Source organism: Rhododendron vialii, chromosome 9a (genome assembly GCF_030253575.1).
Source record: "Rhododendron vialii isolate Sample 1 chromosome 9a, ASM3025357v1".
Classification (NCBI taxonomy): Eukaryota; Viridiplantae; Streptophyta; class Magnoliopsida; order Ericales; family Ericaceae; genus Rhododendron; species Rhododendron vialii.
The window spans coordinates 6,769,916-6,914,094 of NC_080565.1; the positions used below are offsets into that span (position 1 = coordinate 6,769,916).

The 144,179-nt window shown below is 39.4% G+C and overlaps 6 protein-coding genes, 2 long non-coding RNA genes and 1 other non-coding gene across 14 annotated transcripts in view; 3 read left to right on the plus strand and 6 right to left on the minus strand.

Moving 5' to 3' along the window:
- LOC131301621 (uncharacterized) overlaps positions 1 to 415 on the plus strand; it is a 7,286-nt gene extending 6,871 nt beyond the window's left edge. Inside the window, exon 6 of the mRNA XM_058327995.1 lies at positions 98 to 415. Within this exon, the coding sequence (XP_058183978.1) occupies positions 98 to 197 (100 nt within the window). The 3' untranslated portion in view covers positions 198 to 415. The remainder of the gene's footprint in view (positions 1 to 97) is intronic.
- Positions 416 to 14,289: 13,874 nt separating this feature from the next.
- LOC131299557 (uncharacterized) lies at positions 14,290 to 15,189 on the minus strand. The gene has a single exon (XM_058325143.1). It carries the CDS (start codon positions 15,187 to 15,189, stop codon positions 14,290 to 14,292), a length of 900 nt encoding a protein of 299 aa, XP_058181126.1.
- A 6,024-nt stretch (positions 15,190 to 21,213) lies between these two features.
- LOC131301458 (prolyl 4-hydroxylase 1) lies at positions 21,214 to 42,201 on the minus strand. 4 transcript variants are annotated; one of them, XM_058327773.1, is made up of 13 exons: positions 41,911 to 42,198; positions 40,454 to 40,652; positions 38,375 to 38,422; positions 33,045 to 33,107; positions 32,317 to 32,369; positions 30,272 to 30,337; positions 25,706 to 25,780; positions 23,820 to 23,894; positions 23,583 to 23,653; positions 23,437 to 23,488; positions 23,195 to 23,284; positions 22,326 to 22,418; positions 21,214 to 21,444 (listed from the first exon to the last, which is right to left on the minus strand). In XM_058327773.1, exons 2-13 carry the CDS (start codon positions 40,482 to 40,484, stop codon positions 21,337 to 21,339), a joined length of 825 nt encoding a protein of 274 aa, XP_058183756.1. In that variant the 5' UTR covers positions 40,485 to 40,652; positions 41,911 to 42,198; the 3' UTR covers positions 21,214 to 21,336. The 4 variants fall into 4 exon arrangements, with proteins under 4 accessions (XP_058183756.1, XP_058183755.1, XP_058183758.1 ...); XM_058327772.1 differs by lacking the exon at positions 40,454 to 40,652 and having other exon boundaries at positions 41,911 to 42,197; XM_058327775.1 differs by lacking the exons at positions 25,706 to 25,780; positions 40,454 to 40,652 and having other exon boundaries at positions 41,911 to 42,201.
- Positions 21,739 to 21,846, minus strand: LOC131302159 (small nucleolar RNA snoR100). Its single transcript, XR_009191633.1, has one exon. It is a non-coding gene; the product is annotated as a small nucleolar RNA snoR100 (small nucleolar RNA).
- A 3,319-nt stretch (positions 42,202 to 45,520) lies between the features above and the next one.
- LOC131300779 (aspartic proteinase 39) lies at positions 45,521 to 66,286 on the minus strand. The gene is made up of 10 exons (XM_058326762.1): positions 65,818 to 66,286; positions 64,167 to 64,296; positions 63,791 to 64,038; positions 63,188 to 63,412; positions 57,159 to 57,321; positions 56,995 to 57,068; positions 54,851 to 54,938; positions 53,110 to 53,185; positions 49,994 to 50,065; positions 45,521 to 45,995 (listed from the first exon to the last, which is right to left on the minus strand). Exons 1-10 carry the CDS (start codon positions 66,117 to 66,119, stop codon positions 45,847 to 45,849), a joined length of 1,527 nt encoding a protein of 508 aa, XP_058182745.1. The 5' UTR covers positions 66,120 to 66,286; the 3' UTR covers positions 45,521 to 45,846.
- Positions 46,002 to 50,873, plus strand: LOC131300781 (uncharacterized). The gene is made up of 2 exons (XR_009191063.1): positions 46,002 to 46,444; positions 47,127 to 50,873. It is a non-coding gene; the product is annotated as an uncharacterized LOC131300781 (long non-coding RNA).
- Positions 64,606 to 65,303, plus strand: LOC131300780 (uncharacterized). Its single transcript, XR_009191062.1, has 2 exons — positions 64,606 to 64,957; positions 65,255 to 65,303. It is a non-coding gene; the product is annotated as an uncharacterized LOC131300780 (long non-coding RNA).
- Positions 66,287 to 78,500: 12,214 nt separating the features above from the next.
- On the minus strand, positions 78,501 to 80,098 carry LOC131300892 (receptor-like protein kinase FERONIA). The gene has a single exon (XM_058326909.1). The coding sequence runs from the start codon at positions 79,931 to 79,933 to the stop codon at positions 78,710 to 78,712; it is 1,224 nt and encodes a 407-aa protein (XP_058182892.1). The 5' UTR covers positions 79,934 to 80,098; the 3' UTR covers positions 78,501 to 78,709.
- Positions 80,099 to 90,998: 10,900 nt separating this feature from the next.
- Positions 90,999 to 144,179, minus strand: part of LOC131301515 (histone-lysine N-methyltransferase ATX2) — a 55,576-nt gene continuing 2,395 nt past the window's right edge. For 2 of the 3 annotated variants that reach the window (XM_058327863.1, XM_058327864.1), the window contains 18 exons: positions 140,619 to 140,742; positions 140,394 to 140,498; positions 139,355 to 139,481; positions 138,354 to 138,497; positions 138,122 to 138,169; positions 135,744 to 135,861; positions 135,531 to 135,596; positions 135,380 to 135,441; positions 131,920 to 131,976; positions 129,763 to 129,831; positions 129,331 to 129,529; positions 128,808 to 129,095; positions 127,408 to 127,469; positions 127,255 to 127,332; positions 125,438 to 125,533; positions 122,380 to 122,483; positions 122,083 to 122,229; positions 119,344 to 119,815 (listed from right to left, as the gene is read on the minus strand). In XM_058327863.1, the coding sequence (XP_058183846.1) occupies positions 122,088 to 122,229; positions 122,380 to 122,483; positions 125,438 to 125,533; positions 127,255 to 127,332; positions 127,408 to 127,469; positions 128,808 to 129,095; positions 129,331 to 129,529; positions 129,763 to 129,831; positions 131,920 to 131,976; positions 135,380 to 135,441; positions 135,531 to 135,596; positions 135,744 to 135,861; positions 138,122 to 138,169; positions 138,354 to 138,497; positions 139,355 to 139,481; positions 140,394 to 140,498; positions 140,619 to 140,742 (1,889 nt within the window). In that variant the 3' untranslated portion in view covers positions 119,344 to 119,815; positions 122,083 to 122,087. Of the gene's footprint in view, positions 91,203 to 91,318; positions 91,446 to 119,343; positions 119,816 to 122,082; positions 122,230 to 122,379; positions 122,484 to 125,437; positions 125,534 to 127,254; positions 127,333 to 127,407; positions 127,470 to 128,807; positions 129,096 to 129,330; positions 129,530 to 129,762; positions 129,832 to 131,919; positions 131,977 to 135,379; positions 135,442 to 135,530; positions 135,597 to 135,743; positions 135,862 to 138,121; positions 138,170 to 138,353; positions 138,498 to 139,354; positions 139,482 to 140,393; positions 140,499 to 140,618; positions 140,743 to 144,179 lie in introns of those variants that run through there. The other variant, XR_009191314.1, reaches the window with a different exon arrangement.

The following is a 144,179-nucleotide window of genomic DNA, read 5'->3' on the forward strand; positions in this document are numbered from 1 at the left end:
ATTCTGCCGTCTGCCTTCTTCCCTTTCTCCAACTTGTGCCTGGTATGGTCATTATGGTTAATATTGTTTCTCATTTACATTTGTATTCACATCGCAGAGATGAATTGTGGGACCTGTATAAGTGCTACTTGCACCCACGGCTGCTTCAAGGTGATCTTCGTATCTGTCTTTATGGCCCCGTACCAATTAGCACTTAGGCAAAGAAAAAGGTTCGCGGTGGCAGTTTGTTCGGGTATGGTGTTCGAGAGCTGACCATCACGTGTAGTGTATTCATTTTTTTATTATTGTAAGAGGGGCTTTGTTTGTTACGGCGCAATACAGCACAAAATAATCCCATGAGTAAAGTGTTTTCTCTCTATAACTATTGAACTGGATAATGATTTTGGAAATTGTTTTTTGTTTTTTGTGCTCAAAACATTGTCTGTAACTCACTTTTTATTCTGGTGCTATAAGAGAATACACCAACAAATCTCGTACACCGCCCCAACTTATAAAAAAAAAAGTGAAAAAAAGAGTGTTTTATTGTTGATGCGTTCAATCAAACATGCGAAGATAAATGAATAGAGTATCAAATTTGGTAAAGGCACGTCTGTTAAAGCTCCAATAAACAAAAGAAATGCAAATTTGATTCGCTCATCTCATCATCGTAAACATTCTTTTTCGCTGAAAATAAGGCACAAGAACTCCAAAAAGCGCGAAAATCATCACAGCAGACGGAAGGTCGTAGTTGATACTTAGAAAAGTTGTAGTCATTGGAAAATGGAAAAGTTGTAGAATACGGAGTATTTACTAGTAAGACCAAATGGATATTATTCAATGGACTCGACCAACTTGGGGCATCTCGATGGTCTATGGCTCTATGCCCTAATTACATTCGCCTGGCTGAAGAATGCATGTACCTGAGAGAACTTAATTTTTTATTTTTTATTTGGCAATCTTTAGAGGGTACTTTTATTGATATGAAAATCATACACTGGGAATGGGCAGCCAAGCAACGGCAAAGGAGGTCTAAACTCATAAAAGAACATCCAGAATTTCACACAGACAAGACTCATCTTCGGCCTCGAAAAGCCATTAAGAAGACGTAGAAAACCCGCCACAACAATATCCACAAGGGGTGAGAAAGTCTCATGCATGGGAGAAAGATCACTACAACAAAAATAGTCTATCGCAACGAAATAAAAAATTCATCGCGAAATGGTACGTTTTGGCAAGGAAATAGTATTTCATCGCCAAATTGGACTTAGGCCCCGTTTTAGAAATCTTAAAAAATAAGCAGCTTATTTCATATTTTTAAACTAAAAAATAATGTAAATGAAAAATAATTTTTCAATTTTTTTACATCGTTTAAAAGATCTCAATGAGATCTATCAAACAAGATCCATATTGATAGGAAAAATATTTGTGTGAGCACATAATTTTTGAGCTTGAAATTGCCTTCTTAAAAAATACTCGGCAATTAATATTTGGGCTGAGCTATTTGCAACCACAAATTTCCTATACGTAACTTGTCACGCCCTCGATTTTCAACATAATTAAGTAATACATTTCAATAAAAGAGAAACCTCGCATATCATATACGTTACCCAAAGGAGTTTCCCACCTGTTTAATTTACAAAGAAGTCCTTAAGTTTTGATAATTTCAACTTTAGTCAAAAGAAAATTCAATAGTAATTATTTACAAAACCATCTTTAACGAATCGAGATCTTCACAAAGATGACGAAATAACCAGTGATGTCAGCTTCCAAAAGTCTTTTACTGTCAAGCACACAATGCATGCAATCTATTGCCCGGCGTCAGAACCTGAAAAGAAAGATTTGGTTGAGCTACACTAGCCCAATAGAGAATTCTAAGCTCAAGCTATATGTAGTTTGAATGAATCATACACCTAGAATGAATGAGCGTGGACAGATACGCCTATAGTACAAGTGACTACCAACCAGCTGCAAATCATCGCCCAAGAGTCCTAGACTTCACATCAATGTCACTCTAGCCATTTACTTCTTTAACTAGTTACATTATTAAGCTCACGTCGTTCCACATTTGTCTATAATCAAATCAAAACATCTTATCATTCTTCGTACGGTAGTACAATCTTTCTCGTGTCCACATTGACCTTCATTAAATCCCTTTGTTGCAAAACCTTTCTTTTCCTTTAATCCGGTATTTCCCATCAATAATCACTAGGGTCACCTCGGGTCCAGTTCCCTCGAGCGTAGGGTCACCCCGAGTCTTTTCCCTTAATAATAATAATCAGTTGGGGTTACCTCGGGTCTAGTTCCCTCGAGCGCAGGGTCACCCCGAGTCTTTTCCCTCAATAACGACCACTTGGGTCACCTTTCACAATCAACATCATTTCATCATCCCTTTGACGGTTATACCACTGAAATTTAATTAATCATTACGTGACTCCACAAATGTACATGTTCATGCCTTTTCACTGGTTTATCCATCCGCATCTAGCATAGCATATCAAGCCTGTACGTATAATCCTACCATACTTTATCCATTGGTTTCTACACTTAAACCTCATAGAGAGAGTGTCAAAAGGATTAAAAGACTTGACGAGTCGTGAGGACACAAGTTATTTTATCATCTCAAACAATTCTTTCTCACATCGATTTTCACTTCAAGCATTCTAAACAATCTACCAATCCACCACGTTGATTACATCTCAAACCGCTCCTAACTGTCATCCATATCAAGACTCTGACTAATTAATTAATACACGCCTTTTCCTTTAAGTGCACCATAATTCCACGCGTCCTTGCCGTACCTCTAAGTACATTTTCCATACCTTCACAAGCCACATATTAACCCACGACCAGACTCTACGATGCCCGATTATCTAGTTTCTATACTCAGAGTCCGTAAAAGCATGTACTAAAGGAATCTAAGAATTTTACGAGTCGAGAGAGAGAACGGATTGCAATACTACCCGTCGAATCCCTAGACATGTTCACTCTAGTCCATTAGATGCCACTCTATGTGAGAAACGAGTAATACTCACCAAAACACTTAGAAAGATGTATAAACAAACTCATTAGAGTCAATGAAAAGCTTCGACATGTGAGTTGAAAAGTATAAGAAAGCAGCTGAAAGATACTGCAGCAGCTCAAAAAAGCAGCTGAAAGCAGCTCAAACTCCTACTCTCCTACCGGTAGGCAGGCAACTCCTACCGGTAGAACTTGACCTACCGCTAGGTAAAAAGTCCCTACATGTTCTACCGCTAGGTAAAAAGTCCCTACCGATAGAAACTAAAAACAGAAAGACCAATACTCCAATTCGTGCCTGACCTACCGGTAGGCAGGCAAGTCCTACCGCTAGGTAAAAAATCCCTACCGGTAGAAACTGAAAACAGAAAGACCAATACTCCAATTCGTGCCTGACCTACCGGTAGGTAAGGAATTCCTACCGGTAGAAACTGAAAACAGAAAGCAGAAAGGCCAACATTCAAGTTCGTGCTTGACCTACCGGTAGGTAAGGACCTACCGCTAGGTAAAAAGTCCCTACAAGTTCTACCGCTAGGTAAAAAGTCCCTACCGGTAGAAACTAAAAACAGAAAGACCAATACTCCAATTCGTGCCTGACCTACCGGTAGGTAGGCAAGTCCTACCGGTAGAACTTGACCTACCGCTAGGTAAAAAGTCCCTACCGGTAGAAACTGAAAACAGAAAGACCAATACTCCAATTCGTGCCTGACCTACCGGTAGGTAAGGAATTCCTACCGGTAGAAACTGAAAACAGAAAGCAGAAAGGCCAACATTCAAGTTCGTGCTTGACCTACCGGTAGGTAAGGACCTACCGCTAGGTAAAAAGTCCCTACAAGTTCTACCGCTAGGTAAAAAGTCCCTACCGGTAGAAACTAAAAACAGAAAGACCAATACTCCAATTCGTGCCTGACCTACCGGTAGGTAGGCAAGTCCTACCGGTAGAACTTGACCTACCGCTAGGTAAAAAGTCCCTACCGGTAGAAACTGAAAACAGAAAGACCAATACTCCAATTCGTGCCTGACCTACCGGTAGGTAAGGAATTCCTACCGGTAGAAACTGAAAACAGAAAGCAGAAAGGCCAACATTCAAGTTCGTGCTTGACCTACCGGTAGAAGTTAGGTACGTAGAGCAGCTTTTGAGCTGCTGCTATACGTTTGAGCTGGTTGACGAAATTTCTCAATCGTTCTACCGGTAGGTGAAAAGTTCCTACCGGTAGGGAATCAATTTTCTGGTAAAATAACAACGTTCTACAGGTAGAAAGGACGGGCCTACCGGTAGGAATCCAGGAAGAACAGACAATTCTGACAGCAACTACAAATTTTCAATCCGAACTTAAACACGACATTACAAGCACGATTCATGCATCAAATCACTCATAAAACATATAAAGAGAGGTAGAATTCCCTACCTCAAGTCGAGAAGCGAAACCCACGCAAGTTGAGCAAGCCCTAGCTCTCCAAACTTTGGAAAACAACTGAATACTCCTCCTCCGAGCAAGACCCACGAGATTCAAGATTGGAGTCGCGTATAGAAGCCAAAATAGAGGTGGTTTTGTATGGGTTTTGCACCAATTTGATGGGCTTTGGTGGAGAGGTCGGGAGAGAGAGATGAAAGCCGAAGAGAGACGAGAAAATTAGAGAGAGAGACAGCCGAGAGAAAAATGAGAAGGGGAAAGTGTTCCCTGGAAATAATAGAGGTGGGGGAAATAATCCCATGCCCTCACACCACACACTCACACATGCACCTCTCATCCATTTATCTTTATATCCTTCCACAAATACGTCATTCCATATATCCATACCGTTTATCTCGACAAGCCGTACAATTATATAAATAAAATAAAATAAAATAAAAATAAAAATAAAAATAAAAATAGGCCTAAAATATGGGTCTCTACATAACTTGTTTTTAAAAAAATCACTTTCGGACAAAAATGCCCTTAAAATTTTTGGCAAAATTACCCCCAATAAAATGACGTCGTTTTGGGTCTAATTTTAGTAACAAAAACATTCCGACACCCTAAAATTATTACATTACTTATCTTCTTCCCCAAAACATTCACACCACCACCACCAAACCCAAACCCTAGGTGCCGCCCCCACCACCACTCATCTCTGGCAACGCCACTCTCCAGTAAAACCCATCTGCGGTGAGGCCCATCTCCGGCAAACCCCATATCTATTAAGGACAAAATCCAATAAATAAAACCCCCAACCATTTCCGGCGAAACCCATCTCTTAAGTCTGAATTTTTGTTTTTTTCCTGAACTCTCATTGTTCGGTGCCTCAAACCCATGTAATTTCACCTAGATTCATACAACCCCCTAGCCATCTCTGAATTTTTGTTTTTTTTCAAGACCCATCTCTTTTTGTTTGGAAAAACGGCCAAGAAGAGAGCAAAAAAGGACCCTTCCATAGTTCACCCAGATTCATCCGTATTTTCTTCAGTCCCATTGCGTATTAGCAAAATGCCTAATGTTAATCGCGCATTTCATGAATGCGTTATACGGAGCATGACGCATTCGGAATTTGCGTTTTTTACATTTTTTTCAGTCCGAATTTGTGTTTTTTAAAAAAAAAAAAAATACATGACGCATCTTCAAGATGCGTTACAAAGGGTTTGGATATTAGAATCTGAATTTTGTGAACATTTTCGGAAGTTAATTTTAGATTTTGGTAGCAATTTTCAGGATTGAATGTCTGATTGGTTTCATCGTTTTTTTCGGGATTGAGAGACCTGGAAATGGCCTTCGTGCCCCTGGGCTTGCCTCGGCCTCCGGTGGTTTTGGCTAGTGCCGCGGAGTTCATGGCGGTATTGGTGATGGAGGTGGTGGTTATGGAGGTGGAGGTGGTGGTGGTGGACCGGTGGTGTGCGTGGTATTGGGGAGAAGAGGAGAAAAAGGGGAGGGAGAGAGAATGGATATTTTGGGAAGTTTATGGATATTTGTTAGGTTTTATATAGGAAATAGTTATAAGATTTGGGGGTTAGATTTATAACAGGCTACATATAGAAAATTTGCAGTTGCAAATAGTTTGGGCCCTTTTTTTTCCCCTCTTCCGTGCACAAGACAGAACAATTATTAACATCTCTCTCGTCAAATCTCAAAATGCAAAAAACCACCTCTGTCTCTCTCTCTCTCTCTCTCTCAATGAATCCACAGCTGTAAAAAACTGATCTCCTGAGAGAGAGAGATCAATATTGTCATCATCACCGTTCGCTTCTCTCTCTGCAACCTCATCGCCTTGGCCTCTCTCCTCCTTTGCCCGCTCCTCTCCAAAACTCTAGATTTCCTCTCCATGGACCTCCTCTTCCCTCTCGACGCCGACGAATGGCCCCGCCCCCCCTCCCTCCTCCCCCCCCCCCCCCCCCCCCGAACGCCCGCCATGAAGAACAACTCTACTTCGTTCCTTACAGGTATACCGCCACCCCATCTCCAGACACTTATTGTTTTCTTTAAATGTCCCAGGCAGTTTACGCGCACCCCTTTATTAATTCTATTGACGGGGACCGTTTAAACTGAGAGATGTGTTGGCCCCAAAGGAGTCTAAAGAGTACGTAATGGACCCAAAGAAGTCGATAGAACTTGAGTGAAGAGAAAACCCTAAGTCATAGGGGCCAATAGGAGTCGATAGCAATTCCTTGGACCAATCTTATCGTCCACCGGCGGCAAAAAGTGGATAACGTGTTGTTTACACTATATAGTCACCGCCTGTTGATGATCGATCGGAAGTGGCGATTATGAGAACGCTTCCTATTTTATTAATTCGTATTAATAATATAACTAGTGTTAGTATTTCTTTTATTTGCATGTATAATGTGCAGGACACTTGGCATGCTATGAATTAAGAACAAAGCAAAGGCTAAAAATAATTACACCAGCCATTAATTCCCGATCCTTCTTTGGAAGGGATGAGTTATTGTTGCAGCCAAATTACGTTGTGGCTAAATTATAGAATGAGAATAACCCCTTTGATGATGAATTTGGGGGCAAAAATTCATCTTTAGAGTCAATTATAAAACTTAAGTGGCTTAAAAGTTTAAAACTCTAGTCGAGAAATAGCCCCCTTTCGATGATGAATTTGGGGGGCAAAAATTCATCTATAGACGAGCCAATTATAAAATTTAAGTGGCTCGAAAGTTTGAAACTCGAAGCGAGGTATGAAGCTACAATGGGTACGATATATTCCATGAGGGCATTGATAAAATCAACTCTTAGGGTTTGTCTTGAGAATAGGACAATCTTGCTGTCGATTTTGAACACCTTCGGTCGATGAGGGACATGCAAGGCTTATGATTTTGGGCACTATTTGTGTTCTTAAAGGCCTTTATTGCTGAATGGTTTTTAACTGTTCGAAAAGTGGCCATTGTTCACCATAGTCTACGGAAAAATTGTGAAATGCTTTACAGGCATCTATATCCCCTTTCATCCAGATTTCAGTTAGGATGAAAAACATGTTTTTGCCAAATTATGAAATAAAAAATTGCCATCTTTTGATATGGAATTTGCATGGGGGCAAACTCTTCTTTAGAAAGTCAAATTATGCAAAGAAAATGGCTTTGGCTTTTAAACTCAAAGCAAGTTGAGTCATGACAATAATTCAACCGGAGTTTTTTCATTGTAGACCATGGATGGTTGAAGTAAAATGATTCTTCCACTCCTCCATACTGGTTAAGAAGATGTAACGGTGAAAACTTAACCATGGAGAATATTTGTAGCCTGATGAAGCGGTTTTTGGTCACCTCCGGAAGAGGGGTACCTCAACCGTCCATCTAGTCCTTCAGCGGATGAAACGGCTTCCTGCATGCTCGATTAACGAGCTGCAATACAAAACAGAAAAGCTATGGGCAATGGTGTGGCTGTCGCCATCACCCCTCCGATGCCTAAGTCAGTCGATCTGCTTTAGAAGAGAGTATGGACTGAGTATGAGTTCTGTAGTTTTTGCATTGCGTACCTTTGTGAGGTGGAGATGTGATCTTTATATAGGCATTTTGGGAGGAATCCCTTGGGACCGGGACTCTTAAGTCTCATCCGCTCGTGGCGGGTATAGATCGGTGTTGGAGTGTCCTCCTTACCTTAGGAATCCCATGATTCTTATCAGGTTTTGAGGAGTCCCTTCACCTTTGGACTCTTGTGCCTGCTTATCAGGTTAAGAGTCCTTACGGTGCTGGGACCTCTTGGGCTTATCCGCACATGACAGAAATAGGTTGGAGTGTCCTCATTACCTAGGACTTCTTAAGTCCTTATCAGGTTTGAGGAGTCCCTTCACCTTTGGACTCTCGTACCTGCTTATCATGTTAAGAGTTCTTACGGTGCTAAGACCTCTTAGGCTTATCCGCACATGACGGAATTAGGTTAGAGTGTCCTCCTTACCTAGGACTTCTTAGGTCCTTATCAGGTTTGAGGAGTCCCTTCACCTTTGGACTCTCGTACCTGCTTATCAGGTTAAGAGTCCTTACGGTGCTCAGACCTCTTGAGCTTATCCGCACATGACGAAACTAGGTTGGAATGTCCTCCTTACCTAGGACTTCTTAGGTCCTTATCAGGTTTGAGGAGTCCCTTCACCTTTGGACTAGTACCTTGTGCTTAAGCTTTTGGGCCGTGTGGTGTGGCCTGTGGATCAAAATCAGGGTACTGGGCCAGTGGTCTGCTCAGGGCGTTACAAGTGGTATCAAAGCCATCCATGTGCACGACCATGTGGGCCTTGGAGTTTGGTTTGATTTGGTTGTTGGTTTGATTTGTATTGGTGATTATAGTGCCCAACCCCTCGCGAGGGCGCGAGACTATAAAGTTGGGGAGATTGTAACACCACGTCCCATATCGAAAGTCTACATGGATGATCTTGGGCATATAACAAATCTTGTGGGCTACTACTAGCACCTTGTGCTTAAGCTTTTGGGCCATGTGGTGTGGTCTGTAGATCAAAATCAGGGTACTGGGCCAGTGGTCTGCTCGGGGCGTTACAAGTTATATGTGAAGGAGATTGTTAGACTCCATGGCACACCTGTATCGATTGTGTCAGACCGTGATCCCCATTTTGTGTCTAAGTTTTGGGGTGCATTGCAGGCGGCGATGGGTACTCAGTTACTTTTTAGCTCTGCCTACCACCCACAAACTGATGGTCAGAGTGAGAGAACTATTCAGACTTTGGAAGATTTATTGAGAGCATGTAGCTTAGAGTGGAAAGGAAATTGGGATGATCAATTACCGTTGATGGAATTTGCGTACAATAACAGTTACCATTCGAGTTTGGGAGTAGCTCCTTATGAGGCTTTGTACGGACGAAAGTGTAGATCCCCTATTTGTTGGTACGAGGTCGGAGAAAAGCGAATTTTAGGACCAGACTTGGTGGAGGATGCGACCCAAAAGATTGCCACTATTCGGGAAAGACTTGTAACATCTCAGAGTAGACAAAAAAGTTATGCGGATAATAGTAGAAGGGACTTGGAGTTTGCAATTGGAGATATGGTGTTTCTTAAGGTGTCCCCATGGAAAGGAGTTATTCGGTTTGGTAAAAAGGGAAAGTTGAGTCCTCGTTATATTGGGCCATTTGAGGTTTTGGAAAGGATTGGAGAGGTGGCTTATCGTTTGGCATTGCCGCCTAATTTGGCTAAGGTTCATAACGTTTTTCATGTGTCGATGTTGAGAAGGTATGTGCATAGTCCGTCCCATGTTATTGATTATGAGCCACTTCATGTTCGGGATGATTTAACCTATGATGAGCAACCCGTTGAGATTCTTGATACAAAGGAGAAAGTGCTTCGCAACAAAACAATTTTATTGGTTAAAGTATTGTGGCGCAATCACGCGGTTGAAGAAGCCACTTGGGAGAGTGATGAGGAGATGCGCGAGAAGTACCCGCATTTGTATGAATGAGGTTAGTATGCAATTTCGAGGACGAAATTTATTTTAAGGAGGGAAGGATGTTACAGCCTAGAATTTTATTTATCTTATTAGTTATTTTGGCCATTATTAATTGGAAGTGTTATGGTGTGGGTTCCAATTAATTATTTTGTGCATGCTATGGGTATTGTTGTCGCAATTGTAATTTTTGGAGTATAGGAATTCATTTAGTTAAGTAAATTTTATTAGTTTGATAATAATACAGTTGGTATTAGACTAGACTTCATAATTAGTATTTAGTTTAATATTAATATTGCGGGGTCTATTATACCGAGTAGCTTATTATCAGGGCCAAGAGAGAACGTGGGTTTAAGGAAGTCATTATATTAGACTAGGGTTGTTTATTTTGAGAGAGAGAAGCAGCAGCAGTCTAAGAGTTTTGTCTGGTTCGGAATTTGCCGCAGGTAAGCGAATCTTCTTCTCTTCATGTCTATTTCTTTTCTCTTCTCTTTTTCACCTTCTCATGCTAGGGCTGAAATTGTGAACATGGCAGTGTGGCGTAAAATATTGGCCAAGTGTGGAGTTGTTGATTTTATAATAACAGTGGTGAAAGGAATCAGATGGCCTTGTGCTTTGATCTTGTGTTGTGCGTACATGTGGCAATACATAGTTTAGGTGTAGACAATTGATTTTTGGAATGGAGAACAGGTGGAATGCTTAGAGCACAAATCACTCGGTTTGGGTGTACGTGGTTGAACAGAAGGTTATAGCAGTGGTAATGAAATTGGGTAATGGTTTTGGTAGGATTAGACTTAAATTATTCTTAGGCTCAAATTAGTATAGTTTTAGGTAGCTTTAAACTATTGTAGGTAATATTATACTTATACAGTTAATGATAATATTACTATATGATGCCTTGTTCAAGTTAGGCTCGTTTTGCGTGGTTCGAGTTTCATACTTTTTGGCTCAGGTGAGTAGTTAAGCATGTTATGTATTTTCGAACTTCCCCGTGTCCCTTAAATTATTGTTTAGAGATTTTATGATTGGAATTGGAAACCCATAATTGTTTATTTGGTTACTTGAATCGGCATGCGGGAAAACGTTTGGTGAAATCTTTTATTGTCTGAATAAATCTTTTGGTGAGAACTTTGTGGATATTGTTGGGAACATATTTTGGAAAGTCCAGGGAAATTAATCCTCTGTGTGCGGGTGACTCTGGCCATTAGAGAAGAGACCGGGTTAGGCCGGTGACTCTAATGCTCAACGACTTTCTTTTGCCGGATCGTTCTTTGGGAAAAGTTCCACGGGCTGCCTACTCGTGGTGACTCTAAGATACGATATTGGATCCAATTATGAGACATTTATTCACTGGCATTTGGTTCTATCGATATTGATTTTGGTTCCCCATTGTTGTTGGAGATTGGTTTGTGATCACCATTGAGATTTATTGGTAAATGATTTATGGCCAAATTTGTTGGTTTGATGCACTCCTTCGTATGCCAAAATATGTTAACGTGATAATCTATTTTTAGCCAAGTTTTAGAACTGTATTATTATACATGCTTTTACTACTCACTGAGCTCGTCAGCTGACGGATTTAATCCAACTTCTTTTTCAGGCAAGTTGGGCAGTTAGGAGGACTCTGGCGGCCTCTCAGGGATTTCGTTTGTTGACCTCCTTAGGGTGTCTCATCCTAGCTCAGAATTTTATTTCATCGCTTCCGCATTGAAACATTTTGTCAGACATCTGGATTCTTTTATTACTGTTGGATCGCTAGATTTTATTTTGTTCATGGGATGTTTATGCCCCATTCTTTTTATGGAATTTATTGGTTGGGGATGTTCTGAATAAAAAAAAAATGGTTGACTGTTTGGTGGATCCTTGCTTGGGAGTTTTTATAAAATTCTTTTTTAGGCTGCATGTTCTACGAGCTTTGGTCTTGTGGTTCATGGCCGGTCACTTCTCATTTTGGGGTGTGACAATTGTGGTATCAGAGCCATCCATGTGCACGACCATGTGGGCCTTGGAGTTTGGTTTGATTTGGTTGTTGGTTTGATTTGTATTGGTGATTATAGTGCTCAACCCCTCGCGAGGGCGCGAGACTATAAAGTTGGGGAGATTGTAACACCACGTCCCACATCGAAAGTCTACATGGATGATCTTGGGCATATAACAAATCTTGTGGGCTACTACTAGTACCTTGTGCTTAAGCTTTTGGGCCATGTGGTGTAGCCTGTGGATCAAAATCAGGGTATTGGGCCAATGGTCTGCTCGGGGCGTTACAAAGTACTTCTGCATTATCTCTTCTTTCACAGTGTATTCTCCTAGGAGTTGTCCTACAACCAACTGTGAATTACTTTTGGCTAACACATGGTTGGCACCAACGGCCTTAGCCAGTTCCAATCCAACGACAAGAGCTTCATATTCTGCCTCATTGTTAGTTGCTTTGAACTCGAACCTAAGCGCGTAGCTCAGGCATTGTCCTTTTGGAGATGTTAAGATCAGACCAGCTCCGCTTGCTTCTCTGGTTATTGATCCATCAACCTGAAGGACCCAAGGTTTTAGTTCCTCTTTGGGTAACTCATCTGGTTCTGGATAAGTGTATTCTGCAAGGACTTGTACTTTGATAGCACTCCTCGATTTGTACTCTATATCAAACTCGCCAAGCTCTATTGGCCATTGAATCAAGTGGCCCGAAGTTTCTGGACAATGGAGAATCTTCCGAAGAGATTGATCTGTTAGCACCTTTATCGAATGAGCTTGAAAATACGGCCGTAGCCGTCTAGCTGCTATTACCATTGCTAAGGCTACCTTTTTAGCTCTGGGATATCTCAGCTCAGCTCCTAGCAATACCCTGCTTGTATAATACACCGGTAGCTGTGTCCCTTGCTCCTCCCTGATTAGAACTGCACTAACAACATGGGGGGAGACAGTAAGGTACAAGTATAGGTCTTCTCCTTCTTGAGTCCTGCTGAGTAATGGCGGGGATGTCAAATACTCCTTGAGCTGGTTGAAAGCGGCTTCCTCCGTGGTAGTCCATTCAAAAGCTTTTTTCAAAACCTTGAAGAATGTTTGGCACTTATCGGTTGCCCGTGAGATGAACTTGCTTAATGCTGCGACACGCCCTATCAGTTTCTGGACCTCCTTAATATTTTGAGGTGATCGCATGGTGAGTATAGCCTGGATTTTTTCTGGGTTTGCTTCAATACCTCTTTGAGATACCATGAAGCCTAGAAATTTGCCTGAGGAGATCCCGAAAGCACATTTTGCTGTGTTGAGCTTCATTCGGTACTTTCTGAGGGCTTGAAAGGTTTCTGCCAAATCTGCTACATGGTCCTGTGCCCTAGTACTTTTAACCAGCATGTCATCCACGTGTACTTCTACGTTGTGCCCAATCTGTTATTTGAACATCTTGTTGACTAGTCTTTGGTATGTAGCCTCTGCTCTTAAGACCAAAGGGCATTACTTTGTAGCAATATAATCCCCTGTCGGTTATGAACGAGGTTTTCTCTTGATCTCCTTCATGCATTCGGATTTGGTTATACCCTGAGAATGCATCCATGAAGCTGAGGAGTTCGTGGCCTACAGTAGAATCTACTAAGGAATCAATCCTTGGTAGAGGAAAGCTATCCTTTAGACATGTTTTATTTAGGTTGGTGAAGTCGACACACATTTTCCATTTGCCATTGGCTTTTTTTACCATCACCACATTAGCCAACCAATCAGGGTAGAGGACTTCACGGATGGATTCCGCTTGTATGAGTTTATCCACCTCTTTGGCTGCAGCTTCGTTTCGTTCTGGAGCAAACGTTCTTTTCTTCTGTTTAACAGGGCGCACTACAGCATCTACGTTTAGTTTATGGGATATGACCCTTGGGTCAATCCCCGGGATGTCCTCATGGGACCATGCAAAGACATCTTTGTTTTTTCTTAGGAATTGCAGCAGCTCTGCTTTTGCTATTGTGCTCAATCCTGTTCCAATCCTTACTGTCTTTCCCTGTTGCCCTGGCTCCAGGAGCTCTTCTACTGGTTCTCCGTGTTGGAGCTTTTCTTCATCTCACGTGTTGAGACTTTCTATGTTCATAGTAATGTTTGCCCCTCTGAGCGAGGTAACATAACATTCCCATGCTGCTTTTTGGTCTCCTCTTATGCATGCGATTCCTTCTGGTGTTGGGAATTTTATCATTAAATGATATGTGGAGATTATTGCCCTGATTTTATTCAGAGTTGTTCTCCCCAGTATTGCATTATATGCTGACGGACAATCGACCACTATGAAGTCCACCATTCATGTAATCTAAGCTCCTGCTTCCCCCATCGTGATTGGCAGGGCTATTTGACCAGCTGGGTTAACATGCGTACCTGCAAATCCAACTAGTGGTGAGGTCATGGGTTTTAGCCTTTCCCGCCCAACTTTTAGTTGATCGTATGCATGGCGGTAGAGGATATCGGCTCAGCTTCCACTGTCTATCAATACCCTTCTTGTGAGGTAATTTGCCACGACAATGGTTATAACCAGGGGGTCATCGTGAGGGATTTGAACTCCCTTGATGTCTTCATCTGAGAAAATAATGGGTATTTCCCCTTTCTTCTGGAATTTGCTTGGACGTCCAACCGTGTTGACTTCCCAGTATTCCTCTGTTCTTACCTTTCTTAGGTGAGCTTTTCTAGCATTGCTAAACTCTCCTCCCCCAGCAAATCCTCCATGGATGACCTTGATCTCTCCAATGGGACCTGAGCGGGGTGCCGTGGCATCCCGACCTTCTTTGTTTGTATCCTCCTTTCTGGATTGTTTCTGATACTTCTTTGTTACGAAACGTTGCAGTCTCCCTCTTTGGATCAGATCCTCGATCTGTTGTTTGAGATCAATGCAGTCTTCTGTGTTATGACCATGGTCTCTTTGGAACCTGCAGTATTTGTCCTTAGCTCTCCTATTAGGGTCGGTTTTTAGCTTTCCGGGCCACTTGAGGTCCGAGTCATCTTGTAGGTTGCTAAGGATTTGCTCTACCGTAGCTATGAGCGGTGTAAACTGCTTGTACCTGCCTTGGGGCGAACCTCCAGCTCCTCCCCACTTAGAGGAAGACCTTGAGTTCACCTTTTTGTTCTTTGGTTCGTCTCTCGTCTTGCGGGTGGATTCCCTTCTTTTTCTGTTTGGTGGAGGGAATTCACCAACTTGTGATGGCCTTGCTTGAGGATCAAAACCATCACGCGAACGCCTTGCGTAAACGGCTTCTTCGGCATTCATATGTTTCTGAGCTCTAGCATAAGTTCTGCCATAGTCTTGGGTGGTTCTTGAGATATGAGATACAAGAATTGTCCTGAATATAGTCCTGTTATGTACGCAGTTATGCATACGTTATCGTCTACTTCGTCTATTTGAACCACCTTCTTGTTGAACCTTGTGGTATAGTCTCTTAATGACTCTCATCTCCCCTGTTTCACCGTCAGGAGATGTGTTGCTGGCTTGCCGTAGCGTTGTCCAACAATAAAATAGCTTACAAAGTTTGTGCTGAGCTCTTTGAAACTACCTATGCTTCCCGGTGGGAGTTCATTGAACCATGCTCAAACACTTCCTTTGAGGGTAACTGGGAATGCCCGACAAATCACTTCGTCTGGTACTGCTTGGAGATGCATCAGCGACTTGTATGTTTCCAAGTGATCTAATGGATCCGTGGAGCCATTAAAAGTCTCTAGCTGGGGCATCTTAAACTTCCTTGGAAGAGGTAGCCCCATGACTCCAGTTGTAAAAGGTGAATCCGTATTCTGCACCAATTCTTCTACCATGGCGGGAGTTTGTGCCTTGATATGCTTCATCAGCCCTTCAATCTGATTTTGCATCTTGAGCAATGTCTCTTGCTCATGAGACGGCCTTTCTAGGGGCGGTTTGCCATACTTCCTTCGATTTTGGCTTTCCTTCTCGCTGGATTCACCTTCTTCCCTGTCGTCCTCCACTTTATGTCAACTATGTCGTAAGTTTAAGATGCTTGACTCCGAGATTTGCTTTTGCAAATTTGCGTTCTCCTGCATTGCTGTTTGTAACCCTTGGGTTAGTATTTTGATCTGTTCTTGCATCTGAGCGAATGCTTCCGGGGTCATTTGATCACCTCCTATTTTGTTTGCCGCGGCGGCCTTGGCCGCTTCTGCCGCCTTGGTTGCTTCTGCCGCCTTGGCGGCTTTTTCTGCAGCGACAGCAGCCTTGGTTGCTTTTGCTGCCTTAGCCGCTTCTGCCGCTTTAGCCACCTTAGTTGCAGTGGCGGCCTTTGTGGCGTCGTCAACACCCAATTGTGGGGGGTCTGAAGCCATCGTTGTTCTGCTTGACCGGGTTTCTACCATACAAAACTGTTCACCGTAAGAGAAAGCTTACTGTTTCCTACAGACGGCGCCAACTGATGAATCAGTTTTGTCTTCAGCTCGAACCTGGTCCTGCAAAACGAAGTAACAACTCGAGTCACCGATGTGGTGGCTTGCCAACCACCCTCCGATGCCTAAGTCAGTAGAGTACTCGCTATATGGTGGGAGAATTGAGATTCTCGGTTGTGAGGTGCGTACCTTTCATTAGAGTTCTACCATTGTATTTATAGGCATTTAGATAGGATGTTGAGTCCTTGTAGGACTATATCTCATAGATTCCGGATTACCTTTTTAAGGAATGTGGAGTCCTGCCTTAGCTAGGAGTCCATGGTCATCCTGCCTTAGCTAGGAATCCTCACCCGTCTTTAATCATGTATATCATCAGGGCTTTTGTGCTTATCTTATCGGCACATCTCCCTTATCCCTTAGGATTCAGGCTTCTAAGTGTGGCGTCTTATTTAGGATAAGTATATTCTATGAATACTACTTGCCTTGCACTAGCTTGGGACCGGAGCTAGCCCTTAGACCTCGTGCCAGCTTCGTCAGAAGGGCAGAGCTGGCGTATTCTAACCTGGTGAAAGGCAGCGTTTCCCCAGGGGGTATGAGCAAGACTAGCTTCTACTCCCCAGATCCGTATCTCTTGCAGTGCTGGTTTCTTCAGGTCTATCCTACTTATCATGGGGCATAAATGTTTACACCGTAAAAGGTTATTACCCGTCAATATCGACAAAGGGGTGATTTAAAACTATTTAAATTATTTACTTGGGTTACGTTAGCCCTTCACTCAAATGAATAAGGGGAGCATTGTCCAAACCATATATTCACCGTTTGTCGATGATCGACCGGAAGGTGACGATTATGAGAATGTTTCCTATTTTATTAATTCGTATTAATAATATAACTAGTGTTAGTATTTCTTTTATTTGCTTGTATAATGTGCAGAACATTTGGCATGCTCCTACACATTTGGAAGTTAAAAGGACACTTGTCATCATTCTACACATCCAAAAGTTGAAGGGAAGTGGAAGTTATTTTGACAAGTGAAAGCAAAGGATTGAATTAAGACTAATGGAAAAGTTAGAAAGTGATTTCCTACGTTTGTTGTTTTCTATAAATAGTCTTTTAAGACTTCATTATAAACCCTCTCCAACAAATCAAAGTCTTTATTTTGTTCTTAATTTTTGGCACTACTAACCCGAATTACTAACCCATTTGGGTTACAATTAGGAGTAAGAGTAGGATTTCATATTCTGAGCTTAACTATCTCCGATGTATCGGCCATGTCGATAAATCGATCATTGAAGAGTGTCGATTTCGTTCTTGAAGATCGATATGCCTTGCACCAATGATTTTCTTTTTTGTGTCTACACGCTTCTCTCATACTACTAATTTCGCATTTGACTCGACTACCATTTTTCTTCCAGTGAAGTCCTGAAATATGGTGTGGAACCATGGATCCGCCTTTGGAGACAAGCCACATTCGCCCTTATTTTTATTGTTGGCATTGTTTCCCGAAATCTCTGTCGATTTCGATCGAGGGAAAAATTGGTAAACTCGTGTAAGAGGTTTCGAAGATCAAACGCTAAGTCGCCGGGCCAACTCCTTAGGTGCAATCTGTCATTAGATTTCTACTTGTGCTGTGTGATTTTATTTTATTTTTTCTTGGTAAAAATGTGGTGTCGAATGGTGTTTTTAGGTGGTGGAGCTAGGCAAGCAAGTGGTTGTTTGGGAACAACAGCACGAGCGAGGAGGCGAAGGGCGTTTTGTATGCGGCGGATTCGTCGTCAGGTGGTGCTTCTTTGTAGCCAATGGTGATTTGGGGATACTATCCGAAGGCGAAAATTGTTCTTAATAGGAAGAGAGTACATGGTTCACCGAATGAATTGCGTTGGGACAGTCCAGAAGGAGGTGATTACGTATTGATTGCGGAATGGATGTTCTTGCGGGCTCTTAAATGGTGCGCAATTGTATTTAAGCACTCATTTGCAAATCTTTGTTGTATCTTTATGGATAGTAATACTTATTGGAACCAACAAGGGCACAGCTGAAAACTGGATTGGGCTCAAACAATATTTTTAGAATCATAAGGGTACTCATAGCTACAACTAGTGTTACTCAGCCAAGGTATCTACCTTAATTAAGAATTGAATTGATTCATCGTCGCCCTAATAAGACACTCATTATGCCAAAACCTGTCATTGAAAGATTTTCAAATTACATTTCCACATTTACCAAAAAGTGCATCAAATGTAGCAATACAAAGCACACAATTCACCTATTAAAAATTGTTCATAGTTCACCATTGTTGAAAACCCATTGTTCATAGTTCACCTCTTACTCACATACTCTAGTCTTTAATTACACATTAACAAATGGGCCAAATGTAAACATCGGCCACTTCAAAAAAGTGGGTAAAGTACCAATCTGGCTCACAATCTTACTTTTAGTTTTAGTGTTAGGGTTTTCGATTCATCTCTGCACACACAAACACAGTAACACATACATTGATTTTTTGGTAGAGAATTTCTCTTAATACCTCGGATCCAATTCGGTCTATAGACAGCCCCTACTTGGATACGGTGTCTTATGAAGAAGCAAAAACGCCAACATACTGTTAACTTACACAAAAAATTTCATCTATAAGTCTGCATGCACATGACTGGAATAGGAGTGGACGGCCGAGTGGTAGTACAGTTAATATTGGACACCCTTTTTAAAAAGTTCTGGAGCCTCACTGCTAGAAATGGAACTATATATTATAAATTGTTCGTCCTAAACATTAATTGTTTGGCATTATCACTACCCTTAATTAATTTGTTACATTATAGACAAAATGATTATCACGCCGTTGTTTCTTAGATTTCATATATGTTCTTATTACAATCCTAATTCACAACATCGGCTATTGATTATCACTCCAAAATTTATTTTTTGACTTTGAGATTGAAACTGATTGTTTTTTTTCTTTTGAACGGCGAAAAAAAAAAATGTGTATAGCATATGTAGTATAGATCAAAAGATGAAATCAATACAATAGAAGAAGCAATTCTTAGATGAGATTATTAATTTGAAAATGAAATGTTAATTGTTTATTATTTTTCATGATGAAATTAATACCATCAATATAGAACGCTTAGGATGATGAAACACGGCAAGACTTTCAAGATCTAAACCTCTTTGTAAATAATATTGTTGTTATTAAATATAGAAGATAAGACCAACAGGTTATAGCATGTATGAATCTTGTGCCACTATATTTTACTTCTGGTGCTTCAATTCAATACTAAATAAAGAGATTATAGGGCCAGGCCTGGAGGTAATTACAAAAGTGATTTTGGCACTCTATTTTTTGTCTTTATCCTGTATGGAATTACCAAATTATCCTTTATTTTGTTAGTGTTCATCCGCTTTAAAGGGAATTGTTGTAATTTCAAATAGGAAAAAAGACAAAAATGATTAAAAATGGAGTGCCAAAATCACAAGCCAGGTAATTTTTCGAACTTAACAAGGGTTGAGTTGGGTTCCGTGGGAATTAGTTGGAAAAACAATGGCATAAAGCAAGGAAAACCCCCAGGAGTTGTAAAAGATCTGGTTCCAAAACTTATTCTGATGACGTGGCACGATAGTATTGGAGGGGCGGAGAACTATGGTTTTCCTCCGCCGGTGGATAGAATTTAATCTCTTTCAAAATACCATGCTCTATAAATCAGCGCACGAGGATAATGAGCAGACACACCTTCCATAAACTTATCAAGTTCTTTTGGTGTTAGCTGTTGTTTGGGTGTTTTTTTAGCCGGTCTTCAGCTTTCGTTTTCGTTTGTGGTGTTTTGGTTGGCATCTTGTTTTCGTTTGGTTTTGGTTCTCTTGTGGCCTATGCCGGTGTGCCAATGATCCTTTTAACCTTTTTAATCCTTTCCAAAGATCAATAAAAGAATTTTGCCGATAAAAAAAAGAAAAAGAAAAAAACGAGTTCCACTTGCAGGGTCTCTCTAAAACTCATCGTGTGCTACGCTTTTTATCTGCTCAAATATATCATTGTCATTCTGAAAATCGACATTGCAACTGGGAAACCATTAATTAGCAGTATCTTTGAAAACACATTTCGCACATCGATGGGAAACAAGAAATGAAACTCGTATATATCAAATCATGAGCAGCTATTGTATAATTCGAGATTAACATTTTGAATCATGTTGTTAAAGATAGGGAATAGCGGGCTGGTATGTGTTCGTATATGTTAGTTGGCATAAAGAATTTAAACATTAATCATCTTTATGCCCATGATACAATGTACATTACCTTTTTGGTGTGCATGTTATGTTATGGTGTTAATATCACAAAAATTGCCGGACCTAAACGTGGGCCTTGGGTGTTATCAATCCAGGTCCATTTAAAATTAGGGAAAATGACGGCTCCGGACGTGTTTTGATAATTAATACCCTCCGAGGACATGCTAAGAACAATTGTTAATGCTGAAAATGTCCTTAGCGGATATTAATTATCAAAATGTCATTGGCCGTCATTTTCCCAATAATGAGAAATGGGTACAATGGCGCAGGTTTGTATAGCTCCGTTTGGATATTTGGGTATGGTGTAGCAAAAGCATACCCTCTCCATACCTGACAGGATATTTCACGATTACCCCCATACCCACTCCTATTGGGTAAGAAATTGGGTAATATCCATCTCCCAATAACCAGATCGAATCGGGCATCCATGGGTATGGATATAATTGCCATCTCTACTAAGACATTTAGGTCTTGCATGGTTAATCAAACGTGTGTCTAAGGATTGGAGTGAGCTCCTTTTCTATTATATTAGGTTTGGATAGGCTCAGCCGGACCCGGCCCATTATTGGCCCATCAATCCATATTGTAGTAAAAGTACTTGTAAAATTTTTATCATCCAGTAGGGCAATACTGGAAATTATATTTTGTAACATAGCTTCAAAATTTGTTCCCATCAACTGGTGTCTCCTTTAATAAGAATTAGATAATCTCCTTCAAGGAGATAGAAAGAAACGACGACAATGGAAACTTAGTTGCTTTATTCTAGCTTTATGGATTTAGTCATTTACATCGACAAAGAGGACAAAGAGAAAATAAAACAAACAATGAAAACTATCTATACATTTAGAAGCTACAGAAAATCAAGAAGTAGCTCTCTGCCTCATCCATTTCGTCGCCGACCACTTTTCCCCGGACAGTACCTCGCATCCTCCATGAATGCTACTAGTGTCCGACTGTCCATCCAGACCCTAAGAGGTAAACAAACAAAGTGTAGCAGTCCATCAATCATATTGCAATTAACAAGCAACCTATTAACCACCGACACCTCTAAAGGTCGAGGTGTTGCTGTGTCTTGACACGGGAACATACATGGGCACGTGTCCGACACGCCACATGGCTTGTTGACAACAACAACAGAACCCACGTGGTCTCCAATCATTGAGGGAATGGGCGGGAGAGAATTGGAGATAGACCTAACCTTTGGCAATATGCACAAAGTGGCTATTCTTAGAATACCACTGAAACAGTGGCCCCCCTATACCTGCTTTGCTGCTGGGCCATGTCCACTTATCAAAGCCAAATAGCAACAGAGAGGACAGACCTAGAGGCCCAATTTAATTTCTGTGTACATTACCATACTTCCTTCATTGATAGTCCAGAACATCGGTATGCACAATAATTTAATTTAATATTTGGAGGGGGACACGGGGTGACACGTATGGGGTACCCTAGGGACACAAATGATGACATTTAACTTAATACATGACGTTTCTTATCTAATATATCATATAAACTATCAAAAATGATGCAAGATGCATCAATCATTAAGAATTTCATAATGAATCACTTGCTGAAATTGGCTATTTTCAAAAATTGAAATATATAAATATATGCATTAACATATATTATATAAATATTTAAATATACACGTGGCGTGTCCAGCAAACAATAGCTCCTACACCGGAGCTGTTTTTCTGCGGCTTTTCTTTGTATTTCGCTTTTCGTTTCTTTTATTTTCTAGACCGGTGAGGCCCCTTGTAGTTTGTTTTGTTTGGTTTATGATATATGTTCCGTTTCCTCAAAATAAAAAGAAAAATACAAGAGTCAACTAGAATTCAAGAAAACAAACCATGCTCCAAAAAAGCAGTGCATCTCCTTTATTAGGTTTTACACACATCCCCTTCATCATTCTTCCACCGCAGCTGCATTCACTGGAACCAGCCTGACAACATTACAACGATAAAAGGTCGCATAGCAGGAGAAAATTTGTTTCTAAGAAAAACATATAGAGATAAACTAAATCATGAACATTAAAGCATTTGACACTCAAGCATGGGATCTCTATTCTCCAACTTGAGGGTGAATGCTAGAATGTTATTGTTCTTATTATTCGTTTTAGTGTCGGCTAGGGTATTCAACTAATTCGCATGTTTCTCTGCAAAATAATATAACTACATGTGCTGGTCACCGCCTCTTGATCTTTTACCTTAACATCTCATCCGCATATTTTCTTCTTCCTCCTACTTCAAACCCTAAATCTATACCTCTCAACTTAACAAACATCATGAGCGAAAATGACCACTTCAACACATTTACTAGATTGCTGGAATCACTCTCTGAAAGGAATGCCTTAAACATCCCCAATATGGAAATTTCCTGTGTCACTTCTGATTTGTTTATAGAAACTATATGTTTCTTGTCCACAGTTCACCTCTGACCCAACAGTTAGCCCAGGAGACTAGGTTGCTCATATTATGACACTGTCCCAATGACCAAGCATCGGACTGAATTAAATTCCAGTTGTTTCCCTTAACTGACCACCTTAGTTTATAATACACACCAATCCAACAAATATTCTGGACAGTGGATAATCAACAAATGCAAATTCAATGAGTTATGGAAATCCTATAGTTAAGCGAATTCCTGGAGTTCAGATGATCTTCTAAATCAGGTTAGGTTAACCAAGGACAAGCCTAGCATCAGTTATTGAAGTCATACCATGGGAAAGTATGTTTCTCCCCCCTCAACATTATCGCTCAAGTACATGAGCATTGTAGCTACTCGTTGGCCACCACGTTTCAAATTGAACTGCAGAACAAGGAAAAACACAAAAATTGAGTGAGGAAAAACAAAAACTCATGTTAGCATAAGACGAAGTATGAGTACTAACTGACACAGTTAGAAACTTAAGAGATGCCAGAATGCCAGATACTGAACAATGTCAACAGGTAATAACTTACAGTATCTGAAAAGTAGTCATGATGCGGCCTGTAGAACTGATTTGTCTCATACCTGTGCTTCCGCAAATGTTAGCCTTGATATTGGAATGCATTAGTAATCCTTCTAATTTTAACCATCCAATAGGCAGAATAAGTAAACAACTAACCTTAAAACTTGAATAAGCTCCCCATTTTCTACTGGTACTTGAGAATATACTGAGATCCGCTTTTCAATTGCCTAGTTGTGCAGGAAACAGAAAAGATTTTATTATATACTTTTGGTTTAAACAATGACGTGAGTAGTACTAGGAAAACTATACCAAACCCCTTTAAAAAAAATTAACTTCATTGAACTTACACTAGATCCAAAAACTTGAATGTAACTAATCTTTCAAAATACCAACCTGTATCATTGCGTACTTTCTCTCTTCTGGAGCCAGAAACATGCCAGAGCTCGTCCTAACATTACTTTTGATTCCCTAAAAATTCATAAAGGATATTTAATAAGACACAAATTCGGGGCATTGCATGGGTAAGAAACTAATATGGAACAATGAGAGCACATTTCCAAATCTTAAATTCATGAGTTTCATCAACTTCTAACCAAAAACAATCGCATAAAGTCAGGACACACATCAGTGAATGGCGATCAATAGAAAGTGATTAGTATATTAAGGTATCATCAAATAAGCAATCTCTTCTTGGAGTACTTCGACGGCTAAAACAAGATAGAAGATTTAGTAAACTCATCAACAGAAGATATTTGGGATATAAAATGTAAGATTCAAATTAGTCTTGTCAAAATCATACAATACAAACTGTATCCTATGATAAGTATCGTTTCACTGCCATGCAAATATATGCTGTTCAAATAGTCTTACTAATTATTTGCTATGATACCCAAGGGTATTGTTGTGCGTAATGTTCTGATACATGAACCAGTAGTTAGGAAGGGGCACCCAAATTTTGAAGAATGCATTTCGTGGTGACTTGGGAATAGCAGGGGACAAGGATATTCTCCAAGGTTTCTCATCTAGTGCAACTATCCGATGCAACAAAAGTGGAAGCGTATAGATTGAAAAAAGGCACTCTGTAGGCTAAAGCAGTCACCTAGAGCCTAGTTTTACGCTAAGCAGACCATACTACATTGATGAAGGGAGCAATTTGCATAATTACTACTCTGTACTTAGATGACATACTCTGCAATGATGCGACACAGATATCTATGCATACATACAGAAGAAACAAAAAGAACCCAGAAAAACGTAAACATGAAATCGACTAACACAACTTCTTCAACAGGTATATTTCTACTTATATTTAGAGCTTTAGTTAGGTACCAACCTCTTGCTCCACACACTGGCAAGTGTCCCGGGTAGAGAAGTTTTTGGATGCTCATGGGAGCAATCCATGTTTGTGCTTACATTGTGATCTGAGGTTGGCAGTTTCAAATAGAACCAAGAAAAGTCATTGTGTGTATTTATTTGCTTAATTGATTTAAAGCCTATGTCTAGACCTTAAAAACCCCTTTACAAATCTGGTGTGGGTGCCGATAGTGGATGAGGCAAGTAACTTAACCATTACAAAACCCATTGTCATCATCTTGCCAATAAATCACCCTTGATTTAATTAATCTGCTGAATGTATCTGATTGAATGAGTAGTCAACTCCCACGGGCCTGACTTCTACTATACTTGCGCAATAATAAAAGCGGTGAATCAAATCTGAATGAGAAGGTAGACACTGAATAAGAATGAACAAAAAAAGAAACCAAAAAAATGGTCAATGATCTATTCACTCATTCTCTACCACGCTTTCAACCCACCCATAAAAACAAATATGTTAGCCATACTTATAAGATGATCCAAATGTGGTCTTACTAGTTGTTCACAACTCTACGCTTTGGTTCCACCAGCTGGAATCCAAAGGGGACCTCAAAGGGGTCTAGTTAGACCCATCCATGGAACAACACTTCTTTTTTCATTTGTTACGTATTAGTCGATGTTGGATACTTCCGAATAAAAGATTGTATTTGCTTACCCCTTTGAAAAACAATTACTAGCCTTTGAGCCATAATGTATCATGCCTTCATGCATTATGACTTCCTATTACTATGTTTGTTTTTCAAAGCATATGTGATAAGGCACATGATATGATACAATGCACAACAAATAAAAGATGGACAAGGGTACCATTGTACGTATTAGGCTTAAACAACACTGCTTCAACTACTGAACTTTGAAGATGGTAAGACATTGGATCATTTCTTTATTATATACAGCACACTCACCTTCCCAGTTTTTGTATCCACCACTGTGGAAATCTGAAGACGGGGCATTGCAATTGCTCTTAGGTAATCACATTCCTACAAGGCAATATAGTCTCACTTAAAAATACAACTTTGCAGCATCAACAAACTAACATTTTTCTCTCATTTCTACTACACAGAAACAAAGTTCTTTCAAGTTTTGTAAGAAGTTCCATGCAAGAAATGCATTTCGAACAACTCTGATCCCATTATCTTCCAATAGTGTACCAATTTCCGGAAAATATAGCAAAATGCATAGTCATGCCGTTTAAAATTTCAAGATTGATCAGGAACCAATTTATGTTTGATTTGGCTGGAATATCTCATGTGAACTGTAAAGGATGGGGGGATCCGCAATGTATTATATCTACAGTCTACATCATACAATTCATACAAACTAGATGGTAAACTATATTACGCCCACTTCTAGGGAAATATCAGCTGTTAAAAAATTAAAATTTTTCTGCACAAATTTTTTGCATATTCCCTTCAAACGGATGTCTTGGTTGAGAATGCGCACAAGTTCTTTTCTTCAGCAATTGATTTGATCATTTTTTAGCCTATTTCTTCAAGGCTCTCCTCCGATTAATCAATTTTACTCACAAGAAAGTTCACACATTCCAGAATCAAGCCCACTATGAGTAAGCAAACAAATACTTGAATTAAAATTGACATTACTTTAAACACTGAATTGTTGCATTTCCATTAGAATTATCAATACTGGAAACCATACAGATTTGTCACATGAGTATTAGTACATAAATACCAATTAAGTTTCAAATACATGTGGCCAAAAATAAATGTCAGGAAGGGCACACAAATTTTATAATACAAGAGCCCGTGGAAAAGAAATATTGCACGGACTCATGCATGTCATATAGCCTATAGGGCCTACAAATCAAGTGATATAGGCACAGACAGCAGAGTATCGTGAACGGATTGCATGTCATCTAAGGCCTACAAATCAAGTGATATAAGCAAAGCCACCAGAGGAGAGTTGTGTGCTAATTCAAGTGATATAGGCACAGACAGCAGAGTATAGTGAACAGATTGCATGTCATGTAAGGCCTACAAATCAAGTGATATAAGCAAAGCCAGCAGAGGAGAATCGTGTGCTCAAAAACAAACCCTACATTGAACCTGCAAAACGCAAGACCAATGAAAGTGCGGTTGAGAGTAAGATTTATTTCAGTATTTCTTCTTCATTTCCTAGGCTAGAAGGGTCTATTTTCTAATGTCGTACTTAGAGGTATTAAAACAAAGGGTTTTAGGAGAGAACCCTAAGATTCATTTCTACTCTCCATCAAAACCTTCATTTCTATATTTCTACCTCTTCTCCTTCTCCTTTCTTTTTGCTACAAATTATAACTTGGTATCATAGCATTCTTCGACACATTTGGGAGATGTGAACTTATCATGTTACTTATACAAGTAACATATCTTAGTGGTTCCATTTAGTCAGGTATTAGAATTATGCCAATTTCTAGATATTACAGTTTCTCGATATTTACTTTTTCTCTTCAAATAGCCTGCATCAGATAGAGCTTATTGCCTATGTTGTTATCTTTTCAAGCTGCCAATTGGAGTTCTATCGGGTGGTGACTTTGTTGGTGAGGGCTTCTCAAATTGGAAGAAGAAAGACAGACTTCAAGTTCATTAGGGAGGCCCAAATAGTGCTCATAATCAAGCTTGGGTTAAATGTCAAGACTTGTTAAACCAAAGGCAACATATTCAAATAGCTTATGACAAACAATCAAGCCAAGCTCAAATCGAATCGAATCTGCTTGAATGCATCTGTTGATTTTATACGGTTTCTACAAAAACAAGGACTTCCATTCCATGGTCATGATTAATCTGAAGATTCAGATAACCAAGGAAATTTCCTTGAACTTTTAAAGTTTCTTGCCGATCATAATGAAGAAGTCAAAGGTGTCACATTTGACAATGCTCCACAAAATCTTAAGTTGACATGTCCCAAAATACAAAAGGGCATTGTAAGTGCGGCGGCGACTAAAACTATCAAGCGAATGTGAGAGATCTTGATGGTGCACTTTTCTCCGTTTTAGTTGATGAAGCTCATGACATATCAATCAAGGAACAATGGCCCTTGCAATACGATATGTGGACAAAAGGGGAAATGTCATTTAGCAGTTTTTGTGTATTGAACATGTTGCCAATACCAATGCTCTCACACTCAAGGAAGCTATGGAGAGATTGTTTTCTAGACTTGGGTTGAGTACATCTAGTTGAGGGGACAAGGTTACGATGGAGCTAGCAATATGCAAGGTGAGTTCAATGGTCTCAAATCACTAATACTAAAAGATAATCCTTGTGCATTTTATGTTCATTGCTTTGCCCATCAATTGCAATTAGCTCTCATGGCTGTGGGGAAAAGTCATGAGCAAATCAACGTGCTTTTCTATTTTGTTAATAGAGTGGTGGTGATTGTTGGTGCATCATGTAAACGTCGTAATATTCTTAGGGAGAAATGACTACTAGAAGTTATGAAGGCACTTGACATTGGAGAGTTTTCGAGTGGGCAAGGCTTAAATCAAGAAACAAATCTAAAATGTGTGTGATACGCATTGGGGCTCTCACTATGGTACTTTAGTGAGCTCGGTCAATATATTTTCATCTGTGATTGAAGTGCTTGAATTTGCCTCCAAGGATCGTTCAAACACAGAACAAAAAGCAAAGTCAAATGTGTTGTTAGAGAATTTGCAATCTTTTGAATTTGTTCACAATCTTCATCTAATGAGAGCGATATTGGCCAATTACATCAGAGTTATCACTAGCACTTCAAAGAAAAGATCAAGATATTGTGAATGTGATAGCTTTGGTAAACATGTCGAAGAACAAGCTCCAAATGATGAGGGACGCTGGGTGGGAATCTTTACTTGATGATGTTGATTCTTTTTGCGAACAAAATGAAACTCATGTACGGATATACCCAATATAGATGAAACGTTTTTAGCTCGAGGGCGAGGAAGGTGCAATGCTTCACAAATCACAAACTTATCATTATCACGTCGAGTTATTCTACACCGTTATTGACATGCAACTTCAAGAATTGAATTCACGTTTTAGTGAGGCAGCCAATGAGTTGTTGTTTTGTGTGGCATGTTTAAATACTTGCAACTCCTTTTCTAGCTTTGACAAGAAGAAATTGATTCATCTTGCCAAATTTTATCCCAAAGAATTCTCTCCGGTGGAACTTATGGTACTTCCTGATCAGCTTGACACGTACTCCCTCCGTCCCATAATATTTGTCCGGTCCGCAAAATGAAGATGTAAAAATAATACAACTTTTGCAAGGAAAATTTAAATTTTTGTCAAGAATTCACTAGATATCGATGAGTTCTTTCAATTTATGGAAAACATTTGAATTTTTTCTTAAAAGAAATGCATTATTTTTTAGTCCTCGTTTTACGGACCGGACAAACATTTTGGGACGGAGGTAGTATATTTTTGACATCTTTCTAGTGATGAGTTCTCAAGCTTAAATGGAGTTACTGATCTTTCCAGAAAAATGGTGGAGACCGGAAGAGAAACTATATCCTTTTGTTTACTTGCTCGACTTTGGCAGAATAGAATGAGTGATCAATGGTTGAACGACAGTTTAGTGGTCTACAATCAAAATAGAGAGATTTTTTATGGAGTTCCGAATGAGGCTGTCATGCAACACTTTCAAAAGATGAAAACTTGGCAGGGTCTACTGTGAGAGGATGCTTAGCAAAATTTGGTGATGAGGACTTAATTTTTTGTACGATTTTGAGAACTTTTTGGAAGCATACATGTTTGAGAACTTTTTGGAAACATACATGTTTATGAACTTTTGGAAGCATATATGTTATAGATCTTTTTGCATAATGATCAATGTGTGAGCCTAGTGTTACATAATTGTGTTTGATGGCTTATTTTTGTTTAAGATTGTGAATAATAGGTGCCCCAGTATAGGGAATTCCTGGGTCCGCCACTAGTTGTACTAAGGTACAGTAGTGGGGTTCTAGGTTCAAACCAAGGAAAGGAAGTTGATACCCTTGTTGATGGGTTGAGTTGCATCCACAATGGAGATGCTACTAATATTTCACAAGTTCAAGTGTCTATATAGCTAAATTAGAGTTATTTTCACTTCTTTGAAGTATAAGTTAGGTCATGAACTAATGTGTCATATTATGGGCTAGCTAAAAGGTTCATTAGTTACAATAAATGCCTTCAGTTAAAATGTCCATTTATTTATTAAATCAGAATAATGCTAATTTGTTGGGATTATATGGCTAGAGGGCTGGCCCTATTTGCCCAACACTTTATCATTTGCTAGATTTAACCGATACATTAACAAATCCAATGCATGCTAAAAATGCCCAAGTACTAACAAGGATTTTAATATGTTGCACTAACTTACTCGTAATCTAGTATTTAACCCATCCATAGTGGATGCCCTAAGGGTAGTATAGATTATTCATTATTCTATCATGTGGCTGAAAAAAACACATCAACTCACAAACATAATGATGTAAACAAGACCATGGTAGCATAATAGCATACATCTGTACTCAAAAAATTATGAAGTAGAATGATTCGTGGAGACCAGCTAATTATCTCAGGTTTCACCTGCAATCAAAAGAATATCAAAATCAACACTTACATGTAAATGGGTATATATAGATACATGCAGTTGAATAGCACACAGATACACTGTAATAGTAATTCCTGAATGGAAAATAAATAATAAGATGAAGCAAATTACGAACTTAACAATTCCACATGCATCCATTTCAAAACACATAAACAAACAAGATAAATACAGTCAATAGAGCCAAAGAGTGAAGGTGCTTAAGTAGATACAAGTTGCTCTTGTCATCAACGACAGTCCATTCAAATGGTTGGAAGATGCAATGGTGACCTTTGAAATTATTTTGGTGCACCCTAGCCTGGTGTTATAGTGACAGGCCACATTGTTTTTTCTTTTTTTTGAATGGCATTAAAAAAAAAAAATTTGAACGGCGCCACATTATTCTTTCTTTCGGTGCAATTCAGGGAGAAATCAAGGGATCAACCAAGATTTTTATCATGTAAGGTTGATAATGAGTCCTTTACAGGATCTTCCAAAGGTCATCTTTAAAACACTGGGAGCCCTTCAAAACACCAATCACTTTGGGGCACAAATAGCACCCCTAAAATGGGGCACTCCATATACTTCCACACATTAAAATTTTAAAAAAATAATCTCCAACTTGATAAATTTGATCTTATTAACTGATAGTTTACACAAGAAAACAACAAGCAATATCGAAATTGACACCAAGCCAAGACGAGCTTCGGAATGTTCAGGCTCACTCACTAAATTTAGGGACAGCTCGAGCTCAAATCGAGCTGCAAAAACTGGGCTTGAGCTCCACTGGAAAAATTCTCAAACGCTCGAGCTCGGTAAAGGTAAGCCAGCTTCACGCGCATGTGGCATGTGATGGGTGCACAAGAGGGCTCTCTTCTTATAAAGGAAATCTGCCTTCCTCATGAGTCTTGTGTGTCCGATGTGGGACTAAAGGAGGAGACTAATGCCTTTTGCTGGTGTCTTTCTTGGGCCATTGGTTTCTTTGCTGGCAGGTCATTCCAAGGCGTATAACTTTTAAAGGCAATTTTCCATTGGTTGAAGTTATAAATAAATTATTTTATTTTATTAACAAAATTGGCTCGCGAGATGACTCAAGCCAAGCCTTGTCTGACTCAGGCTCAGCTCGAGCTTGTTCAATGACGAGTCGAGCTCATATCGAGCTGAGTCTCAAGAGGCTTGTGAGCGGCTCTGTTCGTTTGCAGCCCTAATGGACCAGATGCAGCAGATATCTCTTAAAACAGGAATATAACGAGGAGAGGAGGATCAAGACTGCAAGATCGGACTTCATAAAACGCCACATGCTTGCCTCTATTATATCCCTACCCTTGCAAATCGCTTTGTCCCGTGTCCTTATTCATGTCATGTTTTCATTTCCAGGGTTTGTGTAGGTGCTTCACCACTTCTTAGGTTACGCTTTTCCATCCTCCTTGATTAACAGTTTGCCATCCTCCTTTGCAGATTAGTTCAAGTTGGGGAATCTTTAAAGTTGAGATGTAGATCGATATGAACTACTGATCCAAGAAACTGACCAATCCTCGAGAGAAAATAAAAGCTAAGATATTCCACGAACAGTCAGATGTCTCTGGACAGCAGGAAGTGCTGCCTATGGTTCACAGTTAAGATATTTATTACTTTTCTTGGTTGATAGCCTAGGTAGACCCTCTCACTTGACCACATAAGTTGATTATGACTCAAAGGGTGGGACCAAATATCTCGTGGATGCATAAAGGGCAGGGAAACGGAAGAGAAGCTCCAAATGTGGTATACATACAAAGGAGAACAGAAATTAGGCACAAAAAAAAGTGTCACACAATGGTGACCACCCTCTAAAAGTTAAATGCGAATTGCATGCTATTTGGAGCATTTTTATATCTGATGGTAACAAGATTTGATAAGGTATTTACGAGCAATAGATACAAAATAACACAAAAGCCATTTTTTTTAGCCCTGTAGATTTGGACCAAGAGTGAGAACATACATATCCAATACGTAAAGTTTCAGCTTCTTTGTCACCAACCCAGTAAGGCATACCTGAAATGAGAGAGACATAGCGAAAAAATGTTACCGTAGAACACATGAAACGAGGCCAATGCTTTGCCAAATGAAATCAATATTGTTGCCATGGACTAACCCCTGAGGCCTGAACTTGATGAATAATGAGCTAATAAATGCCTCTACACTGCTCATGCTAACTATCGCAATGGTATGAATATTATTGAACTAAGCTGCTTCCGTCAGACATCTTCAAACCAAACAAATGGCAAAAAATACATGTATATAACTTGGCACATATTAACTGAAATCACCAAACTGCATCTGTAACTGCATTCTCAAACTAAGCCTAACAAGAAAACCTGCACACACTACGTGTGGGGTGTGGGTGTGCGGGGGGAGGGTGGGAGGAAAATCCATAACTGCTTTGGGTGGTTAATTAGGATGAATTATCATTTTGTCCTTACAGTTATTAGGGTGTGATTAAAGGGTAAAACTTAATTTTTTGAGTGGATAATTTCGGAATTAAAAAGTGAGCCAACCTCAATTTGGAGGTCATACCAAAGTGTGCTCTCCCTTTATAGATAGAAGATAGATACAAGACAAAGATATAAATTGTCAATACACAGTTTATTGGCCTACAAAATCAGCTAGGAGAACAAATATAAGAGTCTATGTATAAATCTGACAGAAACTTGTTGGAAGCATACCAACCTCTGGACAACTGAAGATTGCCAGAATTCCGAGTTTCGTGCAGTCTTCTGAATGAAGGGAACTCTGTGCATATATGTATAGGACATAGCAACAGGTAAGAATATGTACATAAATTACATAGATACAGGTATATATAACTATACATGAATATGATTGCCAAGACAGTTATAACCACCAGTGTTACACGCAAAGCAAAATAATTATGCAGAACCATGCAAGTGAAAAAACGGAGGAAGGAGGGCAAAGTAACAAAACAATCAAAGAATACAACCATTGACTCCCCAAGCATTTCATGAACGGTACTGCATGTATGTACATACAAGGGGGAGGAGATGAATAAATGAGAATAACAATCCCTACAATCATATGAAAACAAATAGAAAAAATCTTTGCCTGACCAGTGAAGGAAAACTCTATATTTTACTTTTCTTTGTTGCTTGCTTTAAATCTTTGTATAGTATCAAAGTGTGGTACAACAAATTCCTAATTAAAAGGTTAAGAGGTGCTTGAGAATGCGGGGATAACAAATGTTAATGCTTATGTATCCAACTAAACACCATAAACGCGTGATATAACTCAATGACACACGTTTTCATTCAAAAGAAGCATATTATGTAGGAAGTCTCACATCAAGCCCAAAAAGATCGTAATTTTCTGTTACCAAACCACGCATCATTTTTATAATATAAATAATAATAAAAACCCAACATCATCCTAATGAGTACGAAGGCACATGAGATTGAACATCAAAGTGCCTTCTGTAACTACGAGAAGTGCAGGTCGAAACGTCCGACCTTCCTGAATTGAAATCATAGTGATACACAATACGTGTGTCAAAAAGTCGGCTATGGGGACACATTTTGAAAACTCATTTGCACAATATATTATATCATATTCTTGGATAATATGGTAAATATTGTCGAGAAATGCAAACTAAATCAAACGGGATTTAGTAAAAATATAATAGTTTCTCTCCCATTCATGTCAAAGGTTAAACTATTTCTTTTGTAGAATATGTAAGTTTCTATTTCTTCAAACATCACGAAACATTAGAGTTGGATATTTGAAGTTCACTGAAAATTTGTAGGGAAATGAAAATTGTGCATTGAAAAAGTATTATGTTAAGTATTTAGTATTTCCTAGCCATGTGCATGCCCTTCTTTTTAACGATTTCTTGAGTCTTGTATCCATCAAGATTCTTTGTAACTTATGGTACCTTATCTATTATTCAATGTGGGACGCAACTCAAGGTGACAAATACATCATTATATATCTTATTGTGTTCGTGCCAGGGTTACCAGATCGCTCGATGATCGTCGTCATTCGCGGCACGGGAACGGGATCGCTGTTTGCTATACCCTTTGGTATGCAGTACGGTGGGGGTAGGTTTCTTTAGATTATTAGTTCGAACAGAATTCATTATTCCGATATGCAGAAAGGTTTTTCAGACCGGTTAGTACTAGTAGCGTGTATTTAAGGCAGGGTATTTGTCAACTCATGAAGGGGATTAATTTGTTAGCCTTTACTGTTAAAAAAAGATTTTATTTTATTTTATTTAGCTTTCAGATTTGATTTTTTCCAAAAGAGGTTCATTCAGTTTCTCACGTATGCAGTCATTTATTATTCTGAGTTTTGTTCCACTGTGCATTAGGAAATGTGTGCTAGTAAACAACTATGAGACACAATAAAATATTATCATTTGTGTGCATACCATCCTACAACCTTTCCTGTAATCAAAATTATAATTTTAAGGGGTGATGTGAACGAAAATAATAGAACCACACAGCATAAAAAACTCATATTTTAGACGATATATGTTCCCAAAACTAGCCTTTACCGTTAACAAGACATATCTGAAAGACTCGGGAGAACATAGGATGGCCAAAAGGCCTAAAACAGTCATTGGAGACAGAATTGGCTCAATCTCAGACATCCTTCTACTCATCCGGAGAGGATTTGGATGCTTGATCTGTTTTTCTCGAGAAATCTACTTAACGGCGAGTGTATTTTATGTTGTTCTTCTTCATTTTTTCTTTTTGGCTTCGCCATTTCGATCGCAAACAATCTGCAATTGGGATCAAACAATGTGGATCGCCATTCATTTACCCCTCCCGCGAATTGTGGTAACCTTGGTACATGGCATGTCTGTGTTGTGTTGTATCCATGATCCATATCATGCTTCTTACAACAAAAAAATGTGGAAAATAGAATAGATCATTTAACTAATGAACGAGGAATGCATTAACACAAACAACTAAGCATTCACAACAACAACAAAAAAGCATTTATGGGGGGATTCTTTTCAGTAAACTTGATAAGCTATCCTCAATCAAACCATACATAGTGTCTAGCAAGCATATTACCAATAAAATAATATTGATCAACAACATAGGCTTTGGCAAATTACAATTCAAATTTTCAGAATGTTATAGAAGTTTCATGTTGCAAACTTCAAAAGCCAGATCAATGTTCTGAGGCACTGGCTATCTGCTTTCCATACCATACTTACACAATATAATATAGAAAGTGGAGCCTTTGTATTTTAGGCACTAAAATATTGCCATGTGTTCTCATGTAAATTTGCCATGTGTCCTTTTCCAATAAGAAATTCAGTCTTTAGTCTCTATCTATGTTACACGGACCCCATTTTTTGGCAATGCACCAGAGTCAACACGATACAACACGGGTGTACGACACAGGTGCAGGAACTGGATAAATACCCAGTGCGGCGGTTCAAAATTGGACACATTGGGTTCAACAGGGTTACCACAATTTATGGGAGGGGTAGCGAAGAGCAATCCAAATCGTTCAATCCCAATCGCAGATCAGTTGCGAGCTCAAAGGTTTCTCCGATCCGACAATCAAAATAGCCAAGCAAAAAGGAAAAAAAGAGAGGACATCAAAAAATAGCCTTAAACTCGCAGTTGGGTAGATTTCTCAAGAAACAACAGATCAGGCGTCGAAATCCTCGACGGAGGAGCAAACTGAAGTCAAAGATCGAGCTGATTCCTGCGTCTCTAACGACTCTTTCACTTCTGTGTTGTTGATGATAAAGGATAGTGATGGTATTGTTGGAAAGAGTAAATTCGTAAACTATGGGTTTTCTCTCCTATTTGTCTTTTATTATCTTCTCACACATTACGCTTTACAATAAAGTGCTAAATGTGCCTAAAAGTATAAGTTTTGATTACATGAAAGGTTGTAAAAAGACATGCACACAGATGATAAAATCTTTTATCCCGCCTCATAATGGTTTACTAGCACATTTGTCCATATGCACAGTGAAACGGAATTTAGTATAATCAAAGACACTGCACCGCGTGGGAAACTGAATTGGTTCCTTACCTCTCTGGACTTCTTTCGAAAAAAAAAATTTCTCATGTACTATGTATAAGCAAACTTAGACTGCAACTCTATGTTTTTTCTACCTGTCAATTGTTATGAATATTATAACATTGTAATTTTGTACTCGATGTTTTTCTGGCACATAAAAATCAAGTGTTTCTTTTATATATAAAATTGCCCAAGAGAAAGTTTGAAAATTAGGTGGCGTATCCCCGTATCCGTATCCAAATTTGGATACATAACCACATATCCTCTATTTTCAGGCTTGAGGTGCTCGACCCTTAGATATACACCCGTATTCATTTCACTTTCCGGCATCCATATAACATAGGTTTCTATAACAATATCTGTGTCAATATTATACTTGTGAAACTTCACTATCAAATCTTGATTGGCGAATGCGATACTTAGGACACCGAGTTTTAGAAAGTCAAAGGATGGCCCAGTTCAGCTACTAGTTCAGTTTGATTCAGGTTAGCCTAAAGCCTTTCTTTGGGCTCAAGAATGCCGCTAAATCCCTTCTCTTCATCGTTCGTAACAAGGTAGCCGTAGGGGGGCTGAATTGAATCCTTCCCTATTGTTGATGCTGGATAAGCCGAGACTTTTGGACCTGTACCTGTAACTGCTATTCATACTTTTGGTGCTCTTTGTTCGTCCCAATTTTTTTGTCAAATTTCTTACTTTCCAGGCATTAGATAAAACCTCAATCAAGAAATATAAATTGAAGGGCATTTTTGTAACTGCAGCGGATGAAGACTAACATAGTAGCGCACTCCAAAAACAGTGAAGTTCGAAAACTGCCATTTAATAAGGTGACAGGTCAAAGAAACCTCTCACTGTAAGCTACAAGTCAGCTTCCGGTCACCTTGCTTCAATCTTGTGCAAAATTGAGACCTTGTGTGATGAATATAGGAAAACAAATCTGTGCCTTCACATGGATTTCGCGACAAAAGGAACAATAATACAACACCACAACTTGAAGAGATACAAAGAAAAGTGGAAGAAGAAAATCATAACGGAAGAAGCATAGCTAATGTATATCTCTAAATAGAAGTTGTGGAACAGTGATGGATAAGTGATAACTTGTTAAAACACTTCCGAGTTGCTACATGATTTACCTGGTAGGTGGACTGGACTCAAGCATCGCAATGAACAATTGGTCAAATACCACCATAATGGAAATCTCTGACACACAAATACATTTATAAATATGTTCTGCCTTAAAAATAAAAAATAAAAAATAAAAAAAAAGACCAAGAAGAGAGGATCCAACAAATGACGAACTTTTTCCTGTTTTTGTTCACAATACTCGTGTTATTAGTTTTTTATCTTTATGGTTATGCTAGTTTACTAATTTTGTGGTTTCTCGTTAGCGCCTGGATGTGCGCTCACATTTACTAATCACTAGGGTTGATGGTTCATGTACCAATACAATAGGACATTCATATATTTTCACAATGCTTGCAAAATTAACTTCATACAGCATAAATGCATAGCACAGGTGAAAAACTAGTAAAAAAAATACAGATAAAGGAACAATTCTCTCTCTCAATAAGAAGTTATCTCAATATATCACTATTTTTCTTTCTTTTCTTGTTACTATATTTTTGCAGTGAACCCAGCAACTCTTTCCAATGATGGATGTGAAGACAAGTTCATCTTGCTTGTCATTGTCCTTGTTCTGTCATGAGTTTCTTGGTTAGGATGTCACCCATCATCACATGACATATTTTAACCATGAATCGTCACCAGCCTCCACGATTGGAAGATTGAGTGAAATGATTACAATATAAGATGCAGAAGGAAAGGAAAGATGAAATTAATCATACTACCTAGCCAAAGAAATTATAATTTCACACCCAATAAACTAAGCAATGCAAGCATGAATACTATTCTGCAAAGCCAGTGATAAATGAATACAGTCAATCAAATAATACACTTGATAAGTTCAAAAGTTAAAAGAATGAGTGATAGAGAACGTATACCATATGAATCCTCCAACCTTCGAATGAATGCTAGTTGAAACAAAGCTCCTGCAAATCCCAAATCCCAATTACTATAACGTCATATTTTAAACTACCACAGGGTTGGGAAAACCTCTACTCGATCTCATTAGATTAGCATCACCAACAACTCAAGATAAATACACTTGAAAGGGAATCAAACTTAAAGAAAAAAGTTGGAGCAGAGATAAAACAAACTACTGGGTACAAGTAAACCCAACACTCAAAACCCTAAAATTTTACAAGAAAAAGAACACAAGTGTGCAACTAGGTCTCAATTGGATGTACAAGTAAGAAGTCCCAGACATTCTAAATTTTAAAAAGGATCACCAGTATTTCATCCATGGCTAACCAAGGTTACAAATGTTGGTAGACAACCCATTTTGACAATGTTGCTGAATGAATTCATAGAATGGGATGAAGTTGAATCAATGAAAAGCTTTTTGAGTACCCACAATTCGCCAAGTTGACTATTAGCCATTTTGGGTGCACAAAACCCAATATTTTAGCCAATGCATGTCTAACTTGTAGCACACAAAATAGTGCAATATCATCGCTGATGTTTGAAACCCATAATATCTCAATTATAACCCGAAAAGACTCCGGAAGAACCAGAAAAAACTAGCTAACTCGACACAACCTATTGGCTGGTCCGGCCCTTAGGTTCAGACCATATATTGGGGCTCGTTTGTCGTTATGGGGTGGTTTGCTCCCGATTAGCCCTAGTTTTGTTCAATCTCACATCGCCTAACCACTGCTTTTACTCCAAGAATGCCTTTGTTTTTCCTGCGAAAATCATCCTATGCAAATCCCTTGACCTTAGAGGTTAGAGGTGCTCAGCCTCACTGCGGATTCACTTTGATCTCCCTAGTTTGAGCTTTAATACTTTCAGCTTAAACTGAAGGGCACGGCCCTCTAGCTAGCTTTGATTAGTAAAAGATTTGTTTCAGTTCCCTAGGCAAGCCTTGCATCGAGGACGCTTCAAAGGAGACCGCAAGAGTTCAAACATTTCTAGTACAAGTCCTTAGGACGGTCTGCAAAGCTTGACATCCTTTCTTCACTTTCAAGGTAAGGTCACTAATGTAGTCTCCTTGTTGGAATGAAGGCTAGCCTCTGGACTAACACGCATGAAAGTCCTACGAGTCAGATTCAGCATAGTGTTACAGTAGAAGTAGGACTCTTGCACGACAGAATAGTTTTGTTTCCGTAAGAGTTATAGTATGATCAGGACTATCAGACTATCACTGAGTTCTAGTAAAATCAGGACCCTCGCAGTTTCAGTACGAGTAGGACTTCCGCATGCTAGAGTAATTTTATTTTTATTTGTTCATGCTTAGGACAGTTTTCGGTTCGATAGCTAACGTTATAGTTCAAGGACTTCTTTATGCTTCTTATGCCATGGTAAGATTAGCATGTTTTAGTTTTGCTACTATTTTCCTTTCTGCACATCAGCATGAAAGTTTAGTTCGTTTTATAACTCATGGTTGTCACATAGGTAACATGTTTGTTTCCAGTTCAGACAATTTTGTGCGTGGTCACGTGCTCATTTCCACTGTAGACAATTCCTATGCTTGTGCAACCTAGTTTTAGCAATCCACATTCGCAATGGCAGATCAAATTGAATTGCTAGAATGCAGAGCTAGGGACTATATGAGAACTTAAGAATAGTAATTGGTCATCGTTAATGCAATTGAGGGATGATAGGTTAATCACCTTGACGTTATCATCCATACGTTGTCTATTTTATTTTTCTGTTTACTGGGTGCATCTAACGAAGATAGTATTTTCAAAAGATTTAACCCTCTGCAAACAGATTTTCAAAAGTTTTCGTCATAAAAGCCTACCAACCTATTTGTTTTGGTTTCTCGTATATTACGATAGAGGTAGACGAATAACCGGTAATTAATAGTGAATAATCATGGCATTGGGCTAAGCGCTATATTAGCACGGATAAGGGCATGAACACGAGGGGAGGGGGGGGACACATACAGAGATACGAAGCACGAGAATTCTCATGATACAGACATGGCAGGGGACATGGCATTAGGCGATTATAGTTACCTAGTGTAATAAACATGCTACTGATCCTCATAGCAAGAGATTACTTTCAAGTCATTGATGGCCTATCATAGCATTGCCTATCTGCAGATGTGCAACTAACTTCGCACAAGAAGCAAAAGAACCTTCTCTATGTTACTTTCACCTTTCTTGTTGGATCTGGCATATTACTCACATGCCAACCCATCCTTGGATATAAATCCTGCAAACTTACATCTAGATATGTTCTTTTCTCATGCCAAAAAAATTGATAAGCAAATTATTCAATTAAAATAGATTAATCAGGAAACTTGGCGTCCATAATATGATGTTAAAGGCCAAAACCTAAAAAGTGCATGTAGTAGGTTGGGCTAAGAAACAAACCAAACTACTAAAATTCAAGCTTGTGTTCGCTAAAACTCATTTAAGATCGGTTTCTTACACAAACAAAACAAGACAAGCATGAACATCTTTTTGTAGCTCGTTAAGTTTTCTAACCATGCTCGAACAAACTACTGTTGGGCTCGTTCGACTTACAATGTTTAAAAATTCAAGCTGCTCGACATCAGTTTGGTATAGGCTCGATTAAAGCTCCTTTGAATCTATTTGTCTCATGAACAAGCCAAGCTCAAATAGTAGACTGTTCAGGTCATTCGGTTTATTTATCAACCCTAATAGGAGACATATTTATAGAGAACAACCGTGTTGAACTCCCCAAGTATTACTTGGATGAGTTAGAAGTCTTGGGCCAATTCAGCCTACCAACGTGAAGAAAGATTGTGTTAAAACCAACACAAACATGCTCCAATACAAAATTAAAAAGGCCAAACTGGACCAAATCGAAGGTTAAAGATATTGTAACCGCAATCCTAATGATGTCACTCTTTGTTTGATAACTTAGGTGTCAGGGCCAGCTTATACTCACCTCGATTAATCTTGGAACCAATCCCATCGTCCACCGGAGCACAATTAAAGCTAGAACAAAGCCCCGTATGACCAGTCCCAAAAGGGTTAGATAGCACCTAGGAGGTTTCGAACCTAAGACCTTAGAAGGGAGCAAGGCTTAGACCACCAAGCCAACCCTTGTGTTCTAATGGCATCATTCTCTCTCTTAAGTGCACAAATGAGCCATTGTTTGACCTCGGCTCGTTTCTTAATCAAGCCAAAACCTCGAGCCCAAGCTCCGCTTGTTTGTAAACAAGCCAAGCTCTTATCAAGCCGAGCCCAGTTTATTTACTAAACGAAACTATACAAAAAAGGCCGAGCCTTTACAAACGAGCTGAGCTTTTTCGAGCCGAGCAAGTATTGAACTTGCCTTGTCTGCTACACGAGTCTAAAACTCGAGGTCGACCTCGGCACAATTACTAAACGGGTTCGAGCCGCGCTCGGTTAAATTGCAACCCTACTCTCTCTACGCAATGGACATAAATACGTACACACATACATAAGAAATCGGTCAGATTAATAAATAATAGTAATACCTATGATCATGCCGACAGTGACAAAAGTAAGCAACCCGAAAACCATGCGCATTGCGGACGCCATGGCCGAATCAAAGATGGGAAAACGAGATTCCTGACTGCGAAAAAGGGATCCCAAGGAGGGTTTGAGTCGAGAGAGAGAGAGGGAGAGAGAGAAACTCTGCAGGCAGTCGTCTTCTTGTTGACGAACGCTAGTCAAGAGATACTACTATAGTAGTCTGGAGTGCGTCTACGTTCCCAACGGAACAGGAAAAGCCGTTCTGTCAACGCCCACTGTTTTATTATGCTTCTGCTTTTGAGCGGGTTTTGTTTATTTCGGTGGTTCTAGATTTTTTACTCTAAATTTTACTAGTAAAGTACTCATGATTAGAAATTAGAATAAACTTTTGATGGTACAATCGTATTAATAATAAATTGTAATAAGTGAACTTATGATCATGCCCTCCGTTTGGTTGAGCGTAAAATATTGTAAAACTTTATGAAAAATATTTTACAGGAAAATAAGTTTTACAATTATTTTTCGATGTTTGGTTGAATTTAAATTTTATTCTTACAAACCAAAAACTCATCTAATTGGCCTACTATAGTATCAAAGTGTGCAATAACTCTCGAGAACTTCTCTCTTCCTAGAGATGCTGGGCAGCTTTTTTTGTATTTTGTTTTGTTGTTTGTTTTGTTGTAATTTTGTTCTTGTTTAATATATTTGAGACTCCCCTTCAAAAAAAGTGTGAGTATTTGTTTGAAGAAAGTCTAGGAGAGACATAAAGGAAATTTTGCAGTTGCATTCACGTGTCCATGAAGGAATGAGAGAAAATCATTCGCCGCACAACTCGTCCAACATATTGGAAAGTAACTTACCATTTTTTCGAGGGTAAGACATTTTACAACCGAAGCCGTAAAAAAATTCCAAAAAAACTCATTTTCTAGATATTTCAACATCCAAACACCGGAAATTAATTAAAATATTTTTGGTAAAAAATACTTTACGTCTAAACAACCAAAGCCTATACTGTTACTTTTGTTTGTTACGATACGAATATTAATTCCTAGATTTGCAAAATACACTGTTAAAAATATGCCACACTATATAATGTACATACCATGGAGTATATGTCAATAAAAGAAGAATACTAAAATTAGCCTAAACCGTATAATAATATAATTATAAATATGTTTAATGCTCAAACCGTGGCCAAATAATAACATACAAGATTTTTTTCATTTTATCTAATCGTAAATATGTTTTTAAATATATACATTTGGAAAAAAAAAAGTATTCGAATTATATTTATATACATTCTTCGGGACGTATTCAATGTTTTTCAATCTAATCAATGGCGCTCCGACAAATTTTCCCACTATTTTTAGATAAGCTTGACATACATTGTCGGACTCATTTCCTAATAGCTTAAGCTTTTTGAAGAGTTGGTAACTTAATATGGTATGCTTCTCCTCCTTGTATTCTATTTCCTTCTGTCTATAAAAATTTGCATCTCCCCTTCATATTTGGTAACTTAACAAACCCTTTCTTTTCTTGAATAACATTTTAAACCTTCTAAATGTAATTTTATTTCGTGGAAATATCACTAAGCACATCAATTTTGTTCTCTCTTCAATTTCTTTCTCTACAAGCACATTTCTCTTGTCATTTAACCACTCTCTTCTCTTCTTTAAAGGGGGGGAAAAAAAAAACCTATTTTCTCCTTTTTATCTCCTCCATTACATTTTTTTGTGGAAGGTAAAGGTTACTTTTAAAAGGGCTAATATTTTACCAAATATCACATCTTTTTTATTGGCAAAAACAGAACCTCACGACAGTTAAGCCTCAATATTTAATCAACCTTAAACTTTCGCAATTAAATTAATAAACACACTTAAAGCATTAAAATATAAAATCCAGGAGTGGTTCGCACATAATATTTTTTGGGGTCATGGTCGGCCCATAGACTGTAGAGATATGGCAGACGCATGATTCTTCATGTAGGGGGACCAAATCACATGTACTCATAATATAACAACAAAATATCATCTTTATATAATAACACAGTTCACTTATTAAAAAAAAACCCACAGTTTTGAGGGGACCTTCCATCATAAGTTTTACAAACAAAACATAAATAAACTACAATAGCAATAATAGAATAATTGGGAGGTGTGCATGAGCCCGAACCTCCGCTTGCACCCCTGGTCCCGCCCCTGGAGACGGGCAAGGTGGCGCAGGATCAAGAGGTTTTAGATATCCTCTACGACAAGGGCATATTCACCACTGGGTATTTGGCTTCGAGAGCATAGGTTCTTTTGTTTGGATTAGAGAGAAGGCGTTTTGTGGAATAATGGCATTTTCATCAGCATTGCAGGTGTTATGATTGTTTGTGCAGATACAGTATGATTTTCTCAAGGATACACCAAATGTAGATATATAAAAATTAGAACGATTACACGGTCAAAAGTGACCTTACAGAAATACAATAAACACAAAAAACCAACAAGAAACACAACTAGAACATAAAAAATTAACCAAAAAGCCGCAAGAACTGAAAACCCAACATAGTCCGCTCAAGAGGATTGCTGAAGTACCAGTTCGGTCGCCTCGCCATCTCTGCCACCGCTGCTGCCGTCACTAAGCTGCTGTCGAGAACCTACCACCACCGTCTTCTTCAGAAGCCATTGGATGTTTGGAAGCCAGAGCTTGAGATCCATCATAGATTGGTGATGGTCAAGTAAAAAATGCAGGAGATTGGAGAGATCTAAACACCGAGAGAGAGAGAGAGTCAACCCGGATCTACGAGGATAGAGAAGAGACTGGAGAGAGGAGAAGAGAGGGGGAGCGGGGAGGAGGCTGGGAAGTGGGGCGGCAGGGGAAAGGGGGATGGAACCCCACCCCTCTCTCGGTTTCTCTCTGAAGATGTCTGTATGGTTTTCTAGCTTCACTAGATTTCTCCGTTATCGTGTAACCCACCATCTTCTACATGCACTCCACTGTCGAACGTGTTCTAGCATAGATGGCATTGGAGAGCAAGCGCTTCACGTACCGCAACTGCAAGTTCTTTACTGCCTTTTAAACCTGACTCTCCTCTGCAATCGACAAACATCTGTTTTGGTTCTCCTCGGGTCATCAACTAGTCTCTTATAGCAACACAAACGGGCACATTGTATGCCTACGCCAAGGTGTCCAACACCGAGAACCAATCAAGTGCTATGTCAGATAATGTCTATGAAACAATCGACATGGTAACTCAGTTTTTAAATCCCAAGGGTCAAAGAGTGGCTAACACTATGCGGATGCGATGCTCTGGGTTCCAAGTTCCGTAAGCATGTCTATTTCTAGCCACTCGAACTTCTCCGTTAAGAATTTGAGTATGAAAATGAGAAAGAAAGAGATACTCGTCAAAAAGCATTTTTCAGTCAGTAAACAAATGAACATAGCATTAGCTCAACAGACATACTTGCTTCATCTTATTGATGCAAATGCTTTCGCAAATGACTGATTACCAAAATATACATTGGTCACTTCTAGATTTCCCAGTCCCATGAAATAGTTAAGAAAGGTGCACAAAAAGCGAATGAAGAATATACCTCACAAGCGGTAAAAAAAATAAACCACCAAGAAAGCAAAACAACCACCCTTTTGCTTATGCTATAAATCAGGTTAAAAAAAAAGTTTATTACATACATACAATACATATATACATACAGCATATACACTAAATTCAGCTGAAAACTACACAATTCCAATATACAGATCTGTATTGTCTCTAATAATCAACTATGGGAGCAAAAACTTAACCCAAAGTTCCCAAAAACATTAGTATAATTTTCTTTTTGCGCAATCTGATTTGTCATTTACCCAACTTATCTTTTTATGAGGTTGTATCAGTTTCTGATAGTTTCTACTCTTAACTACTGGCATCTGGATTTCTAATTGCTGGTGGAACTTCAGTAAACTAAATCATGCAGCAGAGCAGTTGTCAACAAGAAGATTATAGACCATTGGGTGCTCAGCCTCCAAGCAGGAGACAGATAGTGGGCACCTACTAAATGTACCGATCCAGTGACCTCATCCTTTAACTGAATGCTTGAAGAGCCTGAAAATCAACCACATATACAAGTCATACCTAAACCGATCACATGTTGCCTGCGGCAAAATATTTAAATCATTGTAAAGCCAGAAGTATTACTTCGAAATCATACCCTATCATTCTTCGCCCATGGTAGTGCTCTATTGTTCTATAGTGACTTGGGCATGGAATGATGCCCTTAGGGCCAGTTTGTTCCAAGGGACTAGTAGCGAATGGATATCCCATAAGATATGTTATCTCAACTGACAAATGTGATCAGATTAATAATACCACACCCGGCATGGTCTTTGTATCCCACACTTTGCAAGTTTATACATCCGATGGATGTTTAGTCCAGGGCAAAATCTTTTGAGGAACCCTGAATGCATAGTTGCTTTGGATATGGAGTTCAATCCGATGCCCATATCCGGTCAAACAAACAGCCCCTTATTCTACTCTTGAAGAGTTGTGTTGAAGTCAGTGGCGGACCCAGGAATTTGACATAATGGGGGCACCAATTTTCTTTGTAACCGTAATATATGAGTTACAATTAAGCACATTCACACCAAAATAATTTTAGCAATCATGATAAAGTAACAATTTTAAAGTATATATGTATTTTAATAACCAGCTACTTAGGCAAACTTGCGCATCTCGATTATATGTGTTAAAACAAAGTTATCACATGTTCATCATCTATTTTCCCATTATTAATTCTATGAGTATAAGTTTCGAGAATTAAAAGTATACAAATGCAATATGCGAGTTCATATTTTGCACTACACAAATGATCGGAGACATCGAGGGAGTGGGGGAAATCTTGGGTAGGAAAGTTGGAGCATACGCACTATTTTCCCAAACCTTGGTTAAGAAAGTTGAAGCGTATTGCTAAGATTTTGAAAACAAAAAAAAAAAAAAAAGAGAGAGAAAAACTAATGCAAAATGGGGACTCGAACACAGGGAAAAAACCAAATGGGAACTGGGGGAATCAAACCCACAAGCTCGCGTTCCCAAGACTAGTTCTTTACCACTGCACCAAACAATGATAACTTGCATATATTTGACATATATAATACATTTACACAAAATTGAATTTTTTTTTGTTTTTTTAAAGGGCATGGGGTCACGTGCCCCAAGGTGGGTCCGCCCCTGGTTGAGGTGTCATACATGCTTCCTGATCTCTGATTTCTTAATCAACGTGCTTAACGATTTTTTTTTTTGTTTGCTATGAATTGAACCTTGAACGACAATCTATCTTGATTGATTAGGGTTAGGCACAACTAATTAAGTATCTCGTGATTAAGTACAGGTAGGCATGATTAAGCAAGTGTCATAAACTATCCCCAGCTGTGGTTGATTAATCTTAACCACAGGCTAACTATTGTTAATCAAGGTAATCAGAGTAAATTGGTGAAGCTCCTCCGTGCCTCGTGACACCACCTAAATGGCTAACATGTTTAGATGGCCATTAGCTATGGGTGTCTATGAGTTAGGTTAGATAGAGATTTATGTAGATGCCCATTAGCTATGGTTTGTGTTCGATAAAGAGTTATATATATAATTTCCACAAATAAAGAAAGGGTATGACACAAACAAGTAGCTCACATGAAATCGGAAATCTCAAGAAAATAAGAGGGGGAAAATGGTGAAAGGAAATGGCGGAGAAAGAAGAGAAACTTCACATAACAATCACAGAGAGGGTGCCTTGCTAATGATATGCAAGATATAAAGCATCGTGTCGTGTTTCATATCTTACAGCAAAGCTTGGATGTATCAATTCTCAAGCACATCTCACTTCTTGAGAATTCTAAACTTAAACCTAGAACTAGACTTCTAACATTTCATAACCTTGGTGCAAATCGTCTAACCATGAGCCACCTGAAAGTCTGAAACTATCTAATGCCATTTTTGCGACCATTTTGTGGTAATTCCCCGTGACAAATAGGAATATTGGAGCTTTAATTGTCTAGTTTTTGGTCCACTTGGAGTTTGGAATTGTCTAGGAGGTCTTATTGCTGAAATAGCAATTAGGTGTCATTGCTGGAAAAAACTACAGAATGTGAAAATGAGGTCATTTTGTAGCTAAAATCCGTTCACAAACAAGTTTTGACTGCAATTGGTAGGGATGTGCAAAAAATCCGCCAACCCTCAAAACTGACCCAACCCGTGCCAATCGGCGCCGAAAATCAATGGTTGAAATTATAAGCGGTTGGGTTGGAAGGGTGAAACACAAATTTTCAATGGGTTGGATTGGCTGCAGGTAAAACATCTCTAACCCGCCTTCTACCCGATCCCACCTGCTATATTTACATAGTCAACAACAATCAATAGAATACAATCATGCCAATGTTAAGAGCACAGCCTACCACAGTGTGTTTACCCCAACTAATTCTATGAAATAATCAAGACCTACCCCACCTCTTTTAATGTGTCCATCTTTTTCTTAGAGCACACTGTTGATGACCCACTGCCTAAGATTCTAGGAAGCTTATAGCCACTGGCCGCTGCAACACAAAAATATAGAACATGTTGTCTATGGATGTCAATGCATTATTACTATTTTTATACAACAATGAAAGTACGTTTAAGTCATAATTTATGTTTTTCTTTAGAAGAGATTTTCTTTTTGAGCTTTTATTAAATAGGTTGTGAACAACCAGAGACTCAGGAAAAAAAAACCAAATGATTAAGTAATTCAAACCCCGCCTGCTGAGTCGAAACCGCCAAGAAACTCAACCAACCCGCTGGTTTTGAAAGTTGGTGGGTTGGCTGCGGGTTAAAAATTTGTGAACCTTCCAAAGACAGGTTGGTCGGAAAATGCACATTAAACCCTCCCAACCCGACCCATGCATATGCTTGTACTGTTATATCGACCTAGGTTCTAATCCAATAATCGGTGCATCGTTTCGAGTTTCCAAATGCAAGTTACACCTAAAACACTACAGGGTGCCAGTGCTGTCTGCCACCACCAACAAGGCCATTTTTGAAATCCCCCGTGACTGTTTTCTGAACCCCCACCGTTATTTTTCACGTAATTCTAGTTTGCTCAGCTCCCAACCTGCAGAGAGACTTGCAAGGGCTTGCATTACCAAAAACCTTTTTTTTTTTTTTGATAAGTAATCCATTACCAAAAACTGGATCACCATTTTGAACTTTCTACAGGTTTCTATGACGAAAAGATCAGAGGTAGTTAACTTGTCCATGCAGATAATCACATATACTAACCCAATAACCCATCATCAGAAATTCCAATCTCGTGTTACTTACAAATAAAGTTAATTAAAGATTAAGAGGAGCTTAAAATCAATTTGAATAATTCAAATATTTAGACTTCAAATTAGTACTGTAACCGCCATAGCAGTATAATCTCTCATGTTCGAGCAGTGGCGACGTTTGCAGCTTTTTGTAAAATTCCTACCGCCTACAGAAGCTGACATATCCATTCCCTTGTACCGGCCAATGTGAAGGGATGAAGCTTGAACCTGAATTCTGATGGCTGCTGATTTTGTTTGCACTTTCACCATTGATTGTAGCTTTAATTATTATTTTTCATTTCATTGTTCTGTTTAGTAATTCTATGTGGTTGGGGTTATATACAGAATTATGGTTTGTGTTGCTGTTTCATGTAAATGTAGTTCCTTTTATGCCAAAAAGAAAACTTGAATTAACACCGTTTCGTGTGTGGTACCATGAAGATGAAGTGTGTTAGTGTCGTCTCAATCTCAAGCTAATTTGCTAATGGAAATTTGTCACTAACCATGTATAGGTACTTGCTAGGCATGACATCCATTCACCGTAGATATATATTTTTATAACATTCCTTGGGCATTTTGTGTCTTCTGCTGTGATTCAGATATCAAATATTTTGAACATTTCTCAGCCTATTGTGTCCACCATTATTTGAAAAGCCTCGTGATGGCTTCTCCGTGTGGTTGCTAATTAGCTAACTCCCATGAGTATAAACAGGCACCAAAAGAACATATTTAACATGAATTGGGAGAAGAAAAGAGGATGAATGCACTTACAGTTGTATTCCGTCCATCCAATGACTTGATTCTCAAGATCATATAAGACCAACTTATTTGAGAGTACCAAATCTGCAGAATTGAAGTAAATTCAGGCTTCAGAATAACAAAGACAACTCAGTCTAGAAGCAATAGCATCAACAACCAGTTGGATCGAGTTCAACCACATTTACAGCCAAAACTAAATCTAGACATTCAGACAGAAAACATAAAATTATATATGACAACAAATTTTGTAAAACCACAAGATGAGTAACAGCTATTGATCATGTAAACTACTCTAAAACTAGAAAAATATGACCTTCAGAACCTAACACCAAAACATTAGATTGCGGCGTATTAAAAGGCATGCGCCTCACACACCTAGGCGCTGAGGCGCAGACGGCCTTGAATACCCTAAGGCGAGGTACAGCTCTTGAAGCGCACTTGACGCGCTCACCTTGCCTAATTTTTCCAGATATGTTTAAGATTCCATATCATCCATGGATTTATAAAGTATTACAGGCTCAGATGCACTCAATTAAATCCTCCAAATTAAAGAGGCTTACATCTTTAACCCCAGCAGTTACAAATCATTACAGATCCTGGAGGAAGGGGTGTTTTGAACTGGGAAATCAGTAAGGTATGCTCTGTTTTCTCTACATCGATTTTCTTCTAATTGGTACTTCTTCTGTGATCTTCCCTATTTATTCTTCTCTTTTCTTACGATGGTTTGGTCTGTTGAAAACAATGACAATTTTGATGATGCTGGAGAATCCAGTCCCCGGGCTAAGAAGCCTTCTGCTCGCTGAAGTAACTCCATGTCTATCAAGTCTATTCAGTCCAAGCCCAAGAAACCCATGAACATAGGGCCTCTTATGTGTCACTACTCTTATGACCCAGAGGGTGTGGTGGAAATAGAAAAGGCAAGGCCAAGAATTGCTGAGAATGATCCCTATCGAAACAGTTAAGAGAGCAGCCTTGTTATCAGAGATGATGAAAAGTGTTTAGGGTGTTAATTAACCCCAACACAAATGACTATTATTTAATATTTATAATTTATACTATCTTTTTTTAATCAGCATTTTATACTATGGAATACCTCATTCACAAGACAAAAACTAACAATATCCTAACACTCCCCCTCAAGCTGGAGAATAGTTACCACAAAGTCCCAGCTTGTTACACAATAACTCTAAACAAGGTTTGAACTATGATTTGGTAAAGATATAAGCCAACTAAGCTCCTGCAGTCACAAAAAGAGTAACCAACACACCATCATCAATTTTTTTCTCGAATAATGCGACAACCTACCTAAACATTCTTGGTTCTCTAGTGAAATACTAGATTTGAAGCGATATGTTTTGCTGCCCGATTATCACCAATACATAGGGTTAGGTAACTGCACACCAAAACCTAACTCCTCAAGTAAAGCTCACAACCATACAATCTCACATGTAGTGAGTCATGGCTCGATACTCTTCTTCTGCGATAGATCTTGCAAAGATGGTTTGTTTATTGCTCTTCTAGGTAACTAGATTGCCACCAATGAAAGTACAATACCCAGTTGTCAACCGTCTATCATACGACAATCCTGCCCAATCAGAGTCTGTCAAGGCCTCAACACATAATGACCATTAGACCGGTAAAATAGGCCACGTCCAAGATAAGCCTTGAGATACTTCACAATACAAAGACAAGCTTCCCAATGCGGAAGACGAGGAGATGACATAAATTGACTTACCATACTAACAGCATATGAGATATCAGGGCGTGTATTGGTAAAAGCTAATTCAACTTGCCAACCAAGCGGCAATACTGGTCCGGATGAGAAAATATCTCCCTCTAATCAACACAAAGTTTGACGTTTGGATCCATAGTAGTCTCCACAGGTTTCGCCCCCAATAAACCAGTCTCCTCTTGACTATGCATACCTCCTTTGGGACAGACTAATCCCTTACTTGGATTTTGCTACCTCCAATACCCAAGTAATACCTTACTTTGTAACAACAGTTTCAACTCATTAACACCTTTCTGATCATCTCCAGTAATGATAATATCATCCACATAAACAATCAACCCTACTTTCCCCCAATCCGACGGAATAGAGATGACATAATGCTCAAAATGAGAGCTCAACAACGCAACTGTAACACTGCACCACTAAACCTGTCAAGCCAAACTTGAGGTGACTGCTTGAGAACCACAGAGAGGGGTTCAATTAGAGGCTACAACGGCAATGTAAAGGTGATGATAGTGGTGGCGGTAACTATGGTGGTGGGGGTTTCATGCATCTAGGGTGGATTAAGGCTATGCTCCAATACCTTTCTATCAGAGATGATGAAAAGTGTTACCAATGGGTTCAAAGGCAACACCAAGTGCTTCAAAAGCAACGGCAACGAGTTCAAAACCATCACTTTCACTTCGACTTATAGATGAGGAACATGAACGGGAAGAATGGGAAAATAGAGATTTGATGAGGGAGAAGAAGACATGGACCGATAAAAATCAAATGGTGAAGAAGAAGATGAAGTACTTAACGTTGGGGATAATGAATAGGCGGGCAAGATTCAATATTTGATTGTCATTTTCATTTATTACATTTCCAAAGGCAAACGTTAATACATTAACTTTACGTGGACTATATGTTTTGGTTAGTATTGGGTGATGTAAACATTGAAATGGTAATGCTTAATGATACTTAAAAAATTTAAAATATTTTCTTACGTTTTGAGCTTTTCCTATAATTCTCTTTTCATAAATGGCGCCTCACTATGATGAGGCACGCACCTTGACTCGAGCCTTGCACAAAGGCTCCATGAGACCATGGCGCCATATCTGCCTAGAGCCTTTAAAAAAACTGACATTACCATATCAGGGTGTGATGAGTTCCCTTATGTTTAAGTTTTTTATTTTGTATATTGTTTCTCAAGAAAATTGTGAAGGGGAAATGTAAATCATTAGTTTGATCTTCCGAACGATGATACCTTACCCTAACAGAAAAAAGGAAATTCAAAGTTTTTCGTTCAAAAATAACAGTTCAGGCCTAGCCAAATCACAAAAATAAAAGTATTAATCTGACTATTTAACCAATAGTACTCAACACCGCCAAACGTGTGGAATTATTTGGAGCATACCTCCCAAAAGGGTTATGTTCATGGTATCTCTGGATTGCATCCCGCTGTTTTGCCAACCAAAACACCATAAGCCTTCCTGCAAACAGTGAATTAGCATTGAAAAGTAATCTGCATGATAACAGACACATGACCTGTAAGTGTGTATTACACTGTGTAATCAAGAAAAGGCAGATAGCACCAATGATAGATGGGATGAGACAGGATAAGATGTTCGGCAATGTCCAGGAAAGATAACATTCTCCACCATTTCATCTAAGACACTGTCTCAAAACTAGCACCAATTTCATCAAACTTCAGTTTAAATCTTGATGACCATGAAACGGCTGAATTTTTAACATTATTGATGACAGGACGTGATCACTTCATTCTTCAGGTCTTTTTTCTTGTAATTCATTTCGTGGTAGGACATGATCACTTTATCCAATCGAATGATTATTGGGAAATGTGGTTGTGCCTCTTAAAGTAAAAGGATTTTCTATCGAGTTTGGCTCATAAAACTTTCATGACCAACAGAATTTTTAGAAACGTATGTAAGTGAATCTACTGATTCTACTACCACCCCTACCATGTAGGAGGGTTGAAAACTCCATGCATCCTTTATATTTGCATTTGGCCATTGGCTTGAGCTTTATGACAATAGTCATTTCAATTGGTGGGGATTTGTGGATAGTTCTCTGAAGTAGCATTGAAATTCTCTTGATTGTTCATGTGGGTTTTGATGAAATCTTCAATTGAGAGAATGTCGTGGAAGTGTAAACCTTGATATCTTTGGATTGGAAGATAAGCCGACTTTTTTAGGATAAATTCGAAGATGTCCATTCTTTAAGAGAAAGGGTTTCCTATGTGTCCGTTCATGGATTTCTATATCAGCTCCTTCTAAGGGAATCCCTATGCTCCTACAGATTGGAGAACGATACATAATATATAGCTAGGTGGTTTTTCTTGCCTATTTTTTTTCCCTGGTGAACTTGTCCTCTAATCATCTTGTACTTGTTTCTTTCTTTTTTTTGACCAATATTTTCATTTGGGTCCGTCAATACAACGAAACCTCAAAGTTAAAGAAGCAAAAACAAAAAGTAGGAATACACAATTCAAAGATATAAGAAGAGCCATATGAGTACATCATCATATTGCGTATGATTCATGATTCAATTCGCGATACGATTCTCGATTCACGAAAAAAACCAATACGAAACTGTAGGTGAATCAAGGTATATGTAAAATTGGTGATGAATCCTACGATTCGCTGTTCGAGTAGCAATTCGATTCACGATCCACCAAAAACGATAAGAATCTATAGGTGAATCAAGATTAATCACAATTGTTGCATTTGACTAATATGAAATCACTTTTGCGGTTTTGCCTTCATTTTTATTTCAAAAAAGTAAGAATATAAGATCAAACACTGTTAAGTACGAATGCACATGCTCAAAGCTATCATAGCTTATGACACCAACCCATCCTTTGTATGTAAGGAATTTTATGCACATTATTTAGGAAATCAATTGTTGGAGATAAGAAGCCACATTCCAAATCTCCAGTAATTTATTTACAAATCAATATCATGAGTTGCTAAATATAAACTGCCACAGAAATAGCAAAATTCTTATCGGTGCTATCGGTTGCATAAGAAAATAAGCACCTAATGTCATTCTAATGTGAGTTTTGTAAAAGCACTCCAGTGACATGTAAACGGTGACGAACAAAATAAGTGTACTAGCAGGCATCTTAGGGTACTTACAAAGGGAAATAGATACTCGCGCGGATAAACCGTCAAAGAAAGCGAACTTTCAAAATGAAAAGTTACTGGAGGAAAACCATCATCAACGCTGCAGTGTATAGCAAAAACAAAACAAAAAGCACGTAAAATTTCAATTAGACAACAATTTGCAACCATATCAAGAACTTGTAACACAGCATTCACGTCAACAACACTTCTTCGAGCATATCTAAACGCAGAGAGAAAAGGAAAATCGTCATTGATGCCGGTGTAGCAAAAACAAAACAAATAAATCATGCAAAACTTCTGTTACACTATATAATATATATATATATATATATATATATATATATATATGTATATATACAGTCAGGTTCCAGTGAGGGATCCCGCATTTTAATAAAATGCGGGACTCCCCTTCCCGATTGAATTTCGATGATCCGAGCCGCTCAAAGTGATCAGAACGTGATTTTAAGGGTCCCCGCGAGAAATCAGCAAAAAAAATGATGAAGCCTTTCCCGGTTATTTTTTTTACTGATTTCTCACGGGTACCCTTAAAATCACGTTCTGCACACATTGAGCGGCTCGGATCATCGAAATTCAATCAGGAAGGGGGAGTCTCGCACCGTAAGAAAGTGCGGGATCCCTCATGTGAACCGTGGTGTGTGTGTGTGTGTGTGTGTATATATATATGTATATGTATATATACTAGTCTGGATCCTATAAGGGATCCCTTAAATTGATAAAATGCGGACCTCCCCTTTCCTGATCAAATTTTGATGATCCAAACCGTTCAATTTGTTCAGAACATGAGAAATTAGCAACAACAAAAAAAACCGGAAAGTGCTTCATTCGAGCAATTTTTCATTGAACCGTTCAATGAAAACTGCTCGGTTCAATGCAAAACTACACAAATGAAGCACTTCCTAGCCTTCTTCTTCTACTTTTTTTTATTTTTATTTTTGCTGATTTCTCGCGGGGATCCTTAAAATCACAACCTTAACGCATTGAACGGTTCGGATCATCGAAATTTGATCGGAAAAGGGAGGTTTGCATTTTATTAAAATGCAAAAATGCGGGATCCCTTGTGGGATCCGTGGTGTATACACACACAGTGAGCCTTTTAATGAGGACCTTAAAATGAGGACCTTAAATGTGGACCTCATAGTTTGGAGCCTTTTGATGATCCAAACCGTTCAACTTGTTTAAAACATGTTTTTAAGGGTACCATCTAGAAATCAGCTCAAAATATAACCGGTAAATGCTTAATCCAAACATTTTTTACATAGAACAAATCATGTCAAGCTTTATGAAAAACTGTTTAGATCAAGCACTTCCCGGTCATATTTTGAGCTGATTTCTCGTGGGTACCTTTAAAAACATGTTCTAAAAACAAGTTAGAACGGTTTGGATTATCACAATATGACTCGGAAATGGGAAGTCCGCATTTTAACAAAATGAGGGATCCCCTAGTAGAAGGGGATTGTATACATATATATAAGCGGCTGATAAACATGAGTATCCATCATCTTAAATAGTAATCCAAACAAAGCAGCTCAATCCATAACATTGCAACTTTAGAGAAGGAAAACTTATTAATCGCAAACCGATTAGAATATAGAGTTGAACCGTAAATCAGCCATAAAACTTCCCTTTCAACTCAATTGGGGCAGTCTCAGCGAAAGCATGAGGCACGCTTAGAGGCAATCTGGCTTAAATTATGCCAACTACCTTTTCTGTCATTTGTAAGATTCGTGTCGAGTTTTTTGAATTAATCATTTGTAATGACAAGCGAAATCTAAAGTACAAAATTATCACCGAAAGCAAAAAAAAAAGGTTCAAAAAAGTTAGATGGCTAGCAAAGGGAGGTTGACAACTATAGATAAGCTTCATAGTTGGGGTATTATTAATAGCCCTATTTGCACTCTCTGCAACCAGCAAAATGAATCTCTAGATTATCTTTTCTTTGAGCGGCTCTTCTCTAAGCAAGTTTGGGCTGCCATCGCAATTTTGAGTTGCATCCCAATGGTCCCTCTCTGTGGTCGCATCTTTGAGACAAAGGTTTAAGATTTAACCCCTTTTTCTGATTTGAGGAATACATCTCCATCCCGAACGAAGTAAAAAATAGGAAAACCCACATATAAAACAACAATAAAATACACTACCTTTCTGAGTACTGAAAGCATAAATACTGATCATGAAGAGTGCGTAGATTCAAATCAGACTGCCAAGAGAGTATCTAAGAACAATTTCCGACATGTCAGAATTTGAAGGGATTTCAAACTAATTTGATATCATGAAACAACTAAAACAATGTAACAGAAGATACCGTTTTTACTAGCGGCTCGTAAATCACTTGAGGAAGATAAGCCAAAGTTGTACCACTATCAATTATTGTCCCTTTCTTGTTTCCAATCTCAAAGACATCTCCTGTAAGATTTAGAAACTCACGACCAACTTCAACTGCTGTCATATTGACATTGTAATGCGGCCTAAGATTTATTACACAAAGTTTAGCTTAATGCATGCAATATAGGATGAAGTAGAACAGAAGCTACAAAAACACATCAGATACATTAATGACAACAAAAAGCAAAATGCATGTGACATAGACAAGTGACATAGACAAGTAAACTAGACATTCGAAGGAAACAGCATTCTTCCTTATTGTTGGTAAGACAACCCAAACTGAAAAGCTTTATTGTCTATCAGAATTTTTTTAAGCCCCAAACAACATCCAATTATCAGTATCTAAACTATGAGAATGTGTTCTTCAATTACTACCAAACACACAAGGTTATTCACAAACTTTACTTACATAGTAATGATGAGAGAGAAGATTATGACAAAATATGTAAAGTTGCCACACGATTTGAATGACACGTTAATACATTGTTAAGGAAACCAGTTTCATTCTCTTTAGCGAGGTAACAAGCTAAGCAGGATATATATCCATGCTTCAACTTTAAGAGTTGTAGGTAAACATGTAAAGATGTCAAGCACATAATATAATGATTTCTTTCAAGATGCAGGTCAGGTACATGCATCCTCGCAATTGGTATACCACTTTACTCAAACTCTAAAAACTTTTAACATTTAGGTAACAAGTCAAACAGATTGAATAAATCCTCAATACACAATAAAATTGAAACAGCAAAACCAACAGAACTAATTAAGAGAGAACTGATAGGTGCATTAATGTTGACATATGCACCCCCCTAAGTTAGGTTCGCTAAATCTATTTATTGTGTTACTTGGAGTTTGATACTTGTTATCCATGTAAGGGCTCAAATATGTGCCGAATTTGGAGCTAAATAATGAATTCTTGAAGTTCCGAAGCTTGGGAGGACGACAGGAGTCGAAAAATGCCTCAAGCGTCAGGACGGGCATCACCCGCGTCCAAACGGGTTGATTAACACACTTTGGACCTCTTTAGACAGGCGTCTAGACGTGACATAACCATCTCCTCATAGACGTTTTTACTTCCGCTGGAAACTTCTAGGGATCACGTGTCCAGACCAGTAGTCCCGAGCACCCAAACACTCAACGTCTGATATGGTGCGCACCAAAGGGTTTAATTACAAGGTTTTAAATGAGCTTTTATATAAGGAGGAACCCTAGGCTGTTTTGAGGGTTGCCAAATATTCTGGGAGGCAAGTGAGAGCTACAAAAGCGCAGAACCTTCAAGATTGATTGCTTCCACCATTCATGACGCAAGGATTCCCTCTTCCATGGCCGGCTAAACCCCTCGTCTAGGGTGTATAGATGAAGCTATTACTTCGAGTGACTTTCGTTATCTACTAATGTGCAATGTTATTATTGAGGTCTGGATTGTATGAAAAGTACGGGTTGTTTCAGCTCATGAAATTGGTTTAATATTTTCTACTTGCCTGTGCTTGTTTTCCAGATTTCAAGCACTATCATACAACGGGTTGTACTTGCTTTGAGATAACAAGTTGAGATAGGTTAAAGTATGCAAGATGCGTCATGCTATCAAACCAACTGTGCCACTGAGATGGATCATACAAGTAAGTTGATTCGTGCTAGAAGAAGATAGTCTAGGACTCCATGCCGCGTGTAACTCGTAAATATTTTTGGGGAAATTGCGTTTCAGTGGACTTTGGGGCAAACAAGTGTGCACTTATGGTGAAGGATTTCGAAAGAGGAAAAGTCGTTGCACAAACATGGTATTTGTTAAAGCATCCACCTCAAAACCAATTGGCAATGAGTGGAGAGGCCACCCAGGCTCATATACTAGTTTTGGAGATTGTAATCAATCAATGTGGGACAAACTCTAACACTCCCCCGCACGTGCGACTCTTAACCCACACGTGAAGAGGTAAACAATGAATCCATAGGGACCACAACAAATAACAAAACAAGGTGCACTTAAGGCACAAACAACGGGACAAACAATCAAGAGAGTCTTGTCCAAAAGACTCCGAAAGCCTAACTTTGATACCATGTTAGAGCAAGTCCAATGGGGGGTTGTATAGCCAATTTCCATCCCCCATTATAGAACTCAATGCTCCAACGAGGATGGACATTATAGAACTCAATGCTCCAATGGAGATGGAAAATGGCAAAGACTTATATGGGGTTGTATATTTGGGACCCCAAATGGCTATAGCCATCCTTGAAAGCTCATCATACCTAACTGCCATCTACCAGAAATTGTATCGCAATGTCGCAATGTACCTGAAACTCACCGGTAAAGGGCCGGAATTTTCTAATCTCACTGGAATGAGGTCCACAGTCACCGGAATCATGATCTTTTGATGCAGTACAGATTGGAATAGGGCTAAGTATGACCGAAGACGAGGGAAAGGGGCTGTTTTTAGGACTGTGAATAGTAGACGTGAACAGTATTTTTAAGGAGGGAAGAGTAAGAGAAGGATAGATCTAGGCCTCACACCTAGGTTACCAAAGGCATCACACCTAAGGCCTCTTTAGCATCACACCAAAGAATGAGATTGCATCACACAATCATAAAGCTTAAAGCTAAATTTTCATTCAATCAATCATAATTCAAGCTCTTGAGATTACATGACTTATATAGACTCCATAATACTTGAATGCAAATAACTACTCCTATTTCCTAGATGGCTGGATGCAAATAACTATTCATATTCCCTAGATGGCTGGATAGGATGAATGCATACATAAGGGTTGAATGCATTAAATATGTGGTCAAACTTCCCTAAATGAAAAGACACAAGGCTCATGAAAAGTCACAGCCTTTAATGTTCCAGCCAATGCCTAATTAATATCCCAGGTAGGGCCCACATCATCCAGCATATGCCAAATTAAGGCTTGGGCCTTAGAACCATCCAATCCACGTTTTTTATAGCCTTTTATCGGGTGCTGCCATTTTCCATCATCTTTTCACCGGCGTTAAGGTTTCATCTTGCTCCAGAGAGAGAGAGATTCACACACATAGACGGAGAGAGAGAGAGAGAGAGAGAGCTGACCTTTTCATGGGGTTAGGGTTTCATGGGGTTTCAAAGAAATAGGGTTTGATTGGGACAGAGAGAGGGGATTCGCCGGTGTGTGAGAGAAAGGGGGTGCTTTCTCGGCGCCGGTTTGAGAGAAACAGAGAGATGGATCGATCAGAGCCCCCTGGGGTTTGGTGATCTACAATGAGAGAATGAGAGAGAGGGTTGTTGACGATGACAGTTAGAGAGAGAGAGTAAAAAAATAATGCCATTGGGATACAAATTTTTTTTTTTAAACTAATAATTTAGACCCATGTGATGAAAACCTGGGAGGAAGCTCTAATTTTTTGCAACGGCTACTTTATCTCCTCGTTTGGCGGACACAACAAATATTTTTGAATGGAAGTAGTAGTTAATTAGGGTTGAGGAAGTTAGGGGAAAATGACGTGGAGGGAAAGTTAGTTAATATTTGGAACTCTTTGGTTCTATTTTAGAACTAACAAACTACTTTTTGGTGTTAAAGGGGGAAATGGCTACAACCATTTTAGAACCCCATCGGATATGCTCTTAAAGCATCCAACTCAAAACCAATTGTCAATGAGTGAAGAGGCCGCCCAGGCTCATACCTTAGTAGCACGAAGCGGGAGCGGGGGCAGGAGCGGAAGCGTGAGCAGGTGCAGGGGAGCAGAGGCACCTAAAAACTCCTAAGGTTGGGAGCGCCCAAGGAGCATAAATAGATTTCATATAAATACGTATATAAAGTATCTTTAAATACTGAACCATTGAAGGAAAATTGATTACTTATGAGAATTTTCACAATCTTAAAGGGTACTTGTAGGGAGTTAGATTTCTTCAATTTGCAAAACTTCTTGAGTGATAAGATTTTCATATTTTAATTTCCACAATGGCATAACTCCCTTAAAAGTATGAGAATAGTAGCCTTAACGCCCAATAAGTTCCCATCTTAGTTGGGAGCGAGCTCCCGTCTCGAGGGGAGCTCCCGTCAAGCTCTCATCTTGGGAGCACACCCATTTTAGAAGGATCTTGCTACTAAGGCTCATCCACTAGTTTTGGAGGTTGTAATCAATCAATGTGGGACAAGCTCTAACAGTATTCATAATTTACACAGGCAAGTATACCCCTGGATTGATAGAGCAAGTTATCTTCACTCAAGGTGCAATAAAACTTGATGAAATGTGGAAGGATAGGTTTCCAAAAAACAAAAAGTTGGATTTGACAATACAATGCCAATCTAGTCGTTCATATTCAAGTGCAACTTTGATTTCGTAAGGCGCAAGTTATTTTCACTGGACGTGCAAAAGTTTTGAGTAAAGGTGCAACGGTTAGTTTCCTAAACACAAGGTGCTACTTTGGCAATACAAGGAGCAAGGTATATCTATACAAGGTGCATTATAAATCAAAGTTTTCTGAGGCGAAAGCACAAGGCGAGGCTGTTGACCTCTCATGAGGCAAGGCGTAAGCCTCAAGGTGTTCAAGCATAAGCCTTTGGAGTTTCTACATTTTATCCATTAAAAACAAAATTTTGTTAAAATGCCATAAAAAGAGGGGGATAGTGTTAGCACCATGCAAATGTGCCTCAAATAGGATAGACACATAGAGACAATGTGCATTAATAGATCCCTTTTAAAAGCATTCTAAGTCGTCTTTCAAATACACGAAAACCCTCAATCTTTGCCCCAAACACTTATAATGAACCAATTCTTCTCATGTACTGACTTCTAATGTGTTCCCCTTCGTCATCTACACGAAAAAGGCGTGAAAAGCGTACACCTCTATATGCCTCACATAGACGGGCAAACACTTTCGTAGTTCTCTGCCCAACAATCAACGCCCATGGGCGTTTTTGCTATGCCTTGCCTCGAGGCGAGCCCCAAAATGGCCTTGAAAACGTTGTTATAAATTCATAAAAGGAGCAAGAGTTTGTTTTCTGAAAAAAAAAAAAAAAGTATGAGCAAACCCAATTGTTTTTATTTAGCTTCTCCGTTGACAATATAGGGAGCAAAATATATCCATACAAAGTGCAGCAAAGTTTCATAAAAGAAGCAAGTGCGTGTTTTCGAAAATAAAAAAAGTACTCCCTCCGCCCCCATTTAATTGTCCACTACAGTTTTGCATGCATTTTCAACGGTTTATATCTCTCGACGTATATTATGGTTTATGTTTTTTAAATCATTGTCTTATAGAAAAAATTGAGATCTATCAAACAAAATCCATATTGCAATTTTTAGCAATATAAGTCGAGAGATATAAGCCATTGAAAATGCACGTAAAACCGCAGTGGACAATTAAATAGGGACGGAGGGAGTATGAGAAGACTAAGCGGAGGCAAACCTAATTGTTTTGATTAAGGAGGTACTTTGGTGAAACAGGGAGCAAGGTATATCCATACAAAGTGCAGCAGCAAAAGGGTTATCTTCATCCATGAAATTATTGGGGCCGTGTATGTGCAATTACTTTTTTCCTTACCATGCGAGGCACAATTACATGAAAACCTCTCCATGTATGCGCAATCCCCCAAATATTTTTAGGCAACCTGGGAGGATTTGCAAGCCCTAACAGTGTGAAGGAGATTTGAATAACTAATTGATAATTGATGTAGTTATTGTTATGAGGGAAAGGGGGGATTCAAAACCCTAGATCCCCTCTTCATACATTCATGCATTCACTTTAGATTGCTTTAGTTTCGTTTTATAATTTTAGGAATGAATATCAAATTCTATTTTTCTGAATTAATCTAATACTCAGATACTTGATAGTGCCTTCTTGAGAAATTAAAAATCATCCTGTTTCACCAAATATTTTTGGTACAGCATTACAGCTATCAAGAACTGAAAAGGAGAAATAAATGGAACAAATAAGGTGCATAACACTTATCCAGATCACAGAGTGAGCAAATACATACGTGTTTTGCACCAAAGGAGTTGTGTTAACTTTTGGTTCAACAACATGTCCAATTGCGAAAATACCACCACCATTTACACCATCCAAGCAATGTGCAAACATCTTTCTCACTCTTCCAGTCGAAGCTAGTTGTGAGAGCATAGAAGAATTTGATTTTCCAAAACCAAGTATTCCATCAAGTGCTTCATCAGATGAATCTAGATCCCCAGACTGTCTGGCACCGCACCTACTCAAAACATCATAAGTCTCAAAAAGAATGCCTTATTCCCTAGATGTACCAAAACTTTTATGACCGAAAAAGAAAACAGTGCCTCCTCAACTACAATATGAGTTCACTGAAGAATTTTCCACAGATTTGAATTGTCATATAAAGAATGGCAAATAAGAGAAAAAGATAGGTTTAGAAGCCTAGTGCACTTTAGGAAACCTTTAGGACAGTAAAGAAACCAAAGAAGATTGAAAAAGAAAAAACTGGAAGCTGCGAGAAAGACAGTTTATACCAAAACAAGTATATATCCACATTTTTAGATAGCAAGCAAGACTAAGTTTTATGAAGATGACATGGCTGTTGCAGCAGAGTACACTCACAGGGACATCAACGTACCCAAAGATGACACTTCCATTTGCAGATTTAGTTTGGAGATCTCCAGACACTCGATCATATTGTACAATGTCCTTCACAAAGTACCCAAGACTGAAGCTTCCATCCCCATATAGTTCAGTATACAAACAGGACACGTTAGCACTACAATCGGATACAGGACCTCCACTTATCTCCACACAAAACTGTTGATCGCAAGAAACCAATTCTCCAGTGAGTGAGTCCTTTGGATCATACAGCGTAAGTTCCAGCTGTAACAGAACAATAGTTTCTAAAAGTTTGTAAGAAACAATTACCAAGGGAACATATACTTTTAAGTTTGTATATTCCCTGCTGATAACAAGAATGAAGAGAATGTTATGGTAGAGATGAGCCATACACCGTGGTAGCCTTTTTTTGGGCATTTTGTGCACTGAATGCAGTTAACCCACATTATGTCACTCCCGGTATCTACTTGCACATAGTAGTCCCTAGAAGGTGTCCCAATCCCTATCCTAGCATAGTAAAGCCTGCAAAATTTAGGCACATGAAAAGAAAAAAGTAAGTCAAAATAAACAGAAATGCAGCAATTAACTAGTAATGATTAGGGCAATTGAATTCTCCTTGATTTACCAAAAACAGAATGAGTCAGCACTACATGAGTTGAGGGGTCGGTAACCTCTGGAGGAGGGTGTAGCTCCATGGGTTACCACCGTGGTTCGGGCAATTTGGTTTCAATTCAGTAAGCCCAGCAATGCAGCTACGAAAATCTCTTAATTGAATCCCCACATGCCTGTAGTATATACACTGAGTCCGAAAAGTGGCCTGACCTAATTTTTTTTTATTACAATAATGTTTTTAACTACTTAAATCAAATCGGTCCAAACAATAAGATAATTCAAAATTTGGAAAAACCCTATTAGTAGGGATCAATCCAATATTCCAATCTATTAACCTATCTATCTCTATTTACATACATTGTGGTAAGAAATACGCCCTTCACTCAAATCCTTTATGTTTCATTTTTCTCTTTCAATGTACAGGGGTTCGCGCTAGTACTTGTTTGAACTCATTCACCCCATAAAAGCATTGTTGACAACAAACATCACAATAAGATGAACCAAAAATGCACGTAACTGTTAACCCAAAGGGATTGGCTTGACGCCTTCTCAGCCTCTCCTAAATTTTCAGGTTTGAAACCTCTCGGTTGCTATCAACCCCTAAGGGACAGGTCCATACAGGACTTTGCTTTGGCTTTAACTAAGCCCCGTGGACAGTAAGATGGCCCGGATACCTGAGCTATCAAAAGAAATTGTAAACCTCTCAGTTGTTGTCAAGTCCTAAGGGGCAGGTCCATACAGTACTTTCCTCCAGCTTTAATTGAGCTGTGTGGAACTAACCAAAAAACATATGTAAGTGTCAATCCCAAGGGATTGGCCTAACGCCTGTGACTAAGGGCATTGTTCTCAATCTCTCCTAATTTTTCAGGTTTGAAACCTCTCAGTTGCTATCAACCCCTAAGGGACGAGTAAAATTTTGTGGGATGACAATCGAGGTTACCGATTTCAGAGTTTAGGTAGAGGCCCGTAGATAGGATTCCGGTTCATTTGATTCGCGCTTGATTACAAGCCAAGGAACCAGGCGAAACTCAACTATAAAGGGGAACAGTGGCCACTCGACCGACTATCGTGAATGAAGTGAGGGAAGGAGTTCGGATTGGATCCCTTAGGAGAGAGACGGAAGGTATTAAGAAATGGAATCAGGTCTTTGGCGATCCAGTATTAGCTAGCAAGTGGGACTCACACATACATGGGGCACACTGCATGTGAAAGGGCTTTACAAATGACCGTTACACTGAAACTTTTTTCCCCCAAGGGAGAGGACTTTGCTTAAGCCTCGTGGACTGTAAGTTGGCCGGACATCTGAGCTATCAAAAGAAACAGTTTAAAACAAGTGTTTGTGGTTCGTGTGTGTGTGTGAGAGAGAGAGAGAGAGATAGAGAGAGAGAGAGAGAGAGAGAGAGAGAGAGAGAGAGGAGAGGAGGTGGTGACCCGACAGCATCGGGGCGGCCGGTCCCGCCCAAGGGGAGGTCGACGCCTGCGAGCATTTGAAGGTGGCGGAGGCTATCGTGAGCTTTCATGGCACTCAGGGACCGGTCCATCCCCGCGAATTTGGAACTCACTGTGAATACTGCTCCTCCGCCATCATCTCCTTCGTCAATTCCAGAAGGCTGGCTCGTTGCGCTCGTCACAGAGATCGCAAGCCACAAAAACAATAACAACAATGACTTGGCAATTGATGCGGTCGAAATTGTGGCGATGCCCCCCTCCCTAGTCGCCATCGTCTTCATCATCTGTAAAATTAGGGCACCACCACCATGGACGCCAATGGCAACCAAAGAAGACGAGCACGAATAGAACCCTTTGGGGGACGGAATGGGTGGAGTCAAGGCCGCCCACAAATTTCTTCGGACCGGGCGTGGGCCCAAGGAGGGAAAGCGTGTGCGAAAGCACCGATTATGGGACCCACTTCAGGTCTTGCTATTTGACTAGTCCATGTCTCGAACGATAAGTTCGCACAAATAAATTTTAGACTCATGTGCAATATATTAATTTCTGTCAAATGAATTCAATTATACGGAAAACAATAACTCAAGTATATTCTTTGATTTGTTTAATTTGAACAAACAATTTTTCAATTCATAATTGCCCGTGCCTGAAGGCACAACGTAATATGTTCACAACAAATGAGCCCGTGCCAGAAAGCACTTATTAAAAAGCATTAATCTAATAAAAATTTCTTGCACTATCAACAATAAAATTGCATACTCTCACTCAAAAATATTACCTTAAAGAATCAAAACCATTTTGAAGCTATTATTCAAATCACAAACATTCACTAAGTCAATCAAAAGAATTATAAATATGACTAAAGACTATTGGATTTAGTACAAAGTCGGGGTCTACCCACCAAAATTTAAAGCCACCATAGTTGATGTAGCACTTAATAACTATCAACAAAAAAGATACTCTTTAAAATGGTAGCCAGCAGTATAAAAAGAATTGAAGAAGATAGAATGAGACTCATTCGGAAGAGGATAACCAACAGTATGACCTCCACCACCACCTTCTATCTCTGGATACGTGCATATTGAATTTAAACGTTGGTGCAACAGGATTAGATAGAATCATTTGACTTTTGTTTAGAAAGAATTTGTTCAGAAATAACAAAATACTACCAAGATCAACTCTGAGGGCTCCCTCAAAAAGTACGATCATCACCTCCTTCCTGCTCCATAGAAAGTAAAAAAACAGTTTATCAAAAATAATTAGGAACTACAGCAGAAATTAAAAATAAGTAAAGAGCTATGGAAATAATGTTATAGGATTTTACAAAATGAATGTAAACTCGCATTTCAAGTGACATCAAATTAAAGTACTCAACAGTTAGATAGATAATCAAATCAAATCATTGACTAAAAGTTGAGATATCATGTGCACAAACTATATACGTAGTACTAAACAATACGAATAAATTTTGAACATTAGAAACACACAATAGATGTCCATCATCTATTCTTGTTGCAAAAAACAATCAAACCTAAATATAACACACATAAAAATACTGGTTAACTAATTCTTTTACGGATTTGCTATTCTTTTACTGATTAACTTTTTTCACACCAGCATATATATAGCAAGTATGTTAGGAAAACTTAAGAACCAAATCAGTTGAGCCAATAGTACTCACACCCTTCGATTCACACGTGAAACAGAGCTCTAGAACAAAGAAAAAGGGTAAAATCTATTAGTATATATTTCAGCCAAATAAGTAAAAAGAACTAATGGATCAATAAGTTTTGCTTTGGTACTCCTTTGTGCTAAGTTCTAATTAGCTTGACGATTTTTCTAGAAAACACATGAGGTATACCACCTATTCACTATTAAAATAAAAAAAGGAGCAAAAATAGCACCTCATAAACATGTAATAATCCCTTCCTTCTACTCTAGGAATGAATTGAGATACATAAATTTATCTAACTACTTCGAAGTTGTGTACTCCTCGAATGCGGATGCATGGCCTTGATCTAGACAAAGCACATACAAAAAAAAATTAAAAATAAAAATCAGAGGAATACATTGAAGGAGGTTATTGGCCGATCTCCATAGATTTTTATCCTAACTACATTTAACACTACAAAATAATTTTTAGTGGGATGGAACCAATACACTTGTCAATGATGTTTTGTGATTGAACTTTCATTTTTGTTTCGTTAAAAAAAAAAATCACTTTTGTAGAACACGGTTTCACTTTGCTAACATGTCAATCATGAATAATACAAACAAAGAAAAATGCCCCAAAACGCAATCACCTACTCTTTCTCTTAATTTTAACCATAAAAACACAGATAACTAAGTAGTAATTTTGTAAAGTTAATAGGAAGAAACTCGAAAACACCCATGATTTTGTGTTAGAATAAAAAATATTAAACTATTAGAGCCAAAAAGAGAGAGAACAATACAAAGTGAAAAAAGAGCGAGGGAGGTTGTTACTGTAGAAAGTCGATTCTGTTTGCGTTCTTTGGTCAATTGTTTCAACTCTTAAATCTAAAAACTCAAAATTGGTAGGAGAGATAAACGTTAAACCTTGCCAAAGTAACTAAAAAATGCAAATTGCAAAATATAAAAGGGAGAGACAGTGAGAGGGACTTACCACAACAATGATTTGGTTTGGGAGAGATGGAATGTTCAGAATATGGAGATCGGGGGGAGGGAGAGAGAGAGAGAGAGAGAGAGAGAGAGAGAGAGAGAGAGAGAGAGAGAGAGAGAGAGAGAGAGAGAGAGAGAGAGAGAGAGAGAGAGAGAGAGAGATTGGCGGCGTGAACCGTGATGAAAATACAAAAATTTTACCAATTTTGTTCGAAGCCAAAGCAAAAATTGGAACTTTGCTTTTCAAGTATTTGTCTTTTTCTGTTGGAGTGATTTACATTTGGGTTAATATTCTCTCGATCCATCCTGCAAAAGAATTGATTGGTCATTCGTGTACAACATGGGGAAAGGGAAAAAGATTATTAGCCAACACAAAAAAGTAAAAACATTAAATCAAGACTTAAATAGTTGGACAGATGAAAATTGAGTTTGAAATGAATTAGTTGGACATGTTATGCAAAGAAATCCTCAGTCATTGCATTTCCTTTTTGAACAGATTAATTACGTTTCATTAGTTAGACGGATGAATTACATTTTCTTTTCGAAATCTTCAGTCATTGCATTAAAACTGCATAATAATTTTAACAAATATCTTCTAATCCCGTACCATATAGACATAGATTCTTTTCAAATTTATCGCTAGCCCTACAACCTTGTAATCTCAGTCGTAGAAAAAAAGTTTACCAATCCTATGGTCGAAAATATACGGTTTCAAAATCATGGAATCAATTATGGCATTTCTTTGGTCAATAAAATTTAAATTAAAACTTACTCGTATTTAGGTAGTCATCATATAGGATAGGTACGATATACTTGCATGTACAATTAGTGTTGAATTTAGGTTTTGGAAAAGGAAACAAAATTAAATCAAAAGGAAGGGGATATGTTTAGTCTTCTCCCATATCAAGAAAATGTGTAAAACTTAAAAGGAAATCTAGTCTTCTCCCATATCAAGAAAATGTGTAAAACTTAAAAGGAAATCATCTTTAATGCTAGAAATAGGTCAACATATAATTTGGAAGTTTGGAAACAATACTGTAAATTTATAAATTAGGAAATATTCAACATACTGTAGATTTATACATTCGATCCGACGGCTGCAAAGTTAATAGGAAGTATGATCGAATGGTTGTAGAGGGTGATCTGTTTGTATGAATAGACATTTTAGTAGAAAACTTTTCTATTTTATAATAAAGATAGATATAGATATAGATAGTAGTACAAAAGTGCTACATACATAACAATCCAAACATAATATCTCACATACGTGTGGAGTCCAAACATATTAGTATGCACATTCATATGTGTGGGCTAGGAATGACAACAGGGCGAGGCAGGTTTTGGCATAACCCGACCCGAAAATTATGGCCCGACCCCGACCCCGCCCAGGTTATTCGTGGGTATCCCCGTTCCCGCCCTGTTTGGGGGTCGGGTTTACCCACCCGCCCACCCCGTGAAAAAGAAGAAAAAAATTAAAACTATAGGAAAAAAAGGAAGAAAATGGTTATATATATAAGGTGTTATCTTATTATAATGATGAAATATAAAAGAAAAATAAGTTTTTTTTAGAATAATGAGAAAATAGTGGGGTATAAATATAGATTTTTAAGTTTAATAATAAAAGTATTAGATTAAAATATAATTTTGAATGGAAAAATATTTCGGGGCGTGTTCGGAGCGGGGTAACATCAACCTGAACCCGCCCTGCCCCGATCAAGTTTTTTAATATTTCCCCCCGAACCCGCCCTGGTACCCTAAAATTTGATGAAAACCCGCCCCGTTTGGGCCCAGGTAGGGACGGGTTCGGGGCAGGGCGGGGTGAAATGTCATCCTTAGTGTGGGCTCCACATGTATACGAGAGATTGTGTTTGAATTAAGGAAAATGACGGCCCCGGACATGTTTTGATAATTGATACCCGCCAATAACAAACTAAGAACATTTGTTAATGCTGAAAATGTCCTTGGCGGGTATTAATTATCAAAACACATCTTTGGCCGTCATTTTCCAGAAGAATTATTATATTCCTGGCATTTTTGTATTTGATATATGAAGTGTTTATTTTATTTGTGTCGTTGAGCATGTGGTCATCGTTAAAATGCAAATTGATTAGACATCGATTATTGTTTGATTGGTGAGCGAAAAAATAAGAATAGTTGTTTTTTGCCAAAAAAAAATGCTTTGTGAAAACATAGATATCGAGTCCTATTCGGTTCATGTTAAACCCGAACCAAGACGTGGGAAGGGTGTGTGTTGTCACCGATTGTGGGGTCCCCTTTATGTCCCATTATTTGATACGAAGTGTTCATTTATTTGTGTCGTTGAGCATGTGGTCATCGCTAGAATGCAGATTGATTAGACATCGATAACTGTTTGATCGGTGAGCATTTATCGTAGAGTATGTTAAAAAAAATAATCACGAATAGTTGTTTTTTTGCATTATGAAAACATAGATATCGAGTCCTATCAATTAAAATTTCTTCATGGACTATCTTCTCAACTGGACAAACAAAATAAATAGTTCAAATCAAATAAAGGGGCACGAGGTGAGCCCCATAATGCATGCAAAACACATGTTTAGTTGCCCCTAGAGCTTCATTTATTAAGAAACTGACATTTTTAGCCTTAGAGCAAGTTCAATGGGGGATGAAAAATGAGGGAATAGATAGTTATTTTAGTGTAAAAAACTGGTTAAAAGTTACTAGTTAGATGGATAATAGGACTCCCTCCTCGTTATTAGTTAGATGGACAATAGAACTCCCTCCTCTCCAATGGGGGATGAAAAATGAAGGGATGGATAGTTATTTTAGGATGAAAAATTGATTAATTGACTTTTTCTCAATTTTATTTTTCCCCAATTTCAACTTAATAAAAAAATAATTAATTAAAATCCCAACAAAAAATCAAAAATGCCAACGGCCAAAAACTTTACTCTTTTTCCAATTTTCACTTTACTCTTTTAAAGAATTGGTCTCCAGTCCATTTGTAATTTTGACCAAGGCCTAGTACAGTGCCTTTTTTTGGATTAGTTCGGCTTCACTGTTTACCTTTTTTTAAAGTCTTAGGTCCACTCTTATTTTTTTATGGGACAGATATGCCCTTCTCTTCGTTTCAACTAAAAATGTGAAAACAAAGCCAACAGTGAACATTTTCAATGAGCAAAATGTGACAACACCTCCCCCGCCAAATAAAATCTTAAAATCTTATTTGTAAGCTCTCTAGGACTCTCCTCTCTCTCTCTAGAGATCTCAAATCGCGGCTAAGGTTTGTTTGTTTGTTTGGTGGGTGGGTGGGTCCCCCCTCCTCCTCTCCTCCCTTCCCTCTTTCTCTTCTCTCGTTCATCCCCCTTTCTTTCTCTTCTCTCATTCATCCCCCTTTCCCTATGTTCCGATCTGTTCTTGTCTTGCTCTTAGTCGGGATGGCGTGGTGGTGGTGGGTCGGCAATGGGTTGGGGGCCGGGGGTCTTCCAGCTTGATTAGTGCTTGGCCTCCCCCCATCAGTCTTTGATCTCTTTTGGCGTGGTAGCAGTGGTGGCAGGCGGTGGAGGTGGCGATTTCCGGAGTTAGGGATCTAAATAATGGGGTTCGGAGTGGCCGGGGTTTTTTTTTCCTATTTTTTTTCTATTCCGGCTTTGACTGGTGTTCCTCCGGCGGTTTTCCCGTCTGGATTTGTTCCCGGTTTGGGTTTCCCCCAGATCCAATGGGAGTGGTGGTGGGTGAATAAGCCGCTGGCTTTCACTCCAGTGTGGTGGATAATGGCCGGGGCTTGGCCTTGGAGCCTGGGTTCCTTTTCAGCTTTGGGGAGTAACTGAGCAAGGTAGATTCACTGCCATCGGCACTGTGAGCCGGTTCGATCGAAGTTGCTAGCCCAGGCGGATTTCTTCTTCGTCCTTCCGAGCACGGAGCCTGCTCGTGCCAACAGGGGCTTGACGGAGAGGTGTCTCCTTTGCTCAGAATCAGGATCCAGTCGATGCCTCTTTTTTTGGCGGCGGGTGGTCTGTTCTCAGTCGGGGCTTGGCCGCCGTGCATCAATGGTAGTTTTCCATGGTGGTTGTGTTTATTTCCTTGTTTTGTAGTTTTTCCCTATTTCCATCGGTGCGGATCAGTTTGTCTCTGATTGAGTTCGTGCCTCAGGCCAGGGCGACTATTGGATAGACTGAGGGCCCCTCGTGACCCGACCCTTTGTGGCGGTGAGACGTGCTAAGGTCTATCCTCTTGTTCACATCGGTTTTGCCGGTGCCCCTTTGTCACCTGGTTTCATAGCTTTTCTTTGTGATGGCTTGTTGTACGTTTGCTCATTCTCTGTTTTCAGATGGATTCGCTGTAATTTGCCTATTTTGGCTTTTAATGAAATTGTGATTCGGATTAAAAAAAAAAAAAAAAGGCCAAACGTGAACTCATCTCCGGCGAGAAACCCAAGAGACTCATCTCCACCTGCAACTCCAGCAACCCCCGTACCCGGTGAACGCAGCTCCGGCGGTCTCTTTCTCTCCCCCTACCGTCGCTCGTTGTTCGCTCCGCCAACCTCTCATGCCCTTCCTCACCTGACCCAATCCCTCGGCGCAGTAAAAGAACTGCCGAAACCACCACCACTGTAACTCACCACCACCCTCGGACGTCATCAACACCGCCGGGTCACCACTGTCGTGCTCACAATCATCACAACCGAGCTCCACGCGGTCTCAACCTGCCACCGCGGAGTCCCGCCGGACACCGCCTTGAGATTCCAGAAGCACCACAGTGATCTGTGGCCCATATACTCTTCCCCGAGCCTTAATTCGCATATTGAGGTAGTTTTTCGGCAACCCATAACCTAATCTACGTTTTAATGGGTTTGGACGTATTTTTAAATTGTGATGTAGATGGTGACCTATTCATTAAAAATTATTTACTATTTAGTCCTATTTTCATTTATATTTAGTCCTGCTTATGCTGGAAAATCATTGATAGGTCCTAAATGCATATAAACTATTAGTTAAGTGTTTAAAAGTGAAATTGTAAATGTTATGAGTTGTTTGATGCATGTTCAAGTACATGGTAACAAGTTAGGTGGTTATCTTTCCGTATTATTCAATATACGTTATTCTGAAATTGATTGATTGTAAATGGTAACAATTTAGGCACTTTGTACATTTAGACAGAAAATTTAGGCACGCCAAGGTTATGCACTTTGTACATTTAAATTGCAAATTTAGACACTTCTTTAAATTTATACTGCGAATTGTTAAATGAACACTAACAACAAGGCAAATTTAGACTGCAAATTTAGGCATTTTGGGTTTAGACTGCGAATTATTGAATGAACATCAACGCCGAGGAGAATTTAGACTGCAAATTATTAAATGAACACTAAAGCCAATGAGAATTTAGACTGCAAATTTGTTAAATGAACACCAACACCAGAGAAAATTTAGACTGCAAATAAATGCACTTTTGTTAACTTTGCAGTCTAAAAGTGCAAATTTGTAGTCTACACACATATTTAGACTGCAAATTATTAAATGAACACTTACGCCAATGAGAATTTAGACTGTAAATTTGTTAAATGAATATCAACGTTAGAAAAAATTTAGACTACAAATTTGCACTTTTAGACTGCAAATAAAAGCACTTTTGTAAACTTTGTAGTCTAAAAGTGCAAATTTGTAGTGTACACACAAATTTGAGAATATTCTCAAATTATTTTCTTAAAACACTAACGTCAATGAGATATCAGAAATGACCCCAAAAGGAAGGTGAATTACCAAAGAAGAAGCGGTGGTGGTGGAATGATGGCGGTAGCTTGGTGGTGGTGTTGGTGATGGTGGAGTGGTGGTGGCGATGGTTGTGGTGGCGGTGGCTGTGGTGGCGGTGGCATGGTGGTGGCCATTGTGGTGGCTGTGGCAGTGGTGGTGATGGTGTTGGTGACGATGGTGGTGGTTGTGGTGGCGGTGTGGTGGTGGTGGTGGTGGTGGTGGTTGTGGCAGCATCGTGGTGGTGGTGGTGGTGGCAGAGGTGGTTATGGTGGCGGCATGGTGGTTATCATTTTGGTGGTGGTGGTGGCGTTGTGGTGGTGGTGGTGGTGGTGGTGGGGGCGGCGGCGGCGGCGGCTTGGAGGTAGTGGTAAATGTGGTGGAGGTGGCAGCGTTATGGTGGTGGCGGCGGCGGCGGCGGCGTGGTGGGTGGAGGTGGAATGGTGGTGGAGTTGGTGGTGGGGGCGTGTTGGTGGCGGTGATGGTGGTGGAGTGGTGGTGGTGGTGGTGGGGGCGTGGTGGTGGTGGCGGCGGCGACATGGTGGTGGTGGTTATGTGGTTGCAACAAAATCGAAAAAAATTAAAAAATACATTTTTTGTATTAGCCATACAAGGTTCTTTTTTCTTTTATATATGGTATTTTTATCATTGGAATTATTAGTGGACTAGAGGTATTAGAAACTTTAGAAATGGACTAGGTGGGTTAGAAACATATTATAGTAGACCTATCAAAAATTCTCCCCTACGGTCTCTCTCTCTCTCTCTCTCTCTCTCTCTCTCTCTCTCTCTCTCTCTCTCTCTCTCTCATTGAAACTTGAAACCCTCATGCAATCGGAAGTCATATCTCCGACCAAACGGGACTAAGGTGGTGTTCCAAATGAACAGTAAAAAGAACTTTTAAAAAAAGAAGGATTTTCAAGCTCAAATATAATAAAAATGAAAAATAATTTTTAAATTTTTTTTGCACCATTTAAAAGATCTCAATGAGATCTATCAAACAAAATCCATATTGATAGGAAAATTATTTGCGTAAATACATCATTTTTTAGTTTGAAAAACCTTCTTTTTCTAAAAGTTCTTTTTACTATTCATTTGGAACACCACCTAAATAAATCAACCAATTTCCGTGAAGCTTCATGAAGTGCTTCTTTAGGAGTTAAACTTCCATTTGTCCATATTTCAAAAAAAAGTCTCTTCTCTTGATTTATGATTGCCATCGAATTTGGGGAATAGATAGAAGTTAATCAGCAATGAAAGGTATTAAAGTTCAATATCTGCGGCTGTCCGAATCTTATTAATAAACAATTAAGTTACGGCTAATGCCCATACGCTCGGGCATCCGGACTCCATGGACGAGTTTTGTCATATTGAGGACTACATCCACAAGATTTATGTATAAAAAACGGGGCAATCCTACGACATTATACAACAAGACGCATTTCGGGGAGAACCAGCTAGCTCTGGGTTCGAGCAAAATATTGCAGAATCAAAAGTGGCTCTAGTTTACGGTCAGATGAATGAACCACATCACGAACTGTCCCATAAGAAAACCAGTCATTGCTGTTACCCGTCTCTGGATGTCTTTTTTGAAGAAGTTAGATACAACGAAGAAATATCCGAGCAAGATTTGATAAGTAATAGTCAACAAATTGGTATCCATTTATCAATAGATTTTTTTCTTCCATTTGAGCCCATCGCCCGCCCCCGCCCCCACCCCCCACCCCCCCAACCCAACGTCATCCACCTCACGGACCCCCTCATCTCCTGCCTCCTCACCTCCAGAATTGAGATTTCCAGATTCCGACAAAATTCAAGCTTTTCTGGCCATTTCCCAGCAACTCGGGTATACTCCGGCCGTCCATTACTCTGGTAAATTAGTTGCCTTGCTGAGGTGTTTAGGAATCATCCCCATTAGAGACCAAATTTTCCATTTGAGGCTGAAAAATAGCTATGACAACCCCCATTGGAGTTACTCTTTCTACCACTTTAATAGTTTGAAGTGTTAAAATCACCAAAATCATGGTAAGACCAAAATATAATGCCGAAAACGTTGAAGAGGAAGATGACAACAACCTCACCTAAATAGTTGGGCAATTCATAACCCCAACTAAGTCTAATAGCTAATAAAATAAAATGAAACATTAAAATCCGTAACAGTGTAAGCTTGAACATGGCAAGTGGAGTGCATTGCAGTTGGCTTCTCTCACATACTCTCATACACATGGACAGGGTTCGATCCCCTATGATAGTCTAGATTAAGATTAACGAATAGCAAAAAAAAAAAAAAAAAAGAGAGGCTTGAACTGTGATCCATTTTTCATTTGGTGAGTGGCTACACTTTTTCGAGGATGGTGTGGTGTGGAGACTATCAATTTTGCTATTTTGAGGTCCAACCTAAAAATTTAATGTATGTAAACTGTATCCATCACTGCATGCACTTGATTAGATATCAATTAATTCAACTTCTATTTTTTTGGTTAATAAGTTTGACCCCCAAAAAAACTTCTATATGGTGCAGAAAATCTCCAATAGGATCTCAATCCAGCAAGAAATCCTCATGAGTATTGATCCTCAGAAATCGATTGATCCAAAAGCATGATAGAGCTAACACATCCAAAGCAGATGTGATCCCAGTATCCAAACCAGAGAATATTGTGATTCCAAAAGCACTACTACAATTTTGATTCCAAAGCAAAGATCCAAATCGTACACACAGTCACCATCCATCCCAATGCGAGAAAAAATTTGGAGTTGATACCAGCAGCAGCAAATCCATTTCTTCAAGAGCTGAATTCCAAATTAATGTACCCAAGATACCATCTAGTCACATACCAAACTGTTACGAGAGTCAATGTAACAATTTAGGCTTATAAAAAAAAAAATGTAACAATTTAGCACCAAAACATGTACCCTGCCCCAACCCCAGAAAGTAAACTGCCAAGAAAACCACCCAAAACCCAGAATTTGTGACTCAAAACAGACTCAAGACTCAAAACCATGACAAACCAATGAAAGCCCCAGATTAGAAAGCCACCACAAAAATCCCCCCAAAAACACCAAAGCCTGTCCTACAACCAACCCCAATTAGACCCTTTTAGAATTTCCCCCCAAATATATATATATATATATAACACTCACAGTATGATACACACGACTCAGAAAACCCAGATAAACAAACCCCACAAATAGAACGTAGTTTTTACAACTCACACATACACACACCCAGAGGACACAACACACACACAGAACATTGCAGAGACGAAATGATGCTGTCCAGCCTGAAAGAAAGTCTTCAGTGGTGTAGGTGTTAGAGCCCCATTTTATTCTTGCCCAGAATATAATTGTAAGCTTGATCTGCTCCAGCACTTCTTCCCAATCCAGTGCTTCATTTTCAAATATGACCCCATTTCTTTTAGTCCAAAGAGTCCAGAATATAGCAAGGGATACAATCCCAAATCATTTTCGGTTTTGGCTCGAGTTTCCTAACCAAAGTTGCTGGAACAACCCGTTGAACTCCAATCCAAGCAAGTATCCTTGTCCAAAGAGACCATACAGGAGTACATAAGAGGAGAGAAAATGATCAATGGACTCAATGTGTTCATTGCAGAATTTTCAGAGTGAGTCCACAGATTGGATGATGCCCAGCTTGTGCAAGTATTCATCAGTTTTAACCCTTCCCCTTCATAACCAGCCATCCAAAACATTGAGTCTTGTGTGGAGCAATGTTTTTCCAAATGAGTTTGTATACAGGATTACTTGAATTCCCAAGATCACCACAACCCAGCTTGTACATTGATTTTACAGAGAATATCTTGGAAGCACAGCCATTCCACTCTAAATGATCAGCCCTGCCCTCAACTGCCCTGATTCCACAATTATTCAGCAGGTTCTTGAGGTTTTGAAGTTGTTCTTCCTCCCAGTCATAGATTGTTCCCCTAAATTGGAAAGAGCAATGCTGCGACACTGAGTACCTGTCAAATACCTCCTTTATGAAGTCAGCATTGTTGCATAAAACTCTGAAAAAGTGAAGGAAAAGAATTGGCTAAACATGAGTCATGCAGCCAGATATTAATCCAGAAAGCTATGCTTTCGCCAGATATTTATCGTACACATAATTACTTGGATAGCAGGAACACAAAACAAAATTGATCGCCGCATTGTCTTACAACTTTCAATGTACTTACTCCCACAATACAAAAACATTTTTCCTACCCAGGTCCTATTGGCAATCCTGTTTCCGGCCCTTCACAGCAGCTAATGGAGAAACCTTTGTCATAGCCTTGATCAGCAATCCTATTTCCATTCAAATATGCAAACACAGGAGTTTATTATTTGGAAAACAAGTCTGATTACAACCATTGGTGGCTTCTCCTTTTATATATAGGCATAAGGAGAAGCATAAAAACAAGCATGACTTCTATCTTACAACTTTGGACAAACGTATATTCTTTTACATTACAGACACACATAATATATATAGACAAACAACTTTTTACACAAACCATTCAATGCTGGGCATTTTTCTTTTTTGGAACTAAGTATTTCCATGGTATGGCGCATGAATTCCCTCTGGCTGGGAACTCACGATTACTAGACATTGCGGCATTGTAAGAACTAGTATTGGCCTGAGGTAACCCAATGCGGTAGTCGTTCTGAATGCTCCTGGCGATCCAATTCATTGGGCAGAAATGTTGGTGTTTCTTTTTGGTTGGGACAGGACAATGATCATTATTTTCTGTTACTATTCCCCTTCGCTGCAAAGCCAATGCATACTCGAGGCTTGCCGCCACTTCAGCCATTGTTGGCCGTCCTGTGGGACGATCTTGTAAACAGTTGCTTGCTACTTCCACAAAGTGCTTCAAGGAACCAGGCGATATTTGGCTCCTCAAAGGGGGATCAATGACATGATCAAGACTACCCTTTTGGATGCATTGCCTAACCCAAAAGACTAGACTAATTTGTTCTTCCTCCAGTGTTGTATCCACGGCCGGCCTCCCACACAGAACTTCTAACATCACCACTCCAAAGGCATACACATCGGACTTCTTGGTTAGCCTTTGAGTCAAGAAGTAATCCGGATCCAAATATCCAAACGTTCCTTTCACGGCTGTGCTGACATGAGTTTGTGATTGGCTTGCAGTGTCCTTTGACAACCCAAAATCCGAAATCTTTGCTTCCCATCTCTCGTTCAACAAAATATTTGTGGTTTTCACATCTCGGTGTATGAAACTTTGCTCGGTACCTGTACCTGTATGGAGGTAGTCTAACCCGCGTGCAGCACCAATGCAAATATGTAGACTTTGCTCCCACGTAAGACAATATGCATAATTTCCATCAGCTCCTCTTCTACCACCTTTGTAGAGATGATGAGCAAGGGCTCCGTTGGCTATATATTCGTAAACAAGGATCATTTCTTCTCCTTCGTTGCAGTATCCGATAAGAGCGACAAGATGGGCGTGTCGAAGCTCGGAAAGCATCCTTACCTCTACCCAAAACTCTTCTGCCCCTTGCTTGGACTCCGAATTCAACCGCTTTACGGCAACAGCTGTGGCAACACTGTCGATGAACCCTTTATACACTCTGCCAAATCCTCCGGTTCCGATGACAGATTTATCATCGAAATCGTTAGTCGCCGATTGTATTTCAGCTAGCGAAAACCGACGGCACAGTGGGTCGTATCGTACCTCGGATTTGCCAGTTGAATTATCGCTGTCTGAAGTAGTAGACATGTTTCTTAGTTAGTTTTTCAAAGAAAAAAATGGAGTTAATGGGGATAAGACTTACTAAGAGAAATGAGAAATGTTCTTCATAGGGGAAATATCGGTAGGCAACAAGAAGTCAATGGCTTTTTGGTGTTCCGTCCAATCTTTAATCGGAAATATGTGGTTGGACTTTTGCCCCTTTGGTGTTTCGTCCAATCTTTGATTAAATGCTGGATGTGCTATTTGTCGAGTTTTAATAAAAAAAAAATTCCCGATAAAAAAAACCAAGTCAATGGCGCAGAATGTTTCAACGAAGGGAGAAGAACCTGGGGCGGGGCGAATTGGCGAAAGTTATTGGCAGCTGCTACTATATATTCTATGTTTTCTCTGGAAAATTTTTCAGTGCTGGATGGGTATACTATGTGGTGTCCGCTCTGTGCTTCTGAACCGTCCATTGCGTTTTTGGACTACTCGGATTTGAAGAGAGAAAGTATTGGGGTGACAGGAGAGAGAGAGCGTTTCAATCCGAGCCGTCCAAAAATATATTGGATGTCCGGATGTGTCGAGCGGATACCATGTGAGATATACACACCCAGCACCGAAAAATTTCTCGTTTTCAAGGGTCAACAGTCGGTGGAATAAAAAGAACAAACTTTAAATTCCCTGTTTAGTTATTGTTAGTAAATGGGTGGTTTGGACCGGATCTAACCCACAAGCGTCGCTGTCACGCCTTCGATTTCATATATAATAATTATAATTTTTTGTAAGTAAAATATCGCTGTCTCCAAACATAATTATCCAATAATGTCATGCTAACGTCATCCATTAAACCATCAAAGTCTATAGAGTGACGAGGGAATTAAGCGTTTACATCTTTCCAAATTAAAAGAAATAAGAGTAAGGTTACATTTTTCACCACCCAAAATATGATTAAACAAAAATGAACAAATGAACCCTCCGTGTAAGCTTTCAAAATATATGTCAGTCAATGCACGCCAAACACTTCATGCTACTGCCCCTGATTTGTACCTGAAAAATAAGGGTTGAGCCACACGGAATTGGAAATTCTGTAGTGCCCTCCCATGTAGTGCAGCCTGTATGGCACATCCGGATCGTCCATCTCGGCAATCAATAGTTCAGATATGTTTGTTAATTTTTACCGATCAAAGTTAATTCTTACCGGTAAAAATTACACATATATTTGACCCATTGATTGTCGAGATGGACGGTAGGACAACCCGTCCTACAGAATCTCCGAATTCTGAGCACACACTTGCATATGAGATGACTTCTATAGTTCTATGGAGGAGAAACATAATGCGAGTAAGGACACCTCAAGCAATACCAACAATATGACATCTAGGAACTCACACTCACGCCAATCTTTCGAATTTCACGTTATCATCTATCGTGTCATTTATCAAATCCCTATTCATCAATTTCCGTCTCACATTAATAATTCTTGTGTAGTTTAGTTACTAGTGATACACCCAGAAGTGGACTTATCATTCCGAATATTCAGGACTCCGTATATTTTCTATTTTTATAATGGGAAAAAAATTATCATCAATTTTTTTTTTTTGAATGTGTATATTTGCCCCACCTACGCAAAAATTCTGGCTCTAACCTCTACTCCAAGATCAAAATCCTGGCTCCACTATTGGCTATGGCAGAGAAAATGCGGCATTAAGTTAGTTTATATATGCATGACAGTGCCGTGAAAGTAATTTTAATTCCGTCAAATTACTTCATTTTGCTATTTGAGGTCCAATCAAACATTTAATGGATGTAAACTATATCCATCAATGCATGCACTTGATTAGAAATAATTAATTACTCCATCCGTCTCAAAATGAGAGTCCTTTTTGGACGTACGTGCCGTTTACAAAATCGCCTATATGTAACAATTATGATATTTTAAATAATTTTAAGAGTTTTTTGTCTTATAGAACTAATTGAGATCTATCAAAAAAAATTCATATTGCATATATAAATTATTGTAAATTGAAAAATATAGACATTTTTTAGAGCTCCGTAATAGTGAAAGTGGCCTCATTTAGAACGGAGGTAGCAACTTCTATTTTTTGGTTAATAATTTTGAATATCTCATTAATTAGGGTTAGGAAAGAAAACTGAGCATTTCCTCTTGTCTTGTCAAAATTGGACAGCGAATAGAAATTAAAAAAGAACTCCTATATGGTGCAGAAAGTCTCCATAGGATCTCAAATGTTAAAGCAACAGAGAAATCTTGCGCACATTACCTCGATCTCATTCATATTTATGAAATGGCTACATTACTTTACTTTTATTTGCGAGTGTACGATATGCACCCTTGAATCACCTTAAAGTCGTAATATTTTTAATGAAAACTCATAGCGTTAATTTTCAATTCATAGTTTTGGTATAAGAGTTCAAACATTTGCACATAAACTCATAACCTTAACGAATCCGATCAAACATTTATGTGTTACTACAAGTTTTGTTGTGATGTTATGAGTTTGCTAGCAAATTTTATATACTCCCTCCGTCCCGATTTGTTTGTCCATTTTCACTATTTGGGACCTCTTACAAAATTGTCTATATATTTCAATTTATAATGTTTTTTATATGCAATATGGATCTTGTTTGATAGATCTCAATTAGATCTAAAATATGATGTTTTCGAAATTATGTCAAACATTATAGATTGTGAGATATAGACAATTTTTTAAAAGATACGTATGTCGAAATTGGACAAACAAACTGAGATGGAGGGAGTATGAATTTCTATAAAAACCTTACGAATTGTTACACAAATACTATGAATTTATTAAAAAAAAGGTTATGAATTTAACACCATTCAAAAGATACATACCATATACTCCTGAATAGGTGTGTGGACTGTAGCATGTCCCCTAATTTTACTATCTTGTCCTCTAAAACAATAGTGGAAACATGATCACAACCATGGAGTAACAAGGAGATTTTATGCACAAATGCAGATACATTTGTGATCGTAACAATCCTATACTCATGACAAAATAATGAAGGGTCAAAGTGCATCAGGCGATTCCAGTCCTTTAGGACATATCTATCTCGGGATCTACATACACAAGTCTGTACACGTAGCATTTCTCACTAACCAATTGGGACCTTAGGTAAATACTTCATGGATTGTCAAAATCCATGGTACATTATTTAAGTATGTTATATTGATTGTTGCCTACATCCAAAGTCCTTTAACCCTGTTCGCAAGACTAATATATATATGGAGGCAATTGCTGCAAGAACTTGAAAACCCACATTGCATAATTTGCATCTGTTCCTTGAAGTGGTATTCATAATGAGTCGCGTTTTGCTTCGGTTTCTTATCATGTTGATAACATTTTCTTTCTTTCTTGTATCTCGACTGTGAGCCCATCTTTTACCAAACAAGTTCAAATCACCATAACCAGTGAATGCCTTAACGCTTCTGCACCGTTAATGATGCATTGCGCATCTGGGGATGAAGATTTGGGAACTCACACGCTCGAATTTAAGGAGGCAAGGTTTTGGTATTTCGGAGACCAAGTCTTTGGAAAAAGTCTCTTCCACTGCCACTTCAAATGGTATACCAAGGAAACATATGTTGATGTATATAACTACCACATACGTGACTCGGGCCTGTGTAAACCTGCGACGGTTAGAGATTACTCATGCTATTGGTTAGTAAATCCCGATGGTATAAATATCAGTAATGATAACCAATCATGGAAGAAAAAATATGACCTGCCCTGACTTCTATTTTTGTAACATCATCAATCAACTAGTTGATTGATGCTCCTATGAATAAAACGGATCTGAACCATAAGTGACTATATTATTTATCATCTATTGATTTCCATGTCACATCGTTTTACTCATTGTCAATTTGCTAGGCAAACAGAGTATGTGATTACATCTGAACTAATTAATAATTGCAGGTCGTAAATAGAAATAGAAAACATAAATTGCAATAAAGGGTTTCCCGTAGTGTGCGAATGTACTATATGGGATTCTCGGGTGCATCGGGACACTCAATTAAATGTCATCGTCATTTGAACCATTCACTTTGTAGAGTACGCTGAGCAGACCATTCAAAAAAAATAATTAAAGTGACCATAAATATCATTAGTCTCTTGATCAGACAACATAAGGTATACAAAGATTGATGGGCAGTATAGTTTAAATAATGAAGAAGTCCACCAAAAACAATCGCACAAAGATAAACCATCCCAAAATGGAAAGGCATGACAATTATAAAAAAAAAACCATTTAACCGAGAAGACCGAGAAAGGGAAGAAATAATGGGCTTAATGCATCACGGGCCGTAGTACATATGGGTAGGCTCCGCTAAGATCTTTATCATTGTGATTTGAATGGTTCATGTTGAAGAGTTTGTTGAACAATACATTTGCGATACAAAAATCAAGTTGATTTGACGTTGGTAACCACATGATCGAGATGGATCCGGTGCCAAAAGATCATTTTTGGAATTTTACGGACCATACGACTTTCGGACACTGCAATGATGATGTTTCGAAAGGTAAATAGAGAAAATACAATTTTAGAAAAGGTTCAGATCCTCTCCCGTCGTCATTTTGAACTGAACTGGACTGGACAAACCATATCTCGACCACGAGGTCTTGAGTTTTCCGGCTCCGAAGCCTCCGCCGCACCCAAGTGTTCGGCGCCCTATTCGGCCTTTCTCAGCTCGCACTCTACTCCACTGAAGCCTTATACTTTTGGTACGAGGTCCACCTTGTCCAAAAAGGCGTCTCATTTACTTTCTCAAATGTCGTCATGGTTGTTGCCATCCTAGTCATGGCAGCCATTTCGGTTTCCGAAACCCTTGGCATCGTCCCCAAGATAATCGGGGGCGGTCAGGCCATCAGATCCATTTTCCATCCATCATCGACCATTCAACCAAGATTGACCCGGATGACCCGGACGCCAACCCTGTTGACTCGGTTCACGGTGAAATCGAGCTTTGCCACGTGGACCTTTTGTGTCCGTTGCGACCAGACGTTCTTGCTTTTCAACGATTTCAATCTTACGATCCAAATGGGCCAAAGCCAAGCCCTCGTCGGAGCAAGTGGGGCATTAATAGAACGATTCTACGACCCTTCGGCAGGTATAGTTATGATAGACGGAAAAGACATCAACGGTTGAACTTAAAGTCAATTAGGCTTAAAATAGGATTGGTTTTGCAAGAACCAGCCCTCTTCGCGGCCAGCATTTTAGACAACATTGCCTAAGGGAAAGACCGCGCAACCAAAGCAGAGGTTACTGAAGCTGCTCGAGTGGCAAATGTGCACGCCTTCATTAGCGGATTTCCAGAAGGGTACAGTACCCTAGCTGGCGAGGGAGGGGTTCACATCTCTTGAGGGCAAAAACAGAGAATTGCCATCCCACGAGCAGTTCTATAGGACCTTGCAATACTTTTACTAGAAAGAGGCCACTAAAGCACTCGATGCAGAACCCCCGAGTGTCTGTTACAAGAGGCGCTTGAGAGGCTCATGAGGGGCCGAACCACCGTGCTCGTGGCCCATCGGTTGTCAACGATCAGGGTTTTCAGGGAATCAGGCAAATAAAATGAATTCCATCTTTCATGGACATTGCTAAGATCTTTCATTTGAGCAGCACCTTAGGATGGAGATGGGATAGCCTTAAAGTGAAAGATGAGGTTCAAACCAATTTCATTGAAGTAAAGAATGATTTCTTTTTAAAAAACATTCAATTGCACTTTTGAAAAAACATTCAATTGCACTTTTTTTTTCAATGGATCTTTTTGATTGTCGTCTGTATCTTGTAAAAATGGAAACGAAGTACTATGGGTAAGGATCTAAACGTACTACTCCATTCCCTATGGAGATGCATATGCTATATTATTCTAGTTTTTGAAGCTTAAAATATTTACGTCGACATGAAATTATGGGTTTTCGTCACCGTCATTATGGACTCTATCGTGTGTTTTAAACTGTCCATGACCGTCAATTTTATAAACAATTCAGTTTTTTACATATTTATCGATGTTTGATCGACCTGATGTTTTGCTTGGTTATGCTACTCTAAAACCCTACAAGATGAATGGGCATGTTTGCTTTGTGCCTAAGGCCGACAAGGGCAACATTCAACATTCAATTTATTGGGAAGAAACGGGAAAATAATGGTCAATGACGTGTTTTGATAATTAATAACCGCCAATGATATTTTCAGCATTAACAAATGTTCTCAGCATGTCCTTGGCGGGTATTAATTATCAAAACACGTCATATGCCGTCATTTTCCCTTTGAATTATTGTTTGAAGGCAAAAGAAGTGATACAACATTACAAATTTACAATATTTAAATTCAAGATAAATTTGAGATTCTAGCTTTTCAAAATCAGTTTGAAGTGTTTATCAAAATTCTAGATAACAAATTTTCAAATTCTACACATTTTGAAAAGCGAAAAAATGAATGAAATTTTGAAAATCTTAAAGCTGGGTTCAAGTAGCTTTAGAGTTTTTTTTATCAGATTTTAAATTTTAATTTAATTCTAAAGATTAATAAATTCTTTTTTTGCTATTCAAATTTTTTCTTAAAAAGCTATTTTTTTCGCTTTTTGCAGTAAATAGTAACAGCTTTTACTGCAGCTTAATCATAATTTCACAACTACGGTAAACATATTTATCTACTTCTATTAGAGTCTAAAATATAGAATTTGTAGCAAAATCTGTAACTACAATCTTAAATCTCTTTCTACCCTCCCTATTTAATATATGTCTCTTTTCAAAATGCCAGTTGTTGTTGCAAAAATCATAGAAAGAATTGAGAGGCAATTCCTTTTGGGGGGATTCCTTAGACAAAAAGAAGCTTCATCTTGTTAATTGGGATGTTATAACCAAAAGCAAGAAGTTTGGAGGTCTGGGCATCAAAAGATTATTGGAGCACAATGTTACCCTTTTAGCAAAGTGGTGGTGGAGATTTAGTTCTGAGAAACAAGCTCTTTGGGTTAAGCTGTTATCCGAAAAGTACAATATAAGAGATATTCAATGGTGGCCTGCTCTTCCCCCCACTCCTTCCAGAGCTTCTGTGATTTAGATTGATATATGCTCTGTGTGCTCTAATAATTCTCCCACTGGCAAAATAATTCAAGATGGTCTCAAAATTTCTGTCCAATCGGGCAATGCTACTAAGTTCTGGAATGACATTTGGTTGGCGGATATATAGAAGTTTAAAAATTCTTTATCCTAGACTTTTTCTTATTTTAGTGCAACAAGAGGCTATGGTAAATGAAATCTCCCCAACATCACCATCTGAAGATTGAAACCCTCTTTTTCGAAGAAGACTACGCCCTTAGGAGGACAGTGTTCTGACCTCTATTCAAGATAAGTTGAGAAATTTCAACTTGGTTCCTTCAAGGGATGATCATCCATTATGGACATTGAGTTCCAATGGATGCTTCTCTGTAAAATCAGCTTATTCCAATTGGAAGATAAAAACCTTTCCATGTAACATCAGCCTCAACTCCATTTGGAAAAACCTCGGTCCAGCAAGAATTGATGCTTTTGTTCGGTTGGCTACTCAAGAAAAAATTGCTACCAGATCCATATTAGTTAAGAGAAATATCATTCCTCCAAATCTTGGCAACTGCCCTATATGCTCTGCTTCTTCAGACACCTTCTCACTTGCTTCTCCTTTGCAACTTCACTTGGAATATCTTGTGCGATATCTTTACTTGGTGGAATATTTCTTGGATTTGTCCTTTATCTATCACTGGTCTGATCGATTTTTGGTTCTCTAATTCTTTTCATAACTTGGAGGAAATTTGTTGGAACACCACACTTTATGCCGGTCTTTCTGGAAAGCAAGAAACGACCTTGTCTTCAACAATTCAATTCCTACTGTTGAGGAAGTGGTTGGCCTTATCAAACTAAGAGTGGCTTTTTGGGTTAAAGGGAGATGCAATCTTACAATCTATTCTGTTGAAGACTTCAAAAGCCATTTGGATGGCATTAGAAAGCATAAAATTTGAGTCCTTTTGTAATTCTCTTTTTTCCCAACTCTTGGTTGGTCTTTTCTTCTTCTCTTTTTGGATTGTTGGCTAGCATATGATTGGATTGGTTTTTTTCCTTTCAATGATGCTTGCCCTATCCTTCTTGATGTACCTATTATCGAGTTTCTAATATAATTTCTTTGCCAATCAAAAAAAACTAGTACCAAACTCTCACGTGCTTGCACGATGCCTCATGCCCGTTGGAAATAATCGTCAAATTTTCTTCCTCAACTTTCACTTTGTCCTTTTATTTTCGTGACTTACGATTAGAAATTAATTTATATACACCAATGGTATTAACATTCTTTTCCTCCAAATCAATTGATTGCAACATGGCAACGTGGACCTTTTTTTTTTCGTTAAAAAAAACAGGTTTATATATGTCAGTGGCGTGAAGGCAATTTTAAGTCCGTCAAATTACTTTGTTTTTCTATTTGAGGCCCAATCTAAACATAACACTATATTATCCATCAATGCATGCACTTGATTAGATATCAATTAAATAACACTACTTTTATAGTTAACAAGTTTGAATATCTTTAGGGTCAGAAAAGAAAACTGATGAGCATGTTCTCTTGTCTTAACAAAATTGGACAAAAACTTTTATATGGTGTAGAAAATCTCCATAGGATCTCAAATGGTAGCTGTTGCCTGTTTTACCAAATAAGCTACTGAGAAATCTGATGCACATTGCCTCGATCTCATTTAGGTTTATGAAAATGTCACATTACTTGTTTTTATTGGAGAGTGTACAACATGCACCCTTGAATCACCTTAAGTCGTAATATTTTTAATGAGAAGTCATAGTGTTAATTTTCAATTCATAGTTTCGGAATAAGAGTTCAAACATTTGCACATAAACTCGTAAGCCTAACGAATCCGAACATTTATGTGTTACAGGTTTTGTTGTGATGTTATGAGTTTGTTAGCAAATTTTAAAAATTTCTACATAAACGTTATATATTGTTACACAAATACTATGAATTTATGTTTAAAAAAATTTCTACGAATTTAACACTATTAAAAAGATACAAACCATATACTCCTGAATGGGTGTGTGAACTATATCATGTCCCCTAATTTTATTTTATTATTTTGTCTTCTAAAACAATAGTGGGAACACGATCACACCCATTGAGTAACAGGCGGATTTTATGCACAAATGCTGATACATTTGTGATCGTAACAATCCGATACTCATGACAAAATAATGAAGGGTCCAAGTGCATCAGACGATCCTGGTCCTTCCGGACATATCTATCTTGGGATCTATGTACATAAGTTTGTCCACGTAGCATTTCTCACTAGCCAATTGGGACCTTAGATAAATACACAATCTTCATGGATTGTCAAAATCTATGGTACATTTGTTATATTGATTGTTGCCTGCATCCAAAGCCCTTTAGCTTTGTACAAAGGACTTATATATATGGAGGCAATTGGTGCAATAACTTGAGAACAACATTGCATCTGTTCCTTGAAGTGGTACTCATAATGAGTCGCATTTTGCTTCGGTTTCTTATCATGATAACATTTTTCTTTCTTTCTTGTATTTCAACTGTGCACCCGTCTTTTTTTAGCAGCAAACAAGTCCAAATGGCCATAACCAGCGAATGCCCTAACGCTCCTGCACCGTTACTGATGCATTGTGCATCTGGGGACGATGATTTGGGAACGCATGCACTCGAATTTAAAGAGGCAAGGTTTTGGCATTTCGGAGACAATTTCTTCGGAAGAACTCTCTTCCACTGCCACTTCAAATGGGACACCAAGGAGACATCTGTTGATGTATACAACCGCCACATACGTGGCTTGTGTAAACCTGCGATGGTTAGAGACTACTCATGCTATTGGTTAGTAAAGCCCGATGGTATATACATCAGTAATGATAACAAATCATGGAAGAAAAAATATGATTGGCCCTGACTTCTAATTTTGTAACATCGTCATCAACTAGCTGATTGTTGCTCATATGAATAAAATGGGTCCGAACTATAAGAGACTTTAATATTTATCATATATTGATTTCCATGTCACATCGTTTAACTCATTGTCAAATTTCTAGGCAAACAGAGTATGTGATTACATCTGAACTAATTAGCAATTGCAAGTCGAGAGTCATAAATACAAATAGAACATATAAAAAGGAAAATTGCACATATTTAAGGGATATTTAAAGTTGTCCGACCAAAGTCGCCCAACCGCATATTTCCAGTAGGGTTCATATGATAAGTCGCCCCCCTTTGCTAGAGCAATAAAATTCTCTTGAGCGCATCCAAACTCACTTGAGCGCCTTCTAAAATTCTCACCATTTCTGTTCAGCTTGCCAGCCCGTTTCGACCTAGTAAAATTCCAAATTGAGAAATTTGTATTTCTAACAAAGTTGTAGCTCTTTGAATCTACTTTTGAGCCTGGCTTTAATCACCTCTACGGAGGGAAAGCTTATTTCAGCTGAGAAAACGGGGAATTCCGAGGTATGGGTTTCTTTAGGACTCCTTGACATGTGCAAGTGCAACTACAAAAATTGACTCAAGGGAGCACGACACCATAGAGGGATAGGACATGTCTTCCCTTTGGAATAAAAACGAAGAAAGTTATCTCTTATTTTGTTATTTTGACCACCAAACATGAAAGGTCTCTCTCCAAGCCGTAAATACGAATTTCACCAATAGAACTTCAACATAAATTGAATTTTCGAAGATGGTACAACTGTGGAAATAAAAGTAAGTGAAGGTGAAACAATATCATATCTTCTATGGTGAAAACTTTCTTTCAAGTTAAGAATCAATTGGTAGCACCTATACCCAAGGAAGGTGTTGCAAGTTGCAACAATGGCAATGACTATGAGATGCAGCCAGAAGCGGTGGTGGACCCTTGTTGAGATAAGCAGCTTAATTGTTACTCCAAGGGCGAAGCGGCAGCGCCACAACCATCCGCAAGAAAGTTGGACTCTTGCAGAGTGTTGCATGGATAATTTACAGAAGCATATACACAGATTGGAAACATACAGAAAAGCTCACATGAGCTAGTAAAGGAGCTATCTACAAGAACCTTTTAAAAGCAAAGAAGAGGACGAAAATCAATCCAGAGCGAGTTAAGACGAACTACAAGTCAGAAGACCACAAGGGGGTGGACTAGTCCGCCACATTAAGTGGGAACGAGGCACTCATTCATACCTGGTTATTCTTAAAGCATTCAACTCAAAACCAATTGCCAACAGCTCCGGATGCCCACCACAGTAACTTTGAATTTGCTAGTCTGCATCATCAGGACAAGAACAAAGGACGTAATTTCAATTTCCTTTTCGACACAGGTCTACAAAATCACAGTGTTATTCATGTTTATAGTCAACGATGAGAACAGATTACATCTACCTTTCTCATATTGTCCCGATTTGGCCATCATTTCTTGTAGGCCAAGTAACTGTTGCCTTTTCCAGAATAGTTTACTGCAATGCTGTACGGTATTTCCGATGCTGGGGAAGAATTCTTATCTATGGGCCTGGAGACAACATAGTTTTATCTCATACGTGTATGCATGAGTGTTTACACCAATTATTTGAAAATAAATTTGTTCCAGAATCATATCGAACAGGAATCATACCAAAACCCACGTTGATCAGATATTATCTTAAATAACTTCCAAACACATTCATCCTGAAAAATAAAATTGCATCTGTTCAGGGGTCATAACATAATTGGTTAGTGGGGTAAATGGGTCGGGAAAGATTGACATTCAGAAATTGATTACCGATTATGCAAGCTACCCAAAGATTTTCCGGGAAAAAAAGAAAAAGAAAAATAGGCCCGGCTCTATTGTTGTTACTCAAAACCTTTTTTCCGTGATAAACTAGCTTTTTAAAGCTAAGACTCATCATGTCCACCATCCCCCTCAAGCCCAAAGTCTATATCGTGAAGAGATGGCATTTGCAGGTGTGAGAACTTCGAAATTTTCTCTATTAAGGAGATGATAAGTTTCTACTCTAGTCTGACTTTTACATGTTCGGGGAGGGAGGGGAAGCGGGGCTTAAGCTAGAAGAAGTCATATACCAAACATACGCTACTAGAATCTAGTATTATCATGCTCAGGTTATGGTCACATTGACACAATCTCTTCAAAGAAAACTATCAAGTAATGACCGTAAACTACAAAGAGTTGTTATCTACAGCATGCTTGCGGATGTCACACACCTGTGTAATCCACCACTTAGCCAAAAAAAATCAAGCTAAAAATTTAGCTTGCGGTTACTCCAAATTAGTGGAGAGGTGTCAGTGTAAATTCCCTCGTTCATATATACTTTGAACGAACCCAGAACTATTTCCAAATAAAGCATCCGCAACACAGCTAATTGTACCGATGATAATCAAACTCTATGGAGATAAAGACGCCTCCCACCATGACTAATTCGCACTTAGATTCAACCTTTTCCTCAAACCTACATATACCAGCCAAAGCATATCCGACATCTTATAAAATATTAAAACAAACATTGTGGAAAACAGACCAGATAGGTACTCATCACATTCCTTCCCAAAACTTAGACCTAATTGAGGTCCGCCGAGCATCCTTCCTAAGTAACCAGCACAAATTGCAATTACATTTACAAAACCTCCAACTTTCAGAGTGCAATTAAGATGGTTAAACTTTAAATACATTAATGCTAGTGGAACAACCGAACAACACATTTACACCATAAGAAATGTTTACGTATAACCCTTGCCACCAAATTCGAGAAATACATGTGGTAGAAAACAAGAACCAAATTGAAATGTTACAAAGAGAAAAGGAAAGTTGATAGTATACAGTATACTCAGATACTCAGATTGCATGTGATAATGCTTGAATAGTTGTGACTCTAGTCATGCTATGTGTAATTTAGAATGTCAAGTATGATGCCCAGATTCCCCAAGAGAGTGTAAATTCCTCACCAAGTAAATAACAAAAAATACTGGAATCATGATTTCCAAGTTGATCAGCTAAGTTATCAAATATTAGATGTTATACCAAAATAAGTATATATCCACATTTTTATATAGCTAGAAAGATAAAGTACTATGAACATGACATGTCTGTTGCAGCAGAGTACACTCACAGGGACATCAACGTACCCAAAGATGACACTTCAATTTGCTGATTTAGTTTAGAGATCTCCAGACACTCAATCTTATCGGACGTCATCCTTCACAAAGTACCCAAGACTAAAGCTTCCATTCCCACATAGCTCAAAATACAAACAGGACACATTAGCACTACAGTTGGATACTAGTGTAACTGGACCTCCATTAATCTCAAGAACCCAATTTTCCAGTGAGGGAGTCCTTTGGATCGTTCAGTGCTAAGTTCCAGCGGTAACAAAACAATATTTTCTAAAAGTTTTTCAAAAACAATTTGCCAAGGAAACAATTCTTTTAAGTTTGTAAATTTGCTGCTGACAATATGAATGAAGACAATGTTATGGTAAACAAGAAGCATACACCGTGGTAGCCTCAGTTCCGAAGTGGTAGTGGGTGCAAAGTTCCTATGACGGATTTAATCTACGGTTCCGTCAGATGGTTGATGCTTCGTGTGGGGGCACTTTTATGATGAAAACTGAGGATGAGGGGTGGGATCTCTTTGAGCGAAAATTCCCAACACTATGCCTCAACGTACAGTGGTGGGAACACACCTACCCTGTCCAAATCAGGTGGCCTTTATAAGGTTGGCGAATCGAGCTATCTCTCTGCTAAGGTAGATGACTCGTCCCGTAAGCTTGATAGTGTCTTATCTTTAGGGCAAGTTCCTTCGTATTCCCTCAACCTCCTGTTGTCAAGGATGGGTGCCAGTTGTGTTCTAATCCAAGCAATTACGTAAGCGAGTACCTCCTGGCATCTCAATCTCCTAAATTCATGCAAGAGCGAGTGAACGCGTCCGATGGGTTTTCTCGACCAGGAATGACCCTTATTAAAATACAAACATTCCCGGATGCAGGAACTATCCCAATTTCTCGACAGCCAGGTCCAGGGCAACCTTTTACCCAACCTTTGAGGCCAACTTTTCCCACTACTTCCAATTCTCAGGCCTATAGTCCGGCCCCTCCACAATAGACATATCAACATCCTCCTCCGTCCTCCCAAAGGACACCATCTTTCAAGGAACGGATGTTGAAAGCCATGGCTGAACTCAAAGCTGACTCACAAGTGCTTCCTTCACTCTCAATCCATTGCCAATATAGAGACTCAAGTGGGCCAAATAGTTAATGCTCTTAACAATAGAGAGAGGAAGGTAGGTTACCAAGTCAGCCAGTGGCCAACCCCAAGGGATGCATCAAATTAGGGATTCGCAAGCTCAAAAAAAAGTAGTCATTACCCTTAGGAATGAGAGGGCTTAGAAACAAGACTTAAAGAGGTAAAATCCAAGGCAAAAGAGTCTCCCTCACACCTCAAGGGGTCTAAGGTTGAAAAACCAAAAAGGAAGCAAGAGCACAAACCATTGTCCACAATCCACATCAGCTCCAAGGCCACCTGAGGTCCCCTATTACATCCCCAAGGCACCGTTTTGGACTTGTCTTGAAGTACCCTCATCCTTCCAAAAGAAGGGCACTCCTATCAATGGTTTCATGGAGATGTTCATGCAAGTCAAGATCAATCTTCCGTGACTGAATGTTATTCAGCAAATTCCTTTTTATGCCAAGTTCCTCAAGGACTTGTGCTCTCACAAGCGGGAAGCACGAGCAAAGTTTTCAGAGCCAATTCTGATTCCTCACCCAGTGAGCTCCATTCTTCAATCAAACACTACCCCCAAGCTTCCCGATCAGGGTGGCCCAACAATTTCTTATGTCATAAGCAATCATTTCATTTGTAGGTCACTTTTAGATTTAGGAGCGAGGATCAATCTTCTCCCTTATTCAGTTTGTAAGGAGCTAGGGCTTGGTGAGTTGAAGCCCACGTCGCTCACTCTTTAGTTGACCGACGTGGTATGTTAGACGAATCCCTTATCAAGTGAACAATTATTACTACCCTGGTGACTTCATTGTCCTTGACACGGAATCAACCTACCATGCAAACCTTAAATATCAAATGCTCGTCGTCTTGGGTCGTCCTTTTTTAGCCACGGCCAATGCCCAAATTGTTGGGAGTAAGGTCATGAAGGCATCCTTCGGTAATAAGAAATTGAGCTAAAATATGTGCCAGGCCTCCCAACATCCACGTGGAGGAAGACTACTTAGCAATCGATGTCAATTAGGAGTTGGGGGAGGAGGCACTGCCCTGCATTCTGGCCGAGGAACCTCTAGAAGCCTGTCTTGAGAGCCCACTTTGGTTTCGAGGAATTTGATATTGATCGGTCCCTGGTCAAGATCAACTCTTTGCCAGAACTCGCACCTTTGGCAAACCAATCTACATGGTGAACTTCTTTTGAGCGGTTACCTTCATTGTCCGCAGAAGCTCCACTAAAACTTGAGTTGAAGCCTCTCCCAGCTTCCCTCAAATGTCTTTCTCGATTTAGATGACACCCTTACCCCTGATCATTGCTTCCGACCACTCTATTGAGCACGAGGATCAACTTTTTGTTGTGCTTAGAGAGCACAAGGGTGCGCTAGGGTGGTCAGTTTGTTTCCCAACAATGAGTCAAAACTTGGAATCTCGGCCGCAACCACCGCCACCTCCCCTGACATGCGACCCCCACGAGCACCAAAACCAAAGTCAAGACCACCAACACCACGACCAAAACCATAACCACTAAATCCAGAATCACGACCACAACCACTAAACCCAGAACCACGGCCGCGGCTGAAGGAAGAGCCAAAACTACCAGAAAGAGCGGAAGCTAATGCTGAACGATCAAGAGATGGGGTAGGCGCAGACACGGAGATACAGAAGACTGACGAAGGCAACTAAATACCTCACTGAGAGAAGGTAAATTTCGAGACCCCAAGAGCTGATGACTAACAGAATCATAGGTCGATGATGCACCAATTATAAATCGAGCAACTTGCATACGCTTATGCTGGCGTCGCATAACCTAAATGTTAGAGGAAATAGGCTCACAAATATGAGCTCCTCACAAATACCGCGAAATTTGGCATAACAAGCCTCCAAAGATAAATCACCCTAGGATATAAAAAAGGAGAACAGATGAAGATCATACGTCCAACGGAGATTGTTAACACCAGAATACATCTCCTGAGCTTGTGTCCATACCTTTTTGGCAGTAGATAAGAAAACTAGAGTGCTAGCAATATGTTCTTCATTACTATTCCACAACTTAGACCGAATCCAGGCATCTTCAGATTCCCAAGCCTGATATGTAGAGGCAATCTTTACAGGGGGGTCATCGATCAAATAATGATATTGTGCCTAGCCTAGATAATAAACCTAAACTGCTTTAGCCCAAATTGCATAATTTTTACCATTCAAAGGTGTGGAAGTAATAGACAGCCTCTCCCAAAACCGAGCAGAACGAGCAAAACTACCAACAACTGTAGAACTAGAAGAAACACAAGCTTATCACTCTCATCCATTGCAATGAATCAATAACAATCAATGGAACCAACAAAAAATCAACCAACGGGAGCAACTAAACGCAACAGTTAATACTGAGGCAACATAAACTAGCAACAACCAATCAACCAACCAAAATATCCAACCTCGAACAAACAACAAAGATAATCATAGGTCTTGCAATATATTAACTAGAGCGAGTAAGAAGCCATACGAACTGGAAAACCATGGAAAGACCTCGAGATCAGCAGATAACTGTAGACACCCTATTTTGGACTTTTCAAATTAGTTTACTTACGGTATTTGATTCCCTGATGATGAAATGGAACAAGAACACCACAGAAATGTTAGTATGTTTGAGCTTTGAGCATTCCAAAACCCTTTCAAATCCCTTTCAAACTCTCTAAACCAGAACCAAAAGGCCTCAATAAAACCCAACTTACATACGCCGGTAATCAATTGGCATGCGCCGGTCCTCTGCCACGTGTCAGTCATCGGTCAACTTTGACCGTTGACCAAGCCCGAACTGGAGTACGCCAGTTCCGAACTGGAGTACGCCAGTCAAACCTCTGGTCAAACTTGTGTTTTTCAGCATGCAGAAGCCATGGGTAGGGGTCTATAACACATGGGAACCTTTTAATCCGTCGAAAAAAAACAGTCTTCGCCAGAGGACATTTCTTAGTTCTTACACCCATCCCATCACCTTTTCCTCTCATCCAATGAGAAGCAAGCCTTAAGGGCTAAGGCACCAGTCCTAGTCCCTTTAACTGGCCTTAGCCCTTCTCTCTCCCTTTCCTCCTATATATACCCCCTCTCTTCATCCTTGTAAAGGGTTCACAAAAAAAAAAAAAAAAGGGGTTACACTCATAAGGAGCTCCCAAGTTCTTTCTCTCTTCCTTTGGTCCTTGCTCCCTATTCTTTCACTCATTCCATTGAAAGAGTAAACAAGAGACCCCTCCATACACCTCTTACAGTCAAACATCCATCACCCTCCATCATCCAACCCTCAAGTTCAAAGCTCAAACATCTCTCAAACCTCAAAACCAAAGGTATAAATCTTTGTAAACTTTCTGTTCGGATCCCTGAAGGGGGCTGGTAGGGTCAAGGCTGGTAATCAATACCAGTCCTGGCCTTAAAGCTAGCAAGGTTTCAAAAATATCGTTTCTAACTAGAATCGGCGTGCGCCGGTCATAAGCACGTGTATGCCGGTCCTTGGCATTACGTACAATTTTTTTTAACTTGGTCTGTCTGAGTCTATCTGGAACTGGCGTACTCCAGTTAGTAACTAGCGTACTCCAGTTCTGAGCCCTTCGGAATTGGCGTACTTCAGTTGTGAACTGGCGTCTAAATCTTTGTTTTATGCTTTATTTCTTGTCTATTCATCACTGTAAGCATGTCCAATAACCAGTTTACAGCTTTCTATATTTTAGGACTGTTAGTCGTTATTTGTTTCTTCTGCTTTGGGAAGGCCTCTGGGATCCTTCTGGTCATGTTCCAGAGCCCAGAAGATGTAAAGCCAAACACTGGACAAAAGATGTTACTGGCGTACGATACCCTGGCATTGGCATACGGCAGTGATGTCTGGCCCAGTGGCTGGCCCTTGCATGGCAGCTAGGTTTTGGCATCTGTTTGTTTCCCCCACACTGTTTATGGGGTGCTCTGTTTATTTTATACCTTTAAGTCTACGCCTGCTGTTTGTATCTGTACCTATCCTGTTGTATAAACTGCGTGGTTTGTCCAGAGCCCAGAGGGTTGAAAATAAGAGCTGTGGGTTTAGGCTTACTGGAGTACGCCAGCCTATGCGTGGCGTGCGCAGGTGAAGCCTGCATGTAGTGGTTTGGCCAGTGCACGTAGATTTCTTCTTGTGCATGTCATTCCGGATCAGTGTTATCCAGTCTGTTTAAAACGCTCACAGAAGTCTGTTTTCAATCTATACTATTTCAATAAGCATCCATCACATTTTGTCACATAAATACAACTTGTTACAGTTTTAAATCCCCTTTAAACTGCTCCCCCGCCCTAATTGGCTAAAAAATGATTAATGAGAGAAAAATGCAAACGTTTTATAAAATGCCCGAGTAGAGACCGATCTCCAGATTGGGCGAGAGGGGTGCCATAAAACCCTTCCCCTCTCGTAACCTGGCTCCCGAACCTCAGATATCGAAGGTGACAACGGCCCAGTCTACACGCCTTTTCAAAATCAAACAACGTAGCAAAGCGTTTCTAGTTCGGTTCCTTTGGTGTTTCACCGCTAAAACCTGAGTGGCAACTCTGAATCGAAGCGTTTCGCCGCGGTTTTCTATAAAAGGGCGCACCCGATTTCTAACGAAATTGAAAATTTTGGGGCGTGTGCCCACAATAACGGCTGCAAACAGTGCACCGGTGGATTTCAAGTACACTAGGGAAAGACCCAGTGGATTTCAAGTTCACCAGGAGAAGACCTAGTGAATTTCGTAGAAGATCCAGTAGACTTAGAGGTAGACAGGGGTCGCCGGAGGTCGATATGGCCTGGAGGAGGGTCGCCGGAGGTCAGCGATGGTTGGCAAGTGGTCAGTGTGGGATGGAGGGTGACGGCGAGGGCTGGATGCGAGGTTGGCCTAAGGTTTCGATTGTGATGGTAAAGGTGCTAAGGTTTCGATTATGATGGTGGATGGAGGACAATGGTATGCTTGGGTTTCGACTCTATGATGACTACTACAGCCTACGGGTATTGGGAACGGCTGATGATGGATGGTGGACAGCGATGGGTGGTGGGCGGCGATGAGTGGTGGATGATAGTTATGGTGGCAGGCTAAGGTTAGGATCACGCTCTGATACCATGTTAGAGATAATAGAAAAGTGTTTAAGGTGTTAATTAACCCTAACACAATGATATCTTATTTATATTAAGGGAGAACTCAATACAAAACTAAGTTAACCAATGTGAGACAAGACCCAATACTCGATGTCGAGACCCGTAAATTTTTTTTATATAATGTTAATGTTTTATGAAGGATAAATAATAGTATAATGTGGAAAATATGTTTGTGGGTTAATGTACAAGGATTTGGAAAGAATGGGTGTTTGTGTAAATGTGTATACGTGTATGCATATAAGGGGGAGTGTGAGAGATTTTCCCAAAAAAAACCCCTCTCTCTATCTCTCACTCCTCTCTCCCTCTCCGGCGTCTCTCTCTCCCTCTTGCTCTCTCTTAAAACTCCATCCAAATACCTCGAAACCCATACGAATCAACCTTCAATTCATCATCTACATGCGTATTGGAGCTTGTACCACATTGGATAGAGCTTGGTTAGGTGTATTTTGCTCAGTTTTGATTTCAAAAGCTAGGGCTCACTCAATCTCTTCTGTTTCGACTTGGATACTTGAGGTAGGGAATTCTACCATTCTCTATATGTTATTTGAGTGTTTTTGTGCTTTGTTGAAGCTTGTATTGGTTGTTGTTAAGTTTGGATAAAAATATGTCAAGCTGTGAAAAATCGTCTGAAAACCAATTTCCATCCGGTAGGTCATTTGAAAATTTTCTCGTATAAAATTTGTGCGCCATTTGTTTCCATTTTGTACCGGTAGGCCTTGATCCCTACCAGTAGGATCGCAGAAATTTCCCATCTTCTACCCGTACCACTTGTTCCCTACCGATAGGACCCCAGTGAACCAAAATGTTGTCCCTTTCTATTTCTAGTTTGTACCGGTAGGACTTCAGTCCCAGTGCCAATTTGTCCCAAGTCTTTAAAATTTCTTGTTGGAGCTTTATTTCATTCTAATGGGTTTATTTATGCATAAAATCAAGTATTTGGAGAATAACACTTGTTCAATGCGTAGAATTGTATCCGATGGAGTTGAATGAGCATGTTGAATTATGAGATAACGGATTTGAACTTATTGCACGGTTAACGTACGAACTGTACACTTGGATACATAAACGATTGTGAACACTCAGGACCCATCGACGGGTGGGTGTTTGGCAGGGGTATCGAGATCTTTTAATTGGCCCGGCAGGAGCAACTACTCGTAAATATTTTCAGGACTTACCTACCAATGGGTGAGGTGCCTGGCAGGGGATATCGGGATATCCTATAATTGGCCCGGCAGGAGCTTAGGCTCAAACACATAAAGATAAAGAGATGTTAGGACACAGACAACGTGGAAATAGTTTAACAGTGTGACGACAAGGAGGGGCTAAGATAATTGAATTGGTTGATCATGCTCATTTGCATATAGAGTTTGCGTAGACTTTTCTACTGGGCTAGTGTAGCTCAACCCTTCATTATTTTCAGGTACTAACCAAGGATAGTGACATGGAGTGTCGTGCGTGCATGCGGCCATCAACCTTTTTGAAAGTTGACAAAGGAGTTGCCTAACATCTTTATTAATCTTATTTTGAAGATGTAATGTAACTTTAAATTCTATTCATTTTGACTATGGATAATGTAAACTCTTAACTCTTCCTTCTAAACCGCACTTATATTATTTTGGGCCAGTGTGCCATTGATGTAATACTCTGAGATATCTGGATTTGAAACTATGGAATGTTGACTGACATGGAACCGACAATCTCTTTTTGGGAATATCGTACGGATTATGTAAGGATTTTATTATGGAAATCATTTATATTTATGTTGAAAATCAAGGGCTTGACAACTTGGTATTAGAGCATAGATTTAGAACACCTAGAGACCGTGGGGAGACGTTTAGTCTCATGTGTTCAAAAAATCACAAACTTTCTATATGACTTGTGCATACTTGTGTGACTAATATTCATATGACTACGTGACATGGCATTTTCAATAATGTAGAGTGGAGTAGAGTTGTTGACCCGTGTTGGGAAGTTGGGGCTTTGACCTCATAGTTATAATGTTGTGGTTGATAGTTTTCCTTTCTTATATCTTGTAGTAAGATGGCTCCGAGATTGCGTGTTAGACGAGGTGGGGCCGGGAATCAGGGAGGACGTGGCCGTGGAATGCCTTTGGAGGGTGAGGTTAGTTAGCATGGGGAGAACCCAAGTGGGGATCCGGGGTCAGGGGCCGGACGGGGTGCAGAAACACCTCATGCTCAGAATCCATTCGCTAGGAACATCATTGTGGCACTCACAAAGGCAAATTTTTTAAACCCAACTACTAGAGAAAATGCAAACAACCGAGCCTTGACTGCAATACGAGAGTTTAGCCGTAGGAATTTCGATGGGACGAGTAGTGACCCCCTTGTGGCTGATCACTGGCTAGCGCAAATCTGCAAACTCTTTAAAGCCCTCAAGATTACCAAAGATGATTTGCGAGTGAATATTGTGGCTGTCCAACTTACCGGTGAGGCAAATGAATGGTGGGAATCTGTTCTAGAATCTGAGAAGGATGCGAGGAGAGCAGCAAGGGCCGCGGCTCAAGCAAATAAACCGGATGTGGAGAATCTGACATGGGCTGAGTTTGAGACGCTCTTTGAGGAACAATATATTCCAAAGACTAGTCGCGAACAATTGAGGGAACAATTTGAGAAGTTAGAGCAAGGGAGTATGACCGTGTCGGAGTACGTTCAGAGGTTTCAATCTTTGTCTCGTTTTGCACCAGAGTTGGTGGCGACCGAGAAGAGGAAATGTAGACGTTTTGAGAAAGGATTGCATAACACTGTGAAGAGGTTGGTAACGGTATAACGCAAGATGAAATACACTGAGGTTGTTGAGTGTGTGAGGAGTATTGAGATACCAAGGGACGCGCAGAGGAATAGGGGAGTTTGGGAGCCGAGACAACCAACGGTGAGTGTGAGTTCTTCGTCAGGAAGCTTCGAGAGTCAAGGAAGGAAAAGGCCGAAAGAACCATCTCAAACACCGCAGGGGAGTTCATCGAACCTTAGGTCGCCGCCTACTTCTTTTGGGACCCAAGGAGCTTTGTCTTGACCTCCGGTTGTGTGCTTCAAATGCAATCAACCCGGACACATTCGTACTCAATGTCCACATTTCAGAAGGCTTGTTATGTTTGTGGGAAGATAGATCATCTTGCTAGAAATTGTCCTCAAGGAAGGGAATGTGCAGTGAGTCGGGTTCTGTGCAACAGCCGGGAACAGGGCATAGTGTTGGCCAGCAGTTTAGGGGCACTTAGAGGCAGCAGCAGCCTCACTTCCGTCAGACTACATCGGTTCAGAGTTCCAGAATTGATAAGGTAGCGAGTTCTTCCACACCTACTTAGGGTTCTGGTCAGAGGGGAGGTTTTGTGTAGGGTCAGGGTACCCAGGGGCAAGTTTTCAACATCACTTCTGCTATCCCTTCTACCACTTCTCAGGCTCATGAGACATCCGTTGTGAGGGGTACATTTCTTTTATTCAACTCCTTCGCTAAAGTCCTCTTTGATTCTGGAGCATCGCATTCATTCATTGTTGTATCATTTGTGTGTGCCTTGGAATTGGAAACATAAAGTCTTAGTTCTCCATTGTTTGTTGAGACACCTTTAGAGAGTAGAACGCCTCTTGATAGCATTTGTCAGGGTTGTGAGCTAGTCATTCATGATCATCATTTTGTTTTCGACTTCATTGTTTTGGAAATGTCGGGGTTTGATCTTATCTCGGGAATGGATTGGCTATCCACTTTTCATGCTACCATCGATTGTTTCAAGCGTCGAGTTCGTATTTGTCTACCCGATGGTCCTTGTTTCAAATTCTTTGGGGAGCGACGGGAACCGTTAGAACTGTATTTATGTGGGTCACGAGAGCAGGAGTCGGTTTATTCCTTGTTGGCGAGTTTGACGTTAGATGAGGATGCCTCCATGCGTGGGGAATTACCCTTAGTGGTTTGCGACTTTCCGGATGTGTTCCCGGAAGATTTACCTGGTTTGTCTCCCAAGAGAGAGATTGAATTCACGATCGATTTACTTCCTGGTACCGCTCCTATCTACGTACCACCGAATCGTTTTGCGCCCGCCAAATTGAGAGAGTTAAAGACTCAGTTGCAGGAATTGGAGACCTTAGGGTTCATTCGTCCGAGTACGTCACCGTGGGGAGCACTGGCTCTTTTCACGCAAAAGAATGATGGTTCACTTTGTTTGTGTATCGATTATCGTAAGCTAAACCATGTAACTATTAAGAACAAGTATTCCATGCCTAGAATTGATGATTTGTGATTTGTTTGATCAACTTCGAGGTGCTACGTGCTTTTCCAAAATTGATTTGAGGTCTGGTTATCATCAGTTGAAGGTTCGGAGAGAGGACATTCCTAAAATGGCCTTTTGTACTCGTTATGGTCATTATGAATTCGTTGTTATGCCTTTCGGGTTGACGAACGCTCCAGCTACATTCATGGACTTGATGAATCGTATCTTTCGTGCATACTTTGATCGTTTTTGCAGTCGTATTCGTCGATGACATTCTTATTTATTCGCCTACGGAGGGAGAACACCAAATTCATCTCATGATTGTTCTAGAACTTTTACGAGAGCCCCGTTTGTACGCTAAACTTAGTAAGTGTGAGTTTTGGTTATCCGAAGTCAAATTTTTGGGTCAAGTGGTTTCAAAAGGTGGAGTGTCTGTCGATCCGGGAAAGATAGAGTTAGCTATGAATTGGCAACGGCCAAAGAACGTGTTCAAGATTCGTATTTTCTTGGGTTTGGCCGGGTACTACCATCGTTTTGTATTTTATTTTTCTCACCTAGTTGCACCGATGACTAGATTGACACTTAAGGGGACTCATTTCGTTTGGAATGATTCGTGTGGGGCAGCTTTTGAGGAGTTGAAAAAGCGATTGACCACCACACCGGTTTTGATTGTGCCCGAACGTGGAGTTGGTTACTCCGTGTATTGTGATGCGTCTAAGGAAGGATTGGGGTGCGTGTTGATGCAAGTGAGGCAAGTAGTAGCGCATGGGTCACGACAGTTGAAAACTCACGAGCAAAATAACCCTACACATGATTTAGAATTTGCAGCCGTCGTTTTTGCTTTGAAAAGTTGGCGCCATTATGTGTACGGTGAAAATTTTTAAGTCTTTTTCGATCATAAAAGTTTGAAATACCTACTTTCTCAAAAAGAACTTAACCTAAGACAACGTCGTTGGATGGAACACTTGGAGGATTACGATTTCAAATTACAATATCAACCGGGGAAAGCGAACGTCGTGGCAAATGCATTGAGTAGAAAATCGACACACCTAGCGAGTCTAGCTATCCACAAGTGGAAGATGATGAATGATTTGGGCTTCTGCGCTTTGCACTTTGAGGAAGTACGGGAAGGGGTTACGTTATGCAACTTGACCGTGCAATCAACTTTATCGACTCGAGTAATTAAGGCTCAAAAACATGATGAAGAAGCGGAGGAATTTTGTGCTAAATGCCTTAGTGAAAAAGCTTAAGAGGGGTGGATGATTTACTCCGATCAAAGCTTGCACTATCAAGGAAAGTTATTCATATCCGTTTCGTGTTGGGAAGAAATTTTGCAAGAGTTTCACCATTCTCCATTAGCCGTTCATCTGGGGGACTAAAATGTATCATAACTTGCGTAGACAATTTTGGTGGTCCGGAATGAAGACGGACGTTGTGATGTTCGTGTCCAAGTGTCTTACGTGCCAACAAGTGAAAGCCGAACATCAACGACCCGCAGGAAAGTTACAACCATTGCCAGTGGCCGAGTGGAAGTGGGAGAATGTGACCATAGATTTAGTTATGGGTTTACCGAAGTCGCCAAGGGGGGCACGATGCTTTTTGGGTAATAGTGGACCGTTTGACAAAAATTGCTCACTTCTTACCTATCCAAGTTACTGATTCGGTAGATACATGTAGTCGTTTGTACATTCGAGAGATTATCCGTCTTCATGGGATTCTCGTTTCAATCGTATCCTATCGAGATCTAAGGTTTACCACATGTTTTTGGCAAAGTTTGCAGGCCACTCTTGGCACAAATCTTTTGTTTAGCACCGCGTATCATCCACAAACCGACGGGCAATCCGAGCGAACAATTCAGATTTTGGAAGACATGCTTCGAGCTTGCGTCATAGATTTTTGTGATAGTTGGGAGGATCACTTACCGTTAGTCGAATTTGCATACAACAACAGTTATCAATCGAGCATCAAGATGGCACCGTATGAGGCCTTGTATGGAAGACCGTGTTGATCACCCCTGTGCTGGACCGAGTTAGGCGAGGCTACGTTAGTAGGCCAGATATGATCAAGGAGACATCTGAGAGCATGAAAGCAAATCGCCAACGCCTTTTGGAGGCTCAACAGAGAACGACCGAACAAATCAAGGTGATTCGTCATAGATTGTTAACCGCGCAAAGTAGACAAAAGAACTATGCCGATCGTCGTTGTCGCCCGTTATCATTTGAAGAAGGGGACCACATATTCGTTGAAGTATCATCGCGCAGGGGTTTGTCTCATTTTGGAAAAAAGGGAAAGCTTTCGCCGCGTTATATCTGGTTGTTTGACATCATTGAGAAGATTGGGGAGGTTGCGTACCGTTTGGCCTTACCACTGAAGCTGTCGGTTTACACGACGTGTTCCACATGTCTATGTTGAGAAATTACGAACCAGATCCGTCGCACGTTCTAGAGTGGCCTGAACCCGAGTTAAAGGTCGATGCATCTTATGGGGAGGAACCGATACGTATCCTAGATTCGCATGATCAAGTGTTGAAGGGTAAAGCGATACCGCTAGCGCGAGTCTTGTGGAGGAACCAGGGTAGCGAAGAGTTGACATGGGAAAGGGAGGACGAGGTTAGAAAGAAGTATCCACACCTATTTCCGGAATGAATCAATGTGAGTGTTTGAGATTGAAGTATCTTGATATTTAACTTGTTGCATAACATCCATGGTTATAATTGTTGCATGCATAGGTGGTGCATATGAAAGTTCAAACTGGTATGGCAAATTTTGAGGACAAAATTTCTTTAAGGAGGGTAGAATGTAGAGACACGTAAATTTCTTTTATATAATGTTAATGTTTTATGAAGGATAAATGATAGTATAATGTGGAAAATATGTTTGTAGGTTAACGTGCAAGGATTTGGAAAATATGGGTGCTAGTGTAAATGTGTATGTATATAAGGGGGAGTGTGAGAGATTTTCCCAACCCCGCCCCCGTCCCCTCCCCTCCCCTCCCCTCCCCTCCCCTCTTATCTCGCGCGCCTCTCTCACTCTCTTTCCCTTTCCGGCGTCTCTCTCTCCCTCTTGCTCTCTCAAAACTCCACCCAAATACCACATAACCCATGCGAATCAACTTTCAATTCATCATCTACAGGCGTATTGGAGGATGTACCATGTTGGATAGAGCTTGGTTAGGTGTATTTTGCTCGGTTTTGATTTCGGAAGCTAGGGCTCACTCAATCTCTTCGGTTTCGACTTGCATACTTGAGGTAGGGAATTCTACCGCTCTCTATGTTATTTGAGTGTTTTTGTGCTTTGTTGGAGCTTGTATTGGTTGTTGTTGAGTTTGGATCAAAATCTGTCAAGCTATGAAAAATCATCTAAAAACCCAGTTACCTACCGGTAGGACCTTATCACCTACCGGTAGGTCGTTTGAAAATTTTCTTGTATAAAATTTGTGCACCTTCTATTTCAATTTTGTACCAATAGGACTTGATCCCTACCGGTAGGATCGCAGAAATTTCCCATTTTCTACTGGTACCCATTTGTTCCCTACCGGTAGGACCCAGTGAATCAAAATGTGGTCCCTTCTGCTTCTAGTTTGTACCGGTAGGTCCCCATCTCCTACCGGTAGGACTTTAGTCCCAGTGCCAATTTGTCCTAAGTCTTTAAAATCACTTGTTGGAGCTTAATTTCATTCTAATGGGTTTATTTATGCATACAATCAAGTATTTGGAGAATAACACTTGTTCAATGCGTAGAATTGTATCCGATGGAGTTGAATGAGCATGTTGAATTATGAGATAAAGGATTTGAACTTATTGCACGGCTAAAGTACAAACGGTACACTTGGATACATAAACGATTGCGAACACTCACGACCCATCGACGGGTGGGTGTTTGGCAAGGGTATCGAGATCCTTTAATTGGCCCGACAAGAGCAACTGCTTGTAAATGTTTTCAGGACCTACCTACCAATGGGTGAGGTGCCTAGTTGGGGATATCGGGATCCCATAATTGGCCCAGCAGGAGCTTAGGCTCGGACACATAAAGATTATTGCACGGTTAAAGTACAAACGGTACACTTGGATACATAAACGATTGCGAACACTCAGGACCCATCGACGGGTGGGTGTTTGGCAGGGGTATCGGGATCCCTTAATTGGCCCGACAAGAGCAACTGCTCGTAAATGTTTTCAGGACTTACCAACCAATGGGTGAGGTGCCTGGTTGAGGATATCAGGATATCCCATAATTGGCCCGGCAGGAGTTTAGGCTCGAACACATAAAGATAAAGAGATGTTGGGACACAGACAATGTGGAAATGGTTTAACAGTATGACAATAAAGAGGGGCTAAGATAATTGAATTGGTTGATCATGATAGTCTCGCCTAACCCTGTTATAATCTTCGCTTCAATTGCACGCTCACCTATCATGCTCATTTGCATATAGAGTTTGCGTAGACTTTTTCCCAGGGCTAGTGTAGCTCAACCCTTCATTATTTTCAGGTACTAACCGAGGATAGTGACATGGAATGTCGTGCATGCATGCGGCCATCAACCTTTTTGAAAGCTGACAAAGGAGTTGCCTAACATCTTTATTAATCTTGTTTTGAAGATGTAATGTAACTTTATATTCTATTCATTTTGACTATGGATAATGTAAACTCTTAACTCTTCCTTCTAAACCGCACTCATATTATTTTGGGCCGGTGTGCCATTTATGTAATACTCTGAGGTATCTGGATTTGAAACTATGGAATGTTGACCGACATGGAACCGACAATCTCTTTTTGGGAATATCGTACGGATTATTGTGAGGATTTTATTATGAAAATCATTTATATTTATGTTGAAAATCAAGGACTTGACACTCTAACAGTTTCTATACCATCAAATGGTCAATATTTCGAAGGTTTCTATACCATCAAATGTTCAAAGATAACATTTGGTACCTGTGCATGCTTTCATAGAGAGTGCAAAAAGTAAAGGAATTACTAGCTATTACATCCCATGAACTAGCTCAGGCCTACTATTCGGTGCCAGTCACAACCAAAAAACGAAGTACATAAATGTATTAGTTACAATCTCGGTACATCACTATTCTCAATGTTTGGATGCCGACCATTCAACATGAGTTAAAAGAGTTCAAGTTTTCAAGAGAAGAGAGAAGGAAAGACTACATGGTTGGTCTAGGTCTTGGTACTTAGAAGAGAACTGTTCGGACATCTGCGCGGCTGGAGCAGGAGTGAAGGCTGAAGGGGAGGTGCCTTTGGTGACGCTCGGTATCTCCCTCCACTAAGGGGACTCTTTTGGGACCCCCATGGCCTTTAAGCAGGATCTCGATCACAAGCCTACTCACATGAATGATCAAGGACAAAGAGAATTTGATGCTTTAACAGGGCTCGATCGTCGCTTGGGACAAAGGATTGCTAGGGGTGCAAGTTTGCCGAAAATTTCCTTAGAGAGAAAGAGAATCAGTGTTCCAATGGATTACTGTCTCTCTACCCTCGCATCGATACGGAACGAGGGTAGTTGAGATGTGAATAGTTTCCTTGCACGGGAATTGAAGAGCCGCAGTGGTTGTTCAAAACCTGTCCAATTTGAAGGCGCCACATGTCCCGATGAGACAGCAAAAGGGCACCCCCATCGAAACTCTAAGTTAGCTCGCGTTGGCCGTCCTCTTACCTACAATGCGGCTAACATGATGAGGGGCTATTGTAGTGAGATGGATAATGGGTCGCCCAGCTCAGAGTTTTGCAGGCCAGGCCAAGTTGTTCGGCTGGGAGCTTTGCAGGCCACGCCGAATTGTCGGAGACACATTATCGCCAAGTTGTTTGGTCCGGCCAGGTGGTATTGCTCTTGCTTTGGCTGCGTGGTTAGGTCACATGCCACGTGATAGTGTGGTACTCGGCAATCGTCATGCATGACATCAAACCAAGAAGGGGTTATTTGTGATTTCATGGGAGGCACAAGCTTGGCACGAGCAATCTCGGAGGTCAAGTCAAGTAACTCCATATATAAGGTACAGTACCAAACCCTAGAAAGGTACACCGTCCTTACTCTAGCTCTGTACTTCCTTTCCTTCAGCTGAAACTTACGGCCGACTAGGCACTAATGTGGTTCCCCATTTTTGCAAAGCTAGCTTAGAAGGAAGGAAGGAGCACAGTAAATCCAGCTCAAGAGATCCAAGAGACGAGATCCAACTCAAACACCACCCAACACGTTACAACAAGTGTTGGATCGAAATTGCCAAGAGAAAAGGTCTATTCGCGAAGAAAGAAGTTCGAATCATGTCCTGGGATTTCGTTAGTGGATGGGTATCGTTCACCTTGTTTGGTTGTTAGTTTTTATATAAGTTTTTGCAATAAAAAAAGTTGTATTATTTCATCTTTAGTAAATTTTTTAACATTTTAACAATCTATATATATTACTTTTTAAATAGAGGTACGATATATACATCCAAAAAGTAAAAATTAAATAAAAAAATTTGGTAAAAAATCACAAAAGTCGAAAAAACTTGAATGACGAAGCAGTCAAAAATTTTGGAGATAAGTTTTTGAGAGGAGAAAGAGCATTATCATTGTCGGGCTAGGTCGGACGGCGGATGGTGGTCGCCGGAAGTTGTCGAAAGTAATGGCAGCTAGGGTTAGGGTGGAACCAGCTTAGATCCCACGTTAAATGATCCAACACGTGTGACCCTTGACCCACACACAGAGAGGTAAACAAGGAGTCCTTAACATACCGACCACAACAAAACAAGGTGCGCTTAAAGCACAAAAAAGGCAATCAACCAAGAGTATTGTCCAAAAGCCGCTAAAAGCCTAACTCTTATACCAAGTCATATGAGAAAGGATAATTAGGGTGTTAACTAAGCCTAACACACATATCATTGATTTACATATAGTGTGAGTACAAGATACAAAAGAACTCAAATACCCTCACTCACTAATAGTTATATCATAAGACTCCTAACAAACACCTCTTCCATTGTTCTAAAACAAGGAATTAACGCTGGCGGGGCCAATCCGAATAGGTCCGACTAACGATTAATCGCTTGAAGGTGGCCGACTACCCGGCACTACTAGCGTCTAGCGACTTTTAGAACATTGCCTATCTATTACCAAAAACTAAACAAATGCATTTACCCCACCTTAGTTAACTTAAATCAAAGTCCTTTCCTGGTCAAAATTGTTTTCCTCGAAAGTGAAAATTAATAAATCGCGAAGGATGAGAGGTTTTTCTTCTTGTTGCGGGCGTGCCAAGACTAGATTGCAGTTCGAATTCATGTTAAAGGCTAAGTGCCTCAAATCTGACTTCTATTGAAATGATTGCGTACAACCCAAGAGGTAAGGCCGTAAAATGGTTCGTGATTTACCTTAATGAAAAGGACTTAAAATTTTCCAACCATTGTAGAAAGTGGAAAGAAAACAGGACTAAATGAAACTAATCGAGCTCCATTAACGGTTTAACGAAGTTGATCGATACAAGTAAAGATAATTGATATAATTTGAGTAAGCGCTGGGCTTGGTTGGTGTTGGACCCTTTACTAAGTCTTCATTTCTGGTATTTATAGGAAGAGGCTCCAGACCTGAGCTGCTTGCCAAGTGTCCCATGTCTTGCTCCATACTCAAGAATAATGGCTGCAGGGCTGAAGGCCTCTTTTTCTGCTTCGGAACTTGCCAAAAAGGGAATCTCTTTTTCCTTTTCTCCTCACGCGCCCACCAAGTCTTATGGCCGAAATGTTTAGCGGGGCTAACAGCCATTTTTGTTGTCTTGGAGTCCTCATTTGTGGGCCATTTAATGACTTTAAGAAATTTTATATAAAGATCTTATACAAAAAGGACTTATGGGGCCCACAAATCACTTTTCCTTCCTTTCCATGGGCTTATCAAAAAGATGACAGACCTGAGTAAAAACTTCCTGGAAAATGGCCTAAATGCCCTCCCAAAGGAGGTAATCAATTGAAGGCCATCTTTTTTTATTGTGGATTCCCATATGTGGACCCTAGGGCCTAGGAATTTTATTCCTTATTCCTCACCCTATCGTATATATTTGGACCTCTCCTTTTTTAGGCCAAATAAATCCAGAAGTGGGCCAACACGTGAAACGTCAACCTGAGCTTTAATTAATTTGGCCATGCTTCTAAATATTAATGCAGCCCATTAATTTCTAAAACCCATTCAGCCCTTCTAGATTCAAGTTGACCCAATTGTGGTCCAATATAAATTCAATTAAGGCCCAAAAATAACATTTTCCGCCTTTAATCCATCAATAAATCCCCTTTTTAAAATTTGGCCAAATTTGGGTGTAAACAAAAACACAACATTGTCTTTTAGTATGGGGAAAAAAATAGTGGATCATAGATTTGAAGAACAATACTCCACCAACCAAAAACCTATTCAACTTTTATGCAATTATCAAACCTTGCGAATACTCGAAAATAACCGTGTTTGACAATGCCAAATAACCATTTGAATTCAATATTATCAGATTTTTGGAGCATGGGCACTATATCAACATATTTCTATTTCGACTAGAAGGTGCATAACCTCGTAAAGAAGTTAATCTTTGATTAAGCATTTTGGACATTGTTGCAAGTCTACAAGAAATCGGGAGCATGTGCCCAATTTTGCCTTTTGCAATGGTAAAGAAGGTTTGACGCAGCGGAATTAACAAAGAGATTAGTTGCGTACTAATCAAACGAATGATCAACTCGAGTCTACGAGAGAAAGAGACAACGTCTGAATAATATTGATAAAAGCTGCATAAAAATTAGGTTACAAACCCTTATATAGGCCCAAAACCCTAGAAACCCTTAAATTGAAACGAGAAAGAAAAACAGGACTTTTCCAAAAAGAACCAACTAAAAAGGAATTACGGTTTAAAAATTATTAATGATTTAAATATTTCCTAAAACGACAAAAAACGTAAATTGAAGGCCTAAACGAAGGAATTAGGCCAAAAAACACCGGGGCTCACAAACTTAAGATGGTGTGAGCCTTGACCGCAACGCGAAAATAAGTCAGCCCACCAAGTTTGGGCTCGATCCGAGCTCGTCCAAAATTTGCCTAATTGGGTAATTTCCAATTAAGCATCGTTTGGGTTTCCAAGGCTTCAACCGGTCCAATTGATCATGAAATTGGGCCTCCACATGTTTTATATTAGTCCCCTCTATTTTGAAAGAACTCAACCTCGAGTTCAAATCTAGATAAAGCGGCTCCTCAGTAAGATACTCAGATAAATCAACAATGTTGAAAACCTTGGAAATCTTCATGGAATCAAGGTCAATCATATATGCATTGTCACCAACCTTCTTTAGAACCTTGTACGAACCATACTTCCTCGATTTCAGCTTGTTATAAGTGCCCACTGGAAACCTCTCCATGCGCAGAAACACCATGACAGAATCACCCTCTTTGAACAGTTTCCCACGTTTGCGCTTGTCAACTACTGCCTTGTACCGTGCATTGGCTTCAACCAGCCTTTGTTTCACCTCTTCATGCACCTCTTGTGCCTGCTTAGCCATTGTCTCAACTGCAATACTAACCCCGGAACCTCATGAAAACTGAACCAGATCCAATACATGTCTTGGAGGTGTCACATACCAAAGGAAAAAGTGATTTTCCCATGGCACTATGAACTGCACTGTTGAAAGCAAACTCAGCCTGTGGCAATGCATAGTCCCACTATACTGCAAATCAAATTGCCCAAACTCCGGTTAGTCACCTTTGTTTGACTGTCGGTTTGAGGATGAGTTGTGGAACTCCGTTGCAGCGACGTACCAAACATCTTCCACAAAGTCACCCAAAAGTGGCTAAGAAACTTCACATCACGATCAGAAGTGATGGACTCTGGCACCCCATGCAAGCGAACCACCTCTCGAAAAAACAAACGAGCCTCATGCGATGCATCGGATGTCTTTCGACAAGCAATGAAATGCACCATCTTGGAAAACCTATCTACTACTACAAACACAGAATCTACTCCTCGTTGAGTATGCGGCAGTCCCAACACAAAATCCATTAACAAATCCTCCCATATATTATTAGGAACAAGCAGAGGCGTGTAAAGACCAGTATTTTGAGACTGACCTTTGGATGTTTGACAAATATAGCACCTCCGCACAAAATTCCCCGCATCTCGCTTCAACTGAGGCCAAAAATACCTTTCCTTCAAACTGGCTATAGTTTTATCCTATGAAGCACGGGTACTTCGAAAATGTCGCTGTACTCGTATCCGTACCCGTACCCGTACCGGGTACTGGTACGGCGTGGGTACGGCAAAGGTACGTTTTAGCCCAAAAGGAAATTTTTTCAAAATTTCTGGGATTTTTTTGTAAATAATTTTAAAATGTGGGCTTATTGTGTAATTTATTTGTCATTTATAAACACCCCTCTCTCTCTTTGTCCATCTCTCTCTTCGTCTCTCTCTGTATATTTTTTTTATCGATCGGAATAGTCTCTCTCTTTGTATATATGTACAAATGTATGCATGTGTAATGTATATGTATATATGTATCTGAAATTCTGAATACTAATAGATATGCAGTAGATATGCATATTTGTACTGATTTTGCTTTTTGTTGGTAAAATGGGTTTATATTTTATTTTATGCAATAAAAAATAGAAAAACATTATATATATATATACCCCCGCCGTACCCGTACCCTACTTTTTTGGGGTTTTGCCGTTTCCTGTACCCGTACCCGTACCGCGTACCGGTACCCGTGCTCCATAGGTTTTATCCCTCCATAAGTGACCACTTAATCCTCCACCATGTAAGTCTCGGATTAAGCTTTCCCTTAAGGAAGACTTTTGAATTCACAAGTGATTGCCTCGAAATAATTACCCATCAGTAATATGGAAATCACTAACAGGACGGTGTTTCACACATACCTCCCAAATCTCCTAAAAGTCATCATCCTCCAGGTACAGCTCTTTAAGAAACTCATAACCCATAATTTCATGGGCCAATCACCAACAAATCAGCTCTAAGACTCAAAGCATCAGCCACACGATTTGTCACCCCAGATTTATGCCGAATAGAAAACAGAAACTTCTGCAGGAATGTAGCCCAGCGCACGTGCATACTATCCATCTTCTTCAAACTGTTAATAAACTTCAGCGCGCCTAATGATCAGTATACAAAACAAACTTCCTTTGAATCAAATAATGCTCCCAATGTTTGAGAACGCTCACCGCAGCATAGAATTCCTGATCATACGTGCTCCACTTCTGCCTTACTTCGCTTAACTTCTCGCTAAAGAAGGCCACCGGTCTCTTTTCTTGGGACAGAACTACCCAAAAACCAATCCCGCTAGCATCACACTCAACTTCGAAAATCGTAGTGCTAAAGCCGGCGTGGTGCATAGCTTCTCCTTAATCACCATGAAGCTCTTCTCCGCTTCATCTGCCCACAAAAACTTCCTTTTTCTTCAAACACTCAATGATCGGAGCCACAATAGAACTGAAATTCAGAATAAAACACCGATAGAAATTGGCCAACCCATGGAAGCTTCGAGCCTTAGTAACAGTCTTGGGCGTCGGCCAGTCACGGATGGCTCGAACCTTATCTTCATCCACATGAATTCCCTCAGAACTAACCACATAGCCCAAGAACAATAAGATGCTAGTCAAGAAACTGCACTTCTTGAGTTGAATGTACAGCTTATTCTCTTGCAATACCATCAACACTTGGCGCACGTGCTCCTCCTCTGACTTGCTATAGATCAGTATGTCGTCGAAATAAACAAAGACAAACTTTCCAGTGAAAGGCCGCAAAACCTGATTCATCACCCACATAAAAGTACTTAGCGCATTAGAAAGGCCTAATGGCATAACCAGCCACTCGTAAAGGCCATCCTTGGTTTTGAACGATGTCTTCCACTCATCGCCCGGTCAGATAGGAATCTGATGGTACCCGCTTCGCAGATCGATCTTGAAAAACCACTTCGACCCATACAACATATCCAGCATATCATCCAAACGTGGAATAGGAAACCTATACTTGATGGTAATCTTGTTGATGGCACGACTATCAACACACATATGCCTGCTACCATCCTTCTTTGGCGTCAACAAAGCTAGAACTCCACAAGGACTCAAACTCTCCCAGATATGCCCTTTCTGCAACAGCTCTTCAACCTTCTCTCTCAAGATCTCATTCTCTTTAGGACTCATACGATAATGCGGTAAATTGGGGAGAATTGCCCCAGGCACCAGGCACCAAGTCAATCTGATGCTGAATATTCCTCATAGGAGGGAGCTCATTAGGCACATCATCAGCAACCAGTTCCTCAAACTCCTCCAGTAACAGCTGTATCTGTTTAAGCACTAAAATCACTACCTCATTCTTTCCATTCACAACCAATGACTTTCCCATCATTGCATTGCATAAACCTGTTCAGACTCTTTCAAATCTGCAACAAACTCAGCTTCGGAACAAGCAATGGTAAAAAACAAAGACCCCTCTACTTTAGAAGGCTTGACAGACACCTTATGACTGGTAGGTACCATAACCACCTTATGGGACTCCCAATTAAAACAATAAGAGTTGTCACAGCCCTTGTAAACAACGTCAACATCAAACTGTCAGGGCCTACCTAACAGTACATGACTAGCATCCATCTCAATAACATCACAAGTAACATCAGCTCTATAAAATTCCCCAATTGAAAGAGACAGTTTACAGATTTGAGTTAACTTCACCGTGGGACCCTTCTTGATCCATCCAATGCTGCAAGGAGTGGGATAGGGTTCCATTGGCAACTAGAGATACTCCACTAGTCTATTTGCCACAAAATTCTCGCAACTCCCACTGTCCACAATTAAATCGCAAACTTTTTGGTTCACTAAACAGCGCGACCGAAATATGTTGTGACGTTGGTTGGGCTCCTCCAATTTTGGCGCGAACAGCACCCGTTGAACCACACAATTGACCAGCTCCCTGTCTTTTTCAGCATAATCCACATCCTCGTCATCCGGTTCCTCGTCAGAACAATCAACAGAAACCCCTTCTTCTTCTACGAAACCCAACTTCCGATCAAGGCATGCATTAGAAAAGTGACCGGGTTTGTTACACTGAAAGCACTTATCACCCCTCAATTTAGCGTAAAGGTTCGGATCCTTGGTCACGTTTCTGTTATTAGAGCTACCTGCTTGGTTAGCTCCACCAAATTTCGCTCCGCCACCAGCAGCTCTCTCTGGTTGAAACGCAGGGGCAGCAGGTTGAGTCGACTTCCCTGTGTCAAAGGCAGGGACAGACGACTCCGTAGAATTCATGTGGAACCCAGAATGGGCTGGCTTGCGCTCCATATGTTTGGCCTTCAATGCCATGTTATGGGCTTCATCAACATCCCATACAACCTGCAATCCTATTCTCTCTTGGATTCAAGGCTTCAATCCGTTTATATACCTGGCTACGCGCTGACCTTCAGTCTCACTCAGATTATTACGATCTGAAAGTCAACTAAATTCAGCCGTGTAGTCAAACACAGACTTGGAACGCTGTGAACAATTTTGGTACAACCGGAACAGATGTTGATCATACTTCATAGTCATACGGTAGGAACCTCTCCCTCAAGTCCTCACAGATTCATTTCCTTGCTAGTGTCGTTTCATTTACCACTGATCCCACTAGACTGAAGCGCCGCTCTTCAACTAATATGCAACCAACTTTACTTGTTTATGCTCAGGAACCACCATCATATTAAGAAATCTCTCAGCTTCAGAAAGCCGGTCAAGAAAGTCCTCAATATGCAGATTACCGTTGAATGTGGTAAGATCCACCTTCACTTTGTAATCATCGAACCACTGTTGCTACCGTGTTGGACGACGACGTCCTCCTTGTTCTTCAACTTTAGGTTCACCGGGTGGGCCTCGGGCAAATCCTCCAGCGCACTCTTGATTCTGGTTAAGAGGTTGGCGATGGGCAAATCCCAGCGCGCGCTCTCCACAACCCTTTTATGGCCCTTGGTTGTTTTGCAGAGTCAACCCTTGCAGCAACTCACGAATCTCGGTTAACTATGCCCGAGTATCGTGACGGATCTCGGCTAACTCAGTACGAGTATCCTGTAACTGGGTTTGTTGATTCTCCACCATCACCCTTAGGCCAGCAAGCCCATGATCAACATCAATGGGGGTGTCTTCAACTGTGTTTGGTGCCATCGAACTAGGCAAAGCCTTACTCTAATACTACTTAACGTAGTGGAATTAACAAAGAGATCAGTTGCGTACTAATCGAACAAATGATAAACTCAAGTCCACAAGAGAAAGAGAGAAAGAGACAAAATCTAAATAATATTGATAAAAGCTGCATAAACATTAGGTTACAAACCCTTATATAGGCCCAAAACCCTAAAAATAAAGTCGGAAAATAAAAAGTCCCAAAATTTAGGGCTTTTTACTAAAATTGAAAACGGGAAAGAAAAACAGGACTTCACCAAAAAAAAACCAACTAAAAAGGAATTAAGGTCTAAGAGTTATTAATGATTTAAATATTTCTTAAAACGACAAAAAAATGTAAATTAAAGGCCTAAACGAAGGAATTAGGCCCAAAAACACCAGGGCTCACAAACTTAAGGTGGTGAGCCATGATCGCAACGCGAAAATAAGTCAGCCCGCCAAGTTTGGGCCCAATCCGACCTCATTCGAAATTTGCCTAATTGGGTAATTTGCTATTAAGCATCGTTTGGACTTCCGAGGCTTCGACCGGTCCAATTGATCATGAAATTGGGCCTCCACATGTTCTACATCAAGGTTGCCCTATGGAGTTAAGAGATAGGAGATTGAGGTATATGAATCTCCGTCTTCCTAATGCAACTCCAGGAACAAGAATGTTCTACTTACATAGTAATTTACGAATCTCCCTTAAATTAATGGTTACTTCTATTTCCTTGGTTCCTAAAGTTCCTAGCACTATTAACATGACTGACTATAGACCAATTTCCTGCTGCAATGTAATATACAAGACCGTATCTAAAGTTCTCCCTACAAGGCTCAAAACTGTGGTTCACCTCTTAGTTAATTCCTGCCAAGCTGCATTTGTTCCTGGCAGATCCATTTTAGACAAGATCCTCCTTATGCAGGAGCTTGTTAGGAATGATAATAGGATCAGCTCCCCTACAAAAAGTGCCATGAATATTGATATCATGAAAACTGTTGACACCAGATATTGCCCCACCTGCAACAATCGACATCAACGACCTGACTTTTCATTGATAAATGAGATATGTAGGCAGGTCGACTCACACTGAACTTGGAAAGTGTTAATCAGGAAGTCAAGTACCGAAAGAGCGATTTGGGGTGCCAAACATCTTCTTCACTCGTAACACTAAATTACCAAACCGCCTTTCTAACTTCGCAGACCATTAAAAAAACAAGTCATTTCTAAACCGTATCCTTGCATGCGCAGCTTTTTAAAAGCCAAGTCGTTAGGATTGAGAGAACATTTTACTTTGAAAACAGTTAAATTATTCCGAGGATAATTCAAGGGGTGACCCGGGACAACTAAACAGTTAAATTGCCTCCATTCTGTAGCATATTTGTTCAAAGCACAATTCTTTGCGAGTGAAATGGTGCTATAAGTATCTTACAAGATTTTTTGCTGTTCAAAAAAAATAAGTATCTTACAAGAACAAGTGTTTCTGGACCTTGAAAACTCTTGCTACCTGTTCTTTGACTTGGCGGAAGATTTTGAGCCTTAGGACTGCTGCTAGATCATTTGTCGAGCATCATAAGGATGCTAGCATCATATTTGTGTGCTCTAAACTATATTTGAATTACCAAAAAAAAGAGAAGGATAAAAACAGAGCGAGGGGGAGCAGAAGAAGACTCGAAGCACCATTCCAACATTGTAAATCCAGTAAGAAAGGTAATACCAACAGGACAAATGCAGGTTTATATACTTGTATGTCATTTCTGCAGACCAAAATTATATTTATGCACCAAATGATCATTTGCTAATTAGTTGCTCGCTGCACAGTTAGGCACAGGAATATGTAGCAGTACCGAACAGCAAAATAAAGATCATATGACACCTTTTCTAGGTTGATATAATTACACCGAGCATCACAGCTAAATTAAAGAAGCTTAATCACTTAGTCAGGTTCCCAAAGAAGAAATCCTGAGAAGAGATTACTAGAAGCTCAATAGCCATATCTACCAGCCTTTGCTTTAATCGGCCATATGTACCCTTCCTTCCCTTTTCCTATTTCCTTTTTGGGTAAGCTAACCGCATGCCAAAACAATAAGGCCGGCAGTGGGGTAGTGATTATTTGAGGGAGGCAGCCTGTCTCCGGAAAATGGAAGAATCTCACATGGGGATACACCAAAGATGAGAAAGTTCTGCACAAGGAATTGCCAAAAATCCATCAGCACGGGAAGAACAAAGACTGATCTAATTATAAACTGTATACTGATGAAGATGAAGCAGTCATGAAATTCTTAGGATAAGTCGAAGCAAAATAAGAAAATGGAACTGGCAGAGAAAGAGAGAGATTGCACAACTTGATTTAGAAGACATTACTACCACAAAGTGATGGGGACAGCGTTATAGCCATAAATTGATGAAGAAGATGACAACGGTCACAAAGACAGCGCAGATGCAAACCCAACATGTGGAACACAGATGAGTACCTCGAAGCAGATGAGTCATCTCTGAGGGAACACTTATCTTCAATTAGGCTAACACTTTGTGTTTTCTCTTTACAGCGTCATCTACTTCCTCTTAAAATATTATCCACTTTAAACCTATTACGAAACAGGATCGGTAGGAGTATCTTGGCATTAATCATACTTCAGTATTGCAATCCACCAAGAAACCAGCTGTAACTTCTCCATAAAAAACTACAACTGAACAATAAAAACGAAAATGGCCACCTATTGCAAGGTTTTTAGGGTCGGGAATTTGGTTGAGGTCAGTAATTGCTAAATCAGTTATGTCGTCTAAGAGTAAAGAAGAATTAGAAGTAGTCAAGCCAAACTAGTCAAGTGCTTACTTTACTTTTATGGAGCATTTCAGGAGGCAGACAGAGGAGCGACCATGCATATATCTGATGTCGTTATGGGTAACCAGGTGAAGAGAGACGGAAATACAGGTCAAAACATGAGAAACCAATTTATTTAGCAGAGGCTTCAAAGAGAATGAGAAAGACTTGTTACCGAAGTCGGTACCTTTTTTTACACACTAAGAGAAATGGAGGGGTCGATTGGGCAGTGGGGGGGGAAGTGGTTGGGTCGATTTTTGTTCCTCTTCTTCTTGTTTTACTTCCCTGTTGTTACTTCCCCGTATCACACATGACAAGACAACTAGGAAAAGAAATTTCTGCTTATATGAGATGGGAATAAATATGCATATGAAATTGAAAAACAAATCGCAATGCATGTCTAAATTGGGAAGACGATACAACTAACTTCTTACTTCACTCTTACAGTTTCACTAATTTTTTGCTTTCGCTAAACGAGCTCAGCATAATTGGATGACCGGTTGGAACATTACTGAGATCAGTGTACTAAGCTTATAACATTAAAACCTATTGTTCAAACAATATTTCGACAGTAAAACGTGTTTTTTATTTCTTATGAGGGGTAAAACACATGAAGCGAGGGGCAAAAAAAAGTGTAAGAAAAAACACATAAACAGACTAAAAACACATCACCTCATGAAAACTACAAATAGCAACACTGCAAACTACAGATTATACCCCCAAAAGAAAGAGGAAACCAAGATATTTTACCCCCTAAAGAAGATGAATAGTTTAATACAGACAACGTAAGGAGATCAAATCAATTAATTAGACACTAACTAGATCCGTAGAACATGGCCTTCCATATAGTATTGTTATTTCTCAAATTAATGGAAAAGCATATGCTAAAAGAACAAACTCAATTAACGGAGAAATCCAATCCTGTATGATAAAAGCTCAAAAAACTTGTAATTCAGTCATCTTGTTTAAAGATAGAAGGCTTCGAAATTCTTGTAGGAACTCTATGTCTTTATCATCTAACTCTTTCGCCACTCATAAGCACGGATAACAAGCTATAAACCAGTTTTTCTAATTCTGCCAACAAAACCCTAGTTACGACAATCGAACATGCAAAGGTTTACCTCCAAGCATCTGAAATGTATGTGGCTCTAAAACAACTAGAAAATCAATAGGACATATCTGGACTTGTATCCAATACATGACAAAAAGTGTCAAACACATCCAACACTGAGACACCTTCCTAGAAGTGTTCGTGCCTTTTAGCCTTATCTCTTTCCCCAAAATAAAAATGAAGAGATATTCCAAGCCAAATAAACATGGACTACAACTTTTCCACAGAGGTGTTGAAATCCCTTCAGAGTCCAGACAAAGCAACCCCAAAACAAGCCAAAATCTGAGCCACCACTGCAGCCCAAATTTGCACTACCACAGGCAAAGAAACTATATTTTGATCTATTCATGACATTTGTCTGTTTGTCAAGATATAGAACACTACAAACATGGAAAAGATAAAACTAATTGTCAGTGTGTCAAGATATAGAACACTAAACACATGGAAATAAAAGAACTAGAACATATGACAATAATATAATATTGAACGACCAAAAGAACTATAAACATGCCCACCTCTTTCATTCGCCTCTCCAATCTCTCAATTCGCTGCGTGATACATATAGCTTTGCCAGTTGTTCCTCTGCATCAATGTCATTAACTACACCGCGGCATCTCGGAAAGCCACAATAACAAGCAAGTTGCTCATCAATCGAAAAAAATCTGCAGTATAAAACAAGAACATATAATAGATATTGGATCTTATGGAATATGATTTGATTCAAGTGTATAGATGAAAGAAGAACTTCCCAACACAAGGATCAGGCCTCATGCACAGCAGATGAGAATGAAAATACAAAGGCTAGGAAATACCTATAATCATATGTTAGTTCTTCCCATTGTTTAATATCTCTTTTGGCAAATATTATTATGTGCTCGTCACCATTCACACTTATGACTCTTGAGTAGCAATTAGGCTGCAAAAAGATTAGAACCAGTAAAATACCAGCAAATAACCAAACTACAGTGCCATGCCTTCATGCAGAAACAGATCTAGTTGAACGTACAATATACATGGAAAAAAATTATTGGCTCACTTCTTTCTTTTCTTTTCTTTTTTTTTTTGTACGGCAAAGGTTATTAGCTCACATTGCAGAACTGGGGGAAAACATTGTACTAGCATTTCTAGCAAAAACAGAAACAGATTACAGCTACCAGAACAGATAAGTTGAGAAACCCGTGATCTGTAACTTTAAATACAGCTCCCAGAAAAGACAAGTTAAGCATTAAAGAAATTCGGGACACCAGTACACCTTATACAAAGTGGGTCAGCTATCTTCAACCATGGAAAGCTCACAACCAGACTATTTGATAAGTTTATCAACCTAGACTAAAGCCAAATTGTGATGGCAAAAACTATGACAATATTAGCATCCAAACATCTGTTCATATGTAATTCCGAATACGATATATTGATCCTATCCGAATTCCAAATATAGTATTGACACTACAATGAAGGAGATAATCACTTATTGTACGCAGCATATAGAGAATTCGATGTATTGTGTATCACAATTCATGTTTTGTGCTACTCGTAGAGCAAAATTGTTGTATGAACCGACCATTTTTATCCATGGCCAATTCATGATGTGACACCAAGTGATGAGTAAAATCTCCTTGAAGGCTGCCAAGTTCAAGAAAGGTGCAAGACATATGGTTGTCACCATATGAAGCTAAACCAGCAGTGGAATGACTAGAAATGGAATGACTAGAAAGAGATTTGAGTTCAAGGGATTCTGGATGGGTTTGATGTCATTAAATAGCATACATATTTCTCACCCAATACACAGAAAAATGCTTAAGCCACAAGTCTGGTTTAAAGACCTTTCACGCATTTAACAGATTCTTTTTTGTGAGTTTACTATGGACATCGTGAAATTACCTGGGTAATGACTGTTACAAGCCACCACAGCCAATAATGGTTGTAGAACACTTGATATTAACACTAGGAAACAGTCGTGTGTTGGTATTAGATAGCTTGATAAACAATGTTGGGCCTTCTTGACAGGTAAAGCTTTTGGGACAATTGGTAGCTTAACATGGTGTCAGACTCTGGTTTCTCGGAGGTCTTGGCTTCAACTCTCTCTATTTGAATTTATCCTCCATTTTCTTTATGTTTATCCCCTTTGCATTCTTTCCCAACATGCAGGAATGTTTGCATCTCCACGGGCAAGATAGGGTTGCATGTTAGGGAAGGAGTTAGATAACTTGATAAACATTATTGGTCCCAATTCCTAACAGCTTAAGCTTCTGGGAGAATTGGTATCGTAACAACTTGCACTCTTTCCCCTTTCTCTACCTTGAACAGAACAAGGCAATAGCCTAACATCAGGTTTCTTGTGTTGGCTCAGCATCAACTTGACTTGTTTGACAAAGAAAGGAGCAAAATAGGGCCTGTGTGGTTGAGAAACGGCTTTCGCATAGAGTTAGTTGGCTTTCAGACAAATTTTGTTCTCTGGCTCTAAAGAAAGAGAGAGGAGAGGCATATGACTCAAAAGATAGACGCAGGAAAGCCTTGCCAACTAGGATATCAAGCTTAATTAGTCCCAAGCTGTTGTTTGGAAAAAATATATATACTTTTATGGTATACATGGTAGGAATGCCCAACAAAAACAAGAATCAGCGAGCAATGTAGCCGGGGCTCAGATTTCAATAGCAGCCATAACAAGTTCAGACTGAAACATATTCCAGAAGAGGCCCTAAATGTTACTCTTCGTTAGCTACTTCACCCGCAGTATGAACAAAACAAATTCGAGAACTGTAGAACTACAAGGAATTCTAGACAACACAGTCTTACAGCTCGGGGAATCTATGACCCCCAGGGAAATAGAGATCCGGTGTTCATGTCTTTTAGTGAACTTAAAGTATTAGATTAATAAGTTAAGTGGCTTGAAGGGTACACAAACAATGGAACAAAAAAACCAGCGTCATCTTCCGTAGGAAATATGACGAGCCCAAACCCTGCAAAAAATTAAAACCGGATCCCAACACTACAGGTATAGTGTGGCGGGAACATGTAGCCCAGGTAATAAGAGTGGAAGTTTCACTTGTGTCCAAAAAATATGCTCGCTCATTGGCTGATCCAGGACTCACCTTATCTTTGTCCAAAACAAGAATCAACTCTATCTGTCTCTCTTGACTTAACTACAATTCTAAGAACCAATTGGCTTCAATCTTGCCAAACCCAACAGATACCAGAATACAACCAGCATACAAAAGCTTGACTAAGACCTCTGCAATAACTCAAAGAATCAGTGGTCAATCAAGAAACCACATATTCCGGTACGAGAGAGGAGAAGCATAAAGCCACTCTCACCAAATGACAACAGTATGTAAATGAAGTTCCTTCGAGTTAAAACCACAATAAAAATGCAATACGGAAGCTCCCTAAGTTCCTTTAACTGAACTTGAAGCATTACTGTCTGTTAAGCGTGAACCAGAAGGTTCTGAGTATATAGGTAAACTAGCCAGTCATAATTGGTAAAGGCATGCTAACTCGTTGGACAAAATATGCAAGAGCATCCATACAATAAAGAAGAATGGAACGTAAGATCATCCACAGTGACGCATACCGGTATTCTCACCCTATACTATAACTTCAGCTTTCAATTTCGTCATTTTGAAGAAATAACAATTGCAGTAACAAGCAGATCATACAGGTATGAAGTTTGGAAAACTCCAGTCAAGAACAAAGTTTCACAGACAGCTCTTGGTTTCCTTTCTACCAAATTTTTGTTAAGTAATCCCCAATTCACTTTACTGAATAGCTCATAGAGGAACTTCTCAACTAGCAGAATCTAAGAAAAAGACATCTCAAAGACAGTATAATATTCAAGCAATAGACGAGCAAAAAAGCAGAGATGATACATACTTCACAGGAGTGATTAATTAAATGTGCAATGCTTCCAGCCCTTGTGGCATCAATGACACGCTCATCATCAATACGGAACAAGTAAGTCCCAGCTCCCTACACGAGAGAGAGAGAGAGAGAGAGAGAGAGAGAGAGAGAGAAATTGTCAAGTTATTTTCTGGAATGTTACTTTCTCTTTATCAGATACACAATAAATGAGTGTAGATAAGAAAATGGTTCTTTCATTAGCAAAAATCACTCCACAAACATATCTAAGACCGATAAATCAGCAGCAGCTCAAGAATTGGACAACAAAAAATTTCAACCATGTTTAGCAGCAATACAAGAAGGTGATTCAACCATAAAAGGCTTACAACTAAAATTTCTATATCTGCTATGTTTGGGGTTTCAAGTGTACCCCCTCCCCTACAAGAGAAAGAGATGCACTACATCATGGCATTTTGTAGTAAAAAGGATATGCCATAAAGCACCATTTTTTAAATGACTTCAATGTTGAAAGAGATCAAATTGACACAAAACTTACCAGCAACAAAAGGTATAACAATTAATAACTAGCAACCATTACCAATAAAGCCAGCAATGTAGCCATTGGTATAAGATATGAAGCACTACCACTTCGCTAGAGGTCACATACCATTGTCAAACACTTGTCGTGCAACAACATTCTGCAGACATGTGTCGCGAACCATTCAGACACGTGTCCAACACTCAAATTGGAAGTATCCTGTTTTTTTCTTAGCACGTTTCATTTGGACAACCAGGTAAGACTCTAGAACATGCTCTGGACAATCTAGGACACTCTCTTGAAACGCTATGGGAGACGCAGAAAATGTTCGGGGCCTTCAGGCTGTGAATGACAAAGTAGGCTCTAATCAAAGCTTGTAGAAGTCTTTTTGGGGGGAACACAAGATGGTTTACCAACTATAAAGACACGGGTAGATGATAAAACATGTGTAAATAATGAAACGCTTTTTGTTGGAACAATTTTGTAACTAAGGTAATGATACATATGATGTCAAGCATATATGGGGTCCTAATTAGAGCCTTATTTCTATCATATTCCTATAGTTAAGTATGTAAATATATGTCTAAAATGTGTCCCAATGTGACGTGCCTCCACTTTTTGAAACATTGCATGTTGGATAAGTGAATTTAGTATATTTTGATCTTCTTCCAGAAGAATTTACTACATTGCTATTTCACCAATTTATTTGTACACGTAGCCGAGGAGAATAGATTTATTATACTTCACAAATGGGTATGATGGAGCACGCATCTATTTATCTGGATATATAGATTGGCTTGTAAATTCACAGCCGATATCTTTCTATCAATACTAGAGGTATCCACTCATGTGGTATATGTTCTATTTGGAGGAATGGCATACAATTGTCTCTCGAAGAAATAACAGTCATTGATAATGACGGCCTTGAAACCCAGTATATTCTGAATAAAAATTATCAAGGGTTTAAATCCTCTCTTTCCTTTTGGTTGTTGAAGAGAGATCTTTCTTCATTAGTTTTTCCGGGCCGATATGGTAAAGAAAGGGGGATGGATCGGCTCTCTCACCTACTGAAACCAGACAAAACCAAAGAATACCAAAAGAACTCTCCAAAATGGTATACATACTAAAAATTTAGGAGAATTTTGGGTTCGATTAGGTCTAGTTAGTCAGTTCTTCTTAGAAGGCACTTTTAAGGAAGATCTAGTTTTTATTTGTATGATTGTTCTCAATTGCACAGAGTGTCTAATGAGCACAGAAAGACATACACAGAGAAAACATAAGCATATACACAAAACATATGGTATTGACTTACCACTAATGAGTTGTATATCAAGTGTTCTCTTCGGTCAGCTATAGGGGGTCTAACAAGTTCACCTGTGTATTCAATCACCTGCCACGAAGATTAAAAAAGTTCAGGCAATTCCAACTGTCAGAACCTTTATTCTCAATAAATCAAATCATTTACCATGTCTCCTGCTCTGAGTAGTTGCTTTGCAAATATTCCAAATCCATGTATTCCAGATTTCCCTAGAGCCATCAACAAAAACAACCAACATTATAAGTAAATTTTGGTTATCAAACAAATCTAAACAAAGACATAAGCTAGAGAGTAAACTAACATGATCTACATAACATAGGTATCAATGATGAATGCCTTTCTTCCTAGCTTTTGCCTCAATGAGAGTGTAGAATTAACAGAGAACTGTTGCCAAGTGGCCCATAATCCATTACCAGCTTACTAAAGTTTAGATTATGAACATCATCTTCTTATACTATGATAACAATGACTTTTTGAAGAGCAAAATAGAAAAGAGAAGATACAGAAATTCCAATACTAGCAATTAGTACCCAACCATAACAACACTCATATAGTATCGAAAAAAGAGAAATTGGTGGATTGGGCTTGCGTATGTTGTCTGATGAAGCAAGTTTCGAGCGTTTTGTACAATCTTATTTTTTTATTTTTTTGATCAGCAGCGTCTTGGATAATATAATCAACCCTCATTACAAAGATTACAAAAATGTGCCTTCGTGAAAGGTTGTGGTTTTCACAACGTGGTTTAGTGCAAAGCACAGGGTGAAGGAGGGTGATGAGACCATAAGACTAGAGAGGTTAAGGGACCTTATGGAAAGGGACTATGGAGAAGAATAGGGTTGGCAGGATTGTTTAGTTGTGGTTGATCGACGGAATATGCCTCTATCAGTGGTTCTTATGAATGGTGAAGTTTTATGAACATGGAACCTGGGGACAATTTGGGAACCCAACTTTTACAATGCTCTGCTGAATTGATAGTAGTAAGCTGTCAAAAACGTTGCTTGCAATAGACAGCATAGGATATAACGGAAAGCTAGTCAAGGAGAGGGATTCGACATTAGTTTTGAACCTTCTGGTTAAGAAAAAGGTGATGATATTCGTCAACAAATACTTCATACCATGCAATAAGGGAACAAATAACACACTAAAAAAGAAAAGATACAGTTCAGATGGCAGATCACAATGAAGGGACCTAATATAACTTCAGCTACACCCAAGAACATAATGCAAAAATCTAGAAAGAATACAAATTAACATTTGTTGGCACATGGAACATCCAAACAAACTTATGTAATCCAGGAAAGAGAAAGTTGAGAAACACACAATGATCGACCATGTGCCAGACATTACAAGCAGGCTTTGTATTAAAAGCCAACCCTATAATAAGCCATAATAAATCAAACAAGCAGCAAAAACATTTCCAAATATAAAACAAAAAAAGTTTAGACAGCAATATTTAGCTCAGTTCACGGAAATACTAGAAACAGGAAACAACATTATAACACTTGACACAAATGCTACCTAACAACACATTTGAAGATTATGCTTACCAAATGCCAGTCTCTTCCGGAACGTTTCCCTCATGTATTTGTATTTCTCAGCCATAGAATGTATGGTCTTGGGAGCATCAAGTTGAGAGCTCTTTAGCTTTTGAAGACTAAAGGAGAACTTAGAACCTGCAAGTCCGGTAGTAGAAGATACTGTATAGCCCAAGGCCTCGTGTTGGCAGCATCCACCAACCAAGTAAGGCCTGTTCTCTACAAATAAGCGCTTTAAGGATGCAGCAGCAAGAGCTTCAGGTTCTTTCCTCCCTCTTCTCCCAAAATAATTATAAGGCTCTGCCCAAAGGAGGGATGCAACAATTACATAGCCCAGCTATAAACATTACAAGCATAATAAAGGATTTCTCAAATTCAAATAAATGGTAGACCAAAGGAGAAGGCCACATCAACTAGATTCATAAACGATCTACACTTGCAATTCAAAGTAAAAGATAAAAGAAGCAGAAAAAAAGGACGAAGGAAAGAGCAGTCGGTTCAAAGAGCATAGCGATAACAATAAAAGATAACATACCACTGCGAGCACAACCAGATGGATTAGATGGAGGACTGTAATCAGGACATTGTCGCGCAGTTTGCCTAACACGATCATCTTTTTCTAAACGCTCAGTAGATGGTGGCCTGTGCTTCTTGCAGAATGAAAGCAGCCGAATACACTGTTCATCCTCATCCTCATCCATGGAAATGAGGTGAAGTCTGTCCTCGTCTTCAAGCTGTACATGTAAATAACAAAATATTTAAATATGTTCTATGCTCTGTTATCGATCTATTAACTCAAATTATTATTCAAAGCAAGACGCGTTTTTTGTAGCGTACAAATTATGCATTTCCGTGCATAAATGAAATACTCCTACAAGAATGCCCAAAAGTTTTATAGCGAACAAATTATGCATTTCCGTGCATAAATGAAGTACAAGAATGTCCAAAAGAGAAAGGAAGAAGGTACCTCAGCACAGAACCCAGCAGCACGTGCACATAGAGGATGATATGCTACACGACAAGTATTATTTGAACACTGTAATTTCAAGTTCACAGCAAGTCATTAACTTGAAAAGATGCTTACTTTAATAGGTAAATGATTAAAGAGCTTAGATAACAAAAACAGAACTCCAAGAAACTGATTGTAGCGAAGATGGCAATTTTGACCCTCCCTGTACAGCTGGGACCAGGGACCAGATTTACACTAACTTTTCAGCAACCAGGGATGGGGATGATACAATCTATAACCCCGAACCAAGCCTGGTCCGGCAGTTTTAAGATCCCCACCCCACCATGGACCCGACTTTTAGGATTTTCTTATATTTCTACCCATTTTCTATGGCGGATAGAAGAACAAAAGAAAGCTTCTCTTGCACTGATTGTACAGAGGAGGCTAGCAGGTTTGATCTGCCAAACCAGGGATTTGGTGGGAGATGTTGCAGGTGAACTTTCTCTAGTGGACTGAGAACACCATGACCTTTAAGGAGTCTGCATTGATGGAGTGCTTGAAGATGGACATTGAAGAAGAGTTATCAAGATTTTGTGCGTCCATGTGGGAGAATATGGGGTATGTTTTCCTCTCTGCTCCTGAATTGAACTCTTATTATGTTCAATGAACTTTTCCCAGTCAAGAAAAAGATACAAATCCAAGTTCTTACGTGTTCGTGTTGTATTTTAAAATTTATTTACGATGTATTATAACATCACGATTCAATCCCGGTTGATCCGACGGTTGAAGCACGAACCCTTGATTGGGCCCCTTTTCTGGTTAATTTGATGGGCCCATCCTCCACACTTGGATTAAGAGGGCTAGTAGCTGTAAACATTGACTGAGACTGGCTAAAACTAAAAAAAGTTGCAGACTCGACGTTTGGATGACGTACGAAGGATAGTTTTAATCTAGGGTTACAACTGTATGAAGGGGCTCGGTGAGGTTAACTTCTTCCATCAGTTCGAAAAGACAACTGTTGTGACCAAGGACAGTTTGGAAATTGATAACAGCTTCTTATATTTACAAATTGTTGGATGCTGAAGTCCAGCAAACTGTGAAAGGAATTAGAAGATAAAACACAGGGCATTGGCTGATAGGTGGCCTGCTGTCATAGCTACGGATGCCACTAAACCTAGTGGATTCCATGGAAGCATAGCTTAGTTACGAATGCGGCTGAGATGCTATGATGCAAGTGAAGGGTTTCCTGTCCGGGTGAGGTTCAAGATTGTGGGCTTCCAGAATCAGACTTAAGAGTTGGATACTTTCTGGATAAAAAACTTCTATTCATGATTGTTAAAAATATTGATTTCCAACTTTGGGCTAAGCATGAATTAACTGAGGTTCACCCTACCAAAAAGGGTTTTTTCCTCCTTTCAGTTCTCCAATGCTGGTGCTAGTACGCAAATTACTAATTTGGGGCCACAGGCCTATTTTTATCCAATTAGTTTTTGGTGGTGATTGACAAATATAGATATTGAGCCAAGACAAATAAACATAACCACGAGAGCACAGCAAATTTAACGGAGTTCGGCCTAATATGCCAACGTCCACGGCTGCCTCATCCATCTCTTTTATATCAACATAACAAACCATCTCATTTACTCCATTCGCAAACAAATGCCATACAACTATGGCCCAAATCCATGTCCATTGATTGTACCCTTCCTAGTTATGCTATCAATTAAGAATGGTGCAAATGGGCTGCCATTTCCTTCTCCCTCTTTGTCATTTTTCTTCATCGTTTCAATTATCCAAACCCAATACCAAATTTTGCCACTGTACACACAAACAAAATACTGACAACGCCGATTATAATAGTGCACAATATAGTGCATATAGTTATGCACCAGCATTCCCCTACCTATATTAGCATGTAATGATAGGCTAATGTACTAAAAAGTAATCATAGAAACACCACTTTTTATCCCATGCGTCTATTTTTTCCTTCCAACGTTTAGGGTTCAAATGTGTATGCTCCCCCGGTGCATAATTATGCAACAACAAATGAGACCCGAAAACATTGAAATAAAAAAGTACCATCAATAGCAAATCACAAACACAGACCAACAATTGGAGATACCTAGCAAAAGGACATTCAGAAATGATCTCACTGCCCTATAGCTACATTCATACCTGGATACAAGCTCCATAAGACACACCACAAATGCTACACAAAAGTTTCCAGCGGTCCTGAGTAGAGAGGAAACAGAAGTGTAAGGGAGGAGGGGAATCTTGCTTACTCTCGAACAAAGAATAAATTGTGACTTATGTTCTTTGCTGACCCTTGGACAAGAATGGAAGGTTAATCCCTTGTGTTATATTAGAGACTGGGTAACTAATAAGGTTATGTTTGTGAAAGTAGTGTTTTCAGCATTTATGTTCTTGTTATTCATGTTGTTCTATAAGGGTAGTTTAGTCTTTGTGTTTTACAGTTACCAAGGAACCTAGTGGTTAGTTTGTATTGAACTTTGCGTTTGGAAATTTTAAGTAAGCCAAGTCTTTTGGGAACAATTTCTCCAAGTGACATTTCTGAGTCCAGTGGTTGGAAGTTTGCAAAACTTTCTGCTTTACCTTTTACAAAAATACATCTATTTTTACTTCTTTTGACATTATTCATACTGATATGGGGGGTCCCTTTCGATTGTACCCAAGGGTGGTTCTTTGAATTTTATAATAACAAACAGATAGGAGAATTTCAAATTCATTACAATTTTCACTCCATGGTTAAAACTCAGCTTCTAACCAACTTAACCGAGCCTTAAATCTGAATTAATTGGAGTCGGCTATATGAATCCGTTTACTCTATTCAGCTCTATAAAGGGCATCGTGTTTCATGATTTTCAAAATCTTTGATCCTTTCAAACTACCGCCTCTTAAGCTAATTTTGGTCTTCCCCTTCCCATAGGGTTAAGCCCCACCTAATTATATCACTCCTCCAAACTACGATATTGATCGATCTATGATAGACATGTCCAAACCACCCCTACCAGTCCACATATGTTTTTGTTTCTAATTCGATCTCACAAAGCCTTAACGACACATTTATCTCATTCTCATTTCAATTACACTAACCTTACTCGCATGCTGTTTCTGAGTACCCCAACAATCCGTACTGTAAGACATGGTTGGCCTTATACCAGTACAGTAGAATTTTCCCTTTAACCTTGCTGGTATCTGAAGTCACACAACACTACCGAAGCACTCCTCCATCTGATCCGTCCAACTTATACTCTGTGTAACATCATTTGCAATCTCTACATCCTTACTAACAATTCAGCCAAGATACTTAAAAAGCTTGCTGCTTCATAATTCTTGGTTCTTGGTCAAACTAAGTATTCTACATGTATCAAAAATTCTTTGTTTTTATTTGGGACTATAGGTCAATCTTCTAGTTCTGACACTACCACCCAAAACGATCTTCCTCTATTCTTTCAATGTTGTGGGGAAAGGTTGTGCTCACTGCAGCTTGTCCTTTGAATCAGATGCCCACTCCACTTCTATCTAGTACTTCTCCTTCTGAGTGTCTTTATGGTCAAGTTCATAACTATTCCCTTCTTCATGTGTTTGCTTTTGCCTGCCTTGTTCATCTCCCAAAGAGAGATTGCACTCATCTCTCACTGTGTTTTGGGTGTCTTCTTGGGGTGCAGTGCCAATCAAAAAGGCTAATTTTGCTATGATGAAGTGACCAAAAAGTTACATGTCTCGGCATACCTTCATTAATTGTGCCTTTCACTAAGAAGTACCAACTGAGAAGTACTCTATCCATCCCAAAATTTTGGTGCACGTTTCCATTTTCGGATATCCCAATCCATTTTGACTAGTCAAAGAGGGAAACTTGGTGAATTCCCTTTGTTGCCCTTCCTCCCCAAATTCAATATCCAACAAAAAGAATTGCATTGGATTCCGTAGCGGACATCATTGCATTTTAAATGCACATACTGCCATCAAAAGAGGTCAAAGGGTAGTTTCTGAAATCTATACGTTTTAGAGAGCAATGATGTTCCCTAAACAACAAGATTCCCAAAAAGGGTCCAAAAATTGGAACAAAGGGAGAATATCAATACGATATTCCACCCAATCCCTCTGCTACCTCTAGTTCTACTCTCCTTGATCCTTATCCCTTTGGTCCATTCTCATCATGATGCAGCTTCTATGCCTCCTCGTATCAGCTCTTCTGCCCCTCAAACGGCCTCGAAGAACCATGTTTCGTCTGACCGTTGATATCCTTCTCCTTGTCGACCGCCGACCAGTAAGACTTGACTTACAAATATTTGTTTCTCCGGTTCCTGTTGTTTACCTCTATGTTGTAAGTTTAGAGCCCAAATCCTACAAAGAAGCTTGCAATTATCCCAACTAAGTGAAAGCCAGAACAATGAGCTCACTACTTTTGCTAAAACTATCACTAGGAAGTAAGTTCCTCTAGCAGGCTGCAAATAGGTTTACATAGTGAAAAGTCATTTGATGTCACCTTTCCTTCTTCGCCTGTTTATTGTGGTAATAAGAGTGCTATTTGCCCGCAATTTTATTTTTCCATTAGCACGAAGCATATTGAGATTGGTTGTCATTTTCTTCCCCAGCATCTTCATTCAGGAACTATTAATCTGCTATTTGTTTTGTCATCACTACAAGAGGCTAAAACTACTTCTCATTTTCGTTTCCCCCATGGAAAACTCTTGATGCTCTCTGTCCTTGCATCCTGAGTTGGGTAGGGTTGTGAGGTTGAACATATTTTTATGTGTAGTTATGTACTTGTCATTTATCTTGTCATATAAGGGTAGTTTAGTCTTCACGTTTCCTAGGGTTACTTAAGGTTTGGATATATACCCTAATGGTTGCTTTGTATTGAACTTTTATCACTCTTATCTGCAATATACTATTGCTTTTTATTCTATAATAATGGTACTTTAGTCTTCGTGCTTCTTTGGTTTACCAAGGGTTTGGATATATAATCTAATGGTTAGTTTGTACTGAACTTTGTACCACTCTCATTTGCAATATACTATTCCTTTTGCCCCTCATTTTTGCAAAGCATAAATCTTCACCATCTCAAAGGGAGGGCCGGCTGAGCGTTAGGCAACAATAGCCTTTTGCTCCATGCACGAATTTTTTTAGCTTTTTGGACTACCATAAATCCATATCATATACTCTACAAAAAGGGCATACAAAGTACAAACAAAACTCGAAAACATCAAAGTTAGTTAGCTTTTCTACAAGCAAAATATAACATATTCATCCGAACAAAAAAAGTTTGGTTATAACTTAACTTTTATTCTGCAAATGAATGTGTTAAAAAAATCCCATAATTCAGTGTAACAATGTGCAAAAGAAAGAGTGGATTCAAATGACTATCCTTCCAAAATAACTTGTAATCAAAATTGCATTCAAAGACTAAAAAGGCTAGAAATAAAAATTTTAAGATAAGAGACTTCAACAATTCTAGCAAATTTGAAAACCCAATTTTTAAATTTTCCCATTTTAGGCCTTATACCATCTTCAGACAGCCCTGTCTTGAGGATCCATTGGAAAAGTATTTTGAAAACAAGACACTAAAAATGTCATTGCAAAGACCATTGGAGTACAAAGTACAGATTACCTTATTGATTCTATTCAGGCCGTCAATCGGCTCCATTTTCTTGATATCAGATAAGCATGTTTCTGAAATACCATAGGCCAGTCAACAAATATGGTACAACATGCAACAGAAGTAAAAATAAAAAAAAGTACAAATACACTTAGAATCCAACCTGGTATCCATATTGCACAAGCAAGGTGAGCCCAGCGTCCATCTGTTGTAGGCTTCATAGCACCCCCTGGTAAACAAAAATCGATTCTTCATCCACCAATGCAAAAATGCTCCATTCAAAATTGAGGAACATTGGCACAACAAAAAAAGTGAAAGCAAAAAAGAAATGGTGATAAGCAAATATTGTTTCTTTTATTGTTCGGAACTAAATTACCTATCAGGGGACAAAGGCAGCAGGGTGGGGGAATGTTGGGGGCCCCTGGACGACACAAGTTACATAACCAAAGTACCCCATCAACAGGCTCTAATTCCCCATAGCATTTAGCATGAACCTGACAAAATACAATCATAAGATATGAAGTGATCAAGAAGAAGAATAGCTAGCAAGAAAACTTCTTTCAACTACAAGAAGAACATGGAATGGAACTAGTTTGACATGCTGAGAGTAGGATGCATTGAAGAATGCTCCTCCCACTTTAGAAGCACCAGGAACTTGTATGATCTCTCCATTAGTGGAGGTTCTCAGACATTAATGCAGCGAATTTCTAACTACATGAGAGATGAGCAATACAGGTGCACGGCAAACTGGAAGTGCATATTTTCGTAAGGACTTCACTTAATTTCGTAAAACTCAAGAACAATAAATTCTGTATAACTTACATTCTGACAATGATGTTGAAGATAAAACCCAGTCAAACATCATGTACTTTCAAACGCTGCGCATGCATTTTTGTCTTAACAACTATTGTCATTTCCATGAAAGCATGTATAGCATGTATAGCATGTATGACACGGGCAGCCATGTCTACACATTAACCTCTCATTGCCCTATCAAAGAAAAAAGCAGGCACCCCAACTGTACAAGATATGACTGTGACGAGGTACTGGCCAGTGGTCACACGTCTAAGATTGCAAGCATCCGGAATCATACTTCTAACTATGAACCCATACAAGCATCCAAATTGTTTTTTGCATGATAACTCTATCACCAAAAGTCCAAAACAATATGTAGGAGCGACCAAAAAATACATGCGTTTGACACATTATAGCTCATCAATCAACATTTTCAATACTAATAAAGATATTTGTAGAGCAGATGAAACATTCTTGCAAACCTTTACATCCATATACAAATTTGACCAACTAGTCAACAACAAAAATATGGCTACTTCAAAAAACCATAACACCTGTAAGGTCCATAAAACATAAACCAAATTAATTGATTCTCCACAAACAATAGAAGCCAACTTACGTAAACCTTTCCCAACTAAATTTGTTTCACCATTCCACTTAATCACGGGCAACAATCTCAAGTAAACTAAAAATAAAGCTAACTGCCACTTTGATGAAAGCCATCTCAACCCACACCAAGACTCTTTGAGGCAATCAATACAGTAATATGTGAGGGAGATCACATAAGGCCCAAGATCACCCGCATCTGCATGAGGTGTGGACGGAAGGATTAATCTCTATTGGTATTTGATTTATTTTATTATAGAATTCGAAAATGCAAATTAGGAATTCACAGTTTATTTCAATTTTGGAAGTGCTGTGGTTAGCCATAAAAACTACTCTTATTACCTTCATGGAGTGCTTTTTGACATTGAGATTAAACATCAAATTAAGAACGGTTTATTTTTATTTCAGCTCCTTTTCTATTGTGGGTTCAAGTACACCAACCGTTCCGGCATCACCAAGTGACAACTAAAAAGTAACTATTTTCGCTATCTTAGTGAAATATCCTTAAGAGGGACAATCTAAGGGGTATATGTCCCAACAAATTAGACCTGAGGGAATGATCAGGAAGAGTGCTTAAAGTGAAAGTTTCATAGGAGTACAAAGCCCATTAATATGATAGAAAATGTTGAGCAATTAAAAGAGTACAAAATCTTGATGTCTATGAATCGTGGATGTCAAGAATCTGAACTTACCCAAACCTTTCCCTAACTACTGCATCATTACGATGGATGAGTGTTGTTACAGGAAAGATACAGTAGAGAGTAGAAGGCATTTGAGGGAAGTTGAAACTAGAAATGGGGAGTTGAGAAAGTGAGGCCAACTAATATGCCTGAAAAGATGCCAATTTGATCCATATTGTGAGTGCTACAATAAATAGAGTAAGGCTGAGGATAAAGACTCAGGAATAAGCAATAAACATCATTGTCTAAGACTTGAAATAGAGACTAACTAGAGATGGATCTATGGCCAACTTCATGTAGGCTTGTTGAGTTTGGTATCTTGTCAACATTGACTAAAAGCTATAATGCAAGAGCTGCACACCAAAGTACCTTATCAACCGAATCTATATCTCCACCAAGCACGGATAGCACTTAGAAATACAACCACATATATATTCGAAAATAAGGAACAACATGCAGGCGATATATTGTGTCTAACATACAAAGATAGGTCAGGGAAAATATGTAGCATTATCACACGTATCTGTAGCATGTAAATGAAAAACAAACAATTTTGATGATGCTGATACGAATTACAATAATTTTAAGAAGACTGTCAACTGTAGGACCCTGGATGACCAAAATATGCATTTGCGATTTGAAAACATCATGAAGTCATGCAAATAAGGCCTACCATCATTCTGCATTTATCACACTGCAGAAAAAGATTATTCTCGTACTCCTGAAAAAAAAAATACACAATATCCATCAGTATATGCCCCTTTAAATGACAAACAATATACATTAAGAAGACGGGGAAAAGTTGGACTAGAAGAAAGAAGCAAAAATGGAATCAGAAACATTAAAAAGTTCTATATTAGGATGAACGCGTTTCTTCAAGGTAAAATGAAATCTGGCTTTTTCACCTCATCCATGTCGCAAACATTGCACTTGTCAAGGTCTTTCCACTTAACAAGAACAGGTCTGTAACCAATAGGCAGGTCTTGCGATCTTTGAGAAGCCACCTTAGACGAAGAGGGTTTCGAAATCGGTTTGGAATTTGATAATTCCTGTAAATTGATGGAACAATGGTTTTTAGGACCCAATTTTAGCAAGAAAGCAGAATTACATAAAAGAATTCCCAAGTACAGGAACAGCTACCGCTAATGCTTCAGATTAATGAACGGGATCAGGCAAATCAAATATGACCAATGGTAAGTATAGTCCCTCATTGTAGAAGGCAAATAACCATGAGATCAGTTTCTGGGCCTAGCCTCTTTACCTACGCATAAAATGCACACTGCACACACCGTGACACACACGAACATTTGAACAAGCAGTTACAGAATCAGATATATCAATCTCTGTATCATATGAGCCAGGTACCCAGGTCAACTAACGACTTGAAAAAGCTCACCAAGACAGCAAAATACGTGGATTTTTCAAACTCTGTACGCATGGTGAAGGAAAATCCTATCACCACTAACGACTCTTTTAAAGTGTCATATGGCTGAATACGTGGATAAGAACAATTCCCCATGGGAACATGCGCATGGCTGACACATGTCAGAGACAGAAACAAAGATAACGATATACACAGGAAAAGCAAATATCTCTGCATCTGTCCATCTTTAGACTGTTTTTCAGACAAAAACTCAGTAAAACACACAGTATTGACACACATCTGGGGGAGACTGGATATGGCAGATAACTACCGTAATTTTGAAACATTTCGAGTGACAGTTTCAATTACTGAACATTAACTTTGAGGCTTTAGTAATAGTAAACAAAAATGAGTTCCAGGCTTCTGTTCATCAAACCAAGATACAGAGAGATAGGAAGTGTAAATCCTAGAAGTTGCATCTGGTTGGCCTATGTTCGACAAACAAAGTAGGGAAAAAAGGATGAGACGATGGGTCCTCTGTACCATTTTGCATTCTTCACCTGAATCAGCATTGTGTTCATCCTCTTGGCTTGCACTGTCGCAATTATCAGCCTCCATTCCATTTTGCATCCTTATCATTCTCCTTGGAAGCTTCAGTTCACTGAGATACCTAATAAAGAGACTCCATACTTAATCATCCTTACGAAGGGAATGCTCAAGTAGAAAGAAATAAGTGATAATGAACCTGTGACAATAACACTACAAAATGACATCGTTCTCTTTTTTTATATTAACTGGAAGAGTAATAAACTAATAACTACTCTTACGATTTCAGTTGACCCAAGTGACCCAGCCCTAGTAGCAGAACCAGTGACCTGGTAAATAATCAGGTTGTCATCCGTTTCAATTTTCTCTAACTATTACTGTGCTCATAAAGAAAATGTGACAGTAACCAAGAGAACAAAATCAAGTGATTCGGAACAAAATCCTACAAACCCACACCATGATGAGAAGGAGACAGGAACATGGGCAGGCAATCAGCAAGAAAGAATAAGCCTAGTGTTATGATGAAATCAAAATAGCCTAAACATGAGACACAACGAACTTGTAGAGAATCAAACAATTGTGACATTTTTCCATGTTGAAGCCCAAAAGCCCTCAATTACAAGTTCACAAACTTTGGAACCTAATGAACAGCTCACAGAATGCAGCTATGAATGGGCAGACTGGCAGAAACAACAAATACTTGTTACCAGCGTCTATCTACTTCCGTACAAATAGCTCAAAACATTTGGTCACATAAGAATTAAGATATGGGCATAACAAGAAAAGACCTAAAGATAAGCCCTAAATTACAGCTGAAGGAATGCAAACTATCATTCAAGTACTGCCTCGTTGGATAAGAAACCTGATGGGGATGAAAGGATGGCTAAACAAGCTAAAGGATATGCAAATCAATAATGATATGCACTTGCATGTTGTAACTAAAAGGCAAAGTGGGAAAGGACAAACAGAAACAAGATTTTCATGCATCTCATTTTTCATCGAAAGTGCAAAAATGACATCAAAAATATAAGCTCACAATTTTGCTTCTTCCAAGCTTTGAACAAAATTTGGCTTCTTGCACTTCAGGTGGAAAGAAGAAAGGAGTCCTTTAAGAAATGAGATTATTTGCTTTGTATTAACCCTGGACATACAAAGAAAACAAACCGCTTTAAGCCTAGCAGAGTGCATTATAGAGAATTATTTACTTCAGAATAATACAAGAGTGCAAGATCAAGAAAAAAATAACTTCTTCGCAGCATACCTTGCAAAGTCATGGGAACCAAAAAATTGCACTGGAACTGATTTCCCTTCTGAATTTTTTGTTAAACCTTTACGATTTCCAAGACAAGATTCATCCACAACGACTGCTGGCCACATCGCGTGACCTGCATCAGAAGAAGGAAAATTCTGATCAGTAAACAAACAGTTAAAGCTTACATTGCGCAATAGCATACAATCTATCGAGCATGACGGTGACTTCAGAAGTTTTGGCAATAGAGTTAACTACAAATTGGTGGGGACTGCAGTATTGAGTAGCGATTGGTAATTTGATATTGCATGGCTTACAGTATACCGGAAACAAGTAGGGCAACTATCGCTACAATTACTATGCTTATTCAAATAGTACTTCTCCAGAAATGGATAAAAAGTATGCAAGAAAGGATAATCTACGATCAAATGAGCAGGGTTGTTGTATCGGCATGATAAACATCCATGCTTACAAATATGAGTTCCTACAACATGCTAAGCTACCATTTCCTAAAATTCTAACAGGCTTGGAGTACAGCAGCAAGTTGAAGTTGTTAATGCATCAAAACTTCAAAACTAGTTCTTTAATGGGTATATAGCAGGAAGGAAGCTAGACACCAACAACAATTGAATTTCAATATCAATTAGCATGAAATAACAATAAAAAAACTGACCCATTCAAAGAACATGGGCTTGTTATACAAGTAAAGAGAATTATAATAGCAAAAACGTTGAAAATATATTTTTTCAAAATGCTGAGTGGAAAGGCGCTACAAAATAGTAGACAAAGATAAAGACTGATATCAGAAGATATATATCTTTCAGTGTGTGCCTGCAAAGATAAAGCAAAAAGTAATCAGATAGGACAATTGCAATTAGCACCAGTTTTCAGCTCGCAACTGTGTTGCTTAATTCTCTGGAACCACAACATCTTAAGTTAGAATGAGTTCAAGATTTTGAAAATAGTTGCTCCGTCAATAATAACAGATATGGTAGAATGATCGTAAACTTATCCAGACACAGCAACACAAACCAAATCGAACATCAGTTAAATATAGTTACATACACAGATACATATCGACATCAGGGTAGAGATCCTTCAGTCTTACAGCAAACGATTCAAGACTTTGAAAGTCAAAGTATTAATTGGATACAAGCATACAATAATAAAGAAGACATCAACAAAACAAGGGAGGTATGGTCTTTTGTAATCCCGCCTTACCAAAATCTTAAAGCAAGCAATTAAGGAATGATATTAAACATGAATGGTAAACCTACAAGGAATGATACTCCATCACAAAGAACTGAGCCTACATCTATTACTGTTATCCTCTACCAAAGGAAGATATGCTCAATCAAAAACAAAAGCCTCCATTCCATTGCAACAGTGAATGTTTCCAATCCCTGATCTTCATGGCAGCAGCTAGACATCCTAAACATGTATTTCACTTCTTTTCCAATATTAGTTCAATCCATTAAAATTTCGAGATGCATTATTGTCTTACGGTATTTCTAGCCATACCGCTCAACCTTCCAAGCAACTCACTTCAACCATATACGTCCTACAGTATTTATTGATTGACCGACATACTAGTCTACAAAAGGTGGTCGGCATTACAGTCATGTAAAGCTATTCCAAGAGTCCAAAACATATTCATTGACTACAGACAACTGAAAAAGAAGAATGATTTTTCTGCTCCACTTCAGATTAAAATGGAGCTTTGTCCATGTCAGTCGCCATCCTTGCAATACCCCCAGGCCCGAGCATATCAAGCACCAACAAACATGTCCGAAGAAAGTCAATTAACTGTCACGCATCAAGTGTGGAATAACCACTGTTTAATAAGTAGAATGAATAATGATAAAAGACAAATGATCCTAAATAGGAATGTATAAACTTAGTTGGAAAGATTGGTTTTTACAGACAGCAAAAATATAAAAGTGAATTCATTGCTATACATAAATTATGTACTTGTCGCATGTAAATGAACAAGTATATGAGTTCACCCGCATGGATTTCTATAAGACTGTCGTTTCTATGTCCATGCGGTACATTCCAAGGTAGCAAAGAGCCATTCACTATGTCCATCTACCACACTTTACGAATTTGCATGCTGATGTGCCCACGCAAATGGCACCATATGGGTACAAATTTGTCAATAAATCTCTTAAATAGACCAAACCAAGCCTTATGTCCCAATCACTTGGGGTCGGCTACATGAATCATTTTCCTCCGTTGAGCTCTGTCAAGGGCCGCTTGTTCACACAAACCTACTATACTCATATCGTTGCGCACCACAACATCTAATGTCAATTTAGGTCTACCCCTCCCCATAGCATTGCTACCCAAAGCTATTCTATTCGCTCTCTTAACTACTGCATCTCCTGGTTTACGGTAGATATGCCCAAACCACCTTAGCCTATTTTCCCTCAACTTCTCTTCTATAGGTGCTACACCTACCATCTCACGAACCGTTTCATTTCTAATCCTGTCTTATCTAGTTTTACCACACATCCACCTCAACATTCTCATTTCCGCTACACTCATCTTGTTCGCCTGTTATTTCTTAATAGGTCAACATTCTGTCCCATAAAGCATCGTTGGTCTGATAGTTGTGCTTCTAGGAGGCAATAGATCATGTGAACCCCAATTCAACACCAACCTTGCACCTACAATATTTGCATGTGTGGACAGCTTATAAAGAAAGTCATGGCCACACGCTAGGCACGTAAGGGATATAAATAATCAAGTCAGCCATCTCTCTAATAATTTAGGTGAGTGGGTGGCCAAACATTTATCCTACATCAGCTCTTAGGTAAGGAAAGGATGATGTTGATGTAACATGGCATGATCAATAAAGTCTTTAAAAATTGAGGGGAACAAAAGAAAAATGCAAACAAGAACGTAAGGAAGCAAATGGAAGAAGGGAGGGGGAACCTAGAGAGTGAGTTTTTTCCAAGCAATTAGCTATTTGAAAGTAAGATTAGAGCGCACAAAGAAGTAAGGTGAATCGTCAAACGCATGCTGATAAGCCTACATTTGCAAAATTCCCTTTTAAAAGTGAAAATGTTAGATTCACCATGAGCATTTTGTGAGTAACTGCATAAAAAGACAGCAAATTCTAATGTTAATAGCTTCCATGGTTGTCAGTAGCAAAACCATGTGCTTTGACGGAGAGGAATAAGGAGAATGACAAGAAAATCTCTCACTCAATTCAGTCAATTGCCCGACGAATGAGAACCTTCAGGCTTCAAAGACAATATGGCTTCGCCAGCAATAACCTTTTTTGTCGCTTCAGTTCTTTGTCTCTCTCTTTCATTGATGAAAGAAGGAAACAGAAACAGCATATTTATCTTGTACGACCCGCCAAGCGATCAAAAATATTTATGCGACAGCAAATTTCCATATATTGCATGGAATATATCAATGGATCTCAAAGCTCACTCATGATTTGATTAAATCAGATTGGACTAAATGAGAGATCTGATAACCATTGTCCAGTAAGTTCACTTGTGATATGTCTATTATGCATAAAGAGGGATCTTTAAGACCTAAGGGATTGCAAATCAAGTC

Coding starts and splice junctions, on each gene's coding strand:
- LOC131299557 (XM_058325143.1), bottom strand. CDS start 15,189: ATGCATAACTGCGTACATAACAGGACTATATTCAGGACAATTCTTGTA.
- LOC131301458 (XM_058327772.1), bottom strand. CDS start 41,974: ATGGCGTCCGCAATGCGCATGGTTTTCGGGTTGCTTACTTTTGTCACT. Junction 32,370..33,044: donor CAATCTTCAGTTGTCCAGAG/GTTGGTATGCTT, acceptor CTCTCATTTCAG/GTATGCCTTACTGGGTTGGT. Junction 23,489..23,582: donor GAGCTTATTCAAGTTTTAAG/GTTAGTTGTTTA, acceptor GCGGAAGCACAG/GTATGAGACAAATCAGTTCT.
- LOC131300779 (XM_058326762.1), bottom strand. CDS start 66,119: ATGATGAAGACGATGGCGACTAGGGAGGGGGGCATCGCCACAATTTCG. Junction 64,297..65,817: donor GGCCGCCCCGATGCTGTCGG/GTCACCACCTCC, acceptor TAAATTTTGCAG/GCTTTACTATGCTAGGATAG. Junction 45,996..49,993: donor TGGATGGACGGAATACAACT/GTAAGTGCATTC, acceptor GTTGATTTTCAG/GCTCTTCAAGCATTCAGTTA.
- LOC131300892 (XM_058326909.1), bottom strand. CDS start 79,933: ATGTCTACTACTTCAGACAGCGATAATTCAACTGGCAAATCCGAGGTA.